The sequence below is a fragment of the Amblyomma americanum genome, chromosome 3 (assembly GCF_052857255.1).
Source record: "Amblyomma americanum isolate KBUSLIRL-KWMA chromosome 3, ASM5285725v1, whole genome shotgun sequence".
NCBI lineage: Eukaryota > Metazoa > Arthropoda > Arachnida > Ixodida > Ixodidae > Amblyomma > Amblyomma americanum.
Window position 1 is genome coordinate 141,985,416 of NC_135499.1, and position 144,179 is coordinate 142,129,594.

Here is a 144,179-nt window from a genome sequence, read left to right on the forward strand (position 1 = left end):
CCGTCAAAATCGCTGCGCAGAGGGTGTAACTATCATACAATCGTGACAGCTGCCGAGATGCTTTGTTCTGTTGAATATATTTCTGATTGCTTTCGTCTGTAATGACTACACAACTTCTACGTGCTCCTTGTACGCGTGCATAACGTGGCATTCACACGGGCGATGCATTCTTCCCCCGGCTAAGGTGAGCTCACATCCCCTTGACGGAAACGTTACTTCATCGAGAGGCTGCGCAGTGACGTAGGCAGCGGCGCAATGGAGAAGAGCGTTTGTTCGGTAGGAACAAACCATCCTCTCCCTCTCAAGAGCTGAGCGACGTTCTCATCGCTTGTCTGGTTCGTACCTCGGGCAATCTGGAATCAGTGTGATGGCGTCGCCTCGTTTAGCAGGCGGCTCACCTAAAACAAGCGGTGCCCCTCTAGGCTGCAAAAAAAAAAAAAAGTCTATATCTGAGATAGTCGGTTCATAGAGCAACCTCCGCCACTGCTTCGGCAGGTGGCGGGCACGGCTCCCGCAGCCGGCCGTGTGCACACCGGTTCCCACAAATGCATAAAACTCACTGACCACCTTGTTACTCAGATTTCAAGGCGGATGGGTTGGAGAAGGAGCCTGCACCTTCCAATCGCGTCTCTGTAAGCTTGCATGGGCACTCTTCAGAAAAATGGCCACAAATGGGTTTTGTCGCACATAGCGGGTTTAGAGCTTCGACGCATCAACAATCCGTCTAAAAGGGTATAGGCGAAATACCCTTTTTCCAAGCATTTCAGCACTGAAAAGTCCAGCGCCACACCGGCGCAAAGCTTGTACCCATAAGGGAACTGCTTGTGCCCTGTGACACTGGGGATCGAACCTCGCACCTCGGGGCGGATGCTCAAACCACTAGGCCACCGCTGCTACCCTCGTGTGGTGTGCTCTTCTCTACGTGCCGTTTCTTGTTGACTTTAACTGCCACTGCCCCTGAGCTACAAGGAGAGTAGAAACGAAGGAGAGGTGTTCCACTGGTTGGTGATGTTATGCGTATCCCTCCTCGACTAGCTTCGCCTTGTATTGTTCAGCATAAGCAAACTTTCCATAAAGCAGTCCTCGCATATCCGTCATGCACGCCGACGTACGTATATAGAAACTTGTAATCCTATTCAGAAAAACCACTTTGTGTCTCGGTGAGGCGGAATTCCGGCTTTTGGGCAGAGGCGCCGGCTTGCCAATTATAAGCCGGACGTCGGAGCGCCCACTTGTACCATCTCTGGAAATCGCTGTCGCTCGCACGCATTATTGTGGTCAGCGTCAAGTGAGCATGAACGCGTCCATTAGAGCACGCTCCGGGGGACAGGCGTAAATGGGCCGGGCAAATGCGCCTGTGCGCGGCACGGCAAATGGACGGCTCGCCGTGCGCGTGACAGCAACGCGGTGGCTGCTTCACCGGGCCTGGCGCCCCCCTCACAGTTGCCTTTGGGCGCCGCAGTGTTGCGCATAAAAGCTTCGTCACCGAGGACTGTCAGCAGTTTTTAAAAATAAGCTTTTTAGTAAGAAGACTGCTTTTTTTTTTCATAGTATTTCCAGCGATGTAATTCCGTCAGATTACAAACTAAGACGAGCGAACTATAGCAGGCTGGTTAACTAATTCTGCATAGTTTGCTTTGTAAGTTTTACTGTTAGACTTATTATTTGTAGAGAAGCTTGCAGCCCAGCGTAAGTAATATCCGTATGAGTTTTAAAATATCGAAAATTCTATGCTCGTTGCCGCTGCAGTGCAAAACATTACGGGGCCTCACACGGGTAAATCCCAAACCGCTCGGCGGCTGGGGTGTGCACTAGACACGCCTATTAGCGCGCGTCACAGATTTGTGCGGAAAGAAGAATAGATACAGATGTAAAAACGCGAACAGTCTGTTAGAGTAAAAGGGCGAAGAGATGACGGGATAATGAAACATAAGGCATTATTGGGTATAGAAAGTAGAGAGAGGTATTTGGGAAGTAATAATGGTGCCAGGGCTTACTTTCGGGAACGCGGGTTTGCGCCCAAGAATAGAAGTTCACTCGAGGTTAAAAATAAATCAGACAGCTGTTGGAAGATTAGCACTAGGTGCCCACGGGAAAACCACAAACGAGGCAGTACAGGAGGATATGGGCTGGGCATCGTTCGAAGCACGGGAAGATCGGAGTAAAAAGACGCCTGATGAAATTGGACGATAACAGCTGGGCAGCTAAGGTATCTAAATACCTATATAGAAAAAGCGCTGACTCACAATGGCGGAAAAAGACAAGGAAACTAACCAGTAAATATGCCAGACACGAGGATGGGGTAATGGAGAACTTTAAACGACAGATAAAAAACGCAGAAGGTAGAAGCTCGATTAATTCAATAGAAAAGACGCATAGTGTAGAACTATATCGAAATTGTAGAAGGCGGATCAGGAAGGAACCGTTCTATGATAATTCAAGAGGCAGCACCCTACTCTTTGAAGCTATTCAGGGAGTCTATGAGCGCAAGCTATAAAATGAAATTTAACCAAGAAATGGCACATGAGCAGCATGCGGCAAATCTGTAAAAAAAATTAACATCTTATACTAGAATGTGGTGGTATCCATCCCGATTTCAATGCTGGCACAGTCACTCTCCTGAGGTCTTAGGGTTTAGAGATAGCAATTAATGGTCATGTAAATGAATCTGCGGCGGAAGTGAGCAAAAAGCGATTAGAAAATTGGTCGCTCAAAAGCAGAAAGGTGACATAGCAATAAGAAATGTAAGATTAAAAATGTATTTAAAGCAAATAGAGAGTTTGTAGACCGATTTTCAACCCTGTTTCAAAAGGGGCCCTCCATCCACCCGTTAATGTTGGAGGCGGGTATCACATGTTCTTTTCGCAGAGCCCGACTGCAAGCGTCCAGCGGCAGAGATCACGTGACAGGATCGCCGATGTTTGGCGGGCTCGTAACCGCGGGTAGTGCTCTTCTTGGTCACGTGGGTTTACATTTCGTCCATGTACAGACCCAAAATTGCTTGCACTCCTGCGGTGACGAGAAGGAAACTTTCGAAAATCTAAAAACGAAGATATCACTCACGCTCGACAAAAAGCCTCTAAATCAAAAGGGAGCCTAACAGTAATAGTCACAAATGAGCCTATTCAACATTATAGTTAATCAGACTGCTTGTTAGCCCGACTCAGCTTTATGCTGATGCGCTGCACAGCTTACAGTGCTATGTCGGAAAAAGCGCTCTTCTAACTGAGCCTATTTCTAAAAATTGCTGACAGTCTTAGACGAAACATCCTGTATTGCTTTGCCCGCGTTTGTTTGCGCACATCGCTGCTCCCTGCGGAAAGAAGGGACTCTATTGGGTTAGGCTCTGACGCCACGGTGGGACTTAATGGGGCGATTTGCGCGAGGTTATTCTACTCTGTTCTTCCAAAGAAGCCGAGATATCGTTTTCACTGCAGCCACTGCGCGCAACTGTATGAAACTTGTCCTTGTTTGTTTAATGACCATGTGTGTTTAATGGTAAAGTGAGGCAAATGCCCAAAGTTAATCGATTTAAGCCCTCAGTGTTTCTACAAAAAACCACTAAAATTCTAGAATACTAAGATTACAAAGTTTCTGTTTCAAATCTTTTTCGGTTCATTGAAAAACGCATGTAAGAAGAGTATGATGGCCTTTTTCGCATAGTTTGTTTTTCTAAGTGGCGTATGAATTATGAGTGCTAAAAGTGCTGTGACCGTTGTCAGTGTGCATATCCTTAGTTCGGATAACGGCTCTTTTAGTCGTCTGAGCCTAATTCTACAACCTAACAAGTGGGGCAAAAGGCCCTTGCAGTAATGTAGTGTGCATTGCGGGGACCGGACAGAGAGAAGGAGTGAGTTATTACAGCGTAATGGGCATACCCCTTTCCCTTCTCCTCCGCACTTCTATCTGCTCTAATTGAAGACCTGGCTTAGTCACAAGAGTCATCGTTCTTATTGTATTTTTAAGATTTCATTCAAAAACAAGGGTGGCTTTAAAGGCTACTCTTGATGGAGGCGGTAGGGAATTGCAGTGGCCAGATACACAAAGTGTTGTTTTTTTTTTAACATGACAAGCTGAGAAACGGAGGGCGCTATGCGATTCTTCAATTGAAAAAGTTGAAAATTATTCGCTAAGATGAATCTTAAGGAGCGGCCACCTCTCTCATCGCTACCAAGTATGGCAAAGCTCAGTCAGTAATATATTTCAAAGCAGTTTCGCATATACGGCAAACTCTTAGTGATATACAGAAAACTCCGCATGCTTATTTAGATACCACTTCTGCAATAAGCCTTGTTTTTCTATAATCTCGGACGGTTTTTCTGGAGAATATCTTTTCTCACGGCCAGTTCTGCCACGCGTTGTTTTAAATCGATTCAAGCCCGCTGTCTTGATCTGAACCAGCTTGCGAGAAGCAAACAGTGATCTCTCGGGACAGGTGGCGCCGTCTTGTGGGAGAAGAGGAAACAGGAGGCTGTTCCACAATTTAAATGCCGTGATTTCAGTCTGATCTGACTATATTCCTTGTATATGCTCCGTTCGTGTAAGTAGATTCTATGGACACTGACGCTAAACACATCGCCAAAGTCTCATTTTGCAAGATTGTGTACCTCCCGAAAAACAAAAATATATTTCCATACAGGCTGTCAGAATATGATCTTCTAGCATCCTTTAATTCACCGCTCTTACCAGTCAATGCTAACAGAAGTGCACTAGCAAGAAATAATAATTCAAAAATACCTCAAGCACGCACTCACTATGGGAGACGGAAATTTATTTGCACAAGGTCGTGTAAGTTTATGTCTTATACTCTACAAAGTTCGGGAAATAAAAAACAGGGGTTACTTTGTATTCAGGAATAGAGCCAAAATTGCGCTTTTTTGCAGCTCCCGCAATTTTTTTTCGCGTTATTTTTTCTAAAGGAGACTATTACCCACGACCACTCTTTTGTGGAAGCACATGTGATAATTTCATTCGCCAAAGAAGTTTCCAAATCTAAGATTCAGCAAGGAAAAAGCACAAACATAAAATGTCAGACTTTGCGCAAACACATACAGCAATAATTTTCAACACTACAGCACATGCTTAGGTCAACAACGGCTCCATATGTTTTAAAGTCGTTGTTGGCAATTTTTTTCCCGGTCTTTGCACTAAAAGGTGTTCAGTTGTGTGTCATAATGTTCACTCATTTTACCTGGAGCTCAGTCATGATCATTTTGAAAGGTACTCTGTGGGAGGCCAGAATTATTATTTTTTTTCTGGGGGGGGGGGGGCACAGGCCAAGACCGTTCTTCACAAAACGGTAAGGCGTGGGGTACCACTGGGGAAACCAAACTTAGCTTGTTGAATGCGGTTGCTGCACGCGGCGGGACGGACTTTTATGACCACCTCAGCCGGCTGCCATCAAGGATAGCCAAAAAATGCTCTGATTCCGTCTCCGCTTAAGTCAAGTACGGTCAGATATAATGGCAATTTCTGGTTATAGTTTCCAGCCTTTGGCAGATCCCCCTGTGGACATCACCGAAAATTATTTTGAGACTTGTTGGCCTCTAAACAAGCTCCAGTTACTACGCTGCGCATTATAAGTTGGAGTCGCATGACACTTTGGCGTAGGGTGCTAGGTGGGGTGATCTTTCGAAGCGCTTCTCATAGCTGAGTGCAGGGTTGCCGTCTTCTGCTGTATGAAAAGAGCCTGTGTGGTGAGTGGTCTGTAACGTGTAAAAACAAACAGTGAATGAGGGTTATCGACTCTCCTTCAGCTCTGTTTGGTGTCCTTTGATAACGAATTGTGCTGGTACATTCTGGTGATATACTAGTCAACCGCAATGCGGGCTCAGACGGTCTCCGTCACGCTGCACGTCACACTGAGGGCTGCTGCACAAGGCGAGGACTTTCCATTCATCTAAGATTATTCACAAAACATAGATTCAAAATTCACAAGCCGCCACGGTTGTTCAGTGGTAATGGTGCTCGGTTGCTGATTCGAAAGACGCAGGTACGATCCCAGCCGCGGCGGTCGAATTTCGGCGGAGTGGCTAAGGCGCTCGTCTACTGAGCCGGAGTTCCTGGGTTTGAGCCCGACCGCGGCGGCTGCGTTTTTATGGAGGCAAAACGCTAAGGCGCCCGTGTGCTGTGCGATATCAGCGCACGTTAACGATCCCCAGGTGGTCGAAGTTATTCCGGAGACCTCCACTACGGCACTTCTTTCTTCCTTTCTTTCTAAGTTTCTCCTTTCCCCCTTCCCTTATGGCGCGGTTCGGGTGTCCACTGGAATATGTGAGACAGTTATTGCGGAAATTTCTTTCTTGTCATTAAAGTCTTTCATCTCTCTGCACATTTCGTTTTTGCCAGGAGAACAGCGAAAATTGAATCATCAATGTGAAATCTTAAAAGGAAATTGCGTTAGGTGCAAACCGCAGAAAATTTCGCTGTTCGCGTGCTTCTTATAGTCGCTGTTAGACAGAGTAAGGCAATTTTCTGCCCGGTTGGCTACCGTCAGGAACCAGAGAAAAAAAGCGGCAGCAGAAAAAACTTAAGAGAGCACTGCAGAGACAGCACTGGAGAAATGCGAAAGCATTAATGCTTGCCGCGACGTTGGTGGCTTTACTCTATTTGGTTGTAGGCCTGACGTCATCAGACGTACGGGATGACGTCACACCCTATGTCATACCACTAAGACGTCGCATGGCCTCACTAATCAAATAATTACATCAAAAGTTGCCACTAATTATCTAATCACCCTTGTTAACCTCAGTTAATTACCAAAATTGGTTAACATCATTATTCAATACCAATAATTAGTTCCGTTATTTAGTGCTATTAGTTATTATTGCTAATTGAGTCACCAGTTAATGGCCCATGCTAATGAATAATGACTAATGACTCTACTCGATATTGTTTAATCACTGACTTTAAGTACTTCACCACACTACTCTTGCTTCCACGTTTTGCGGACACTTTTTGCGCACTCTCTGCCGGCATAGTTTAGTAATGCTTTCGCATTAAAAACAAAGCCCTGATTTCTTGGTACCGCAGCGAAAGAAACGTAGCAACAACGGTAGCGACACGGCACACGAAGTACAATACTCGTTGTACTCTAGAGGCTTATGAAAAATGGGTGTTGCATTCGCACTACTTCAGAAGCGAAACACGAGGCGTAGCGCAGTTGCTGAATCATACATTTTTTTGTGACAGCCATTTCAAATCGATGCCGTAAGCACTTTTGCAACCGATGTAAGATCGCAACTTAGATTTGACCTGTTTACCTGGCTAACACCGTAACGACTTAATAAGCCTTCCGAATGCATGAAACCGCGCCAAAAAGATAACAAAGAACATTCTGAAAATGGACAACTTTCGTAACGAGCACCGTGCTGCAGGATTGTTCTAACTTCGTATCCATTTTTTATTTCTTCCGGCTTGGAGAAACTTAAAAGCGGAGTCACGAAAAACAAGTCCCTGACAGAATATTCAGCCGTAGTGTAGCTAAGCCACCTTAATCAGTCCACGCGCGAACATTCCCACCCTTCAGTACACTGGTTGGTGCATCGCGAAATACTTGAATTACTTATCACTCATAAGCGACAGTTTGACTGCTTGACCTTTCTACATTTCAGACCACAGCTAGCCTCTCTATGCTTTATGTTACCAATGCGCGAGACTACGGGCACCAAACGAAGGGCGCGTTCCTTTCATTTTGATATTTTTGTTTTGGCTGCTTCATGTCGGCTTCAGGAAGCTTCGCAATCATCAAGGTCATCACTGCAGCCTCGCCTTCGTGTGGTCCGACTGTTTGGAAGGATGCGGCCAAATCAATGTCCCGCACAACGCAAGCACATTTGTGCTTGAAAACTTGAGTCATGAATTACGTTTTGGTCTCCAGCATTTGCTTGAGAATAATAAAAAAAAACACAATGTGAAATTGCAATTTCAAGGGCGCTTAAAAAGAAAACGCTTGTTGTCAAGCCGGGCATACGGAAGCGGAAGACAGAAGAATATGCGGAGCTCATGCACTGTCTTGCAACGCTTTGAATTATGGCCTTGATGCAAGAGGTGCGCGTTGCTTATGTCAAGGTAAGTGCATACGCCAGAAGTGGCAGTAAGGCCACCGCCGACGTCTATCTTAAACTTTTCGGGTGCTTGTTAAATTAATTAGCCGGCTTGCTTCTTAGAAATTAGTTGCTTGATTGCTGTACTTTAATGAAGAAAGCGTGGAAAAGTCTCGTATAGCGGATATAAAAGTCGTCTACCACGTCAGCGGAAAAGATCTGTCAGCCTGGAGTGAATATTTTGGTGTAAACGCCAGAGTCAGTATTTAAAGCACAATTCTTTTACTGTCCGTGAGACGCCCTCTAACAGTGAATCAAATTACGCCCTTAATACTGACTCCGACATTTGCCCGAAAATATTCACTCCAGGATGACACAATTTCCGATGACGTCGACAACAACGAGAGCGAGCTCCATTATTGACAACGTGCTTCAAGCCTGCCTCCCGAAAGCTTAGGCCGATTCATAGGCTTTTATCTCCACTGTTACAAAGTCATCACAGGCATAGCAATTGTAACATTCACAAAGTAAGCTTTCCTCATCCTTACACAACATTACAGACTCTGCGATTTCTAGTGTTTTAACAAATAGCAGCGTGTGTGAAGCACTTCCACTGAAAACACACATGTGAAAAAATAAATGTAAGCGGGAAGCTTTTGTACACCTTTTTTTCGCAGCCAAATTTATCTTGAGACTAGAGAAGAACACCGGGCTTAAATTAGCACGCAGAAAACGCCTCCATGGCAAGAAATATGAATTATGTACCGGTCTTCGGCATTATTTCTGCCAATTAAACTCAGTGCTGTCAACTTGCCCACTCACGCTTGCACCTTTCTTTTTTTGTGTGTGATGATGCTCATTATAGAAGCTCTGAAGCTCAAGTCTGTGGAGTCTCTTCTTTACGAGTTTTTGTCTTCATCCCGCGGAATTCATTAAAGAAGAATTTGCGCTTCCTGCAGCTCTTCTTTTATAGATCGCGTGCTTACTTGGGGGAGGATTTTACACTGTGTATGGTTTTTTCAATTGCCACATTAAAAAAAAGAGCAGACAAAAATATGTGCTGCATCACCATCTACCTTAAAATATATTTGTTTTAATTAAATAGCACTTTAGGGGTTCAGTTTCGGTATAGAAAGATTTCAAGCAATTTTTTCAACCGACATTTGGCGTTGATGGTCCAGATCTATGCAAAGAGGGCTCTAAAATTCAAGCCGCTTCCATCACTTTTCAAGCCAGCGTACTTCCGTTAACAGCAAGCAATTATTGATAAGAATATAAAAGCATTTCAAAGTTCCTCATGCTCATACTTCAAGGTGAAATGCTGCGCGGAAAGCAAGCACTTTTTGCAGACTGCACATTATGCAGCCCACGAAAGGATGTCTAGCATTCTTGGAGAAAATTTTGAATATTGAAAACTTGCAAGGTTCCCTTACGGAAACATTGAAGGTGATGGTTCATTCTTCATATATGTAGCAAAATCTTGAACTTATATATTGTTTCCATCGCTCGCAACGAGCAGTTAGGACTGCTAGAGAAAACCAATGGGGAACAATTTTGACGACAGCAGAGTGATTAATAGCAAAAGAATGTAGCCTGCCGCCTGGACATCTGCGAAAATAATGATTGTTATCGTGAAATATTACAATATACGAAATAATTACGCCCATAAACTTTTTCCTGCTCAAAAATGCTTTTGTCCAGAATTGTTGTGATGCCGATTCACCGCGCAGAGAGAAATGTTTTTGTGTAATACAGCTCGTCCAGAGAATCAGAAGCCGACTCTTTAAGACGAGCGAAGAGTTTGGTTTTTATAAGAACTCACGTGAATAATGCTGTACAATAATCATTGTTAGCATTCTTCTGCCTTACAGCGACACGCTCGTGGAGCCTGCAGACGGAGAGTACGGCGTTAAACTCTTCAACAACGGCAGTTGGCCTGAAAAAATGGATATAATGGTCAAGAACGTAAGTATAGGTTGCATCGATTACGATCTCTCGTAAGCTGAGTGCTGCAAGGCACTCAGCCCCTTCTTTCAACCCCATCCTCAGAGAAGTGATTCATAGCCGATTCTCCCTGAATGTGGCAAGTAACTCCGGTAAAACACGGAGGTAGGAGTAAATTAGGATGCACATGGTATATTATTTGCTGCGAGGTCAGATAAAGTTGCGTGGATGCCTTTAATTACACAAGCCGACACTTCTCACTCTTCCTTTTTCCTGGTAAAATATGCTCACGCATCCATTCGCCTCCTATATTTTTTCTTTGCCGCCATGCCTTACCCTTACAAAAATGGTCGATAGACAGTCTATACACTTCTGATAGTTTCTATTGCCTTCCTATGAATATTGCTTTTGTCTAATTATAGTCTATAGGCTGTCTATAAACAAAAATCCCCTAAAAGTGTATGGCCATAAATCTATAGATAAAGAGGAGGAGGGAAAGGCAGGGATGTTAACCAGAAAGGTGTTCCGGTTGGCTACCCTGCACTGGGGAAGAGGGATTAGGGGAATAAAAGGAGGAAGAGAGAAGGGAAAAAAAGGCATAACACACACACACACACGCACAACGCTGTCACAATTTGTCACTCAATCCAGTCGCTCTCAAGTAGGCAAAGAGTGCCTTGTATGCCTTGAAGGCAGTCGACTGCTGTGGCCACGGACCGAGGATCTTTTGCTCTGTTAATGGGCGAGGATCAAGGCGGTCCAGGGCACAACACAGTGTATGTCTTGCACTCGCAAATGCAGGGATGTATGGATGGAAAAACATTATTGAGCAAGAGAATTTGAGGCCCGCAGTCCTCAGGGGTCTCCGCGCGATGCCACCCACGGTCTAAACGTTCATGTGGTGTTGGTCCATGACGAATGCGGCCCGGCTGATGGCGATCTTCTGCCTGGCCTGGTCCGCTGACCGTAGTGAAGTCTCCTAGTTCTCCCAGGTTCAGAGAGGCACTTGCCCGGTGGGAGGAAGGGACGCCGGATATGATAGGAGGATGTGGGTAAGGGTGGCCTTGGGGTGGGAGCACAAAATGCATATTCGGGGTACCGGCACAAAGTTTGAAAGATTGGCTGGTGTAGGCAGCGTTCGCGTCTGCAGGCGATGCTAGATTGACTGTTCTTTGGTAGTAAGAGATTGGTGGGGTGGCGGGTAGATTAGGCGCCTAGCGCGGGAGTTTGCGGCCCCACGAGGTCCGCCTCTGCCCGGTTTGTAGACCCTCGGACAAAGAAGTCGGTGGCCTCGTTGCCGGGATTTACCGAGCGCGCAGGCACCCAGGTGAGCTCAGCGCGTCGGAGGAGGTAGGGGAGGGGCATGTGCAGCGGATATTGTGCAGGGGGATGAACCCTGCCCCCTGGTAAAATTTAGAATCGCGGTTTTTGAGTCCATAATGTAAAGGGCGTCTGTGTATGCAAGACCAATGGCTACAGCGGTCTCCTCGGCTTCCTCAGAGGTGGTGCCTGAAGGAAGCTGGAAAGTTAGGGGTGTTATGTGTGGGTTGTGGAAAACCGCAGTGGCCTCTTGCATTGGCACAGAACGCTCTCAGAAAAGCGTTACAGCATCGAATTAGGGTGTACTGCTAGCTTATATCGCCATCGCTGGCAGTATACGCTGCTCGCGGTGTTGTATAGACAAGCGCCGCATCAATCTTAGCACTCAACTTGCATGAAGGCTATAGTATTCGCGCTGCATCCTTTTTTTATGTCTACCGATATCAGACATGAAAATAATTCAATTTGATTACTGAACGTAAAAGCACAAAACAGTCAAGTACGCAGAATAAGACAGGCAACCAAATCGCCTAAACGCGGCCGCTATTGATGACTGAGTGAGCCGAGTTTATTTACGTAAACCCATTTTTCCCGCCAAAATTACAATGAAGAAGAAAGAGAGCGCTCCCATTGTACGTCGCACCTATATACTCCAAAAGTACCATGGCCCGATTTCGAAGTTACCGACATAGGCACCCATAAACTAGTTGCGTGAGCGCCTAAGCTTGGCGCTCGTAAGTCCATAATTCGATATCCAGACGGCTTCATGTGAAGAGGCGCGTCTCATGATTCGTTCTTATGGTTCTCGTCGCTCTCGTGTAGTTTGTTCTCTTTGCCACATCATACTGTCCTTCATGCAGGCGCTTGTAGCAACTACCCTTCGTAGTCGCCATGACATCTAACTCTTCCACCGCAGCGGTGGCCAAGTGGTTGAGCATCCGCCTCGCATGCGGGAGGTGCGGGGTTCGATCCCTAATGCCGCCGGGTACCCACCGGTGGTACAATGGGTACAAGATTTCCCCTGGACTGGTGATCGGCTTATCTGGGGTGAAATGCTTGGGAAATGGGTCTTCGACCCCACCTTGAGTAGAAGAAAACACCTTGTGCCATGGCGCTCTTATAGGATTGGGCAAGGTGGTCAGACATACCAACTTGCCCAATCCTAGAAGCTTCTTAATCACAATACTAGTATATGTATATTGGCGCTTGTGCGTGTGGGTGCTCTCCTGCAGTCTTCGTTTCTTGATGCTGCGACATCCTTCCCTTTAGCATGTCTGACCAACTTGCCGTGTCTTATACGCTTTTGTAAAGCGTTATTTCTAAATTTGCTCTATTGCTCTTCTTTTATTATTTGGAACTGCCACTTGCCGCAATAGTGGTGACAGCCAGCAAGCAATGTTCTTCATATGTTCAATAAAGCCCTGATCAAGGGCAAAAATGCATAGGAATGGAAGTGAGGGGAGCGAAGCAGTATAAAATTCACCCACAGGGTGTTTTCTCTCTATGTCTGCACGTGAAATTTGACTCCCTAAACGCGTAACTGGACCCGCAAACTCCTGCTCAATAAGAAAGCGCGCTAGCTGCTGAGCCATCGCCACCGGCAGATAAACAAGTAATAGGCCTTGTTATTACCGATTTAAGGCCAAGTGTTCCCATGCTGTTTCAACAATAATGTCGAAATCTTCAGCATATTTTCGATATGATGCTTTTGTAATTTTTTTGCTTAATTTCACTGCTGATGTGGTCATATGCTTATTGGCTAAGGGCAGGAGCTGTTTTTTGGTGGCATGGAAGCTTGTTTTTACATGCTCAATGCATACAAATGTGGCTTCCATGTATGCCTAGTACGATAGGCAGCTCCAACCTAGCGCCGCCTCTCTTCATACCAGGCCCACCGCTTTGCAACTTGGAAACAGGCAAGACGCAAAAGTCTCTTCTGACAATCACACTGTCATTTAAACACGTGGACAGCAGACATATTCGGGCGGACCGCAGGAAGATGCAATGGAACAGTTTGAAGATAAAAGTGCGGCATTTTCAGAGGGGCACATACCGAACGTTGACTCGACAGGGTGGCTGCACGTTGAAAAGCGCCAAGCACCGCATGTAAAGGGTAAGGAGTTTTTACGGCAGAATAGCACTGGTGGCGAGTAGCAAGTGAGTGTCAGTGTTAAAGTCATTGAGTATAGTCTATCGAGTCTCCTCAACAACTCCGAGTAAATGATTCATTTGATGACGTCATTTTAGATGTGAAACGCGGTTTTGTTATCTTCCTTTATCATATATGTGCACGACGAGAATTGGAAGAGAAAGTGGCAAAAAAAAGGAACATCAAGAGTAAATCTTTCTTGGGATGGCGTTGCGCAAACGACAAGACGTACGCAGGAAAAGTAGAAGATGACTGATAGATACTTTTCCTGTGCACGTCTTGTCGTTTGCGCAACGCCATCCCAAGAAAGCTATGCACCAACTCGCCCAGCAAGAAGTTCTTCTACATCATGAGTAAACCGGGAAAAATTATTGCTGTAGCTGTTTTCTTTAGCGAGCTATACTGAATGAATTAAGTCGTGTGCTCATTAGATACTGCAGAGCTCCAGTACTTTTCGCGTGTCGACTTATTCATGTCATCGCCTATTTCTTTTTCTTTTGGTTACTTTCGCCTTTTAACTGCAGGTTGCGCAAAAGAGATACCAGATTAAGTGGTTGCTGAACCGACAATCATAACAATAATTACACCTGCCAAGAGCTGCGCAATGTCTAAGGTGTTCTGTTCGCTTTGCAAGAAGGCGTGGGATCAAATCACGAACACATTGGCCGGCATTCGAAGCAGGTTAAATAAAAAAAAAACGCCGTTGAGCTGTATTATATCTTAGTGCGCATTAAGGAACCTCATGCGGCCAAAATTAGTGAGGCTCTCACCTCGATGGCGTCTCTCATAGCCATCGTGGAGCTTAGGGAAATTGAATTGCATACACAAACCAACCAGCTAATAATAATTTTTCCTTAAAGGTACTAAACTTGCATATATCATGCGTTCTGCGCCAAAGCAGATTACTTGCATGCCATAAAATATGACAAAACGAGCGGCAAATGTAGGCGCAAAGAAATGCTTTTTTAGGACGAAAACTTTATAGAGTGTCGTTTCACAGTTTAGACACTCACACAAAAGAAACAGAAGTAAACATGAAGTATTACAGAGATAAAAGTTTCCTCTGCTTGACTGGGACGGCGCCGAACGGCCATTATCTTGTACTGTATTATAACTGAATATGAATATACTGTTCATTTTTCACACTGAAACATACAGTAGTCATGGAAATCAGACTGGCATGATACACGGACGCTACGCATACTTTTTTTTAATTACTGAAAGCCATTGCGGTAAACAGATCGAGCGCTTTCTGCCTACGTGTTTAAGATAATTTCAGAGATAAAGCCATGTTATTCAGCCCTTGAGTCAATGACCCATGAAAGTTTCAGTTCACCACCGCAACATCAAAACCTAGGAGAAAGAGAAGAGTGTACAAAAAAGCCTTACCATACACGTTGTACTGTCCTTCAATTTTTATCTTTCTTCTAAAAACCGGGAGTTTAGGTCCGAAATACATATCTATGCAATGATCAGCATTACACATCACTGCGACCAATAGTGTCGCAACAGGTTATCGGTTTCAAGCACGTGTTTCTCCCCTCGATCAAACGTAAATATTCCGTACGTTTTAGCTACATAAAAGTTATGGCGATACTTAAAGGAAGTTCTTTTCATCCATTTCAGAGGTTGACGCGAAAACACATTTTCGGTAGTGAAAAAAACTTGCGCAATATCCAGCATATTAGAGTGGCAGCTCGATCTTGCAGTTGGAAAGAAGGTTTTTTTGTCCGTGCTGATAACGCAAGCAGGAGTCGCGGGTGGGGGTGTTTTATCTGTTTTTAGTTTAGTTTGTGAGTCAGCCTTAAGTTACTGCAAACTTATTGCTTCCCGCGCATTTGACACATGGCCCCGATAGAATCTGCTCGCGTGACTAACGATTTCGTGGGAAATAGACACTGGAAGAAAATGAAGCAAACAATGCAGTTTTGCTAGTGAATAAAAGACCCAGGTGCTCGTCGAGCTAAGAATACGAAAGCGGACCGTGGTAAAGGTTGGACGCTCTCGGTACACGGGATCCATGGCTTCGTTGCAAGAAATACGCATTGCCTATGTTAAGGTAAGAGCGCGAGAGCTACTCTGCGGGCTTTAAGAGAGGCCAAGTCGAGATTCTCTGTTTCATTTGCCACATACACACTCATAACACTCATAACAAACCTTCGTACAATGTATTTAGGAGCGCAATAACCGAAAACTTGACGAATATCTTAATTTTTTTTTGCATTTCAAGGCTTGCATTGTGTCTTTGCTTTAGAGAAGAGTTTTCGATATCATGTAGCCGCTTCCGCTCGTTCTTAGTGTTCTCGAGCCCCACCACGCCACAGCACAAACCAGTTCAAACTCAGGTATCACGCAAAAACACCTTTAATTTAATCTCAAAAAGTTAAACGACCCCAGTTACAGAACATTGGCACGCGTGTGCCATATTGCAGCTCGCAAAGCGCATGACACAACATGAGCTAATTGTTGACCCCAATGAAATATGGCGGGTTTGTTCAACGTGACTATGTCTAAGTAACTTAAAAAATTTTTTTCACTGCTGTTACGAGATATTTTGTTAACAGTTGGTATTTTGTATTTTTTTCAGTATTTTTTCCGTTTTTTTTTCTGCGGGACATTTTCCCCATGAATTTATGCAGACATGATGGCAAGTATTGTTTGGCTACCTACTGTTCCTGTGCAGTTCCTGCCGTACTTGGACGTCGAACAGCATCAAGGGCGGACAGTTCTGACCGGAATAAGCGGTGGCTTGATGATGCTTATCTTAGAAGCCCTGAAGCTGAAGTATGGTTTCTCTATTACATTCTTTGGTGCTTTGTGGAATCAGGTTTGCGCGATTTACGCCAGTCCTTACTTTGTCACCGCCATTCCTCTTTGTTACCTAAATTCGTGTCCCATCAATATAATCCATTCGGGACAATATTACTCTCCTCACGCAGAGGCAGCATCAGCAGAGACCTCGTTACATATTTCAGTAGTTTAATCAAATGCACTCTTCCTTAGTAGTCGTTCCTCTTGACGACAGTAGAAAACACCCCCCCCCCCCCCCCACCCCATTCTGCCGCTATAATTTACTACTTATAAGGTTCCATAGAAGACAACAGTAGTTCCTGCGGCATGCGAAGACAGTCTGAGAGCATACTGCATACGCTCCCAAGTGACAACTCAGTTGCAGCGATGTGAGACGACGCTTGCGTTCCCTTTGTTATCACTGTCGATATCTCGTACTGCACGGCTATCGTGTGATCTACTGTTATTTCCAGTGACGGCATACATTTGAACTTCCCGGTCTAACTTCACGACACCACACATGGCGTACACAGATATGCTTAGAAAAAGAGTATGAAGCGAAGCTGCCAACCTACCACAACCGTATTCACGCTTACGTAGGCGAAACGCAGGCATTTTGCAAGACGTTACGCCATTTCTCACAGTTCAGCGAGGGCAGAGAAGCAGCGATATTCTCAGCTTAGTGGCACCATCTCGTTGTTAGGGCGGGAACTATTTTTGTCAACAACCCGACGCACCTCTTAAGCCTAGAAGCTGCAGAAACGTCACTATATAAATAAAAAATGCAGCAAATTTATCACTCATAAGTTTTGTTGTAGACAAAATGAGACGAAGCAAGAAACCGGTCCCCCATTTACCTCTAGAGAATGCACTGAAAAGGGCAGTAACAACGACGAATTCCGTCTGAAGCGACGGGCCGTGCTTTAAAGGGTGCCGCCATGTTTGTTTGAGGAATAATGGCGACGCAGAAGGATCAAATTCTGCCGTTCGTCTTTCAGTAAGTCCTTTTTAGGCCAAGGACTAAGCATTTGGTCCATGAAGTTTGTACACGGCACGCGCACGGTCGCAATTATTCCTTTCGCGCTGCTCACTGGGACTAACGGCTGCTATTGAAAAAAAATTGTATTGGGGGAATGGATATGGCGCAGTATCTGTCTCATATATCGGCGGACACCTAAACCGCGCCGTAAGGAAAAAGATAAAGGAGGGAGTGAAAAAAGAAAGGAAGAAAGAGGTGCCATGGTGGAGGTCTCCGGTTTATTTCGACCACCTGGGGACCTTTAACGTGCACTGACATCGCACAGCACAAGGGCTCCTTTGCGTTTCGCCTCCATCGAAACGCTGCCGACGCGGTTGGGTTCGAACCCCGGTGCCCCGGATCAGTAGCCGAGCGCCCTAACCACTGAGCCATCGCGGCGGGTGCTGCTATTGCTCCCACGGGACCAATTTTGGCTAAGAGAGCGACCATAAAGGTCACGACCTCCTGAGAGTAACAAAAAATTTTTGACGCCCGAAGTTATTTTTACAGAGCATATTACACAAACACAGTTACCAGAACTCGAGCCATCATTCGATTCAGGATAAGTGAAATATTGACGCAGAAAGTGGCGGCTCTTTGTTATCAAGCATATATCAGCCACTTTTAAATCGAAGACATTCCTTCCTGGAGATGCCAGGGTGGTAAGAACTGACTAGTTATCTAATATGGAATATGTGAAAAGAGCAGATTTGTCACCCCAAATCAAATACAGCAATTGGTGCACTTTAGCTCCGTGCGTTGCTCATGAGGTCTCCCAAACTACTTATCGCAGAAAATGTTTGCTTTTTGCGTGTGGTGTTCGCAGTGCCTCCTTCGTCGAGCCTGCCGACGGCCTCTACGGCGTTGAGCTGCCCAACGGTAGCTGGTCAGGGAAAATGGGAATGCTTGTCCGAAACGTGAGTATACGAAACGTGCCGCTTAGAAACAACAATTTTTTTTCATTAACATTTTTTTTAAAACCTGACCACCGTCACTCTAAGTAAAGCACTCCTTTAAAGCACTGAGTGCTCGTGGTTTCGTGAGAAACTGAAGCTTTATTCGTTCTGCGCGGAAGCATTTGGTAACTATACTTACACCCCATGTTTCCATGCATGTGTATGAAACAAGGAGGCGGACATTACGGCTGGGGCCCTCATGGTCACCACGTCTCGGACAGAGGTGGGAGATCCCACCTTCCCCATATCGTATATTGACGTGGTCATCTTCGCTGGCCGGCCATTCGAGTTCGCCCAGGAGGCGTTCGGGTTCTTACGTGCTTTCAGTGGCTGCGTCTGGATGGCCACAACGTTGGCTTTTGTGGCAACCTGGTCAACGTATGTGGGTTCTTCCATGGCGTCAGCAGTGGCGCGACAGCGACATCCCGACACCGGCTTCAGTGAGCACTGGTCTCTGTGGAAACATGGCAACATTTTGGAATCTCTCGAGATGCTCTTAAGCTCCTTCCTATCACAAGGTAAGCGTTAAGACACGGTTAGGACTCAAAGTCTAGAAAACTTAGCAATAAGAATACATCGAGGAGTGCGACGTTATCGCCCTCTCTTGCTTTTGACCATTGTTGACCTTCGTTGTAACCAGACAGGATCTGACGTCACTTCCAGTAAAGGCATCAAGAACTGCTAATGCTATTGTACTGCTAACACAGAGTGGAATTAGGTCACCTCTGAATTTTTTTCTTAAGCTGTGGCACAGATTCCACAGCTTCTGGTTGATGTATACAAAAAAATTGCATGGAAGAGCTTTCTTCTCTTTCGTGTCTCCCAGTTAATTTATAGCAAAAATTAAACAATAATTTTTCTTTTTATACCTGCTAGGCTCCTCTCATCTGCCCAAGAATACAGCACAGAGGTCTTTGGTGGCTGTCTGGTTCCTCTCCCTGATCGTGTTGCGCACTAGTTTTATTGGCCAGACAAAGGCATCTCTGGTGGTGCGCGCTGACTTTCGTATGATTGAAGGCATCGAAGACATCGCCAGGGATGACAAAATCACACCAATCGTGGTCCAGGGTTCAGGTTTCCTTTGGCTCCTTGAGGTATTTTGCACAATTCCATGATTTACACCAGTGCTGCATGCTAAATGCGAAAGTTCGGCTTTCTGTTTATTCTGCGATGACTAGTGCGTCTAGAACAGAGCTCTTGAATTAAAAAAGATGAATATGCTCGCACAAACTTACGAGAGTTCCCTGCGCGTTTATATCAGACAACCAAGACAGACGTCTTCAGGAAGGTGCTAGAGAAGATCAGGAGTCGCAAAGCCGAGCTTAAGCGTCATGATTTGTTCAGCACAGCAACTTTGAAGAGGATTTTAAAGGTAAGAGCTTCACCAGTGTGGTTCGCTAATGCCAACCAAAATTGGCGCACATTAAAGCGGTTGTGAAACACCATCCGAGGAGAGCACATCAACTCGCGCAATCACTGAATTTTGTTGCCACGAACACCTGGGGAAAATAATACACTTCTACACGCAGCAGAGTCCCAATCACGTGCGAAATTTAGTGAGCCCTTTCCGGCGGCTTTTTCATGCTCGCACTCTCTTCTGTCACACCGCTCCTGCGTATACCAGCTATGAGATGGCTATTGGTTGGATTATTTTAGACTTCATGCAGCTACCACGGCCGTGACCAATAAGAGGCCTAGCTATGGCGGGTCACAAAACTCCATCCCCGGCGTTGGGCCGGCAGAGGAGCGGTGACCTTTCAGAGTGCATAAACTGACGAGACAAGAGAGAAAAGCGCGAAGACGCACACATTCAAATTTGGCTAAAAATATCTGAGCTTCTACAAAGCGCATAAAAAAAATTCTTGGTAGAGGATAATTTTGAAGCGGCGTACTTTAACACCCCCGTCATACAACAGCTTTATTAGAGCCCCTTTGAGATCCTCTTTAAAAGGCGCACTTCGGTAGGCGACAACAGCACTAGAATCGCGCTCTATAAATATTTAGTACTGCTTCCATGCTTCATACCTCTACCACGTAGAGCTGTTTGTCCTACGTGCCGTACGGACAAGAACAAAAGTTTGAAGGATGCTGATTTACGGGAAAAGAAAAAAGTTCTGCGTGGTTAGGCACGGAAGGTCAGTGAAATTAATGAAAGCATCTGAAGACATGATTACCTAGAACGAATACCAGATGCCTGGGTAACGAGGCAATTTCGAAATAATTTATTTTTTCTGAGAATCCGCAACCAGCAATTAGTACACGACCTTAAATCCGCGGGTACGCGCTGTGGGAAAATATACAAATCTGCCTACGCTGAATAAACATTGTTGTTGCGAATGCTGGGAGGCTAATAGGTAAAGGAATCATTACTGTGGCAGCCGCCGCGGTGACTGAGTGGTTATGGTGCTTGGCTACTGGCCCGAAATACACGGGATCGACCACGGCCGCGGCGGCCGAGTTTAGATAGAGGCGAAATTCTAGAGACCCATGTACTTTGCGGTTCCAGTGCACGTTAAGAGACCCCAGGTGGTTGAAATTTTCCGAGCCCTTCAATTCGGCGCCCCTCATAGCCTTTGTGGCTTCGGGACGTTAAACACCCATAAACCAATCATTGCTGCCGCGACTTTCGGTCCTGAAACGTTAGAGTGGTGCAAAGTAATTCTATTTCAAATGATTTCTATTCCTAGCTGTTACATGAAGGACACTGAACGGCGTCAGGGCTGGTGACGGTTCGTTTTTTATCAAGTGTCGTTACAGCGGAGCAATTGCCGGTAACCATCGCTAGGCTAGTCCAGCCTGTAATCAGCAGTCACCTCAAGCTCATCATCACAACCTGTCTCTTGCCGAATAGCGGACAGAGTGCATGCTTGAAATGGCAGCCACGCCATAGATATCTTATTCTTCCATCTGTATTCAATGTCGACGGCAACACCGAGGTCGTGTCATTATTAGCGACTTCTAACAGTGCGTCACTGCTACGCATGCGCAGATCGCCATGAGGGCGCCAGGCGCCGGTCAGTTTCGAGCACTCCTGCTGCGTAGATAACGTATGCGCAGTGTAGCGCGGTAGGCGGTATGGGGCAGCGATGGTGGTACACGCTATGCTACATGTCTCTATCGGTAATACGATTTAAAAATAACACGTGCCACCGTGTGCAAGATTTGCAACGTCTTTCCGGCAGGGAGAGGCGGCCATGATCTTCACTCAACAACCCATCGCGGGGGAAGTCAATGAGCGGTGCGGGAAACTGGGTAACATGGACGGCGAATTCTACTACGCTCCGAAGCTGGTGGCACAGCTTCCTCTTTCCATGTTCATGAGGAAGGAACTGGACCCGAAGCTGCGCAACAGAATCGACGAAACGTATGTCACTCTGTCCGGACGCGCATAGGCACGCCGATACAGAAAGTACAATGTTCACGAACCTATTTCTTCCGCCTCATGCGTGCTTTATGAATCGTGCTCAACTTGCTATTGATCACACACTATTACGCGCCATTTGAGCACTTGAGGAAGTGTGCAGCTCTGCTTTATGTAGAAAATGAGCTTCTTCCGAGGACAAAGCAAACAAAAGCGCTTCGCGTTTAGAGGAATTTGCCAGGCTTGTTGGATGACTCTATTCATAACTCATAAATAGGCGGAAAAAGAAGAATACTTAATGATAAACAACAAAGTGACGTCCTGTGCTCTTGTTTGTGCTAGTGTTTTTGGTGGTGCTTTCTTTAGCTTCTATAATATTTCCGAACAAGAGCAGACATGTTGAGCCCTTGGCCAGAACAGAAATAGGCACACACAGAAAACAAGAGCTCATACCTCTCTGTGCGTGAGTGCTTCAACATCTTTGTTATTTGCTTTTTATGTGTTTGCTGCAAACAAACAATCTTATTTTTCCTGTTTTTTGTGAGTGAGTGCTTTAATAGCGTTATTTACTTTTGCTGTGTGTAGTGCAAATAAGATTATTTCTTGTTCTTCTATCCTTGTTTATTCATGTATATTGTATTGTGTACTGTTCTCTTAGCATTCAAGGATCTTTACTTATGTCTTTCTTCTTTGTAACCGTGACCAGCTCTGAAGTGGGACGAGACCAATAATAGTGGCCAGGTATCACTCGAACATACTGACTTTGTAATCATGATTATCTCCCGTATAACTGGAGCAAGGAGGGCTCGGTCTTTGCTCAGTCAATGTTGCCCTATTGCAGCATTGAAGGCTGAAATCGAAGCGTGGTTCCCCTCTTCCCTAAATGCACTTTCACGGATAGACCACTGAGCATTGCACCAGCTTCACACACGAACGATTGCATAAATTTTCTGAAACCGGCCACACAACCTAGCGCGTCGGTGTCGCTGCCGGTCTCCTCTCTTGCGCAGGATCAAGCTGTTCATCGAGCGTGGCCTGGTGCACAAACTCTTCCGCGACAGCGGACACGAGGAGACGCCTTGCCGCCGAGAGTCGGAGCTCAGCGAGCAACAGCGGGCCACCACCCAGAGCCAGATGGAAGGCCTGCAGGGCATCTTCCTCATCTGGCTCGTGGGACTCGCTGCAGCCGCTCTGGTGCTAGTAGCCGAGCGTCTTCAACACCGCTGGGCGGCCACAGCCCTCGGTGTCAATGAGGGTGCGGCAACGATTCCCGCACCGCGACGTGGCGCAGGACGTGTTCGTCGGCGACGGTTCGCTGCTATCACACTGCGTCGCACATTTCAGACATAGTACCATAGCAATAAGCAAGGCAGGGAAGATAATATGACACGGAATTGTCTTAAATAAAAGGTTGTATGTTTTTTTTTTCTGGCTACACCGTAGAATCCTTGCTGACCACTGGGAGAGGTATATTATAGGTGAGAGGAAGCTTACAGAAACGCATAATAAGGCGATTGAACTGAGGCTGCCCTCAGGCTAGCAAGATGTAAACCTTGAGCGACAAGGTGCCGCCATTTGTCATCGGAGGCAGATGACTGCAATAAAACGCGCGGGTTGTTCATCAATTTGTTCTGAGTGAAATATCTCTTTGCGGAACTCAAGCCACGAAAAACTGTTTCCGCTCTTGAAATGAAAAGAAAAACAATTTGGTGCGGATTATTATGCATGACGCACAAGAAAGGTAGGGTGCCAAGGAGACAAAGAGGGAGCGTAAATTTAAGAGAGTGAAATTATTGTTCGTGAGTAGCGCGGTCAGCAATCGGGCACACAACTTCTGTCCCGGCCCGTGTCGCGAAGAGGCACTTCATGATGTCATTCGAACGACGGCGCTGTATATATTTGAACGTCAAGAGCTGCCCCATTCGTCAGCCCCTGGCTGGGGATCGCCGCTGGGGGTATCGACCATTTTTTGTAGCGATAGCTACATTACGGTAGCATTTCGAGCCTTCAGCGTGGAGGCGCCGCCACCCTGTGGCTGCGGTGCCACGCTGTCACGTGGTTGGTCACGTGGTGCGGAGCAGCTTCCGGGGGCGCGGTGCCATGGCAGATCACGTGGTTGGTCCCGTGACAAAGTTCCACTCGGCCAGCTGTAGCTATCGCGTCACTCCAGGTTTAACCTGAGCTAAACCACCGCCAATTTTTTTAATTGTTCCTTTCGGGAAAGGAAATGGCACAGTAGCTGTCTCACATCTCGGCGGACACCTGATCCGCGCCGTAAGAGAAAGGATAAAGGAGGGAGAGAAAGAAGAAAGGAAGAATGAGGTGCCGTAGTGGAGGGCTCAGGTATAATTTCGACCGCCTGGGGTTCTTTAACGTGCACAGGCATCGCACAGCACACTTGACGTCCAAATATATACAGTGCCGTCGTTCGAATGACATCATGAAGTGCCTACTTGCTACACGGGCCGGGACAGAAATTGTGTGCCCGATTCTGCTGAACACGCTACTCACGGAATATATATATATATATATATATATATATATATATATATATATATATATATATATATATATATATATACTCGCGACAAATAAACCCCCACCTTACATTTGGTGGAGGTGCCGGGTAACAGCCCTGGAATTTCGCAACCGTACTCTCCCGGCACCTGTGATGCCTAACGACGTTCAGCGTCATGCCGTGCAAGTGGGCCCAGCGGTTACCTGTGCCTTCTCCCTTCGCCAATGGGACCCGGCCATCTTCAGCGCGAACGATGAGCAGGATGTCGAAGATTGGCTCACGTATTACGAGCGAGTGAGCCTTTACAACAAATGGGACGATGCGACAAAGCCAAATTACGTATTTTTTATCTCACCGGCGTGGCTAACATGTGGTATCGGAACCACGAGGTGGACATCCGAACTTGTCCTGCTTTCAAGACAACCTTCTCCGAAGTGTTCGGTCGTCCTGCTGTCGGAAACCCCGCGCCGAACAACGCTTTTGTGAACGGTCTCAACAGGATGGCGAAAGCTTCACCAGTTGCATAGAAGATGTCCTTGACCTATGCAAGCGTGTCAACCTCATAACGTCGGAAGCTGACAAGATTAATCGCATTTTGAATGGTGTTGACGACGACGTCTTTCAGATACTGTTAGCACACGACTTGCGCACCGTTGCTGAAGTCGTCACCCTCTGCCAAAGGTTCGAGGAGCTACGGAAGCAGAGGCTCCTGACTCGACAGCACCCTCGACAGGTTGAGTCGCTTGTTGAGCTGGCGCCAGCATCTGAAACCTCCTCCCTGCTGCAACATATAACATATCAAAGACTTTGTTCGGGAAGAAGTGGCGCGTCGGCTGTATCTTCTGCCAAGCCCAACAGAGCGAGCTCCATATTTGGCTTCGGCTCTTCGACATGCCATCCAAGATCAGTTTGCCGAGGCTCTTCCACCCGCCCATCCGCCACCACCTGTCGCCGCTCCACTGACATACGCCGACGTCGTCACCCAATTGCCGCCCCCTATGGCCGCTCCGCTGACATACGCGAACGTCGTCGCCAGACCTCGACCGTTTACATTGCCTTTGCCTCCAATACCTCCTCCGCGAGAGGCGCCTCCTCTTCGGCCGGCTCCGCGAGTCAGAAATCCCTGGCACACCATCGACAATCAGCCTATCTGCTACAATTGCGGCTTGCCTGGTCATGTGGCCCGGCTTTGCCGCCGCCGTGTCCCAGTCTACGCGCCACCTCCTCAAGCTCCCGCGTACTGGCCTTCCACGAGTCAGTACTCCGGGCCTGCTGAGCCACCGTCAAGTAGTCCTTTTTCTCCTTACCGTTCGGCCTTTACCAGACCCCGCTCACCTTCGCCGAGGCGCCGCTCCGTTTCTCCTATGCGACGTCGCCCCATTACCATTCAGGAGGAAAACTAGGTGCCGCAGTTCCTGAGGCGAAAACTGCATCCCCGTCGAAATTTTCAAGGCCTCGCATATCCCCTGCTAATCTCATTGAAGTTTCTGTCGAGGGCGTTTCTGGTTTGGCCCTTGTGGACACCGGGGCTGCAATTTCCGTTATGTACGATACGTTTTCTCGTTCGTTGAAGAAGGTAAAGACGCCGATTGCTGGACTCTCGCTCCGTACGGCCAGCGCTGAGCACATCAAGCCGTCCGAAGCTTGTACTGCTCGAGTTGTGGTTTAGGACTCCCTCTACATATAATTCGTCGTGCTGCCTTCCTGTTCCCATCCTGTTATTCTGGGCTGGAACTTACTTTGCCGCCATGAAGCTATCATCGATATTGCTCGAGCGGAAGTCCGGTTCTCTTCACTGCCCAATCCTTTGCTGGACGCTACTCCTTCTGTTGCCTGTGTTAAATCCCTCGCCGCCGAAGACGTCGACATTCCCCCATGCTCATCCGTTCTTGTTCATCTGTCTGCAACTCTTTCGGTGATGACACTGTCCTCTTTACTCCAGGCCATACTTTTGTGCACCGCAAGTGCCTCCCTCTGCCATACGCCGTACTGACTGTGCCCGCTGGCCTCTCGATACTTCTGGTCTCTAGCCCGTTTTCCTGCCCTAACGCTAAGCGCCTTGGTGAATGCCTCGGCAGTGTGCAGCCCATCGCATCTCTGCTCATGCGCGAGGAGACCGACGATACACCGCACCTCTCCATGAACGCGCTCAGCCCACCTGCCTCTACACCAGATCCCTCTTCTACCAAATTGTTCTTGCGCTCATTCGGCGCCAATCTTCCTCCGCGCAAAGAACATAGCTTCTCACCATTCTTCATCAACTCCGCTCTTCCTTCGACGCTCACCAAAGTGCCTTGGGCCGAACTTCCACCGTTACCCATCGCATCGACACTGGTGCCCACGCGCTGCTGCGGCAGCGCCCTTATCGTGTGTCTCCAACCGAGTGCCAGAGTATATTGCAGAGCAAGTCGACCAAATGCTTCAAAATGGCGTCATTCAGTCCTCAACCTGCCCTTGGGCATCGCCTGTTGTTCTTGTGAAGAAGAAAGATGGCTCCATACGCTTCTGTGTCGATTACCACCGCCTTAATAAGATCTCGCGCAAGGATGTCTATGCCCCTCCACGCATAGACGACGATCTGGACTGTTTGCAAGGGGCGGAGCTCTTTTCGTCTCTCAATTTTCGTTCTGCGTAATGGCAAGTTTCCATGCAAGCGGCCGATCGTCCCAAAACGGCTTTTGTGACCCCCGATGGATTATATTAATTTACAGAGATGCCGTTCAGCTTTTGTAATACACTTGTAACCTTCGAAAGGATGATGGACACCATTTTGCGTGGTCTCAAGTGGAAAATGTGCCTATGCTACCTCGACGACATTGTCGTCTTCTTTCCCGACTTTGAAACCCATCTATACCGCCTGAAGCACGTTTTGACCTGCCTCTCTGACGCCGGCCTGCAGCTCTACTTGAAGAAATGTCGTTTTGCTGAGCGTCAACTGACGATTTTATGCCACGTTGTCTCCAGGGAAGGCGTTTGTCCTGACCCACCGAACTTCGCATTGTCGCTGTCTTTCCCAAGCCTACTTCCATCAAAGACCTGCGCAGCTTCCTAGGTCTGTGCTATTACTTTCGCCGGTTTATTAGCAACTTTGCTTCGATTGCTGCGCCTTTAACACAATTGTCCGGCAGCTCCGATTTATCGCTGTGGTCTCTGGCGTGCGACGATGCCTATAACACCTTGCGCCGCCTCCGCACAGCGCCGGCCATACTGCGCCATTTCGACTCGACCGCTCCTACCGAGGTCCTCACGGACGCCAGTGGGTTTGGCCTCGGCGCCGTACTCACCCAGCGCATCTGTGGTTTCGATGAATACGTTATTGCCCATGCAAGCCGCACACTTACGAAGGCTGAATATAATTACCCTGTCAGTGAAAAAGAGTGTTTGTCCCTTGCCAAATTCCGCCCGTGCCTATATGGCCGCTCTTTTGACGTTGTGACGGACCATCATGCGCTTTGTTGGCTTTCCTTCTTTCTTGAAAGACCCATCCGGCCGCCTTACCAGGTGGGTCTTACTACACACACACACACACACACACACACACACACACACACACACACACACACACACACACAACACACACACACACACACACACACACACACACACACACACACACACACACACACACACACACACACACACACACACACACACACACACACACACACACACACACACACACACACACACACACACACACACATATATATATATATATCGACCAGCACTCGCAAAATATGCTTTCCGATGATGTCCTGCCGCCGACCTGCCTGCCTGCCTGCCTGCCGTAAAGGCGACCTCTAACGAAGCCATTTCCTTGGGTGCAGAATATCTGAACGCATCGCAGCTGCCGTTTACATTTATTGAAAAAAGGAAAATCATGCCTTTCTTTTTCATCCTCCCTTTGACTTAAGATAAACGGAATGCGATAATCGTTGAACCTATGCCTGCAGATACGATCGTATCGAACTTGCACGATGTGTTGAAACAGTCATTCGACAGGTCCGGAACTGAAATGCCATTCATGCTGAAACAGAATAGTGCTAAATGTGCTATAAACGCTTAGCAAAAAACCTCAGATGCAGAAATACAGGTAAGATTTTGCTGTGCTTGTCGGGAAAAACTGGCCATTTTAGCGACAGCTCGGGTTATGATCGACAGTTACGGCCGGCGAAAGAAATCTCTGCCAAGAGGAAGCGAGCGGCTTCATCTAAGAAGCGCTGCTGCAGTGAGACGTCGCCTCCGCGTGGCGAGCATCAAGTGAGAATGACAGGCAATGTTAAATACGAGCTTTATTTCCTGGTTCCATTTGAAAGCAGCCTTTGGTATATACTGGGTACATTAACGCCACTCTTTAAAGAAACCACTTATCGCAGATTACGCCACGCGTTTTCCATGTTCAGGAAGAAAGTTCTGACGCACTTTCAAGACTACGTTGAGGGCGGCGCCGGCAGCTCACTTGAGGCGGTGAGAGTGCACGCTTCGTTCATTGAGAACGCGCTTGGAAGCGATACAGTGCGGTAGCGCAACACTGCAATCACGCGGTTTTTCATATTTCGCGGGGTTTCTTAAAATCCTGGAACAAAGGACACGCAGAAGATACGTTGCGACGAAAAACTCGATCGGCTCTTTTGCATACAACCTTTACAACTTAACGAACCGCACGTGTCGCTCATTGAATTTAATAATTTTGCTTAATTATTCTAACCAAATCAGCTAATTAGCTTAAATTAAGAAGTGCCCTTAGGAGCGCCACACGATGGGAAACAACGTCATTGGTTTTACCCACCTACGGTGCGCCCTTTTTTTTATTATTCTTGGTTCAAGTTATGTGAAACACCCTGCATATGTATATCAACACATCCCGTATGCACATTGCTTTCGGTGACTGTTGGCTTCCTTCATGTATGGAATAACGAGCCCTTCTTTTCCCTTTAGTGTGTGTAGAGAATATATATGTGTGCGTGTGTTGCTAAATTCATGGGTTCTCACAGACAGATAAGCGAAAATGTTAGCAAGCAGAAGCTCGGTTGGTAGAGCACCGAACGCGATATTCGGAGGTCGTGGGTTCGGATCCCGCCGGCGGCATGGTCGGTTTTTCTGCTGCTTTATAAGTAATTTTCTTTAAACGACACATAAGTCTAAGTATTATTTTCCCATTGATTGGCACTGCGAATAGAAAAAAAAGAAAAACATTCCCCTGTGCATCTTGGTTTCGTCGATGGTTGGTTTCCTTCATACGTTTGTCAAACGGGCCCCTCATTTCATTTGCCGGCTCTGCGCTATATATATATATATATATATATATATATATATATATATATATATATATATATATATATATAGACGTATTTAGTTGGTAGAGGCAGAATGCAAAGTTGAAAATGCTTCATTTAGCCATTGATTTATTTTGAGTCATATAAATACCAAAATAAATCTATGGCTAAATGAAGCGTTTTCAACATTGCATATATATATATATATATATATATATATATATATATATATAACCTTCTGCTTGCTAGCATTTTCGCGTGTCTGTCTGTGAGAACCCATGCATTTAGCAACACACATGACAGCGCGATGTTTTGAAAATTCAGAAATAATACACAAGCTAGCGCCATCTGTCAACACTGCGGAAGATAGTGAGTGGCTCTCACTTGCGGCTCTGGCCAGTAGGTGGCAATAACGCCGCTATTCCTGATGATAGGAAATAAAAGCTGAGGGAGAGGAAATACTTACATACTTGTGTACCAATTGTTCTAGTGAAGTACTCCAGTCAGCTGTAAAAATAGGCTCTTTGAGGTATGAACAGGGCTTTTGCTATATTGTAATAGCTGTGCTCGCTGACGGTAAATGATATAAATTAGTAAGCTGGTCGATTAAAGTGGAAACTTTAAAATTTTTGAATTAAGGCGCCCGGCTGCAATTTCAGATTTGTACCTGGCTGCCATTACTAGCCATATCAGTTTTATACCCTTGTCAAACGCCGACTCTGTGCTCCCGTGAGCTTCCTTGACCTAAAAGAGAGCAGAGGAGTTTCGCCTCAAAGTAGTTGTCGCGGTGCCACATGATCTGCAGCGAGCTTCTCCGAGCATGCGCCAGGGACCTATTAGGCGCTGTTCATTCAGTGCAAATAAAGTTCCAGTGTCTTGAAGTAAAACACATAAAAGAATAATGTTCGAAACAACAGAACCTTTTTTGCTAATTTTTACTCAATAATTAATAATTGGTTTTTGGGGAAAGTAAATGGCGCAGCATCTGTCTCATATATCGTTGGACACCCCAACCGCGCTGCAAGGGAAGAGATAAAGGCGAGAGCGAAAGAACAAAGGAAGAGAGGTGCCGTAGTGGAGGGCTCCGGAATAATTTCGACCACCTGGGGATCTTTAACTTGCACTGACATCGCACAGCACACGGGCGCCTTAGCGTTTTGCCTCTTAATTTTTTTCCCACAAATTGCAATTATCACAAAAAACTTGTTCGCAAAATACAAAGAGCCTGTTCGCAGCGCAGTGCTTTTGTCCGCTCTGCCATGGCTCTGCCGGCCACCGTGTGCGGCGTTGTGCAATGCCTGTGCATTGGATTGAGACCACTGAGACTATGACAATTTTCCGCCCTGGCGCATCGCTATCGAAGGCTGTGCGGGTTGCGCGAATGCGTCGCCCATCATAAAGCGCTACATGGCATGGAGGAAAGCTACATGGCTACACGCGCCAGGTGCGAGCATGCGTGTACAAAACAAACAAAATGGCGCAGTCAAGGCAAGCCGTCAAGCGTGTAGTATAGCAGTATCGTGCACTGGCTACAATTAAACATAACTAGCCCAGGTGGAAATTATCACTTTATGCGAAAAAAACACAAATATAATTACTAGCAAAGATTATATTATTGCTTAAACACGTTATTACCGTACTCAGAAATAAAGCGCCTGGGAAACGACAGTATTGCCTGCACCCTTCGAGGTATATGATCGATCTCCTTTCGCCATAGGAACTTCTTTAACTCCTTTCCCTTAAAGACTGCTGTGTGACACGGAGCGCATCTTCCTCGAGACAGCGACCACCACGGCTGGAGGGAGTTGAAAGGAGTTAGGCGGCGCCTTTGTGACAGGCCACTGGACGTTAAGGTTTTTCGATGCTTGATGGCTTGCATTTTATGCCTTATACTGCTGAGTGTGGCGCATTCCAGACAGACCATTTTCACGCTGTCCACTCGTTACCACATCGAGCTGGGGCACAAATTCTGATGTCAGCATGTTTGTGGGGCTGTGGTGTTTTTAGCTTTACCCAGCTGCATGCTACTAACAGCTCTATCACCGTTCCTGCGCACAAATCATGTGCGTCCACGGACCGATTGTATATAACCTGGTTGCGCTCGTCCTGTCTTCTTCTATGCTGTGTCCTAGTTATATGCGCTAGCCTTTTAATTAAAGATGACACACAAATAATAATAATAATAATAATAATAATAATAATAATAATAATAATAATAATAATAATAATAATAATAATAATAATAATAATAATAATAATAATAATATAATAGGTTTTGGGGGAAGTAAATGGCGCAGTATCTGTCTCATATATCGTTGGACACCTGAACCGCGCCGTAAGGGAAGGGATAAAGGATAGAGTGAAAGAGGAAAGGAAGAAAGAGGTGTCGTAGTGGTGGGCTCCGGAATAATTTCGACCACCTGGGGATCTTTACCGCGCACTGACATCGCACAGCACACGGGCGCCTTAGCGTTTTTCCTCCATAAAAACACAGCCGCCGCGGTCGCACCAACTTGCCCAGCTTTCCGTTTTGCCGCGAATAAACGCCCCCTTTGTTTTCATTCACATCTGGAAGAGATTAGGGCTTCTCGCCCTTTTTCATTGGTGCCTCGCGATAGAACTCTGCAAGATGTCAAGATGTCAACAGCGTCAAGATGTCTGACGTAAATCTGAGTAAGCTGAGTTATGGAAAAGGGGGCTCGAACGTGCGAATTCCAGCCCGTCTCCAGCAATTCTTCCACTCTCTTTTTCCAAGAAATGCTGAGGTGTATTTAGGAAGAAATTCCTTGAATAGAAAGTGTTTACCGTCTCTGGGTCATCGATTTCATTCAATGCCTCATATTTGATATTTCACGCAACTCAGACGAACTCTACAAAAAGAACCAAGTGCTAATTTTTTTTTACAATTTCTGACATACTAATTTCTGATACTTTCGCAGCACTAACAAACTTTTGATATCGGCTTTTGAATGTGGGCACATGAGATAGCTTAATGCGAAGGTAAGGATGTTTTCCTTGGATTACTTCATTAGTTGGATATTGAAGGGCTGTGGACTCTACAGGATTTTCATATGAAATGCGGCCGCGGGTGCATTATAACACGACTGTTTTTGGCGCGCGCAGAAGTAAGTTTTTCTCACCCCGATTTAAACGTAAAAAAGTTTGGAGCGAACACAAATGCTGTCATTTAGCGAGCTTTCAATAGATTATTTTCTTTTTATTGTCAGCCGTTGACAAAGGTCATGCAGGCTTCACGGCAATAGAACGTACAGAACGCTTCCGAATGAAATCAGCAACAATGTCCCAAATGTAGACTTCGCTGTTCTCTCGGTAAGTTCCGTTTGTCTGTCCCCTAAGCTGCCAGATACGAAAGTTTTAAGCTGTTTCTTGCATCTGACTCTGGTTTTCTGCAACATGCACTGTCACGTCGCGCAGAGTGCGCGAACTTAATGGTGTATGCTCAACTGTTACTGTTCTAAAAAGGCACCGATGGCGACTCCAGTCAGATGCTCGTTGATATCGGTCAGTCGGATGTGCGTGACCCTTCATCTGTTCTTTTGGCGTTCGAGGTGCATATACACTCCATAGAAGTGAGATATTAGAAGGAGGGTGCAGAAGAAAGGAGGAGCACCGAGGATAAAAGAAAACAAATCATCGTTGATGGAGGAAAAAAAAAAGAAACTCCACGTGTTCGCTTGCCGCCGGCGCTTCAAGGCCACGCTCATAACACAAGCGTAGGGTGTGTGACAACGTCAGGTAGCTGTTTTTGTGTTTGGAACGGCGCGAGGGTGCAGCACGGGAGGACGTCGCGAGGAGCTATAGACAAGTGGCGGGCCCGTTATTTAACAAGGAAGCTTTGGAGAGGTGAGTGACGGCGGTCAGCATTCCTCGTCTTGCATGTTCAACGCTCTCGGACAAAAATCTTGAATACTGAAAAACTGTAAGGTAGTGGTATGGAAATATTGAAACTAATGGTCCATTCATCAGATATATAGCAAAACGCTTATTTTTTAGTGTTTCCGTGGCTCGCAGAGAACAGTTATGACTGCCATAGAAAACCAATGCGGAACGCTTTTGACGATATCAAAAACGTTAATAGCAAAAAAAAAAACTGCAATTCTGCTAACGGGAGCGTCGCGGATATATTGATTGCTATAGTGAAATCTTGCAATATATGAAAAATTCCGCTCTTAAGCATTTTCCGAATTATTGGGTATGGCCATACATTGTGCGGTATTTTCCTGCGTTTACAGTCCCGGAGAGCTCAATGAAAGCCTGCGCTGAAATGATGTTGCTTTCCTAAAGGCAAAATAAATCGTGGAGCGTTGGCGATGATGACTGTAGCTTCGATTCGCAGATGAGAAATGAAAATTTTCCTCAGGCTCAAGATAACGAGCACGCGTGAAGCTTAAGCTATTATGGCAAGCTTTTGAGCTTTCGCGAGGAGTAACATTGCTTGGATATCATAAATCGGTAGATGCCCTGCTACTGCTATTGCGCAAGAGTGATTGAAGTATTTAAGGTACGTAGCTCGAAAAACATTGAGTTTTGGTTCTTTGGAATGAGGTCAGCGTTATGATAAGCGTGGAAATATTTCTCTCTTGTATTACAGCGGATGCCTTTTCTAACTTGAAAAACCAGATTATTTTTTCGTTTATGCCAAAAACAACCACAGCGGTGGCCTAGTAGTTGAGCATCCGAGTCGCATGCGGGAGGTGCGGGGTTCGACCCAAGTGCCGCCGGGTACCCACCGGTGATACAACGGGTACAAGTTTTCCCCTGGCCTGGTGCTCGCCTTCTTTAGCGTGAAATGCTTGAGAAATGGGTCTTTGACCCCACCTTGAGAACTGGAAAATACCTTGTGTCATGGCGCTCTTTGGCCGTAGATGCCCTCGCGCTATAAAAATCCATAATCATCATCATCGTTTATGCCAAAATCCGGATTAATCGGGAAGGTAATGATTCTTTCTCAGGACGCCTTGACATCAAGACATTAACTTTGGCGATGACGGTGCGAAGTTTGTTCCTATGAAACCAACGCAAAGTCGGACGGAGTAAACTTTGCATCCGGTGCTCATCGCGAAGCCAAGGGTTTTGCTTTCGATGAAAGAGAAAAACTTTCCGCCCACTGAACACAATGCACTTGCTTCAAGGGTTGCTGGCGAGCTTTATACAAAGCTGTCAACATTGCTAGCGTTTACTTCCGAGCTGTTGCAGCGCCGTAATACGGCCTATCGGGGACTCCGCGCTTGCAGAGAAACGGGCAATGCGGTGCTTGAGGTGGGCGTGGGAAGCACGCCCTAAATAGCGACAACACTCCCCAGCTGCGACAGCTGCGTGGTTTTAACGACAAGCGGCAGCTTAACCGCTACTTCTTTTGAAGGCCGGCACTGATTCCGGGAGGTAGAGCCGACACAAACAGGAAAACGCCGTTGGCGTGTATGGTAGCAATGGGGTCGTGCTAAAGCCATTAAGGGATATGCGACCCCAGGAAGACAACGCTTGAGTTCCTCGACCAATTGGGCTTAAACAAGGACTTCACTTCCGAGGCGCAATGCGCGAAATTTTGTAACCCTTGTGGGGCTCGCCCCGAAGTCCCCTTTTCGTTTCCTTTCCCGCGATGCACCGCGAAGCACCACCCTCGCTTCGAGGAGGGGCGCATTCCCTGGTTAGTTACCTTAACTAACAAGAGAAGGTGCCAGCTTCGCAGAGCGAGAGATGGCTTGTACGCGCGCGGGAGAGAGAGCCTCTTCAGCAGGGATCGTCTGCGCGAGCGGACGCGTCGCTCGTGGCTCCGCTCTTCGCCAGCGGGGCGAGGAAGCGGCGGGGAATCTTGCTCCCGTATCTCGTCCCATCCGGCCTCGGAGTATCCTTTGCCCTAGCGTGGGCGAACATTCACTCGTAACCTTGCTGGTGAGTCGGATGACCTCGATTCATTGTTGCTAGCTGGCGTTATTGTTGTAGCAATTTATGCCTGTTTGTGTCAGCCTGTGTGTCGTTCCTTTGTTCCCTCAGAGCAAGGCCCGCCGTGGTCGGCCAGCGCTCGGTAGCGTACGCGATCACGGGGTGGGGTCCGGGCGGTTTTGAACTTTGTCGGCCGCGGTTAAATGGGGGAAAGCGCAAATATCCCCCAGTATAAAAAACCCCACACCCTTCAGTTTATTCTGTTAGAAATTATGCATCTTCTCAGTTGAAAGTGATTGTGGGCACTCAAGAAATCTATAGTTAAATCGCAGATCTTCAATTTTGTCAAGAAGAGGGCTTAGATGGCTGAATGATGCCTGGTACCGTTAACACTTCCGCGGAGAGGTTTCTTCGAGTTTTCGTTTTTGAGCTGCATCTGACTAACTAGTCATACGGGCATTGCGGAATCAGAGTGTAGAAGAGCCTTATGTCAAAATACTGGAATATATATATATATATATATATATATATATATATATATATATATATATATATATGAACTGCACAGCTACCATAGTCCTCCATAGAAACAGCAATAAAATTACAATAAGGAAGGGCGTCAGGCAAGGGGACACCATCTCGCCAATGCTATTCACCGCCCGTGCAAAGGAGGTATTCCGAGGCCTGAATGGGGAACAGTTCGGGATAAGAGCTAGTGAATAATACCTACATAATCTGGGATTCCCTGATGACATTTCCTTGCTGAGTCACTAAGGAGATGAACTGCAAAGCATGACCAATGAGTTAGGCAGATCAGAATGGTGTGTCTAAAAGTTAACATACAGAAAACCAAATAATGTTCAACAGTCTAACAAAGGAACAGCAGTTCACAATTGGCAGCGAGGGGGTGGAAGGGGTAAAAGAACTCTGCTTAGAGAAGGTATGACAGCTGATCCGTATCATGAGAGGGAAATAACTAGAAGGATAAGAATGGGGTGGAGCGCATTGGGCAGGTTCTCTCAGATGATGAATAGCAGGTAACCGATATCCCTCAAGAGAAAAGTGTACAGCAGCTGCATCCTACCGGCACTCACCTATGGGTCAGAAACGTGGAGGCTAACGAAAAGGGTTCAGCTTAAGTTAAGGACTACGCAGTGAGCCATGGAAAGAAGACTGATAGGTGTAACGTTGAGAGACCGGAAGCGGGTAGAATGGGTAAGGGAACAAACGCGTGTTAATGACTTCCTAGCTGAAATCGAGGAAGAAATGGGCTTGTAGCAGGGCATGCAATGCGAAGGCAAGAAAACCGCTGCTCCTTAGGGCAACGGAGTGGATTCCTAGATAAGGCAAGCGTAGCAGGGGGCGGCAGAAGGTTAGGTGGGCGGATGAGATTAAGAAGTTTGCAGGAATAGGGTGGCCGCAGCTGGCAAAGGATAGGGCTAATTAGAGAGACATGGGAGGGGCCTTTGCCCTGCAGTGGGTGTAGTCAGGCAGATGATGACGATAAGTAGTCCGGCACTGAGGCAGCGCCGCATTCAGGTAAGAATGCGAAATATGGCTGCGGCGGGACAGAAGAACTGAAGAACACTAAGAGAGCACGACACCAAATGGGAGTCGTTTATTACTGCACTGGCATCTCGGCTTAGAGAGCCGATTCCGTTTTTCTTCTGCCGAATGCCTCGAGACCCTCCCATACCCAAATATTCTGGGGAACAGCATTTTTGAACGGGAAAGAGTTAATCAGCGCAATGTTTTCATATGTGTAAGATTTCACTATAAAATCAATATATCCGCACATTTCCCATCAGCCAGCTTGATTTTTTATATTAACGTTTTTGCTATCGTCAAAAGCGTTCCCCATTGGTTTCCTCTGGAAGTCTTAACTGCTCGATGAGAGAGATGGAAACACTATAAAAGACTTTGTTACATATCGGAGGAATGAACCATTACCTTCAGTAATTCTGTATCGGTACCCTGCAGTTTTCTAATATTCAATGCTTTTATCCAAGAATGTTGGACATGATTTGGGGATTAAAAGAGGCACGTGTGAAGTGGTAAAATTATCGGAAGGCATGTAAAATAACAATAAAGAAAAAAAGTGGTGATGACAAATATTTTTTGGTCAATAATGTGCACGCGTTTGCAAACCCCTTAGATGATAATAATAATAATTGGTTTTGGGGGAAAAGAAATGGCGCAGTATCTGTCTCATATATCGTTGGACACCAAAACCGCGCCGTAAGGGAAGGGATAAAGGAGGGAGTGAAAGAAGAAAGGAAGAAGAGGTGCCGTAGTGGAGGGCCCCGGAATAATTTCGACCACCTGGGGATCTTTAATGTACACTGACATCGCACAGCACACGGGCACCTTAGCGTTTTGCCTCCATAAAAACGCAGCCGCCGTGGTCGGGTTCGAACCCGGGCACTCCGGATCAGTAGTCGAGCGCCCTAACCACTGAGCCACCGCGGCGGGTACCACTTAGATGGAGTTTCGTTTCTATGGACAATGAGGGCTCGCTACTTGTAACGTTACATGCTTTTTCTTTTTTTGCCGCATATGCCTATCCATGTTCTTACAAAAATAGAATGTGCTCAACAGAATGTCTGAAGAAAGAAAACGGGACCCTTTGGACTGCGCAGAAGACTCTTGCTTCTAAAAAGGTTTACTGCAGTTCGCTTTGTGTTTCATGAAACTCTTTAACAAAAAGTCAAGATGATGCAGTTAAAGATAATTTGTCCGGAATATCATGTGTTGGGTTAGAATCTTTGTAGCTTAGTGCGCTGCGGTTTTCTTAAAGCATACTGAGATCGAATTACGAAGAAAAGCTACCAGTATTTCGGCTCGTACATGCATTGCCACTATACTGCGTTCCTGTAGAAACTGCAGCGCCGACTGCGAAGCGGTATTTATTTATGTAAGATACCTTACAGATTCGTGTCTTGAACATTGAGAGGGGTAGTTAGATCACAGAAAAGTACAAGGTTTGTCGAATGAAAGGGAACAAGCTTGCAGAAAGGTGCAGCGCAACATTACTCACTGTTTAATCCATGCTCGCAAAATATTCGCGAAATGCTCTATGTTGTGTGGTTCCGGAAACGATGGAATCGACTAATTCAATGAAAATTACAAAGGAGCGAGGCATTGCAGATAAATGTAAAGAACTCCCCTGAATAAAAATATGCTTGAAGCTGGATTCATGACGGCGTCTGGTGTAGTACGTGCCTACACGTTTGCTCAGTTTCCACGGAATGCCTTGCACGTCCAAATCACAGTTTCGGCTGCCTGCAGCAGTCTCAGATGTCCATGGTGCAGGAAACACTAACCTCGTACGGCGTCTCCATCTCGGTAAAATTCAATGTGTTTGCAATTTTGAGCAGCATTCTCTCCGGCTAGCGTTTGCAAGTGTTTTGTAAGGGGCACAGTTTATATCTTAGTACTTTCGGCAAACGCAGGACGGTGTATTATGAACGCTAGGCAAAAAGAAAAACAAAAATGAAAATCTTGCGGCTACTGGCAAGAGGGTATAACGGTGCGCCTGGCTTGCCGCTACTCAGGTTTGCAATTTTTCGACCCCTGTCGCGTGCTCGTTTGGGGACATTTGAGTTAGGGAAGTTAAGAGTACAACCAGAAAGCAGAAACGCTTGTTGGCTTAAAAGCTGTTCATTTGGACCCTGAACCACGTAAGAGGTCCTCGAAGTGCTATTCGTGGAAGGGGTACTGTCTTTGCACATGACCTTTTTCTTGTTTTCCGCGTAGCTAATGAGCTGAAAGCTGTGGCGGTTGAGAGGCATGTGTCCCTACCGGAAAGTCACGCATTCTTATTGGCTCTGTAGCATGCCGCACGAGATACCTGGTCTATGATTTGTTTCTCACGCAGTGTTTTGAGCAACAAAATTGACCAGGCCTTACACTTAAGGTAGCTACCGCTTTAGGGCGCCGCTTCTTCTCATCGAGACTGCGCCGGTATTTCAGTGGTAGCCTGGGATCTGGGAATGGGAATCAGCGGCCACTCCGCGCACACCTGCTCACGCCACCTCTGTTGCTGCGCCGTGAATCGCACCTGCTGCGAACGATCTACTTGTCTCATAGCTGACGGAAATGCAGAAAAGAAAGCTCCAACGGACGAACAAGAACGACACGGTGCGGCATTTATGCAAAGTGTTATTATTTGGTTTCGTACACCCGTTGATTTTGCCGTGCCTGATGTTCTGTCCATAATACATAAACCAAATACGCACCATTTCTTAACGATTCATCTCGTTGTGACCTTTTCAGGCGCACTAGAAAGTCATCAGCCCCTACTGTACTCTGCAACGTGACGCAGCTATGGGCATCATCCTCGAATGGCTCGTCTCATCCCTCCGGGACTACAGATGGATCACCACTGCATTGGTCTTCGGCCTTTCGTACCTGGTTGGACGCTTCTACCAACGGGTGTCTAAATACCCCGAAGGGCCCTTCCCACTACCACTGGTGGGGAACCTGCTCAGTGAGTCTTTGAGGATGGCGGTTAACCTCTGCTTTGCATTGTCATCCTTCTGCTTAAATGATTTTTCTTTTGCCTTTGTATCGGTTTCCCAAACTGTAATCTGAACTTTGGACAGAAATTCTCCTTCCGCGCTTTCTCACGTCTTCTCGACCCATATCTTTAGCCAGAATTTCAGAGCATTGAGGTATTAAAGTACCAGAATAAAGAATCGTAATCCCGGGCAGAATACATTTGCAGAGAAGCGGTGTAATGGTGTAATTACAGTGTCGTAGAAAGTAATCGCCAAGAGGGAAACTGGAGAATGGTCCTATATGAAACTATTGCCCATCAATACCTATACATTACACGCTACTTCAACGAACTAAAAGGAGACCGCTAGGATTTAGAAAGGTTGAGCTTAGCCTACGCCGTTTAGGAACTTTTCCTCGTTGTAATTTTGTTTATTTCGAACTATTGAATTTTACCTGCAAATAAAGACTGTGCATGCCCTCCACTTGGCTCCTTGCGGTACAAGCGGTGATTACTTTTTCCCCGTGTCGTCCATTGCCACGTTTCCGAAATGAAGGTGACGAAGCGGATCCCCGTAAACAACATTAACTCTTTTCCAGCCGCACCCATTGAGCGTCACTAGCCCGCTAACGACGAACGCGAATCTCAAACGCTACCACGCCATTCGCGATGATGCTGCATCATTTGCCTTGAAGCTAAAAACCGCACTTCAATTATCTGTTCAGTTTATCTTTTTTTCGACTTGGCGGCGATTTTTCAACTGCTTGTGAAAGCAGCGTAACGCAGAAGTTGAGAATGGTTGATTTGGACAGAGCGGCACGTGCTCTTAAACACGGCGAATATCGATTTAGCTGCGTCCACGGTCAATTTTGTCGGAGCTCTAGGTAGCAGTGACTCTGAGGATGCTGCCTCATCATTCGACTTTTATTCGCAAGACAAAATAGACCCCAGGAGGCAGCTCAAAACTTCGGTGGCAGCGGTACAGTTAGTTTCTGATTTGGGCCTGTTTTGCTCGACTAGAAGGCATTGACGTTACCGTTGTTAGAACACAATCGCTATTCCGGTGGGTCAACATCGAGCAAGATCTTGGGATGTTTGCATGCTTGCGATGTTTCTAAATTTCTGGCAAGTGAAAATAACTAAAAAAACAAAAAAATATCCATGACTGGGATTCGAACCGCGGCGGCACAAACAGATCAGCTTCGCAGGGCGTTGCGCGAGAGCACTAGGCTCTCACCACAGCCGAACAATCCTCGCGTTGTTGTTGTTTCTGCCTCAAAACAAGCCTCGCGTTAAACTGCAACGCATTCACGCGCTGTGCAATGCACATCATCTTCTTCATCCACTAATACTACTATCAAAGTAATATTCCCGCTTAGAGCAATGTCGTGGTAGTGGCAGAGAGATGTGCGCTGCGTGGGATGGCGTTGACAACGCTGCGGCAGAAACACGGCACTATACGCGTTGGCGTTGACAAAATTGCTGCAGAAGCGCGGCACTGAAGCATAGGCCGTCGACGTGCTTTGGGCAAATTGTCACTGACGATGGAAAAGTTGAAGACGCGCATAACTGACTCCCTGAGTCAGCGAAAACCTCAATGGCTTTTTCAGGTACGTGGCGGTGGTGTCCACCTCCAAAAAACTGTGCTCTCGCGCAATCTTTTGTGCTTGGCAATGCTTAACTGCCAGCAGCTTTTTGACTGGTTTGTACAATACTTTGGCAGGGTTTGATGCCATCTGCGCTTCGAAGGGTTCGCTCGACTGTTTCGCCCAATGACGTGCCCAATTATTGAACATAAAGTCATTGCTTTCTAGCCGAAACACTGCACGAGCTAGAACTTTGATTTTTTCGAAACATTTGTCATTCGTTAGGCAGACATATTTTTATACTCACACATGTGATTAAACAGCTTTTGAGATAAATCTTTTTTTCAGAATTTGGTTTAAAAACTTAATTTTGCAATTAATATTTTATTATAAAACAAAAAAAACATCAACGAGTCCCATATTATTAAATAATGTATTTCTTCGCATTATTTTTCTGCATTGAAAAAATAACTAACCGAGCTGTTCTTGAACCGGAAAAATTTAACGAAACATTTCCAAAAAAGTGATATTTTTTTTCTGGATATTTAATAAGAGAGGCCGAGGGAAAACAAACATCGGGAATTGTCCCCAGAGAGCGTACGGCTTCCATTGTGATGACTAGAGGTCCAATTACTATTTCTTGCCTGTGCCTGACGGATGAAAACTTGCCGTTTCCTCTCCTTACAGCCCTTCGCAAGGTCAAAAGCCTACCGTGCCAGGCAAATGAGTGGTCTAAGAAGTACGGAGACGTATTCACCCTCTGGGTGTCCCACAAGCCCATGGTGGTTCTGAACAGCTACGCAGTGATTCGTGAGGCATTCCTGGAGCGCCGACATGAGTTCGCCGGACGATTTCCGACAAAGATGGGTAAGTAAGTTGAAGGGTCACTTTTCGAGAACACGTTATGTGAACATTCAAACATGCACATCGGCTCGTGCGTCATTACTGAAGGAGCAAAATAGATCACGCATTCCGCAGCCAGTACATATTGAATGGGTCCCACGGGATCTGCTGACCTATCAAAGCCAGGCAGATTTAGAAACCCGCCTTGCGAATACAAACTCATCACCGCCTCGGCTACTTCATTTGGACAATTTTACCCTCCTTTCATCACGAAAGGAACTCCTCCGGCGCCGCACACGTGCTCTCATCCCTCCGTGTGCGGTAACCCTCCCCCGCGGTCTTACCCGTGCAGAGGAGGTTGCGCTAAAGAGGATCCGGGTCGGGGTGGCCCTCACCCCTACCGTTACTCGGAAGTGGCCTCAGTACCGAGATTTGTTTCCTCGGCCAGGGTGTCCGATATGTAAACACGAGGGCATTGAAGCCGAAATTCATTACTTACTTTGGGACTGCTCAGCTCTCAAGCCTACAAGGATCCGGCACCTGAAGGTAGCAGGTCTTTCACCAAGCAACCCTTCTTCATACATTGCCTGGGCGCAGGGACCGTACCATCGTTCTCTACTGGACTTCATCAAATCAGCTAACCTTTTTCCATTCATTTAGTCACTGCTACATATTTCATCACACCTTCACTCATTATTGATGGCCTGCGGCAATAAATTTCGCTTAAAAAAATGAGATCATAGAGCTTAAGCAGTGGGCCTGGCGCCGCGTGCGTGTGGGGTAGCTAGAAAACATTTTGTGGAATAGGTTCAGCTCTGTTAGCACCGTTAAACTGTTCTGCACGTACTCAATAAAAGATGTCTGGATGACGCGAGCGGTGAGCTTGAGAACAAGAAAAGCTTACTTATGTGGAAGCTATTTGGTTCGCGGCAAAGTCATGGTGCTTGTATCTGTGTCCTTCACATGCCCATGAGGCTGGCCCTGAAAGCCAACCCCAACATTAAGGCATTGGTTTATTTCTCGCGTAGCGCAACTGTTTAATTGCTGTAAAGAAATGTGCGTGAAGTTATTAAATGATGATGACGATGAATTTATACGGAGCAAGGACATTTGTGGCCAAAGAGCGCATTGGCACAAGGTTATTTCTTCTAGTCAACGTGGGGTCAGACACATTTCCTAAGCATATCCCCCTAAAGAAGCCAAGAACCAGGCGGGGAAAGCCCACACCCATTGTATCACCGGTGGGTACCCAGTGGCACTGGGGATCAAACCCCGCACCTCTTACATGCAAGGCGGAGAAGTCTATTCAAGAGTCTTCGTTAAACTGGGAGGTTAAACATCGGGTGCCACATTTTGAGTTGCAATTCTGCTACAAATTGGGTTGTTCAGCGAAAAAAATTCTAAATTTCGGGTCTTTTCTGTCCATTGTGGGGAGGAAATTACTATTTTAGCTCTATTTTGTGTGGGACATGAAAAGCTCTATTTTTGGTTCATTATTTTCATAAACTGATTAAAAGCTACATGTGCAGGCAGGAAAGCATCTACTAAACAAGGTGCTTTTTATGTTTTAAATCAGCATTAATTAACATAGAACTCAAATCTAGACGTGAAAGACATTCTCTAGTTGTCGTGTGGTGCCTTCGGGATATTGAGCTGTAAACGAGTATTTTATTGAAGCCGCATATTCTGGTGAAAATCCAGTCTACCCTATTCAATCATAAGAAACATGGGGTGCATGAATAGAGTGAAACCTTGTTTTACCGGATGAAAGACAGACCCTATAGGCATATCCAAAGCGATTTCATTTGGTTGCACGAATTGTAAAAAAAAAACTATAGCATGAGCTAGCGTCCTTGAGTTCCCAACCGTGCGACAGTGGCTCCGGTGGCCAGTAGGAGAACGCAACAATCGATAAGTAGTTGTTGTGTTAACAGCTTTGTCATTGCGGGTTTCGCGTGAATGCGCACTTAGTAGAATAACGGGTCCCGAGAGCTCATTCGTAGAACGCTAGCTGGTAAATAGCGTTAGTGGACGCACGCAGTTCTCAGAAGTTAGTGTTGCGGATTTGTGAACTTAGTGCTAAAACATGGCGGCCCCTTTCCAAGCGAGACACACCCACTTCAGCCGAATAAGCAGTGGCTGCAGTTCTGGTGGGCACGCTTACTAGAGAGTTTTAGTATAGCGTGCACAGACATACGCAAAGGCATAGCCTACGCTATCAAATAGCGAGGCTATCTGCGCGCTACGACTTGGATAACCTTGACCAAATTTGAAAAATGTCAAAGTACTTTCATACTTTAACACCAGATTGCGCCACTGCGGCCAGCGCTATCATTGCGTTCGGTTTGGCATACGATAAACTAAAAGTGCTCATGCGATTTCCAGTGTAACCTCCTGCTAAATGCTTGCGTATAACGTACGTAAGCGCTCATACACTATCCTAAAAGTCTCTACTGGTAACTGCTCATATTGTTGACTTTCACTCTGACTGACCTTGCTTCGGCGAATAAGTGTAAGCTGTAATTTAGCTCACGTTTTGAGATAAATTGTAGGTCCTGGTGCCCCGGGCCTGACAGGGTCTCAAGCTGCGCTGCAACCGCCTGCAACTTCCCGGAGCGCAACAGAAGCGCCCGGAACGTAACAAAATTTGTAGGTCGCTCAGTTATTGTTACCCGATGACACTACAATAGCATTGGGTCTCCTATGGATTTCAGTCCTTCTAATCTCCCGCTGCTTGGTTTGACTTGCTGCATGCTCTTGTGATGGTACTCTCTAATTCGTGTGTGTAGTGGTGCTATTGGAACGAAAAAGTGCAGACTATGTTATAGAGAATTAGTTTGACAGGGGTAAATAAACGCGCACGATAGTGGTGTTACGCTGTATTTGTCCAAATCGAATTGCGCTCGAAGCAGGGAACAAGTTTTGGCTCAAAAGGAAGATGGAGGTCATTTCCGTAGCAGTTGGAAATCCCCAGCATCCGTCAGCGAAACGTGCAACAACAACGTCTATGCAGTCGTAATTTGTAAAAATTATACTCCCGATCTCTTGGGCGTCAACTTAGCGCAAGATGAAATCGTTCACAAGTTAGACACACAGGACAACGCGACACTGTCAACTGATTCTTTTATTGAAAACACGCGAGTTATATAGGCAGTACAGCCCTTATCAGCTGCAGGGAACGCCAGAGAGGTGTTGAGGGCCGGAAAAGCGATATATGAAATACGTTTGGCCAGGAGAAATGCTAAAAGCCATAAAATTGAACGATGCGTCCTTAAATGGTAGTGAAAAGCAATATTACATACGGTGTAGAGATGCGAAGAATCATGTTTGATTGGATAATTGCTGGCAGTTAGAAACCTAAAAGAAGATGCATTAACACGTGATAAAAAAATCACAAAACAGCCTAAAGCCTTTCGAGATGACTGTTTGTATGGAGCAGTTCAGACCCGGGTAGATAGCAAGTCACGGACATGCGGTCATTAACTGAGAAAAATTCTTGCCAAGAGCCTACTTTAGTCTTATGGAGAAAGAACGAGGCATCGCTTACACAATTCAGGCCTTTTTCCTGATTAAGAAAGCTACTCTCACTTCACGGGAAGGGTGGTCGGGGTTTCTATCCAAAACAACAGTTTCCTCGAGAATAGGAGCGAACGAGCTGACTACGGGCGAAGACCTTTCGTGAACGCCCATTCTTGAGGAAAATGTCATGAAGCGTCATGAATATGACGCTTCATGAATATCATATCATCAAGCGTCATGAAGAAACTTGCGTTTGGTAGGAGTTTCAGCAAACAGAAGAGCAGGCTGGGTAGTGGGAAAAATAAAAAGCAAAACAAAGCTGCACAGATGCTGTGTTCTCTGTTTGGAATGACGAAAAAACAGGGAGACTCTTCAGTATTGTGAGGAGGCAACCTAGGGCTCTTCGAAACTCCACTAATGCGAACGGGGAGAAAGGAATACTTCTCTAGAAGATCTCTGAGGTTACCGCTTTGAGATTTTAGTAATAACAACACGCTTAAGCTCCGTTCACAAGATTTGCAGTTTTTTTGACAAATTCAATATAATGTCAATTTTTATAAGCACAGGCTACTCCTTCTTCATTTATGTTATAATACTTTGAATCTGCAGGGCATCCGCGTACGACAAAAGCAGCCAATACTAACATTTGAACTTTTGTTTATCAATGGGAAGCCGTCTATCGTAGGTATCCCTACTGACGAGCAGGAAGGAGGGGGGAGGGGGGGGGGGGGGGGCTTCTACAGCAAGGCTATAAATTCAAAATCACGTTCTGCGTTTCTTACGTTATTCGAGTGTTGCACTTTTGTCAGGCATCCTTATCTTCTTCTTTTAGGGGACTTGCAGACACAGGGACACCACGACATTCTTTTCGAAGATTATAACCCACTTTGGAAGGCGCTTCGCAAGGTGGCTGTGCTCGCCGTCAGGTGAGTACGTAGCGGTTGAGAGAAAATAAAATTTCTGGGTGATCCTGTGTTATCTCGATATGCAGCTTACTAAATCTGCATGACGTACTTAACACGTTGATACGGGGTGTAATAATACGTCCCCGAACCCTACAGAGACTGTTTGAGTGTTTTCTCGTCACGAATTTTATATTGTCACAATTAGTAAGGTGCTTCACAACATCAGTGAGTGCCGGTGACGCTGTCATAGATGTAAAACCATCTTCAAAGATTTTGATGCTTTAATACTTTTAAGCTTAATATAAGCCTTGAACCAAAGACCTAAAGAGAATGATTTCTTTAGTGATATGCTGTGCTTTCGTGGTTACTAATCGCTATTCAACTACTTTCAGGAAGTACGCCGTCAGTGAGTCGCTCGAGAAACTGTGCACAGACGTTGTTGACTCCTACGTCGACTCCTTAGGAGAAGGACCACAGCTTGTGGACTCGAGAAAGCCGTTTTTCCGCATTCTTTACGACCTCATAGGAGTTTCGGTCTACGGAACAAGGTTTTTATCTCATTTTGGTTTTCGTCGGATCATTTTTTTCTTTGCATAAGTACCGTATCGTGTGCTGCGGGGTGTCTGAAAAGCGAGTGATATAATTACGGTTTTTCTCAAATTATCTTCAAGCACCAGGAATGAAAATTTGTATAGGTAAGCTCACCGGCTTAGCGCATTATTCAGCGAAAGCTGTTACAGCTTTAGCTAGTCGTTTAGCCTTGCATTTCTTCGTGAAATCTATATCGTCAGCCACAAAGAAAGCTTAGCCGTCCTCGTGCGAATCAGCGAGACCTGATCTGGCCACCCATTGCCACCCAGCCTCTCTCTCTCTCTCTTCCCTCTGCGCATGCCCTCTCCATCCTCTCCTCTAAACATGGTCTCCTCTCTCCACATTATCGCCAGCCACGGGTCGCGTGAGGAAATTAAATCAATCTGAATTCAATCAAAATAGGTGAAATTAAATTCTGTTTAAAAAGCTACAATAAAATAGTTCAATAGGTAACTAAGGTCTTGCGGCTGACGCTGTCAATTTTAGAGAAAAAATACTTGCGAAACCAAAGCTACGACAGGTTTAACTGAAAAAAAAAACGACCGAAGTTCTGCTGCTATGCTCTGTGTTAATGGTGAGCAGCTGATAGCTGGATTGCAAAGATCCATCACGTTGATCCCACGCTGTGAATTTTATGTGCATGGCCTTCTTTAGGTCAAGGAAGATCTCGCCTCTAAGCTTTAATTTAATCTTACTGCTCATTCGGACTACTGTCTTCGTGTGCAAGAAAGCAGTTTATTGTAAAGCTTGCTATTTCAAATGATCTATGTCCGTATTCATAAAACGCACAGGATGTGTGTGCTTAGGAAGAAAATTTACTACAACCGATGTCTGACTAAATTCTCTTCTGTATAGTGAAACAAGACATAAAACACCAGATTTTCAAACACCCAGATTTAGAACACCAAACTCTACAATACCTTTCAGGCTTCCGCAAAACATCGCTGCTTCTGTACCCATACATGCTTATGACCTTGCTATCGCACTAACGTTATTCGGGAGATATCTTTGTGGTTCGTAGACAGCGCACCTGTTTTGTCCTCATTTCTACACGCAGTGTTTCTGTTAACGAGGACCGTTTGCAGATAGCCGCAAGGAGACTACCAGCAAACCTTGGGGCGCGTAGGAACAGATTTAAGATCTGAGCAGCTTCTGGTTGCCTGAGAAGGTCGGTAGCTTGAATAGTGCTGCATGTAAATCTTGAGATGCGGCGGAATAACCTGTTTAGAGCTGCTGCACACTTCTTTGCGTAAAACAAATTCTTTGGAGGCACTCAGATATCTCTTAACTGCGGGAAGGCGAAAGCCGTTTGCGACTCATTGCAGGATTTGAATTTGACCGCTGACGTCACGCTGTGTATGCGCAGTTGTTGCTTGGCGGCGGATCACACCACCTGCCACGGTGGGCAGTTTGCTCAAAGTCCAGTTGGCAGGTTGTGATCACGTGATAAGGTCACGTGACCTAGGATGTAACGGACGGGCACGCTCACGTGTCCTAGGATGTAACGGACGGACACCGCGAGGTCACGTGACCGGATGGATGGCCACCACAAGTATGAGCCATTAAAAGCTTCCGCCTTAAAAGAGACGCTTTCCGACGCATCTGCCTTCCGTGCGCAGGCTGGACGAGGAGAGCAAAGAGATCAGGCGCCTGGAAGAGATCGACCACGAGTACAACGAGGTGTCCCCCGATGGACTGCCCAGCGACATCGCACCTTGGCTGGGCGTCCTCTATCGGAAACGAGAAAAGAAGATCGAAGCCATGTTTCGCGAGTCTTGGGAAATAATCGAGAAGCTATTCAGCAAGGCTGATGCCACCTATGTGCCAGGTATGCGATGGAAGTCTGAACACTCACTGCTGGAGCAGGTTGTACCAGTATCATCATTATAACGTGTTCTACAACTAGGAATTAGACTTTTCGGTTTAAACCAAAAGAAAAACAAAACTATACACGTACGCCGAATTCAATTTTTAAAGTATGGTTTTAACCGAGAAGGGTCAGTATCTATGACATGCACGCGCCACACACAGCGGGCTATTGAGTAGGAGTTACGCTAACTGAAAGTAGCAAATTAATGTACGCAAAAACAAGGACATGATAGGGCGCTAGTGTTAATTCTGGATTAATCATCGCGGTAGTTCGTTTTAAGGTATTCCTTCACTAGATGCCCAGCGGGAGGCTCAGTCTGCTCGCCAAACGTCGTCTGCCAGCGCAGCGTTGTTTACCGTGATCACCCGTCTGGTGCACTTATTTGGTTGAGTACAATTCTACACGGCATTCAAAGACACTGACGTGAATTCACGTATAAGCGGCACAAAAAATGTGGTGTCTGGCTACTGCGGCCGCTAAGCCAAAATTCCATGGCTGCCATAAACAGATATACCACGTGTTGCCCCAGTCCACTTGCCTAAACCAGCGGAGCAAGCCATTAACAACACGAAAACCCACCTTTAGGAAGTCAACTACCACTTGAGCTTTTGTTTTATGGTTCCATCTTTCAATTCTGTTACTCTTTGTAATAACGATGGCAATTTATTCCGCAAGCAATGCTCTAAATAAGACCACTTGACCATTAACTGCTTGTTAATGGCTTGGGCTGATAAAAAACCCAGGATGAGACTATAAGCGGCTTTTTACAACACATGATTACCATCTTACATCACGAGTAATTCATTCGCAGAAAATAATATTCGCTGGAAAAAATATTGAACTGTATTCGGAAGTAAACACCGAAATAGGTCCGCTGAACTCTCAAAAAGTAAATACCGAATATTCTAACAGCTATCAATAACCTATAAATCAGCAGGAATTCGCGTCATTTGAGGCTTTCCCGATCTTAGCGGCTGCCCGCTGGTTTGATCGCAGTAACTTGTACTTGCAGGAAAGACGGAAAACTTCAGCCATGCCATGCTTGCCGCTCACGAAGAGGCTATCCGTGAAGAAAAAGGCGACGCTGAATACCTAACTTATGACAACATGGTTCAGGTCGTTCTGAACATATTTGGCGGTACGTATTCTGTGCCTGTCTGGTTATAGGCTAGCAGTTTTGCTTTGGTCAATTGGCACTATTTATTTAGCGTCAATTCAGAGCGGCATCCCACGTGTTGTGAGCCACAAGCTCGCTATAAAAATGCCTTCGTCAATGCGATAATTTCATATCCGGGGAGAGACGAACCCATTGTGTGCTCTTTTACAGCCTGTAACAGAATGGCAGTTTTTACAGAATCTCCAAACCAAATACCTGTGAGATGCCTGTTTTTTTAAAGCAATAATGATAAAAAAGCTTTCCAAACACGCAAAATGCTTTTAATTGCAAACATAATACAGTCCTTATGAAATTCCTGGCGCCAAGTTATACTTTCCTGCCTTTTAATCACATAAGCGACATGTCCCCCCCCCCCCCTCCCCACCCCCCCACCCCTCCACACACACAAAGCATTTGAGAAGGCCTGCAGACAATCGAAGTCTGCCCCGCAGTAGCTTTTGACAGCGTTGTTGAGAAACGATGGCACATAAGCGTTTCTAGGTTGGTAGCTTTTCTGTACATTGCGGGATGGGCTGCACATTTATAATCTTTTTTTTTCTTGACTGCGTGAAACTGAGTGCCTGTAGATGCATCAATGAGAAGGAGAAGCGCGATGAAAGCTCAAACAACACGCGCGCACATGACAAGCTTTTACTGCAGGAGCAACAGACGCATTACCTGCTGTAGCTGAAATTCCACGCATGCGAATGAACCCCCGAAAGCGTTGTAGTCTCACTATACGTCAGTTCATGCTAAAAATCTCACGCACAGAAAATGTCTGAATATTTTGCTATAGAACATGCATGTTTTTTTTTGTATACGGAAGATAGTTTACGTAGTGTCGTGCAATAGAATTTAAAATTCGTAATGCTGTTCGGAACCTTATGTTTGCCTTATTTTTTTTTCCTAGCTGCCACTATCACTTCAGCTGGAGAACTGCAGTGGCTGTTCCTTCAGATCACGAAGGCACCGAAGATTAAAGAAAGGATTCTGAAAGAAATTGAAGACAACATAGGTAAGGACCGCGGACGAGGGCGATTTCTCCGCTCCAGTGTTCATTCGAGTCCACTATATCGCACGTTGCACAAAATCTCAACCATGGCGGACATTCAAATGAGATTGTAAAACAGTACACAGTGTATGCAGTGCAGCTGCCATTAAAAGAAAGCAGGTGATACCGCCAAAGAGGAATCGGAAACTTGCACTATGCCCGTGACCAAATGTCTGAGCGACTCCCGTGGACATGGGATCCTGCTGAGGATCAGATAGAAAGAGGGAAGATAAACGAGATCACATAATAACAGCGATTATTAGCAGCCGAGATGGGTGGAGTGCGGCAGGGGCACACCAGCCGCAGACGTATCAGTCCATTTTATCGAAAGTTGAGCACCCTTCGATATCGCTTATAATTAATATGTCAGCTGTAAAATTTTTCAAGATATAGTTACTTATGAACATATTAATGGAGATGTTCTAATCTCCCGATGCGTCGCAAAATCGTGCTTTAAAGTTTGTCCTGAGCTAGCACCGAGTAATGAAAACTTACATAAAAATTAATATAGTGCGTTTTTTACAATGAATGGTAAAAAAACTACGAGCTACCTGAGGAAGGGTCTGCGGATATTTTCATTGTTATGATGCAATTTTACGATATGCGAAAAAGTTGCGTTCAGAAACAAGTAACCGTTGGAAAAATGGCCCTTGTCCTGAATTTCAGGGTATGGGTGGGATACCAGGCTGGACTGTGGATCATGGGGATTTTGGGGGTGATGCCCAGCCCGTCATTATCTCACGCATTTCACACACACGCATCTCAACAGTCTCCGGTGGAGCTGCTCTTCTCGTCTTTGAGAGAGTGGGCTCGGGAGATTCGGTACTCTATCTTAACAAGGTCCGGAAATGGGGTCCCCCACTTCAGAGATTGCCACGCAGAGATTATTCTTATCACATCATGTCCGCCAACAAGGGAAACGAAATGGAAAGGACAGCCACACGGCTTCTTGTCGCATTCAGGACGTCGGAGAATGCGTTTATCGCTCCTCTAATGTTCCGATCCCCACCGACTGCGTTTCGGTGGGGACTTGGAGCTGAAGCTACTTTCTTCGGTCGGCTTCGAGGTCTTCGTCCTCCGCGCACCTATCCGCACTGCCAAGGCCTAACGGTTGGCAAGGGAGCAAAAATAAGCGTACAACGTTCCTCACTGCCACTGGTTTTTTTCACTGCTCTATAGACCAGAATCCAGAGCCGTTCTCGAGCGAGTCCATTTTCCGGCTACTGGAGCGCCACGTTGCGGGATTTTCTTCTGGCACTCTGGTAGCTTCGCGGCCGCGCCTGTATGATAGGTGCGGCTTGCTGCTTTCCGGGCTCTCAAAAAGAAAATTGCCGAGCATAATTCGACAGCGTGGTTGATTTCCGTTATCACAGAGACAAAATCGATGCGTTACTCGTTATATTTAGTTTGACATTTACGTTAATTGTGCAGATCAGGGCACCCCTGTCCGTATCTTGGAAGAACATTCACTCCCTGCGAAACACACGAATCTCTTTCGTCGACCGGCGCCCGCATCGCCACTTCCCGGACACAGGTTAGAAGTTCCGCTGTGTCTTGCCTCGGCTGGACTGCGAACTTTGGACCAAGGCCCAGACTCTTGCAGACGTCTTCCAGGAGGTCAATGTAGCCGATGGCGTGGACACTATCATTGCTTGTGAAAGCACTCTTACGAGACACAAAGGGACGAAGGCTGTCCAAAACAAGGTGCCAGAAGGCTTCCGTGGAGTTGTCGAGCAATCTAGACAGCTCGCGCTACTTCTGGCGTGCTCGTCTCTGGTTTTAATTTCTTAGGATCTATGCCAGCATCGTCCTTTTAACGCGAGAGCGTGAAAGAGCTCGCGTCGCAGAAAAGCCGGTGTCGTCAGCGGCGTTGGCTGTGAGCAAAAAAATGGCTCAACTCGGTGTACACCTGAACCGCGCCGTAAGGGAAGGAATTTTTCTTAGTTACGGCGCGGTACGGGTGTCCAGCGAGAATTGTGAGACAGGCGTCACTTCCTTTCGTTAAAGCCAATTTTCATTTCATTTTCCTTCCATTACGACCCGGTTCGGGTGTCCACCGAGATATATCAGACAGGTGTCCTTTCCTTAAAGTGTCCAACGTGCCTCGCGTCGCGCAGGACGGGCGATGGCGTTCCGTGCACTCCTTGACAACGCTTCAACAGGCTGTCGCGTCACACTCTTGAAGACGAAGCTTAAGCGTCGTCCAAATGTTTTGTTCCTGAGCTATGTTTCTTTAGTTAATATGCATTAACAACACGCCCAATCCTACTCAGTTCTGAATTGATGATTCGTCGCGAAAGGTTGCCCAGGAAGAGCAATATGGGTCACACAGGCTACCATCGCAGGACCGTGGCGATTACTTAACCGCTGCACCACCGCACCAGGAGTAATATAAGGACTCCCAACGTTCTATACTTGTAAACTGGAGAACGAGCAATTTCATATAAATGGCCATTAACCTATTGATGCTGTCGTGTCATACCCGTAACGCGGGGCTTACGTGTCCCCTCTGATTTTTTGTATGCGCAAATCGCTCGCTGAGTTTGTGTTGCCTGACACAGACACACACGAGTGTGCTGCGCTGAGTACTTTTAAAGGCAATTTTTGCGCTTTAAGTAAATACGTATTCAAGTGCTACTCAAAACAAAGAAATGAAGGCCACCGCAGCGGTGGCCAAGTGGTTGAGCATCCGCCTCGCATGCGGGAAGTGCGGGGTTCGATCCCCAGTGCCGCCGGGCACTCTCCGGTGATACAATGGGTACAAGCTTTCCCCTGGTCTGGCGCTCGGCTTATTTAGGGTGAAATGCTTGGGAAATGGGTCTTCGACCCCACCTTGAGAAAGGTGCTTTTTGATTGAGAATAGATCTTTTTAAGGTATATTTCCGATGGGTCCGAATCCACTTTTTTTTTGCTGACGCAGTTTGTAGGTCTGCTCTGCATTAAGGACTTTTAGAGAATTTCAGAATAACCTGAAAATAGTTTTTTATTTATTGTGTTGCGTCTGAGTGATGTAGTTACACGATGTCACACAACTTTTTAAAGTTGTCAGTTGTTTAAATAGATGCAATTTCAAGTAGCCGCATAAAACAAAAAAAAACAGCCGTAGATAAAAAAAAATAATATTGTCCATATCTAAAATAATGCTACGACCAAAAATCGCCGTTGAACTTTGGTAGGTTTTTAGGAAGCCCCTTGATTGTCCACTGCAGGCCCATGACTTCCTGTCATTAACTATAGGCCATATGTTTTAAACATTCTTCGAGTGCGTGAGTGCTAAGAGTGAAATGTCCCGCTTGTTTTTTCTTCGTTGAGTGTTTTTCGGCTGAGAATGCTCTTGCGTATATTTTGTAGGTACCTGTCCTCCTTCATACAGAGACAGAGAGAAGCTGCCCTTCACTGTGGCCTGTTTACTGGAGACCCTTCGATGCTACCCCATCACTCCAATGGGTGTGCCCCACAACACTACAACGAACACCAGAGTTGGTGAGCTCCCTTTGCGCTATTTCCTTTAAGATAGCCAAAGAATTGGAGGCACACAGACCGTGAACAAATGACGGATAAGTCTGAAGGTGCTTGCCAACATTTTAACGAGACTCCCCTTTTTCTAGGAAAGCGTTCTTCTTTTGCGGAGGTTAAATGGACTCCAAACAAGTGAAGAAACAGGTTGTGTTGTGCTGCAGTGCTGAAAATAAGCTCGAAGAAATAAATAAAGAGTTAATTGAGCTTTAATGTGAGAAAACCAGCATTTATAACGAAATACTACAAACTATCAACTGAAATTCTACCTCATTGAATTATTGATTATACTTTATATAGATGAAGAATATGGCAAGCATATCTAGGCGTATACTTTTAATTTATTTTTTTATGCATCGCTCTCACTAAATTCGTCAAAGCGTCGTCGTTTTTCAATACGCACACAATGTTGTAACGAAACTGTTCATAACTGACTAAACGTAGTTTACCTTCGAAGGTTCCTTTGAAATCCGCGCACTTATAGATTTTTTTCTAACGATGTAAGACATCCCGAATAATTAGTGCAAAATATTTTTTTAGGAAGGAAAACCACTTTCAAGAGTGAAAATGGCCTGCTCTGCCATCATTTGCGCAGAATGCTTTCTTGAAAATGCTTCTATGCATTTTTTTACATTAAGGAGGTTGATACCCCTGCACGCTTCATGTGGCATGCGAGGGTTAAATGTGTCAGCTTTGTCGGAAACAATGCACGAAAGACGAGGACGTACCGCGGGAGTGCTCTACTGGACAGGATAGGAGTGGGTACAACACCAACAAAGCTGCAACTCTCACAAATGCGCACTTTGGGTGACAGAAGAATCGGCAAAATGCATCACTGACTTTTGAGTCGAAATTATTCCGGAGCCCTCCACTACGGCACCTATTCTTCCATCCTTCTTTCACTCCCTCCTTTATTCCTTCCCTTACGGCGCGGTTCAGGTGTCCAAAGATATATGAGACAGATACTGCGCCATTTTCTTTCCCAAAAAACCAATTATTAATATTATTATTATTTGAGTGGATCAACTTAGACAAATGGCAGCGGCCAAGCTGCCTGTTAACGTCGTTCACCACTTATCTACTCTGTCATTTTCCCTCACAAGGCTTTTATAGTCAGAGTCATCAAAGCCCGCTCAAGTTGCTGCGTGAAGGCAAACTCTGCCAGAATTCGTAATCACTAATCTTGTTTTCCAACGTACGGCATATGGAAAGCCTTCAAAGAAAACAAACTAATATATTATTCAAGCTGGGCAGTGACCACAAAGAAAGAAATTTAGGCGCCCCACCAACTTAGTTAAGAGTAGGCTGAGTTCAGAGCGATCGTTATTATCACTGTACAGACTTTTGCAAGCAAATTTTTTAACTTTGGAATGTGATGGAGTATACCTAAATTTTCTTTTTGAGCTCATAAAAACGTCGCTGTATCGAAACTGTGGCGCGAAACTGCTTCCTTAAATCGTCATAAAAAGGCTGAATATTCAATCGAAGCAAAAAAAAAAAATGCCGAAAAAAGTTAGTTGCATCTGGAACTTCATTATAGCTAGATTCAACTGCATCCCCAGGCAAACTGTCCTTAAAGTTCGTTCACCAAATAAACAGTGAGCAGCTGTTCCACATAAGGCTTTTGTTCTAAAATTCATTGAATCCTTCTCGGGTTCCTGCGTGAAAGCGGACTCTAGGGCCATTTACAGTCACTGATGGGTTACCAACATACGGTATGCGTAAAGGCTTCGAATAAAACAAAAGTGGTCTGTTGTTACTGCGGGAGAGTGACCACGAGGCAAGAAATTGAGGCGCCCCTTCAATTTACCTCTAAGGAGACCAAGTTCGGTATGATCGTTCATTGCCATTCTGCACTGAAGAAATGGGACTGCGAAGGTAATCTTTGCGGTTGCCAGGCCCGCACTTCACTCCGTTTTTACAGGTGCGGCCAGGATAATACGGGGCACAGGAAGGGTCGCAGAACTACGGTTAACTGCTTATGCAAGCTACATGGCATGAGCGTCGAGAAGTATGCGTGTCGGCACGCACAGAGAGGCGAACGGGCACGTACCCACTTTTTTGCCGCAGGCCTTTCGGCATCACTGCTTAACGTATAGTCTGCATGCCTGCAGCAAACGAAAGGCTGTACGCTTCGTAGCGCAGCACAATTTGGCGCTCGGCGCGCGACATCGACGATAAAATCAGCCCGCTTGGAGGAAGGCATCACCTGGCGGAATTGCTTGGAACAGCTTAGCATCTTTCGAGCTAAGATAACGCCAGGGTTGAAGCAAAGAGTGGGATTCGGTGGCGGGTACTCCGCTGCGCGTGGAGAGCCAAGTGTTTCTGTCGTTGATAGATGGCGCTTCGATGCAGTTTCTCCTAGTGTTCCTGTATATGCTCCCGCAGGGAGCATATACAGGAACACTAGTTTCTCCTAAAGTCACTGGAACGGGAAAAGTACCGCAACCAGCCGCCATATTTGGTCCAGCGCCGCTTGCTCTGCACGCTTATCTCGGCCCATAAGAGCAAGTGCTACGTAATGCTACGGATTATCTGTGTGCCGGCGGCCGCGATAAAGAAGCGAGCGGACCATTTATAACTTGCGAGTATGTTTTTGCAGGCTAGTTGGTGCCTAAGCATTCTGGGTTTTTTGCGCAAAAGACACGACACAAAGCGCTTGTCCTGTCTACCTCGTTTCTTTTGTGTCGTGTCTTTTGCGCAAAAAACCCAGGACCATTTATGGCGGGGAATGGCCGCGTCACCGCGGAGAACGAATCGGGGACGCGCGCGCGCTGGCCGGCCTGCGCGGCGGCGAGAGAAAACGAATGCGGCAGTTTTCCCGTTCCAGTGACTTTAGTTTCTCCTATAGTCACTGGAACGGGACAGTGACTTTAGCTTCTCCTTGATGCGTCGCCTGTCGCGTGCTTCGTATTACTCTGGCCGCGCCTGTACATTATGTTTTCCACGCGTTCGTTTCATGCAGGTAATCACGACATACCAAAGAACACTGGCATAATGTACAACGTCTACGGAGTGAACCATGACCCCAAGCTCTGGGACAGACCGGATCAATTCCGGCCCGAGCGGTTCTTGGATCCGGGCAGCGGGAAGCTTCGACAAGATGTCCCTCCGCTGCTTACCTTCGGCATGGGAGCGCGGGCATGTCCAGGAGAGAAGCTGGCCCACATCGACATGTTCTATATACTCGTGCGATTCTTGCAGCGACTGGACTGCAGTGCGCAGGAAAGTCCCTCAAAAGTGGATTTAAGTGGGTTCGACGCTAGCCTGTTCTTATTTCCAGCCCAGCAGAACATCGTACTTACTCGGAGAAATTAACCCATAGACGCCTAAGCTTCTCAGAAGTGTTTTTCATGCTTCCAAACTGATAAATCTTCGAAATGCGGGTTAAACTCCGAATTGGATGCAAATATGAGAGGTGAGGACGAATGGTTGCGCAGTATGACAAAGTATAACATCACTAATTCAGAAAAACAACTGGTTCTTTTCTCTATTAGATCGCTGATTCAGCATTTCAGAGACTAACGTAGTGGTAACATACAAGAGAAAATAAAGGAAACTTTGTTTTTCAAAGTTTGGGTGCTATTGCCTACCTCAGGAACTATTATTACATCGTCTCACGTGGGAAACATAGGTTGTTAAGCCGTGAGACTGAAGTTCATTATAATATCAGACATAAAATAGCAGTCGCGATAACAAATTGCAAGGAAGATGAATTTACTTGCATCCCAAAGTCTCATTTCGATCTAGAAAGTGTGGGGCCGCTTTGCGTTAAAATAATTTCAAGGCATTCCACAACCTCGCCTTTTATTGCATACGCTTAGTGTCCTATATATAGGCTGAGAGAGAAACATGAGAAGCCTGCTTACCAGATAAATAAAAGGAACTGTTATGCTTTCCAGATACCTTTATTGACCGTTTGTGAGAACAATGTTCCATATGCAAGATTATTATATGGTTGAAAGCAGGCGAGTTACGACGGCAAATGTCTCCGCGCAGATTAACTGAGCGAAAATCGTGCTTTTCGAAGAAACATCGTTTACGAAGGCGGATAAGATTCAGAAAAGTGGTCGCACGTGAATGTGGTGTGGTTCATGGATCGTGGTGCGCCAGCGCCACTACAATGGCAAGACGCCAAATCGCCGGCCAATAAATAGCACGTTAGTTATTTAGTTATTCGCAAACCTTCGCGCATGCGATTTGAAAGCGGCGGGGTTAAACATTCTCAAAACAGCGTCGCCGCATCCCAAAGAAGCATTGCCTTAACTATGAGAAAAATGCTATCCAGCAATAACAAAAGCTGATGTACCAAGTAGCAGAGGCAAACCTAAGTAGCATTTTAGGTGCATTGGTGACATTCGATTACTGTATGTTATATTTGTGCAGCCTGCTGTTTTCTGGGGCTATATAACTTTTATGCGTTACAAGTTGACATCAGGATTAACCGCGCAGTCCCCACCTGCGCTTAAACATATGGCGAAAGGCGCGCTATGTCCTATATATAGAGTGAAACATGGTTGAAAATGTGCGCAGGCCTTACATACGCTGATAATCATTGGCTGCAGTCAAAAGCCTGTGTGCGTTATATAAAAACATAACTGCTCAATGATACGTCTGACCAGAGGAGTTTTTATGCTTTTGTGGTTTAAGCTTGAGCTGTATGCCACGGAATGAAGAGACTCCATCTACAGCTGTGCGGAGCTCGTGCAAACGGATCCTCACTGTCGATGACTTCATCGATCACGAGCCATCACGTCCCCATTACATCACGGTCGCATGATATCACACTATATCACGTGACCAGGCATGTAACGGGGAGGTCATGGTCACGTGGTGTCATATGACAGCAATATGGTCACGTGATGTGCTACGTCAACGACAACGCCGCTCACACGCCAAACAACCAATTAAGTGCTCTACTGCAAAAGTGTGCTACACAAGACAGCGGTTCTTTAAATCATTAAACAAAATGTTATCCTAGTTTTTCCCACTTCTTGCGTAAAGTAAAGAAGTCGCTGCTGCTGTGTCATAGGTGCGCAAAATAAAGCGTGCTCTGTGATATGCATGTTGCCGCTTTTATCTATGAAACGTGCATGGTAGACATGCTGTCGTTCAAAGGTAGAGTGCGCTGCAAGCAAATTTTAAGGTTTAGCGATTTTAATTACGACAGCAGTTATAAAAATTTATCAAAATTTTTTGTTGCTTTCTTTCCATCGTTACTTATCCTCATGGCTAAGCCTGGATTTTCAAACAGCAGAGATTTGTTTGTGAACACAATACATTTGAAATTATTGAGGCACACTTTATCACCGAAGTCTCCGGAAGATGAGTACAGAGCATAGCATGCCACTCTGAAGGACCAATGTTTTCAGATTAAAAATACATGAACTGTAATTAAAGCTCTTGTTTTGTATAATATCTCTTGAGCAGATTGTATCGCGTCACTGCAAGGCTTGTGCTTAAATAATTTGGTGCACTTTAATAAAGTTTTGCGGCTGCTCAGCGCTTTGTAGTTCTTTTTGTTTGTTCTTTGAGAATATTATTTTTATTTTAGTTTTGCGATTGGTTTCACTGTCAGAGTACCTAATAAATAGCAACTAGCCGAGCTTTTTTGCAATTCTACTTTGGGAATACTTTGGGAACTAAAAAATAAACAAGGTCAGCTTTCAACTTCAGATCTTTGGCTCCTAGTACTATGCGAATGGTATGATTGCGCCAGTGAGCAGTGACCGACTAGCATAACCAGCAGGCTATCCAGCACAAAAAACTGCCAAGAAAGTTGAGCGTGCTACCAGCTAGGAAAAGCAGCTGAGAGCAGAGACTCCTGAGGCTTCTCAAGCCCAAAAGCAGCCAGTGAGACCACGCATGCTGCCTATCTCGAAGAAAAGAACTGGGCTAAGGCGGGAACACGTTGCGTTCAGCCAAAGGCCCTACAACCATCTTTAAGCCATCAAAGATGGTGCGACTACCACCATCCTTCAACCATCCTAAATTCCTCTATGGCTTTCCTGCAATACATTTTTGCTTACAAGTACACTCGGCGACGAGAATTTGTGTTTTGAATAGAAAATAAAAGCATTATTTACATTACACCGCTATTATTTGCGGCATGGGCAAGTTAAGGATATTGAACAGTATAGGTCTGAACCAGCTGCTTAAGTACGAAAACCTTCACGTAGAGCCAATCTGCAGGAAGGGCCTCTGCTTCGAGCTTGAGAAATGTCCTGAAAATAATTTCGGTACCGGGTGGTCTTTCAATCTTTATTCGCTGAAGTAATTTAAGGATGCCGCGCCCTATTATTGCAATCTTTAGTGTTTGCGATGCATGCTGCGCTTTGGGTGTATCAGCCACTTGGGCTGCAGCAAAGGTCGACTGGAAATAGGCGTCGAATGATGCAATATCTCCCGATCATGAAAAGAACTTCATGAAATTTCTATTTTCGGAACTCGGCTGTTCAGTTTTGGTAAATGTCCCCAAAATTTAAACACGCTTATTCTTGACTACCAGAACCAAGGTGTCGGCAAAGAAGTGACGACATTGCATTCCTTGTTTTCACTTCCAGCTTCAGTTGGATTTCGTTAACACTTTTACAAACCTATTTTATACTGTTTACAGTTGCTTGCCAGTTTCTTTCGAGTGCGATAACCCGCGAAAAATAAAGAAAAAAGAAATTAATAGTAAGGTTCAAGTTATATCCGACTGGCCTCCCAGCCGCGTCCCCTTTAGCTGCTGAAAAGAAATATTATTCTCGCATCTGGCTTTTGCCCCCAGGCAGTGTGCGCTATCTAGTTGCGACAGGGCGCTAGAAATCTGTTGCACTCATGTCTGTTTGTCCTCTACTGTTTACATTGAAGAAAGGAAGCGATGGCGACTGCCAGTCATGTGCTTGTCGATATGTGCCGTTGTGATACACGTGGCCGCTTTTCCGGCCTTTCAGGCCTGGAATATATATATATATATATATATATATATATATATATATATATATATATATATATATATATATATATATATATATATATATATATATATATATATATATATATATATATATATACACGCGTCTGAAAAGAGCCGTCGGAGAGAATGGGGGCACTGTGGAGAGGAGGAAAGACATGAAGAAAGAAAGCCTTGGCTCACGTGCTATCGGCGGGCGTACAAGGCCACGCCGACGACGCACGCGCCTGATGCCTGGCATAGCATTTTGACAGAAGGCGACGCGAGTATCAAGCGCATCGGAACTTCGCGAACAGCTTGCACTAGTAGTTGCATGGGATCTAACTTGGGTCGCACTGTTTCAAGCTACGACAAGGTAAGTAGTTGTGGTCAGTATAAGCGGGTAGACCCAGTTGTCTGCTTTATTACACCTTCTTCGATGCTTTAGAAGCTTCCCTCCATACCAGAGCTTAGTTACTTTTGCTCTCCTAATATTCGAAGAATTGTATTGGGGTGATGGCAGGGATGACTGCCACTTCAATTAAATACCATAACAGCAAAAATGCCTTTTTTCCGTACTTCTAGCTTAACGAAGCACGTAACTTGACAAGATAGTGTTGCTGGGTCGACAGCAATGCAGTTTGTTCTGCAGTGAGTAATACAAAATGAGTTAATATTTCGGAGTGAACATACTTCGTATCGAAGGTACGAATCAATACTCTAATGAAATAAAGTGACTATATTTGCTCACTTGAAAGCTGAGCTTGCCTTTACGCTCATATGGAATATCTGATGTGTACACAATACCGAGTCATAAGCGATAACTGTCCCGTCTGTTCAGTTGCAATAAGTCATTTAAAGGGACACTGAGGAGAGCTTTGTGCAATTTTTTGTTGATAAAAATCGACTGCTTTGCACTCCGGGTCTATGCTGATGACTGTTTGGCAGAGAAACACTTATTAATGGGAAAAAATGGATTAAAGGACAGATCACTTTTCCACCACGTGCTTAAAATTTGTGATGTCAGATTTGAAATAAAATCAGTGATCCCCTTTGGTTAGTGAATGAAGAAGTAACCTAACCTTATAAATTTGCTTCTAAAACTGCAGCTTTCATGAAATCGCAGTTTTGAAGACTGCTGGTGGTAGTAATGCCTGTATTTCCTTTCATTCGGTCTTCCTGACTTATAGAAGCTTTTTTGCGTGTATGTATCCTCTTTGTTATTAGAACGCAGTAAACTATCGATTGAGGTCAACTTAAATTTGACCTCAGTGTCCCATAATTTTTCATCTTGCACTCCCCGAAAAGACAAGCGTTTGGCAGTCGATGAACAGCGAAATGTTTTCCCTAACCGAACGCAATGAACCTGCCTCAATGAGCGCTGATTAGTGTTGTTGGAAATTTTCCAATAAGGAATGCAGTATATTTCGATGATGATGTTTGATTTTTATGGCTCAAGGGCATCTGTGGCCAAAGAGCGCCATGGCACAAGGGTTTTTTTCATCAACTCAAGATGGGGTCAAAGAGCCGTTTAACAAGAAATTCATTCTAAAGAAGCCGAGTACTAGACCACGGGAAAGCTTGTACCCATTCTGTCATTGGTGGGCACCAGGCGGCGCGGGGGCCCGAACCACGCACCTACCGCATGCAAGGCGGATGCTCAGGCCCTGGGGCACCGTTGCGGTTGCGTGATATTTTGAATTTTTGCGATGCTGTAACATCCTGTAGGAGACGTGACGCTTTCCGAAAACTGTATGGCATGCACCACAGCGACAACACGCTGTCAGAGCGTGCGTTCCTACAGCCAGCGACGAGCTGCGATGTCTTTTCAAGGTCGCAAGAAACAGGGGGCGCTTTCGCTGGCGCAAGCCGGAAGGTGCCAATCACGTAGGAGCCTGAAAAAAAGAGGATGAGGGAGGGGTGCATCGAAAACAAATAAAAAAGCCCTCGTATTCCTTCTCAGCGAAGGAGACGCTTTCGCATTACGGTAATGGTGGGAACGTGATGTTCTTACTGAAAGAAAGATAAGAAGAAAAGTTCACTGGCCTGTCCACTCGCTCGAGCTGAGCCATAATCGCTGCCACGTGCAGACAGAGAAGAGTTGAAAGACACGTGGAGAGGAACGATTGGAAAAATGAGACGTTGCGTCGCAACAACCTCGTCCCGCCACACCCCGACTCGAAAGGGCGGCTGCGCGCGGTTTCTTATGTCATGCGCACTGGCGACGGACACAATGGAAAGTTCTCTGCGAGCTGCGCTCTCTGCCGCTGGTAAAGGGGCGCGATTACCCTACCCTTCGCGCCCGCTCGCTTCTGTAGCGACGGGTGCCGTGCGCCTGAATTCGTGCTTTCGCGTGCACGTTCGCTAGAGGCGGCGTTACGTAATAAAGAAAAACAAAAGGCCGAGGGTTTCTGTATCTCATTATGAACAAGGAGAGACTAATTTTCGAAATTTTTGGCGTTAAAAACAACATAAAAGAGAAATCGCCCTCCAATGTCACGACGTTAAAAGGAATGTAGGACACTCTTTTATTGTGGCTTTTAGTGGAAGGGACAGCTTTCGATCGGTTTATTAACACTCCTGATCCCTTATGGCCCGTAATGATTGCAGGCGAATCGCCAATGATGGCTCACGCAGGAATCGCAAGCGATGAACGCGAGGAGCGAAGAATACACATTCAACACTTGCAACTTTTATTCTAACTCTTGACGTCCTGTGCCATAAATGTAAAAATTTTCTGATCCGGTATGCCGCATCCATAGCGCAGAATAATATAAACGACGAATTTCTTTAACACATGAATTAGTTTAGGTGGGCGTGCACAGGTAGCCGGAGAGATAATTCGAAACATCAGGAGCTGCATTACGTTTCAGGACTCGGGAGAGGTGGGTCAACAAGGCTTTAAAGAAACTTGAAAACAATTTTTTTTTGCTACGTGCATTCAATTTACGTCATATGCATAAATCCCCATTGAACTTGAGGAAAGTATTCCTCGTATACATTTATGGAAAAAAGATTCGGACTATTACCTATCAACACTCGAGTTATTTTGTGCCTTTTCATCTTTTGTTAATCTGCGTGGCTTGTGCTACGATATAATTATCGCTGAGCCTCATTTCCGTTTGGTAAACATCCATCGTAATCAAAACCAGGTATCATCTTATCGCCAAGCCTCACTGAAGCTGCAGTATTTCGATTGCAGAGAAATGGCGTTTTGTATTTTTCATTTTGCAGCCAGATTTTTTCCTACATGATGTTAGCAGCAAGCTCCATCAAAAATGGCAACGACAGAAAGACACAACAAAGCATCACTTACGCACAGTTTTCACTTTTCAGAAGACAGCCTTAAATTTGGAATTGCGGGGGAAGAAACAGGTGTAATATTACGTCAGGAAAAGTGCTAAAAGGTGCAAAGGCCACTGCCTCAAATAGTACGCATACTTTAAAATAAAGTTTCCTGCAATTAACCCTGGCAGACGTCTTTTCTCTGACACTTGTTGGAGTACTAGAAAGATTTATGTTCCGAGTTCATTCACAGGTACTGAGTATTCAGTTCCAAAACCCCACTGTACCTCCGAATCAGTTTGCCATCACTTTGTTTTGGAGTTTTTCGCCTGTTTCTGGCTCTTCAGCAAAAAACGACAAAGACAGACGCTGCCTGCAAGGCTCGCGGCTCGCAAAATACTATGTCGTGGAACTCTAAATATACGAATATCGGCAAAAATGATCATAGCGTGCTCCGTGCGCACCCAAAATTTGATACATCTAATTGACGCGAATAAACCTAATGTCATCATATCCCAGCTCACACATGATTAAAAAAGCACAACTTAGTGAATTCACAACATGTGTGCAGGCCTCAAATAACCGCCGCTAATATGGATCATGCAATGTTGCCGCATTTCAACTAGTATCAACACTATGGTTTCGGCCGCGATAATTGTTATTACCTCAAAAAAGTTTGAACACCCGCCCATATTACAAGAAATGAGGTGGTAAAATCACAGCCCGTGGGAATCACCGGTCTGGGCCACAGGCATGTACATTTTAAGCAGCGTACTGCAAGTGTCCTTGAAGATGCAGCCTTCGATTCGAGGACTGTAGGGGCACGATAAGTATTGTATGTCTCCATGGACATAAAAACTCTCTGCGTGATGCTTTTCCGTAGAGGTCTACTCAATCACTAAGGTCTACTGCATCACTAATCACAAGAATGATGCTCAACGAATGCCCTTTATAAAGAGCTCTCGCTCTAAAGAAGATGCTTCTTGCCTTCGAATATGACATCTTGCAACATGATCGTCTCAAAAAGACTTCTACATTGTGATCTTAGTGGACATCCATTCATCCATTCAAAATGTCTAGTGTGCTGAAAGGAGCGATGGAAGGAACTCATTACGCATCATGATGATTGATGAATGATGCATTTTTTTTGGTGCTTTCGTATTTAACACATCCCGTGCAATACATTCTACACCTTAAGCAGCATCTCACTCAGCCGAATTTATGTGTTTTCGTACTCAGTAAACATAACTACCGGTTTTATGCGGCGCTCCGTGTCATCATGACACCGGCGGTATCTTAGCGCTATTAAGGCGGAAACTTGGGCTAGTTGGAAAGCGTTTTAAATCATTTTGCCAGCGCTTAGTGGACAGACGAGACAAATAACACAAATGCACAGGACAGACGCTAGGTCTAGCGTCTGTCCTGTGTATTTGTGTTCTTTGCTCGTGTTTTCACTAAGCGCTAGCAAAATTATTTCAAATCTTAGCGTTAGTCTGGACAAGGAAATGATAGATCAATGCTGCTGTTCATTTTTTTTTCCCCGTCATGAACTGCATATTACTCCAAAGCATAATGGACGGACAACGTACGCACAACGTGCAGAAGCGCAGAAAAAGAAGTACTATACAGATGGACGCAAACAACAGGAGGCAGCCGTTATGTACTGCGTTTTATCCTTTGGCCAACACCAATCAACAATGTAGGATTTATTTAATGCCTTGTATTATTGCTATCTTTTCAGACACAATAAACAGTCGTTCGCACGCGTCACGCCGGGCTTAGCGACGCAGCAATGGGCGTTCTTCTGGAGTGGCTCGCCTCGTCCCTCTGGGACTGGCGATTGATCACCACTGCACTGGTCTTTGCCATCTCGTACCTGGTGGGACGCTTCTACCACAGAGTGTCCAAGTACCCCAAAGGCCCCTTCCCACTGCCGGTGGTGGGGAACCTGCTCAGTAAGTCATTGGAGGTAGTGATAAGAATTCCGCTTTTGCTTTTCTTACCTTTTACCCTGTTTGTCATTCGAATAATTTTTCTTTATACTTGCAAGCTTAGGTTGCCTTCTGGATACTACTTGAAAAATCTAGACTTTTCAATGATTCTTCTGTTTTTTTATATTTTTTTCTTCAGATTCCATTTACTGGTACAGCATTGGGCAAACGTCTTCCGGCCACGTGGCAGGCTTCTGAGCCGTACAGTCGAGTATAGTCGAGCGATTTGGGCACACCTGAAGCTCGAAAAATCTAGACGAATACGGACAAATATGTCTTTTTTCTTATATTTTACATTCTGGTGTACTGTAACTGCCCAAGAACGTGTCCAAAAAGGACTCTATTGGGATCTGAAGAATTCTGACCAAAGATATATTATTTTACTACTCTTTAAAAAAGAAGAGAAGAAAATATCGGCGTTCCTGAAGAAAAAAAGTGGTCGTGGTGCAAACGGTGCTTGCCAACTACACACCTGTGATTGGGAAGAAGTCGAAAATGTGGAACGGAGCCAACGCCATTAAGTAATTGCTCGTTACGTTTAACCAATTTACTTTTGTGGCCTTAGCACAATATCAGTGATTCCAGTCGAATATGACTTCTCCGCTGGCTTGTCTAGGACAGGAGCAATGTATATACATATATAACTTGCCTGCCAAGGCCATTTGCAGGGCGACCAATTTGGGCATGTAATTCGTCTCTGTATACATCAGCAGGCTCTAAAGAAAAAATGAAGCAGAAGCGACCTTCTCACACTGCATTTTTATGTGATGAATTGGGGTTCACTTTGGGGATACTTGTCTGATGAATGGTAAACCGTTATCTCCATTTATTGCAGCACTACGTAAAGTCAAGAACCTTCCGTGCCAGGCAAATGAGTGGTCGAAGTTGTACGGAGACGTATTCACTCTCTGGATGTCCCACAAGCCCATGGTGGTTCTCAACAGCTACGCAGTGATCCGCGAAGCGTTTCTGGATCGAAGGCACGAGTTCGCCGGACGCTTCCCGACCAAAATGGGTAAGCACACTGACGGGGATAGTTTCAGCTTATAAAGAGGACGTTGCCCTAAACGTAGTATTGCTTGCGAGTATGTGGAAACTGAAGAAGGAACGAGATCTTTGCTAAACTGACCGGAAATAATCTGCAAGCTGCGCGTTGCGTGAAACATAGAGTACCGATCCGAAAAATAAGCCTGCGTCCTTAATCCCACCGTGAATGGAGAGGCAGTCCCAATTGTTTATACCACGTGAGCCGCATTCTGCGCAGGAAGACAAACGTGTTCTCAATCAGCTGTTTGGATCGCAGAACAGCTACAGAGCCACATTGTTCATGCCCCTTCTACTCACGTGTTTGAGACTGTACTAACGCACAATAACTGCTGCTGAGCGCTTGGTAGCTATACACCGCGACAACTTTTCTGGCAATAGTGCGGAAGCTACGGAGCCGAAGCACGCACTTCCTTCACAGTGGAATGTAGTCGCAGCTGGTAGTTAATAGTTTTCTTTTGGAACATAATATATTGTGAAAGTTAGTTGCTAAATCCATTTTAGAACATAACTACCATCTATCAACTTCAAAAGTCAAGGAAAAATAAGTTTTCTTGATTACAACAATTTGCTCAGCACGTTTAGTTTCAAGAAACTTTCATAGATGGCGCCAGACGTTCCAGCTACGGAATGAATTTACCGCTGGGGGAGCAACGCGCCAGGCGGCTAGGTGCACCGTCATGCGGTCGAACTATTTGGCGGAATGACGCAGTTAAGGGCGCTCTGCATATCTAGCCTTCCCTTCATTGCCAACAAAATGTGTTCCCGAATATAGTATGCTGGGGCACCGCTTCTTTCACGCACAAATCGCACAGGTGGAGAAATGAATTGTGTGTGAGGTATACTCAGGTTTCGAAGCAGCGCATTCCTGTGGGTGTAGTGAGGATATTGGGAAAGAACCGCCAGCACAAAAGCAGTACATAATGGAAGGGTGCCGGTATACAAGTTTCCAAAGTGGTAAACAAGCTTGCGGCTCATGAGAACATGTCATGGTCATCTGAGTCAAATATTGCACTTTCAAGAAAAGCCGATAACGGACAATTCAGGCGTAAAAAAAGGTGGCTTGTCCTTTTTTACAGACGTCGAAAATACGCGATATCATCGACCGAAACGCGCAGAAAAACACTTATATGGGCCAGCTTTCATCGAACGTAACGGAAAAAATTAACGGAAGGCACTTATACTACTTATATGCTGTGAATGCGAAAGCATTCTGGGTCATCATGGGCTACTGAGTTAACTATATTCGTTTGCTAGATAGTAACTAGTACTAGGGCCTCAAACACTTTTCAGTAAATGCTTAGAGGTGAAAGGCCTTTGCGTGATGGCCTTTAGGGAAGACCAAACGACATACGTGTACATATCCAGCGCCGCTTAAGTCAGCAGGTCACTTCCGGCTTTCCGGTTAAGCTGATATCATTTCCGGTCTGGTGACGTCACTTGTAGTCTCCGGAACCGTGGTGACGTCATAATAAACTTTCGTGACCACTTTTACGGTCAACGACGACCACGACGTGTTTGGCTGCTGATGAGCCATATAAGGTTTTCGCCTTTAACACTTGTGGATGGCAGGAGCTACAGCAAGCAGGGCAGTAAAGGAGGCAGTACCAACTGACCAAGTTGCATGCTGCGCAGCAAATAAAGAGAAAAATCGCCAAAGGGTGATGTGTCAGAATAGAAATTCAGTGCTACTTATTTCAGACGCGCCGAGACAAACATGACAGAAGGGCCGCTATGACCACAGACAGACATGATATCACTGCGCCCGTCCTGTCATGCCTTTCTCTGTGTTAGTCTAGAGTAAGTAGCGCAGAATTGCTATTGCAGACAAAATGCATCACTAACTAGCCTCGCAATGTACTTTATTAAGGGTGATGTGTCAGTTGGAGTGTGCCAGTTGGACGTGGAGTGTACTAGAAAACTTTCTAGCACACTCGACAGCCCTAAACCTGCGAATGTCCGAGCTAGTTAAAAATAACGAGTGATACAAAAAGACACCTAGGAGACATGGAAATTGGCCTGTTTAACATATTACCGCGTTCTAATGGCAAAAGCTCTCTTTCAGTGAAAATGGAGCTTTGGTAAAGTAGGAAAGGCAAAAAAAATTTAAACATAGATGTCGCCTTCACCGGCCGACTTCGCAAGTATTTTCCGTGCATCGGCATGCCCTTGACTGCGCATCGAATGTTTAATGTGCGTCGACACTAAGCCTATCTGGGCACGGAAATACGCTTTTTGATGCGGATACCAGCGATATGCGCAATCCCAATCACTTCGAAAGAGTGATCATTGTAGTCCTTTTCGGGGTAGACTTCAAACATCTGAATCGAATGTTAGTGAACATTTTGGAGCGCAATTTTCTCAGCAATAAAACCGTCTCTTGCTTCCAGGAAAACGTCAGCGTAATCAGGAACTGCCTTATTGAATGAATGGTTTTCTTAAGATAAAAAAAAATACGCGAAAGCATTCAAAGTGCCCACTTAAGGGGTCATTATTCGTGAATTTGAATGGACAGCCTCCAGCTCTTCGTAAGAAGACTGTTAAGATCGCGACGAGGGACCTTCTTTTTAGGGGACGCTGCTCAGGAGATATCGTTTAATAAACTTTCCAAATCATAGCATTTCTGATATTTGTTGATAAGAGTGCAAGTTTATTGACATTAAATGTGGTTACGTCTTCTTCACTCAGATTATGGACTTGCAACGACTCTGTCAGCCGCAAATGACCGCCAAAACTGAAATCCCAAACATAGTTTAGGAAAGAAAAACGCAATATCACTAGTGTCGCTATTGGCGAATGGTGGTTACAGCAAGGGTATAAAATTTACAAGGAGGTTCTGCAGTCCCCGTTCTAGCATCACACGTTTTCAGGACCTCCTGCAGTTCTGGCGGATGTTGTTGCAGCTAGACTCAGGAGTATAGTAAGTTAAGTACAGCGTACTCTGTGCTCTTTATAAAGGTCTGAAGCAAAGAATGCTTGCGTCAGGCCTCACGTCCTCTTTTTTGCAGGGGCTCTGCAGACCCAGGGACATCATGACATTTTCTTCGAAGATTATAACCCTCGATGGAAGGCACTTCGCAAGGTGGCTCTGCTCGCCGTGAGGTGAGTGTGCAGCAGTTGGTGAAAAATTCCACACTAGGGTGATCCTGCGTTCTCTCGACTTGTGGCTTACGAAATCCGCACGGCGTACTTAGCACACTGATTCAGTGTGCCATAATAAATTGCCGACATAGAGAGCTTCCGGGCTTTATCATTGCGATTTTTGTTCTGTCGTACTTTGTACTGATATTCACGGTATCATTATTATTCTACATTTTCGCGAACTTTGAAGCTTTAATGTCGAGATTTCTTCCGTGGATACACTTTGTCTTTATGATGGCCAAGCGCTATTGAACTCATTGCAGGAAGTACGCCGTCAGCGATGCGCTTGAGAAACTGTGCACAGATGTTGTCGACTCCTACGTGGACTCTTTGCAAGAAGGACCGCAAATTGTCGACTCAAGAAAGCCATTCTTCCGCATTCTGTACGACCTGATAGGGGTTTCGGTCTACGGAACAAGGTTTGAGACACTTTTTGTTCTCACTGGAAATTGCTCTTGTTTTGCAGACAGCCCAATGTCTGCTTTAAAGTGAATAGATAAAAAATGAACAGGTGAAATACTGTGAATAGATAAAAAAGCAACAAACGATACCATGCTTTGTATTTGTGGGGGAAGGCCAATCGACGGAGTCCGTTAGACCCTCACGTACACGAACCACTTATGCAATTTTGGCGCACATGGTTGTCCGTCAGAGAATCGATATGGGATGTCATATCGTCACCGGCAAACGTAGATTAGTACTCGAAATACTGGAGTTCTTGGCGTACCCGCGTTCAAACCCCACCGCGGCAGCCTCGTTACGATGTAGGCGAAACGCAAAAGGCACCCGTCCGCTGTGTGATGAAAGTGCACGTTAAAGATCCCCAGGTGATCGAAATTGTTCCTGAGCCCTTCACTACGGCACCTATTTCCTCATTACTTCCTTCTCTCAATACTTTATCTCTGCGCCATTTCCTTTCCCCAAAATCAAATTTTCATCTTTTTTTTTCGTGGAAGTTGACGCTGATTATAGGAGGGCTTTTCGAGAAGGCTAACCTTTACGTGCCAGGGTAGATCTTGATACGACGATCTCAACGCCAAATATGTGACATTAATTTTTCCTTGAGAATGAAGATTAGTTCTGAAGTTTTTAAGAGCATTTTTTAGTCTTTTTTTTCATTCCACGGATACAAGACATCCGCCCACGACCGCCATCTGACGTCGCGTCTGTATAGCTGCATAGCTTCTGCGTAGCTCTAGGAGTCCATTTTTAAAACCTAATGCTTTTTAAAGCTTTTTACAGCTGCTATTTTCCGGCTTCTGGCCCACGGGAGACGAAAATTTCTGAAACCGGCCCGCATAGCAATATGATTTTGAGGCCCCTGCTATACTGGGTGTTAATAGGTTCACAGGAGTTGGAGAAAAGCTGAAATTTATTTATTTATTTATTTATTTATTTATTTATTTATTTATTTATTTATCATCATAGCCACAGCGCCATTGTATGGCATTACAGTGGGGGAGGGAGGTTGAAAAGGAAAAGTACACAAATACCAACGCGTGCAGATGGTTACAAAAAAAGGTAACATTGAGATAGAAAGAACACGGAATTATTATAGAAAAAAAAATTAAAAAACGTTCACAGCATGGAAGAAAATGAATCATTTGATAATGGACACCACTTCCTCGGGCAGCTTGTTCTATTCCAAAATTGTTTTTGGAAAAAATGACATTTTAAAAAGGTCAGTCCGGCATTTGTATTCTTTAACTTTAAGTGAATGATCAATCCGTAAAGGCTCACAAGCAGGGTTGAATACATATTTGGTTCTGTCTGTTCCAGTTCTTGAATTAAATATATTCTTAAATAATTTTAAACGCATAGTTTCGTAAGCTTTTGAAGTGTGTCCCAACCCAAAGCTTTTTTTAGCGCTCGTTACACTGAAATATCACCCATAGTCATTAAAAATAAAACGAACGGCCAAATTCTGCACTCTTTCCCGCTTTTGAATGTCAAGCAAGGATTTCGGATCCCAGATTGTGCAAGCGTACTCAAGTATGCTTCTACCATTTGTATTATACTGCAGTTCTTTTGCCTTCAAAGGGAAAAGTTTTGCGTAACGTTGCAGGAAGCCCAAAACGCGCCCTGATCCCTGCTGTTGGGCGTAGTCTTGACCGTCGAATTCCCTGTTCCGGCAGGCAAGACGGAAAACTTTACCCATGCAATGATTCTATGAAATAGAATTCTGTGCAACAAGGGCTAATTTTAATGCAGGTCGGCGTTTCTTTTTCGTCAATGTGAGTATTTGCCTGACGTTGAAGAAAACAGTTAGTTCCATATTTGAACCTTTTGGCAAATATCTAGGTCCTCATTCATACAACATACGTATACTTGTTTGATTAATGCCACCATGAGCAACTGTTAAGCCTTGAGATCAGGGTCCAGGCTACGGCAGTAAACTTGCGCGACATGGGAGGTACTGTACGACGCAAGACTTCATTGTGCAGGCTGGATGAGGAGAGCAAGGACATCAGGCGCATTGAAGAGGTCGACCGGGAGTTCTACGAGACGGCCCCTAACGGCTTGCCGAGTGACATCGCCCCCTGGCTTGGCCTCCTCTATCGCGGACGAGAAAAGAAGATAGAGGCAATATTTCGTGAGATGTGGGAAATTATTGACAGGCTATACACCAGGGCTGAAGCCTCTTATGTTCCAGGTATGTATTTTGAAGTTTGTGCATTCACGGCTGAGGTGTTTCGTGGTATCCAATACCAATCTACGCCGTGCTGTAATCTATAAATCAGCAAAAAATAGAATGAATAACAGAATTTTATGCTTGGTAGATCACTGCTGTTGTCCTCAGTTTTGACCACGGAATACCTTGTTCCTCCAGGAAAGACGGAGAACTTTACCCACGCAATGCTCGCCGCTCGCGAAGAGGCCATCCGGGAAGAAAAAGGCGACGCGGAGTACCTGACCAAGGGAAATATGGTCCAGGTCGTCCTGAACATATTCGGTGGTACGTATAGCGATGATCCGGCTATAAGATGGCGTTTTTCTTTTGTAACTTAAATCCTCTTCTCTAGCCTAACTTTTAAGAAGCACTCCGTGTGTTTTTAGGCAAACACTGGCCGTAAGAACGCTCCCGCGTAAACAATGGAAATATGGATAATCCAGGCGAAGGTTTGGAACATTGTGTGACTTAGTAAAGCCGGAAAGGAGCTTATATCTTTAAAGATGAAGATTGACAAATATACACAATACACATGCTTTTGCTGACCTGGTATGAATAGAAATGACGAGGGAAACGTGCAAGATTTTTTCCAACATAAAGTCGTCTGAGCTCTCACGAAGCGCCGCACAACAGCATTCGCGAAGGCCGAAAAGATTTCAGCTGAGCTCGCTTTTCCCCCAGTTGCTCTTGGCTGCGTTGTAGAGCAGCCATGGAACATAAGCTTCCCATTCTGGCAATAGTGTATACGTTGCCGGCTAGACTACACCTGCTTCAGTTATGTTTTTCGGCTGCATGAAACGTAGTAAGTGGAGGCAACAGGATGAAACCCTACAATGAAAACTCTTGATAAAGGCGCACTGCAGGAGTATAAAACGCAACACCTTCTTCACCAGAAGGCCTAAGCATGCGAATCCTCACCGGAAAGCATTATAGTCCCAGCACATGCAAGCGCTTACTGCAGCCAACCACTAAAAACGCTTGGAGTAGTGCTCTAGGGAGCCAATTTATTCGTACATAACAATTACGATATCCATCATAATACTGATGGTACCTTGGAGAGAGAGAGGAAGAGGAGGAAGCAAGGCAGCGATGTTAACTAGAAGAGTTTTCTGGTTGGCTGCCCTTCACTGGGGAAGAAGGATTAGGGGATGGAATAGAGAAAGGGAGAAGGAGTACCCTAATTTTTACTTATCTTACGTCCTAGCTGCCACTGACACATCGGCCGGACAGCTCCAGTGGCTCTTTCTACGGATGGCGAAGGAGCCCAAGATTAAAGCGAAGATTCAGAAAGAAATCGACGACCACTTAGGTAAGATGAGTCACCGACTGCGGTGTTCCCGATGCAATGTTTATTCGAATTCATTTCATCACACGTAGTACTTGATTTCAACATGGCGTGCATTGAAACTAGTTTGCCATTGCACTAAACTCTCTACGTGGTACAGTTACTGTTGAATGGGCCCGTTTTTGGGGCGCATCACACAAAACGAACCTCGATGCCGATCTTTTGTTTGAGGTTCTGAGGCAGGCAGGATCGATACCGTGTGTACGCGACATATAGACGTGTTGCATAGTTTAGCTGCGTACATTTTACGATGATTTAGGGCAGTAATTCGTATCCTAACCACCATCTTTTGAACAGGGATTTGAAAACAATGACGACAGCGATATACCGATTCAGACGAGCCCCCACTGCTAAAATGAGAAAAGATGCCATTTGCTGCACAGTAATACCACTTATGGAGTACGTACACCAAAACGGGTTAATCACGTCACGTAGTGAGTTGCCAAACTGTTTTCTACTGGTTAGTTTTCTAGCTATTACAGATAAGCGCTTAGCTACAATTAGAGATTCATATCTGGGGGTTAATGATAACCATATCAGTTTTTTTTTATTCTGATGGCACGAATACCGTCGGTGCTGCGGCAGAAAAGAAATTGGCAATTTCGCGCCCATTTAGAAAAAACCGTGTTTTTTTTCAGCGCCCACAATATCACGTCATTCAGTGGCCCACGTGTTCTCATAGCATGTTATATGCAGAGGTGGGCACTGCAGCAATCACGGGGCAGAGAAGGTCACGTGGCACGTACGCCATGGAGTGACGCGATGGAGTGAAGGGCGACTTTTGAAAGAATGTCTTGAGCGCAGGGACAAGAGTGTTATCGCTTGAGAAATTCTAAGAAATGATATAGATATTACCAACGCGCGCCTACACAATTTCTAACTGCACCTACGCGCCTAACTGTAATAGCTAAAAAGAACTGCGATGGTCAAGGTTTTTGTGGCTTGACACAAAAAATTCAGGGGGAGGCCGACGCTGGGGCTTAGTTCGGCTATCAAGTCTATTACATTCGCACTCGCCTGCATGCAAAGTTGGTTCCTGTTGCCGTTTGCACTTTCGATCCCGGGGGCAGCGTACACGTCTGCAAGCTGCCGTGGATGGCTGCTGAGAAGGAGCGACGTTCGCCATGAAAAACTCGCTATATATAACATGTTGTTCTAGTTACTCCTTGTGCATATATAGTAATGATTGTACACTCCAAACACGAATAAGCCTATGTGGGAGCGAAAAGGATGCAAGCTGTCCTGTAGCGCAGTCCCTTTTAGGAACAAGCTATGCAGTCCTAGTCTCGGAGCAGATTTTATCACTAAATGTGCGGAATGCGTACTCTTGGCAACGGAGGAAAATTCACACTGGAAAGCATAGCAACTTGATGCACTTAACAATGAGTGGAGGCTTTTAAAGGCGGCACCTGAGGTCCTTACGTTAGTAAACGGAGGAGACTAAGACCTCGAGTAAAATATTCGCAATATTCGTAAGTTTTAGCAAATTCGCTTGAAAAGGGAATTTGTTTTCATTGCAAACAGTAAGTATTCCGTAATTTTAGGGATGAAAATATACCCTAGGGCTTTGGCAGCATGCCCCGCCCCTTAAAGGAAGTTCTCTAGAGGACATGTCTTATATCCTTTTCACTCCTTTCGTGCTTAGAGTGTGCAGTGTCACCACACGATTAATCCGCTTCACCGAAGGCCGAAACGCCAGCTGCGGAGGAGGGCGGAGGTGCGAGTCGTTTGCACTACTTCACGCGGTCTGCCGTGCGTAACCGACTCAGCGTGCAAGACCCGTGCCTTGTGCAACCGACGCAGTTGTCGCGGCTGCCCAGAGGCCGTTGGAGGGGACCACTCCGAGGAGCAAACGACTGCTAACGTTCATTTCGTGAAACAGCTCTGTGGCAGCTTCTCTTCGAAACTGGTAACTACCAGAGATTTTTTAACGCACTTACTTTTAATTACGCATCACTCGTTTTCTGTTGCCTGCCAGCACTGCTACCACTACTGCGCAGAAGCCATCTGTGTGCCTAAAAATCCGATGTCTAAAGTTCAGTATTGAACTCCTCTGAAACAACTGATGCAACATTGCACAGGGAGCCTTAAGATATTGTTCAGATATGGAGATATTGTTAGCATCCTTGCAAGGGCGTTTCAAAGGCCTTTGATTCTCTTTTGCGTTAATTGCGTTAATATTTTAAAATGGGCCATGTTTCTTGTGTGGTGTCTCTTCGACGAGTGCCGTTGAATCCACGCGTGTTGAGCCTAGAAATCTCCGCTGCTTTTGTTTGCCCTGAACTTTCAGCTCAAAGTATCTTTGCTGTATTTTCCAGGGAGCACTCCGCCTACGTACGCAGACAGAGAGAAGCTTCCCTTCGCTGTCGCCTGCTTGATGGAGACGCTTCGATTTTACCCTATCGCTCCACTGGGCTCACCCCACAACACTTCGACGGACACCAAAGTCGGTGAGCTCTCGTTACGCTGTCCTGATTAAACTCATAAAGATTACGAGGTGAGAGGGAATGATGTACAGCTCCCAAAAACACAGGGAGGAAGAAATGACTTAGTGGATAGCGACTTCGGTAAATCGCAGTGACCATGTAATTGGCGTTAAGAACCATTCACTAAGACTCTGGTTCAGTGAGTCATTGATTCTTGGGCTCAAAGTTGAAGAATGCGCATATGCGCAACAAGCAGATTAGAAAAGATTAGTCCTTTTGCCATGCATCGCCCTCATTACGTTCTGCCGAAACGTTGTCGTCGTTCTAAACGGTGATCCATTAAAACTGAGTGGTTTATCATGAGCTGAAGACGATTTTCATGCAAAGCTTCCACTGATGTCAGCCTAAATTAATTTGTGTTGAATATATAAGATAGCCCTACCAATGACCGCAATGGGCAATCTTCAACCGTTTTTCAAGGCTAAAAAAAAAACAATAATACCCCGCCGTTTTACGCAGCGCGTTTGCATTGAATCGCGACTCACCGCTCTTTCAATTTGAAGGCTTAAAATGCTTGCACGGTCAGAAGTATAAAAAAACGCGTTAACTGCGTCAGCCTTGTCACAAGCTCCGCAGGCTGTGAGCTTACTGCGGCAGTGCTCTGCAACTGGACCAAAAAATTTTAACGAAAGCTTCTAAAACACATCAATTTACTGGCAACTTCCTTCAGTGGAACAAGCTGCAGCGCGAACAGAACCGGCGACGAAAGAACGTTCACAGCGAGTAAGACGTGCGCTCTAGAAGTGGTGAGGAGAGAAAGTGTCTATTGTAGAAGTAATTTTCGTAAGCAGAAAAAGACAGGCTTTGTCCTTGTCGTTGTGAGTTCTTACGTTAAGGCTTCTGTTCGCGCTGCAGCATGTTTCATCAAGTAGTAATAGCAAAAACGTTTATTTCAGAAGAGAAGAGTAAAAACAGAAGGGGTAGGGGAGAGATGTAGCTCCAGTGGTCGGTCTTCCCTATTCCAGGTTCCCGTTGGCCTACGCAGCCGCATTCGCCCACGTCACCATCATAAGCTGTGTGCTCGAGTCAGAGTCATTCTGGAGGGCCTCCAATAGCACTAGACTAGGGCCAGTTTTTTTTTGGTAGTAAAGGGCTTTTTTCACAGCCCCAGGTGACGTGGTACGTCGTAGCGTAGCCCCCATACCATACGCACTCTTTCACGTTTCTATTCGGCCACATTTTATGATATACAATTCTGCTTGGGCAGACGGACAACCTCAACAGAGACCACGCCACCATGCTCAGACGACTGCAAACCGACAGCTACCCAAGGAGAGCCTTTTCCATCAAATTATTTTAGTTTGCCCGGAGGCCGGTTCTTGGTGCATGGCGCTGAACACCAAAAATAGCCACGGCAGCTTCGTTTGTTTGGCATGCTCCAATAATTTCTCATGGCCATAAGCATTTTATAAGTCATATTGTGCAGTGCGTAGGAAGATTAGGTTATTGGTATCGATATCTACGCGTACATTCTAACCGCATCATTCAGTCTTCCCTCAATCACAAATGAATTGCGCGGTCTTCGCTAATGACGATCGCCGGATGATGCTAGTTAGTGATGTCTTTAGTATTAAAGCATATACAGGAACAATAATCTACGGCACACCATCACCTTCAGGAAACTTGTTCATGCGACATAAATACGGCATGTACGTACGATCTGGCCAAAGCGGGACCTACATGGAAAGTGCTGTTACCGCCGCAGAAGAATCGACAAAGAAGCATTGAAAACTACTGTGCGGGACACATTGCATAAACAAAACAGTGCTCAAGCCCCTGTTAAGTTCAGGTTGAATAGTGCTTAGGTATCCGATATTTGAGATGATGACAGTTCAGGCTGAAAACGAAAGAATATTTGCAACCGGAAACAAAACTTTGTGCATCTTACACCTTATTATGATGAGAATTAACTTCATGACGTCATTTATTTCTGGCGTCTGTGGAAGGGCTTGCCAGCCTTCGTGGTTGTCATGCCAGGGCTCCACCCATTTCGCACATCACCAACCGCACGCAATCATCGTATGCAGGTAACCTGGACATACCGAAGGACACAGGAATACTGTACAACGTCTACGCTGTCAACCATGACCCGAAGCTGTGGGAAGAACCGGAAGAATTCCGACCTGAGCGATTTCTGGACCCCACCAGCGGGAAGCTACGCCAAGACGTCCCGCCACTGCTTACCTTCGGCATGGGACCGAGGACGTGTCCCGGAGAGAAGCTGGCGCACATCGACATGTTCTACATCCTCGTGCGACTCTTGCAACGGCTCAACTGCAGCGCACCGGAGGACCCCTCGAGCGTGAACTTGCGCAGCTACGACTCGAGCCTGTTCTTACTTCCCAGCCAGCAAAAGATCGTACTCACTAAGAAAAGTTAGCACCAGAAAAATTATGACGGGACATGCTTAAGCACGAAGGATGCGAGCATGGACATTGTGCTTCTAGGCCAGTGATAAACTTTACCCTTTCATTAAGAGGCAAAAGCGGGGAAATTCCCGACCTACTGAAAGTGCGGCTAAATCCGCCCGAATATTTACAGAACCACCACCGCACGCACCTCCATCAGCAATGAGAAACAGCGACATCCAAAGCTAGGTCGTCGACGTTTTGTGTTCAGCAGCAAATGCCCTTTTTTGATTGTGCTACCCGGTGTGGGTTTCAGAACTCGCGAACACAACTGCATTTATGTCATACACACAAAGGTAAGCTCTCTCATAGCGTTCAACATTTTCAGATTTTGTGCCCTCTTTACATAATCTAGTAAAAGTCTGGCGAAGTGAAAGTACTGAGGCTCTTTGATAAACTATCCCCTGCACCAGCAAGCGGATATTTCGCTCATTAAAGAAAGACATTGACAGTAGTTTTCTCCACACCAAACAAAAGACGAGGGAAGAGTTTCTGCAGCCATGGCATGCTTGTATCCCAAATTCTTCTGTGGCCTGAGGAATGAATGTTGCAGCTGTGATTTGTGAAACGTGCACGGTGCCAATCCCGGCATTTAAGGGAAGCGAGCGCTGCTCGTAGATTCTAAGCTTGAGTGAATTTGGTGGTGAAGGTCGTTATGAAAATGTATCGAACCTTTCTTGTTGCTTGGTTTCCACTGTGGGTTTTACCTGTGCTCAAGCCACTATCCCTCACTCCAGACATTTATTTACGCACAGAGTACAGCTGACATAATCGAGGCTTGCCAAATAGGCACTGACTCAGGAAGATAAGGAACATCACCATGCAAGCCACAGTGAGGAAAAAAATTCAGAGTTAACATGACTCATAATGCTATAACGCGGTTGGCATCGAATAGTACCTCTTCGGCAAATTGCAATGTCTCACTGCAAGGCTCCTGCATATATAATGAGTTTTGCTCTACTAAATAAAGCTATGCTGCAAGTCTGCGCAGTGATGTGATATTCTTTTCTTCCTACGAGCTACCGGCGCTTCTGTCACTATAGTTTCTACAAACCATCGAAACCCGAGCCAAAAAAAAGAAAAGAGGTCAGTATTGCGTTTCAGGGCGCTGGCCCTCAGTGATGTGAAGTGTAGGTTAGTACAACTGTCAGTGGGAGACTAGCGCATAGCCCTTTACCACGAAAGCAACGAAAGCACCCATGGAAGCTTATCACTTTGTCCAGCTAAGAAAAGCGGCTGATGGCAAAGGCTCTCGGGCTCCTCCAAAGTAGCCAAGGAGGCCATGTGCCCTGTCCAGCTTGGAGTACAGAAGCCGGTGAAGGTGGGGACACGTTCATAAGACAAATGCCCTGACCAATGTGGGCGCATGTTTACAGCTATAACTGAGTGATGTTACAGTGCACTACGCCTTTCCCGCAATATACTTCATGCATATTAGTACTCTTGTCGACGAAATTGGTTACAAATTCATGTCCAAAAAGGCTATAACAACTGTGTTGACAATACATTCTATTACTTGGCAGCATCTAACCTGTGCATGTTTGAACCAGCTGACTGTTGCCACCTTTGTCAACTGCTTATTACAGGCAGCGCAGTTTATGGAGTGCCGCCGTTTGCAGTTTTAGAAATGAAACTAAAATAATGTCAGGGGTGGATAGTTTTGCAGCGTTTATCAACAAAAACAGTTTGAGGACGTCAGCCCTGTTATTGCAGTCTCTTGCGTTTTAAATAGATTCTCTGCCTAGAACAAATCAGTAACTTGAGCAGAAGCAAGGACCGACTAGAAACAGGCACTGAATGAATTCGCAGTATTTGCGGATCATGAAGAGAATGACAGGAAGCTTGTATTTTCGATACAGGGCAGTCGTGTTTGCTAAATACCACCAAAATTTACAAGCAACATTATTCATTAGCCCAGTCATATTGCCTGTAAAGAACCGATCTCCTGCATCTTTTATTTTCGCTCTCAGCTCAAGTTAAAGTTCGTTAGTAATTGCAGACATATTACGTATCATTTCTCTTTCGAAAGTGTAAATATGCACAGCACAGAGGAAATAGATATGAGTGGAAACGTTCAAAATGTCGCATTTACAGCTCCCACCCATAATTTCGTTTGTCCACTGGGGTTTCTTGCCGTGTCTCTTTAGCTGCTGAAGTGAAAAAATATTATTCTAGCACCCGGTCTTTGTCCTTTAAAAATGTGCGCTGTCTCGTGCTCACGTGGAAGGCAGGCACTTATGGCGACTGCCAGTGCTCGTTGATATGGGGTGTTGTGATATGCGTAACTGCCTGTCTGGTCTTTAAGGCCTGAACTGAAGTGCCGTCTGAAGAGCCGTCGGGAAGAATGAAGGCAATGAACGACGGAAAAAAGATGAAGGGAACGAAAGCAACGGTTTGCCCTCTGCCGGCGCGGGTACAAGGTCACGACGACAACGCGTGCGTCCGGCGTGTCGCAACATGTTTTGAGAGATAAGGCACAAAAGGGTGCAGCGCATGGGATCTTGACAATCAGGTTACATCAACGGCCGTTCCGGTCTCCTAAAGCCCTGCATTTCTTCGCGGCTTGTGTCTAACATTGGACTATTGCTTAACAGTCAATCATCGGTGACGTGAGTGACGGCGGACAAAATTACTCGTCTGTACACAGTTATATACTCTATTACTCTGTCTTTCCGGCCTTCCAGATCTTTCCTAAAGCGTGCGCTGAAATGGTGTCTGTCTCCTAAACTTTTAACGATGATATTGGAGTGATGACGGCGATTATATTGCTTCCAACTTGCAAAAGCGAAATCTGAAGCCTCCTCAGGCTTCAGACCACAAGCGTCCGATAAACATAGGACGACGTTTTAAGCTTTCTTGAGTAATGACGTGACATGATTAGAAAAAAATAAAAAGCTCTGTTATTATGCTTGAGCAAATCAATATGCGTAGCTAGACAAAAACAATTACGCCAGTAGTACAAGGTATTCTTCAGCGAGTCATGTACACTTCAGTAACTTCTGAGTGACAGTAAGGCAGATATAAGACAGGAAGTATTACTAGCCCGGGATAGAGTGAGTACTTTTCCAGAATTGAAACCCGAGCTCCTCTCGTACGTGTAAAAGCAAGTCATGCTGTCTCTCACACCAAAGCGTTGAGAAGGCTTGTGTGCGATACACACGTGGCCGGGAATTTCAGCCGGTGTCTCTACAGGTTTCTTGATCTTCTGATGATGTACTGTACTTGTCATTATATTATAAAGAAGTAATTAAAGTGAGAATTCACGCTGACACCGGCGCAGAGCATATGTCTGGTGTGCGCGAAGTGTTGAGTTAGAATTAAAATTCCAACTCCCCCAGCAACTGATTTTGAACGAATCGGTGTGGCTTACTGTCACCCACTTCTTTCCGCATGTTAGGTGAACGGAGAACACTGCAGCTACCACAGAATTTCTACAGACGTTCCCTTAACTTTGCCTTACACCAGGTTTGGTACCAACGTCGCCGATTCGCAAATGTCAGACAACACGTACAAAACTAAATAAAAAGTAAGCACACAGCAGAACAAATACATGATAGAACGTTCCTGGTCCCAGCTGTTGAAAGCTGTCGCGGTCTAAAATGTTGAATGGCTGATGCTTGACACACGGACAGAAATGGTGCTTGGAATGAAAAACATTTGGGCGGAGAGTCAAACTCGATTGTCTTTATACAATAGTGCTCAAAACGTTTCAGATGACTGCGAGCGAGCATACGAACAAGGATAATCATCGTAGAAGGGAACGTTCGACTGTTCTTGCGCAGTCACCAGCATTACACTTCACTACGTAATAGTCATTTGGCCTAAGCCGGAAACCCTCGCGTAGATCTCATTTTATGGTATTAAATTTTAACGACAATCAGCCCTGTGATGTTGAGAGAACTTTTTATTACTGCCTCAAAACTTCCAAAAAAGCGGCCATCATTAATGCAGTGGGCAGACAGAACTCATTATAGCTTGTGGCAAACATTATTGTGCGGGCACACCGGCACTTAGACTTTTACCAGCGTACCCTAACAGTACCCCGAACCAATGCCGGAACCGTCTAAAGCTGCAGCAGTCCCAAATGCTTTCAGAGAGAAGTCTGTCTTTGTGCGGCTTTTGCACGTGACTTTACTGAATAACTGATTCATAAACTGTTGCTTCCATTCTTCAGCAGAGTCCAGTAATTTAAGCCCTTTCATATGCATTTTTGGATGAACACGTGTTCTAAACACTTGGCTTTTGCAAGATAGTGCAAAAAGGACCCTTGATGCTAATTTCTACAGCGACACCAACAGTCTTCTCAACTCTCCTTCATTGAGTCAGCAATAAAATTCCAATACGGAAGGATGTCATGCAGGGAGACACGATATCGCCAGTGCTATTCACCGTCTGTTTACAAGAGGTTTCCGAGGCCTGGATAGGGAACAGTTGGGGATAAGAGTTAAAGGAGATGCCTTGCTGAGTCACCCAGGAGAGGAGCTGCTGAGCGTGAACAATGAATTAGACAGGCAGAATAGAGGTGGATTTAAAAATTAACATGCAGAAAACCAAATCAATGCTTAACAGTCTCGCAAGTAAACAGCAGTTCAGAATTGGTAGCAAGGTGCTGGAAGGGTAATGGAGTACGTCTACTTAGGGCCGGTAGGTACCGCTGAATCGGATCATGAGAGGGAAATAACCAGACGAATGAAAATGGGGTGGAGCACATATGGCAGATCATGAATCTCTCAGATCATGAATGGCAGTTTACTAATATCCCTCAAGAGAAAAGTGTACAACAGCTGTATCTTACCAGTACTTACGTACGAGGCAGAAACGTGGAGGCTAACGTACAGGGTTCAGCTTAGATACGGACAACGCAGCGAGCTATGGAAAGAAAAAATATAGGTGTAACGTTAAGAGACCGGAAGCGGGCAGAGTGGGTGAGGCACCATCCTATTCGAAGTCATGTTAATGACATCCCAGTCGAAATCAAGAGGAAGAAATATGTTTGGGCAGGGCATGTACTGCGAACGCAAGATAATCGCTGGTCCTTAAGGGTAACGGAGTGGATTCCAAGAGAAGGCAAGCGTAGCAGGGGGCGGCAGAAGGTTAGGTGGGCGGATGAGATTAGGAAGTTTGCAGGCATTCGGTGGGCTTTGTTGGCAAAGGGCAGGGTTAATTGGAGAGACATGGGAGAGGCCTTTGGCGTTCAGAGGGCGCAGCCTGCCTGATGACGATGATGACGAGTTCTGTTTCTCTATTGTTGAGCTGAGCCCAGAAATTTCGACATTTTCATGTGTACTTTGGACGGGTACGTGTTTTAAAAACTTTCCTACTGTAGGATGGTGCATGAAGAACACTTGGTGCTAATTTCTGCAGTGACACCAAAAGTATCCTCGATGCTGAGAAGTAAAAACTTGCTGGCTCATCCTCAAATAGAACTGGGTGAAGGTTACCGCCACTGTGCGTTGAGCAGACATGGGAATGAAGAGAGATGGTCGTTGATATAAATTACGGAACATTACAGTCACCGAAACCAAGGAGCACAGACGTTGTCTTTTTAAAATTAATTTTATAGTTTTTAATAATGAGAGGTTAATAAAACCAGAAGAAAAACAACCACATGCCGTCTGTGGCATCCGAACCCACGACCTCAAAATTTCACTTCCAGTGCCCTAATAACTAAGCTACGGCGGCAGCTGTCCAATCTTTGGCTTTGGGGGGCATTTATGTGCAGTGCATGCGATCCTTGATAGTGTTCACCAGCGCCACCCTCGTCCATAGCGGTGGACGTAGTCCGTCCTGTATTACCGCGAGTGTTACTAAGAATGTGGTCTAACTTTGACGCTTCGAAACCCAACAGGCGCTTCTGCATCACGTGCTATCCGCTGCAATGCTTTCCATTTCGCCATTTGTCACCATCTCCTCTATCGCCGCAGCTACAGCTCCGACGGCCGAAATCGGTTGCTCGTTATTCCTCGCCACTTGCGCACGAAAATATGCGCCTATTTCCACGGTCACCCACAATCCGGTCACGCGGGAGTTTTCAAGTCTTACCCCCGCATCCGGTAGTGCTGCTACTGGCGCGGAATGTACGCCTTCATTCTCATATACATGCGCTCGTGCCTCGCCTGTCAATGTCGCAAGACATTTCCTCATCGTTCTGCTGGCGAGTTGCAGCCCCTTCCTTGCCCACCACGCCCTTTCGACCGCATCGGTATTGATTTCTACGACCCGCTTTCGTACACTGCGGCAGGGAATCGTTGGGCTATCGTTACGGGTGATCATCTGACGAGATATGCTGAAATCGCCGCCCTTACGGCTGCCGCAGCGGCAGAAAACGCCGCCTAAGTTTTGGAGCGCTTCGTCCTGCGTCACTGTGCACCGCGTGAAGAGCTTAATGACCGAGGCCGCACCTTCTTGCCAGATGCTATCAAAGCCCTGCTCAACCAGTACAACATAATTCATTAAACCATCTCCGCCTATTATCGGCATGCAGACCAACACACATCCTCTCTATGTACGTCGCTCCTAACCACTCGAATTGGGATCTCTTTCTTCCTTATATGACTTTTGCGTACAATACCGCCACGGAGTCCACTACAAGCTTCTCTCCTTTTTTTCCCTATAGGGCCGTCATCCATAATCTACAGTAGATACCATTCTGCCTTATCAACCTGACGTCTCCGGATATGCCCCTGTTTCTGAAGCCACGCAACAAGCAGAAGTCTGTGGACAAATCGCCCGCTCACTCACGGCCGACACCCAGTATCTCTAGAAATCCCGCCCGACAGCGATCACGCCATAGCACACTTATCTCCTGGCACCCGTGTGCGGCTCTAGATACCGTCAAGTACCCCTGAACTGTACTCGAAATTTCTTTCCAAGTATCACGGACCCTACCACATCCTGGAGTGCACCTCTGTTGTTAACTACGTCGTCGAACCCATCACGCCGTCTAGCTGTTTCCGCCGCCGCGGCCGCGAGACAGTTCATGTACAGCGCCTCAAGCCTTACTACAACCCCGCCATCGTATCGTCACCCAAAGTCGGCAAGATGGCTCCTCTTCTCCCCGGGAGCGACTGTAAAGAAGAAGAGGAACATTCCTTGCAAAGAGGAAGATGAACAGGGGCTACAGCAGCATTACTATCGCCGTGTGTGTCGCCGCTCGACCTTGATGATCTCGGCCTGTTTTCGCCGCTGCTCCCGTCGTCCCGGTTCCTTTAAATACCCCCCCTGCATTATTATTATTATTATTAATATTAATGTTATTACTATTATTATTATCATTATTATTTTAACTATTATTATTATTATCATCATCATCATCATATAACTTTTGTGCGCAAGTGAGCCGTTGTCTGCTGACATTCTCATGCAGGGAGTAACTATGGTGTCTAGATCATCTAGTCACCGTAGATTAACAGATCTCAAAGCGACCGCAGCGCCACTACATAGCGGTGATCGCATGGACGCGCTCCGCTCCCCGGCGTGCGACACCTCAGTTCAAACCTACCCTCTTTGTAATGGCCACTCTACCTAATTATGTTTCGATCGAACCGGAGTGAGGTCGCGGCTGCTATATAGTGAGGCGCCGACGGTGTTCTAACTAACATCAGCGCCTGCAAAAGGTATGGTACTGCGTTTCCAACGGAGTGTACCGATTACTGTTTCGATTTTGACCAAACAATGCTTGAATGTGCTTTTATTCGTGGTGCCTGGTCCAATTGACTTGTAATAACGCTTGCCCTCCGTTCCTGTTTCGTGTCCACAATTTCTCTCGCGCTGTGCGCATCGAAAAAAGCAGCTGCAGCATTGGTCCTTCTCGTTATTCATTTCTCTCGCGCTGTGCGTCTCTAAATATGCTGATTACTAGCCCGAAAATTGCATTGCATGCTTTTTGTAGGTGCAGCTGTGCAAACGTGGCTGTACTATGGAGTTAGGTTAAAAGTACCCCTGGAAAGTAAATGGCGTCCTAAGCATCACCCGCCATCTATGAGACGAGGAATCGGATGCCTGCAACTCGAAACTGAAACTACAGCGGTTGTATAACCAGCGGGTCTTCAAGGGACGAGTGTCAGGATTTCCGCCATTGTTCGCCTTTGGTTTGATACACGAAAATTCGGTTTTAAGATGACCTCAGCGTCATCGCCATTCCACTGGTACTCCTTTACGCTCGGAAGACAAGAAGCAGATAAGAACATAGGAGTTCGCGGGTTCGAATCCGACCGCGGCGGCCGGGTTTCGATGAAGGGGAAACTCAAAGACGCCTCTGTGCTGCGCGTTAAACATACCCAGGTGGTCGGAATGATTCCCGAGTCCTGCACTACGGCACCTCTTTCTTCCTTTCTTCTTTCACTCGCACCTTCCTTCCTTCCCTTACGACGCGGTTCGGATGTCCACCGAGATATGTGAGACAGTTTCTGCGCCCTTTCCTTCAACTCAAAGACCTATTTTCAGCATAGTGTATCACTTTGCCGCCACTCGGTGAAATCTGCATGTCTGTTTTCTTCTGTTTTTCTGAAATTGCAGGGTTCTCCAAACAATGCTCACATTGCTCGCGTTCAGATTGCTCTTTCCTTTGATATAACAGCAGATATTACACGAAAAGAAGGGAAAGAATTGCGAAATAAAGGACGAAAAACGCGAGTTTCTGCATTGAGATACACACCAGACAACCGACTTCCGAGACAGGCTGCCCAACTTCAGGTGGCTTCAATCGCACTCGCCTCGAAGGGCGGGAATGGGGCTTCTAGCCACCTAATGGAGATCAGTGACTAATTGTTTATGCCGGCATACGCCGCCGTATGGTTGTTTTAGGAACGTAAAGAGCTAGGATTTCAAAAGTTAATTAATAAATGTACTCAAAATAGCGCCCAACTGTTTACTAATCGGCATGTCCAATGCTTTTTGAAGCCATGATAATTAAAACCGGCCAGCTCCATTTTCTTTTCACAACCCCTTTAACTCAACCGAAGTGTTGGCCCGGAGCTGATCTTTCTGATTCCTTATGTTTGTATGCAGCTCAACTGAAATTTCGTTCAGAACGGCAAACTTCCTCTACCGTTTGCAGTGGCCGGCGAGTCTCTTCCCAGCGTGATAATGCTCACAGAATGGAGGAAAAGGGAATTAATAGTAAAAACCCAAATATGGACTTTACTGTCCTGTTGGTCAATTCGTTTTGCCGACTGAGATTCCAGCGACGTGCCCTCAGGCAGTGTGCGCTATCTCGTTGCGACAGGGCGCTAAAAATCTGTTGCACTCATGTCTCTCTGTGCTCCACTGATTGCACTGAAGAATGGAACCGATGGCGACTGCCACTCAAGTGCTCGTCGATATGGGTCGCTGTGATAAACGTGGCCGGTTTGCCGGACTTTGAGGCCTCGGATGCATATACGCATCAGAAAAGAGCCGTCGGGGAGAATGAGGGTACTGAGGAGAGGAGGAAAGCCCAGAAGAAAGAAAGCCTTGGCTCGCGTTCCGTCGGCGGGCGTACAAGGCCACGCCGACGACGCAAGCGCCTGGTGCCTGGCATCCCATTTTGACAGAAGGCGACGCGAGTGTCAGACACGTCGGGACTTCACGAACAGCTTACATAAGCTGTGGTGTGGGATCTAACATCGATCGCACTGTTTCAAGCTACGGAAAAGTAAGTCGTTGTGGTCAGTATTAGCCTTCTGCACCTAACTCTCTGCTTTATTACCCTTTCTTCGCAGCCTTCGAAACTCCTCTGAATACCCATTGCTCTAATAATTTCTGAATATTTACACTCGAGTGATGGCAGTGATTACTGTCCCTTAAGTTATATATCATAGCAGCGAAACTGCCTGTTTCTGTGCTCGAGGCACTGTCTATGAGTTTAGTGAAACGAGTATCTTGACAACATAGCTTCACAGGTCCAGCAGCACTGCTGCATATCCTGCAATGAGTATTGCAGATTAGTTACTGCTGAATGAGCTTAATGCGTATGCAAGCCAGCAAACATTACTTTATTGGAATGAAGTCGTGATTGTATTTATCTGGAAGTTCAACTTATATTTACGTTGATGTGGAAATTCGGTAAAACGTGCAGGGTAATTACAAAGGGTGTCAAGCTAACTTTAGCCAAGGGTTAAAAATAAGATATTTGAGGTAGGCCGGGGAAACCACATACATACAGCTACCAGCCGCTAAAGCTATTAATTAAGTAGTAATTAAGATAATTTTTCTAAATGCGTAAAAATCGACTTTAGAAAGCAATTGTGGGTAGCAAAGTTGGAGAGCACCTTCAGAAACCCCCATTCCATTTTTTTTTATTGTGATAACAAAAGCCTCTCGTGTATCTTTTTTTCGAGCACCAAAGAAATCCCGTGAAATACAAAAAAAAAAATCACGTGACTAGCGCATCGGCGCGCCACGATTGTGCTGCTCTCAATACTGGTTTGATTGAACGAAATCAGCTGCTGGCATGGCGCGACGACCCCACTGCTCCGGCAGCCCGATATGTCGACGGTGGTTGCGCGACGCCCGCGCGAGCCAGTCTGCAAGCGTGACGGTGCAACCACCGTCGACATGTCGGCCTGCCAGAGCAATGGGGTCATCGCGCCATGCCAGCAGCTAGATTTCATTCACTCAAGCCAAGATTGAGAGCAGCACAATCGTGGCGCGCGGATGCGCTAGTCACGTGATCTTTTTTTTAATTTCATGGGCTTTCTTTGGAGCTCGGAAAGAAGATACATGTGAGGCTTTCGTTATCGCAAATAAATAGAATGGGGGTTCCTGAAGGTGCTGTCTAACTTTGCTGTTCACATTTGCTTTCTAAAGTCGATATTTACGCATTTAGAAAAATTATCGTAATTGCCAATTAATTAATTGCAAAACAAAAAATTGCGTATGATGAAATTGCGTAAGCCAGTTGGTAGGTGCATGTAAGCAGTTTCCCTGGCCTACCTCAAATATCTTCTTTATTAACCCTTGGCTAAAGTTAGCCTGGACACACAGTATAATTGGCAGGTGGTACACAATGTCGAGACATTAGCCATAACTGTCATGTCTGTTCAAACGCAACAAATCCTAAGCTGCAGTCATTTAAAGACACTGATGACAGTTTCGCGCTTCATCAGCAAAAATCGATTTCCCGCTTTGTGCGCCCAATGGATTGAAAGGCAAATTTTTTTCCCCGTGACCCGATTTGAACTTGTGACGTTAAAACCGAAAAGGAATCTGTGATCCTTGTTGGTAAATGAATAGTTAAGTAGCATAGCCTTAAGATTCGCTTGAAAAATAGCGGTCATTAAGTAATCACAGTTTCTGAAGACTGTCAATGGTGGCGATGCCTGTATTTTTTTTTCTTTGTTCTTTCTAGGTTGCAAAAGCTCTATTTTCAGTAGGAGTATGCTCTTTGTCATTAAGATGCGATAACCTTTATATACAGGCCAACTAAATATGACCTCAGTGTCCCTGTAATTTTATATCTTATACTCCCCGAAAAGGCAAGCGTTTGGCACTCGATGAAAAGCGAAAGGTTTTCTCTAACCGAAAGCAATGAAGCTGCCTCAAAGAGAGCTGATGAGGTTTATTGGAATGTGTCGAGAAAGCATTGCGTGATATTTTGAGCTGCTGCGATACATCAAGAATGGCTTGTAGGAGAGGTCACGCTTTCCGAAAGCTGTACACGACGCTTATCACAGCGACAACACGCTTTCAGCGCGCGCGTTCGGACAGCCCGCGGCTAGACGTGGAGTCTTTTCAAGGTCGCAGGAAACGGGGCGGTTTAGGGTACGCATACCGGAAGACGCCAATTACGCAAGGAGCTGAGTGAGGGAAGGGGGTGGGAAGGATGGTGCAGTAAAAACAAACAAAGAAGCCCTGGTATTGTGTTTCTGCGAAGGGGACGGTTTCGCATTCCGGTAGTGGCGGGGACGTGTTGTTGTTAGTGAAGGAACGAAGAAAATAGGCGGTGGTTTCGCTCTGGTTAAACCTGGAGTGACGCGATGGCTACAGCTGGCCGAGTGGAACTTGTTTAGTTGAATTGCAAAGTTGAATTGCGAAGAAGACGAAGTGTCCCTGCTAAGGTTGCTGAACATCGCTCCAGTGAAAAATCTCGCCATCCGCATAAATACGTTCCTTATATCGAGAACTGACTTTGCACGATCTGAGGAAGCTCCCGAGGCTTATGCGCCGTCTGACTGGGTGGCAGCAAGCAAATGTCCTTCAGTTATCCCGACAGCTGGACTGAGCTCCGAGGCTAGGCCTAGAGTCACCGGTGACGCGCTGACAGGGGTGGCTTCGCCGGCGTCGGTCCCTGCTCCCGTTCCATCAGCGGCAGCGCACATCCCGCCTTCTCCAAATGCACCTCAGCCCGTAGCGGAACTCGCCAATGGCTGCCCAGCCTCCACTGCTGGATGGGGCTTCAACCGTGCAGCGTGAGGAGGAGAGCTCTCCAATGGACCTGTCTTCAGCACCTTCATCCGTGCCACCGGCTTCCCGCAGTTCTCAAAAGCGCCCATCAGGGGACACTGCACAGGATTCCTCTTCTGCCAACTGCAGCTCACAAGGCAAGCGTCCCTGCCCAGCGTATGCCAACCAGGTGGCTGTGCCGACATCGGGATCGGTATCGTATCAAGTGGCCTTTAAAGCTCTGGCAGCCAAAAGCCTGACAGACATTCCGAACAGGATTCTTCAGGTGAACCTGGACGCGTGTCTTGGGACCAAAGGTTTTCGTGGCTTCACGTCTAGAACGAAATCTAATACAATCGCTGTGTGGCTCCCGACTTTGGCTGCTGTCGAGCGTCTGCAAACGCTCAAGTGCATATCGATTACAAGCGTGATCTCGGTGCCGGTCCAGGTGTACCTAGTAGAAGGTTTGGACCAACAACTCTGTGTTATTTACAACGTCAACGTTGCCGAAGACCAGACGACCCTCCAGCGTGAGCTGTATTGCCCAACCCACTGTGTCATCCAAGCCCGGTATATGGGAAAGGGGCGCTCGTGCATCGCCAACTACAAGGCCCACCAACTCTTCCAGAACGACTTTACTACTTTGGCTGTATTCTGCGGCCTCGCCCTTACAAACCGAGTGCTGTTTACTGCTACAGCTGTTTCAGATCTCGCCACATGCGCCGACCATGCCCTTTTACAACGCAAGATGAGGCTTGGCCACAAGGCACACCATCTTACAGGTGCGGACTTTGCAGGACTGGCGACCACGTGATCACCTCTCCAACTTGCCCAACAAAACAGAAAGCAAATGAGAAGGTTCGGCGTGGAATCCGTTAGCAACTGCCTCCGAATGAAAAAAAGAGCCCCGATACAGACATCCAACTAGTTTGCGGCTCTCCAGTGGGATGAAGACGACTGGCCGCGGCTTTCTGAGCCCAGTCCACCAGCAGCCCCTGCCCAACAGTCGTACAAGTGAGAAAGTGCGCAAAGATCGCCGTCGCCTTCAAGATACAGAAAAGCACAGCATACTGGGACCTCTGCGTGAGGAGATGGCAGCAGTTGACGACCAAATTGCACGCCTTTTAGCCGAGATCTCTAAGCTACGGCAGCGCCGTGAACTGCTTGCTCGCCGTAGACAACCAGCGGAATAATACTCCACGCCAATCAACAGTGCAGCGCCTTCGACTACGTCCAGCTCTCATGCGTTTCTCGCAGACTCTACCAGGTCTTCTGCAGCACTGCAGGATAACTCAACACAACCACCTCCGATTTATAGTAAACCAATTATCTAACATGGCATCAGTTCAATTACACCGCTTGAAAGCCTAATTTAAAATGGCAAGTACACGTTGTTGCGGTGTGCTCCAATGGAACGGCAGAGGCCTCTACACAAGGCTGAGAGAGCTCAAGTCTCGAATTCGCATGAACAAGCTCCAGGTGTGGGCCCTGCTTCTGCAGGAGACCAATGCCTTGCCATCTATTCCGGTCTTTAATGGATACACGCCTCCTTCAATGAACGACCGTCGTGTGCACACTGTTGCCCCTCCGGGAAAGGCGGCAGTGTACGTTGATGCGCGTTTTACTGAAGTTCGCCTCTCTATAGAAAACTGGTGCACCTCATATCAAGAGGTAGTCGCAGTGGCTGTGAAACTTCCCAAGGCAACTGTTGTGGTCGTGTCATACTATGTAAGACCCGCCGGTGGAGCTGCCTCCCGCATTAATGTGGGGTGGTTATTAACTCTACGACGACAGCACCCAGGGTGGCCTGTTTTAGTCGGTGGTGACTTTAACGCCCCTCATCCCGACAGGCGGTACCCCACTTCAAACCCCCGTGGTAGGCGTGTGCGGGACGCATTCGCGGATGCGCGGTTTGTTTTACTCAACCATCCAGATTCAGCAACGCGGACTGTGCGCCATGCTCGTAGTCCAACACATGCTCCCGACCTTACGTGGTGGTCAGGACCCGGGACTCCATCGTGGCACCTGGAGCCAGACTGCTGGGGTAGTGACCACCATCCTATCATCATCGGTCTCATCCATCAAGGGTCCACCGGTTACGCCGTAGGTGTTCTGTGGTCAAATCGGACACGTTTCGTACCACCGTCGAAGATTTCTCTCTGCAATCATCTACACTACTTGTGGACTGCATACAAACTGCGCTGAATAAGGCTACTGCTGTCACCTGGACGGACGTGAATCGCCCGGCGCCGGATGTCGGTCTGCTTAACCTGTGGGCTGCTCGCCGACAAGCGGAGATGGCAGCTTCCCGAGACCCGACTTCTGCGCAAGCACGGACAAGGCTGAATTAACTTACAGCCAAGGCTCGCAGATATGAACGCGATATCTCGCGACGGCAGTGGCATGCGTGATGTGAGCAGTTCTCGAAAAAAGTCATCGAATGCTGCTCTCTTGCGAACGTTTCGTGCAATGGAACATGGTTCCCGTCGTCCTGACGCAGCGGCCGCAGCATGCTTCTCAGCTAACTTAGCACCGGTTGATTTCGCCAGAGAGGCAGTGCGGAAGTTTTTCCCCAAGTATGATGGGTTGCCTCCAAGGGTCATAGGAGCCCCCTTGGCAGCCATTCCAGCATATGTCGATAAGCTCCCATCTACAGCCGACGCCGAGGAAATTGCAAGCCCATTTTCAATGCCCGAGTTGCTTGCAGCAATAGACGAGGCCCGTCGGAAGACTGCGCCTGGACCTGACTCCATTCCGTACGAGGTTTACAAGAACTTAAGTTCCGCTGTACTGCCTCAACTCCCCGCCACCATTAACACGGTATGGATAGAAGGCGTCGTACCAGAAACCTGGAAATCGGCTATTGTGATCCCTATACCAAAGTAGGGGAGACCGCCGACAGACCTGGGAAATTTCCGGCCTATGTCGCTTACACCAACATTATGCAAGCTTAACGAAAAAATGCATGCCACACGACTGTCGTGGTGGCTTGAGCACCATGGTTTCTACCATTCCGCCCAAACTAGCTTTCGTACGTCCATAGGTACAGAAGATGGACTGGCTGTCTTGACTCAGCAGTTCTGGCCTCAACTCGCAGCCACAATGTACGTACTGTACTGGTCATGGATGTTGAAAAGGCGTACGATAATATCAGTCATTCTGCCACCTTGGAATCGCTTGACATGCAGCATTCCCCCTTAGAGTGTGCAATTTTGTTAAATCCTTCCTCCAAGGCCGACACTTCGCCATACGCCTCGTTGGTGAGGTCGTCGGATCATTTGTGCCTATTCGCGGCGTTCCCCAGGAATCAGTGTTATCTCCAACATTATTTAATATTGCTTTTATCCCCCTTGCTTGGCGCTTACATGATGCCTCTGAGATTAAGTTCTTATTGTATGCTGATGATATAACGGTGTGGAGCACTCACAACGACCTGATGACTCAAACAGCAGGCCTACAATCAGCCATAGATATTACGTCGGCTTTTGCTTCTTCAATTGGTCTGCAGCTTTCAGTAAGCAAAACCACGTTCGTGTCAGTCGACAACCGCTGGGGGCGCCGGAAACTGGCTGCAACACCAATTCATCTCCATCTATCCGGAGCTCCAATTCAAGAAAGTTCGACCGTAAAAGTCTTGGGCTTGACAATACATGAGTCAGGAACAGGCACTGCTTGGCTTTCTCGGGCTAAAAAGCAAGCAATTCAGGCGTTGGATCTGATTAGACGCATTGCTCCTAAGACAGGCGGAGCCCGCTCTCATGTTGCACGACAGTTGGTGTGGGCGGTTGTGCAAGCGCGCCGCGTTTACCAAGCCCAATTCCTGCATTTGACAAGGGCTCAATGGGATCGTCTAAAAGCTGTTAATCAAGAGGCAATGAGGGTAACCACTTGCCTTCCCCGCATTACCCCGATCGTGGCGCTCCAAGAACATGCGTAGCTGAATACACTAGATGAGCGGGTGCAGCAACGACATGATGCTCGCCGCCTTAAGTCAATCCTTACACACACAATGTGTGCACTCAGGGCATATGCTTCATCGCACTCCATTATACAGCCGCCCTCGCCAGTTCTTCCTCCTTGGCGTTTCGTGCAGATAAGCGAATACAAGCCAACTGATCTACGTCGGCCATCATCTACCCGCGCGGCATCGTCGTTTCGCGACCGAATTACAGAGCAAGACGCCAATCTGCCGCATGGCTCCATCGTTATGTACGTGGACGCAAGCATCCAGGCCTGCGAAACAACAACGGCTGTTTACTGTCCTTGCAAGCCTGCTGTGAACAAAACGTCAAGGTTTCGCCTCTCAGAACCTCCTTCCTCCTTCTGAGCAGAGATGCTTCCGGTTCAAGAGGCACTTTGCTCTGTGGCCACCGTTCCCATGCTACCCACGGCCCGCATTGTCATTCGCACCGACGCCCTTCGCGTCACACGCCTACTACGACGAGCCAGTCGCACTCCAGAAATCTGCCAAGACATCCATCGTCTAGCGGCTCGCATCCCGCAACAAATCCGCATTGAGTGGGTCCCGAGTGACCTCCTGAGCGCACAAAGCCGCGCAGATTCTGCGGCCCACCTTTCGACCCCAACCTCGTCTTTGCCTCGAGTCCTCACTCTGGATGACACCACCCTTCTTTTAACAAGAAAGGAACACCTCCGGCGCCGCACACGTGCTCTAATCCCTCCGTTTGCAATAACCCTCCCCCGTGGTCTTACCTGGGCAGAGGAGGTTGCGCTTCGGAGGATACGAGTCCGGGTTGCCCTAACTCCAGCTGTGACACGCAAGTGGCCGCATTTCAAAGATTTATACCCCCGCCCCAGGTGTCCAGTCTGCAAAAACAGAGACTGTGAGGCGGATATCCACAACCTGTTGTGAGACTGCTCGGCGTTGAGGCCGACGAGAATTCGGCACCTGGCGGCAGTAGGACTCTCACCAGACAATCCGGATTGCTATATTGCCTGGACACAGGGTCCATATCATCGTTCACTTCTTGATTCCATCAAATCAGCCCACCTTTTTTCATTTATTTAAGCATCTTACTCATCTCTCACTTCATAGTTTTTATGCTCTTAGGCAATAAACACCGCTTCAAAAAAAATTGCAAAGTCAGTCTTTCGCCACTCTGTTTCGCTGGGCGTTCCTTCTTCATCTTCGTTCCATTTGACACGGCGTGTGCGCACAGCTGTGGCAGCTCAGTTTGGCCGGCACGCCGCCCCGCCAACAGCAGCAGCTGCTCCGCACCACGTGACTGGCCACGTGACCAACCAGTTGACGAACCACGTGATCAGCCACGGCACCGCGCCGCTGGCAGCTGCTCAGCACCATATGACCGACCACGTGACAGCATGGCGGCGCAGCCACAGGACGGCAGCGCAGCCACAGGGTGGCGGCGCCGCCACGCTGAAGGCTCGAAATGCTACCGTAATGTAACTATCACTAAAAAAGGTGGACAGGTCTATCCACTGACTCGAATGAAAAAAGAGACGCGCGTCACCACAACCATGCCCGCCGAAGCGACAACGCGAGCTTTAGCAACAGACAACCCAGTGGCAGGAAGCCCTCGCCGCAATTGACGAGAGCCCCTAGATCCCAGCCCAAAGGTACAGGCCATGCCACCTCCATCCTCTCCGCGGGAACTTGCCGCCTTTTTCGCATGAGTTCAAGCGCCACCTGGCCCGGTGCGCTACTTTGACGAGAAAGGAATGCATGATAAAAGCGTCATCCACTCTCTTAAATCCAAGTTTTGGCAATGCCGATGTGAGATGCACATATCGACGAGAATCTTTAGACAGTGTCAGTACAGCTGTGCTTCACCTTGTAATAATTTCCTCTCCTTCGCTGATTCTTCGAAGGAGCTAATGGGAAGCAGAATACACGACGACGCAGATGCAGAGCATCCGCCTGGTTTGCCTGATGTGCTAGGTTCCATGCGCTCCGGGTTACCGTCGCCATATATTTTTTATGCGTACAGAGATACTCATAAAAGCTGCCACAGCGTTTCTGCAAATGTACAGCTGACCAGGAAAGATTTGAGTACACAGAAATTACAGAAAGAACTGAATTGCCTTGCAGCGTAGAGGCGCAGCCAGGCTTTAGGCGTACACTGTAGGTTGTGCTGGAAAGTGAAGAGCACACCATTAAGTTCATGGATGCACATTGAGGCTTTCCAGCAGTTAAGCTTTGTTCTAATTTTCGTTTTCCGAGAACTTTTTTGCCACCTGTCAATGCCACCACCTACCACCATTTCGCCTTTTTCCTGATACCTGCGGTGCGGACTGCGCCGCTATTTGTCGGCATTCAACAACGCGTATAAAGCAAGCGTAAGCAAAAAATTGTGCTTTAGCATTTATTTATTTATTAATTATTTCTGGTTTATTGATTAGTCCTTAAGAACCCTTAAATTGAGCCTTATTGTCGGCTGAAAATCGAAGCTATGCAATGCAGAGAAATGGAACACCGAAATGCAGCATCCTGGCTCCTAGCCGCTGGAGTTTTTTACGGCTTAAAATGTTGAGCGGGTGCCCTTTGAAATGTTCAGTGGCTCATTATAAGCAAAATGGGGACGAATAAAAGCAAGCTTTCATGCAAAGTGGTCGTTATAAAGTAATACTCTGCAAAACATGGTAGAAGCGTCTGAAAGTCGATTACGCTGCTTGCAAATAATCATTGTTGAAATGAACGTGAACGCGTGGCAGTTTCACAGTCGCCAGCGAGCCCGGTAACTATTTAGAGGTCATTTAACGCTGTTGCTTTTCACCTACTATCAACTCTATGGTTTAGGCCCCAATTTTTCTTATTACCTCATAAATGCTTATTCATTCGCCCCAATTACAAGAGAGGATGTGGTATAATTATAGCCCGTGGGAATCACCTATGTAGACCACAGACATGCCCATTTTTACCAGAGTACTGTAAGTGCCCTTGAAGCTGCAGCCTTCACTTCGAGGACTGCAGGGGCATGAGTTGTATTACATGTCTTCAGGGACATAAAAGTCGACCTTCGAGTTGTTACTGCGCATAGGCCTACTCAATCACTAAGGTCTACTGCATCACTAATCACAAGAATAATGCCCAGAGAATGATGCCCTTTATAAAGATCTCTCGCTCAAAAGAAGTTGCTTCTTGGCTTCAAATATCACATCTTGCAAAATGTTCTTCTCGAAGTCTTCTATATGGTGCCCTTAGTGGACGGGGCGCATTTTTCCCTTTGACGCCTTTCTTAAATTCAAGTGGCTAATGTTCTGAAAGGAGCGATGGGGTTCTTAACGTGCACTGACATCGCACAGTGCACGGGTCTCTAGAATTTCGCCTGCATCGAAATTCGACCACCCCGTGTTCCATCCCAGACGCGGCAGTCGAATTTCGGTGGAGGCGAAATTCTAGAGGCCCGCGTGCTGTGCGATGTCAATGCACGTTAAAGAACCCCCAGTGGTCGACTTTCCGGAGCCCTTCACTATGGCATCCGTCATAATCTGAGTCGCTTAGGGACGTTAAACCACCATAAACCAAACCGAAAGGAGCGATGGGAGGAACTCATTACGCATCATGAGAAATCATTCGTTTTCCGTGGCACTCTCACATGCAACACAACTTGTGCAATGAATTGTGTGCATTAAGCAGAATCTCACTCAACCTAATTATTGCATTTTCCTACTCAGTAAAAATAACAACGGGGTTAACGCGGCGCTCCATCTCATCAAGACATCGACGGTATTCTAACGTCAGTCTGGGCATGAAAATTATCGGTGAATGCTGCTGTTCATTTTGTCTTTCTTTCCGCGTCATGAGCTGCACATTCTTATAAAGGATGTACAACGTGCAGAAGCACAGAATAAGATGCACTTCCTTATAAAATTCTCGTTTTGGTCGTGTTGTAGCTCACGTGAGCAGCTTCAGCGTGTGAACTTGAATACATATTGAGATTAGGAAGAGCTTGAGTTGCAGAATGTTGAGGAAGCATAGATTTTCAACAGAGAAGTGGCCACCGTGTTAGAATTGAGCGTTCTGAATGCGATTTTTTTCATTACTTTCGTTTGGTTTATGGAGACTTAACGGCCCAAAGCGACTCAGGCTGTTAGAGAAGCCGTAGTGGAGGGCTCCGGCAATTTCGACCACCTGGCGTTCTTTAACATGCACTGACATCACACAGTGCACGGGCCTCTAGCATTTCGCCTCCATAGAAATGCTACCACCCCGGCCGGGATCGAACCAGCGTGATGTTCAATTCATGTTGAAAGTTCCTATGAATACATTCCTATTGCGCCAGATGGACCGACTGCAGATGAAATTTTCTGGGGTACGTTGATATTGATGGCTGCAATTTCTCGTTGACGTAAGGCTGACAGCACCCAGTCGTGTAGTGCTCTACAGACAAGCACAAACACACATGTTTGTATATGTATATACATTAATACACATACTTACGACTATAAAACCTTACGTAAAGAACATGGAAGAGTATTGCGCACGAGGCTATATTATGGGCTGACTGAGAGTTCAGTAATTTTTCATCTTAAGCTCCATCTCAGCTTCATCCATATATACTTCTCAACGGGGGTGCCCGTATCTGTGCAGGCAGTTGCCTGCCGATCAACAAAGATATGTCGGGTATTATTGTTACTACATATTTATTTTATGTGTAGTAGAAGCAATCAAGTTCACATGCGACGTTCTGTTAACTGAAGACCTTGACTCTTCCTTAAACAACAGAAATGAAGCCTTAATTATTCGCCGCTTTTTATGGGCACACGTATGAATGCTCCGTAGAAAGTACGCCTAAAAGACCATATTGCACCACTGGCAGTCTTTTTATTGTGCACCGAATAGTGGAAGCGGTTTAGTAAATTCTTAACAGGTGCTGCACGCATTCTTAATACGCATAAGGCGATAAGGTTCTGTCCGCACAACGCATATCTAAGTTATGTCTGATTTCATTTAGTTAGGGTTAGACACATCGACTGCCATGAGACACTATTCAACATAAATTCAACAGAAAGTAATCAAGAAATAATGTCACTACATTCAACAATTACTCTGTTGGAAACGCCATGACCGTGGACAACTGCCTGTCAGCTTTGTTCATTTGCTTTTGTGTAAGCAGATGATGCAGATGATGCAGAAAATGCTAGGAGGAATCGTGCTAGCGGAGCGTGGGTACTCTACTTACTTGATTTCCCTGGCGAGCGTAGAAGACACTTTTTCTCACATAGCAGAGGTCAATTCCTCGTGGCAATTTTCTGCTGACATAAACCACAAAATAATAGCCGAAAACAGAATTAAAGCTGTAATGGAACGTTCTTGCGAGCTGCTTGGCTCATTTCGAGGAAAAGTAAGACTGCCCGAAAGGAGGCAAACAAACGAACACCACGGCTCCGACGCACGCGTCACGTTGTAACCGTTGCTTTGCCTCTTGTCCTCGTTCAATTCGCGCAGTCTTAGCTTCACTACAATTAAAGCATTCAAGGCTTGAAATAACAATATCTGAACAGCATTTAACTAGCAAAATGTTAGTGTATGGGTTTCCACAGGATCATGAAAACATAAATCCGCATATGCATGAAGCAAGATACTTTGTCTTTTATCGAAACCCGCTGATTATTAACAGTTAGATGACATCACATGTTAACAGAAAAATCGTAATTTTCCACAGGGTGTATAACTAATACAATATGTGCAATTTTCGCGTAACTTGTCACCCATATGTGAAATTTTACTGCTAATATACCGAAATAAGCAGTCCAGCTGAGTACTTGCCCTTTCAAACACTTTCCTAAAGGAGTCCGTTTCCACGTTTCAAATAATGCGCATATGAGCCCAAATTTACCATTTCTGTGCTCTTTAAAAGCACAACTCAAAATATACTTATATTCCCGATATAGACTGTGTTAAGCACATCCGAACAAATTTTTTTGTTTAGCAGCTGTTGAGCATGCACAGCGTACATTCGGTTCGTGTCGTTTTCCAGTTTATTCAGCGCGAGCTGATAAAGGTGCCAACAGGAGATCAAATTTTTGTTAGGGCTGTACAGCCAAACGCAAACAGGAGGAGGCCGTAACATACTGCGTCTTGTCCTTTTAGCACAACCAGCCAACACTGTAGGGTATATCTGATGCTTCTTATTGTTGCTGTCATTTCACGCAGACTAGAAAGTCGTTCGCACGTATTGTCCCTGCAGAGAAACGCAGCAATGGGCGTCGTTCTAGACTGGCTCGTCTCATACCTCTGGGACTGGCGATTGATCACCACTGCACTGGTCTTCGCCATCTCGTACGTGGTGGGCCGCTTCTACCACATGGTGTCCAAGTACCCCAAAGGTCCCTTCCCACTGCCGTTGGTGGGGAACCTGCTCAGTAAGTCTTTGAAGATGAAGATAAAAATTCTGATTTCATTTGCTTAGCTTTTCCACTTCTTGTCCTTTGGATTATTTTTTTTTAATCTCAACCTCAGGTTGCCTTCTCGGTATCATTCGAATAATGAAGTTTTCTAACTTTTCTTCTGCTGTCTGCTTTTGCTTCTTTTACGCGTTCTTTTTACAAGTACACATTGGTCAAATGTTGTCCGATCACATGGCATGCTTCTGAGCCATATAGTTGAGTATTTTCGGACGCATATGAAGCGCTAAAAATGCAGACGGACAAGGACAAACGTGCTTTATTCTGATATTTTTACAATCAGCCATCCTGTACCTGCCTAACAACATGCTCCAAAAAGAATCCTTGTGGTATGAAGAGTTTTTACCAAAGCCGGGCCATTTTATTACATTTATAACTGACAAGAAAGAATTATCGGTGTTCTGGAACAAAAAAAACTGACCCGACAAGAGGTGCGTGGTAGCTGCACACCTGTAATCGTTAAGAGATCAAGAAATGTGGAACTGAGTTAATATCATTTGTTTGTCCTTTGCGTTTTAGCAATTTTTACCTGTAAACTCAATATAATGCTGGTGATTCTGGCTGAAAATGATTTCCCCGCTGGCTTGTCTAGAACAAAAGCAATAAATATGAAGCTTACCTTCCTATGTAAGTAATTGTCAGTCTCCAAGCGCCAGGGTTGCGCATGTAATTCCCCTCTCTATCCACCGGCAGGCTCCGAAGGAAAAGCGAAAGCGATCATCAGAGACCGCATTTTAATTTTTATGAATTGGTGATCACTATGTGCGTACTTGTCTGGTGAACAAAAAGTGATTCTCCCACATGATTACAGCCCTGCGCAAAGTCAAGGACCTGCCGTGCAAGGCAAATGAGTGGTCGAAGGTGTACGGCGATGTGTTCACTCTATGGATGTCCCACAAGCCTATGGTGGTTCTTAACAGCTACGCAGTGATCCGCGAGGCGTTTCTGGATCGAAGGCACGAGTTCGCTGGTCGTTTCCCTACAAAGATGGGTAAGCATGCTGACGGGGATAGTGTCAACGTACACAAGACGTTTAAACTAGCGTCTAAGAAACGCATAAAGAAGCTGTCGTCTGTGTGAAGTACCGCATACAGCTTTATGAAAAAAATAGGCGTGTGTCCTTAATGCCACTGTAACCGTCCATGGCATCCCATTATAAGACGTTTGCTTCACGGGAGTTGCATGCTATGACGCAAGAAAGACGTATTCGTAACCAGCAGCTTTAGTCGAAGAAGAGCCACAGAGGCATAATGTTCGTGCCTGTGCGACTCTTATGTACAACCTTTGTCCGTAACGTTTCGAGACTGATTTATTTTCTTCTCTAGAAATGATTCACCAAAACAAATGTTGGTGCGTATGTACAGGGCCATCTTTTCGGGCTAACCTGAGTTATTTATGTTACTTGCTGTCGCAGCCCCTAGATGGCACTACATGTAGAAAAATATGTTGTCACTAGTCATCTGCGATTTCTACTCTGAGTGAATGTGGAGACATGGACGTCCACCGCGAACAGCGTGTAAACATAAAATTCTCTGTGAAGCTTCCTACAGCAAGACTGTACCATTACAGTCCGCATGCTATCCGATGCTCTCGACATTAGCCAGACAATATGGCACCAAATTTTGCGTGAGAACAAAAGAAAAGCTGAATGCCAGACTTGTGCCGTACTCCTTCACACTGGACGAGAAGAACACGCGGACATCAGTGAGCGCTGATTTGCTCTCCGAGGCAGAGAAGGATGCTGCATTCGTCTACAACATCATTTTTGAAGACGGAACATGGTGTTTTCAATACGATTCTCAAACAAAGAGGCAGAGCGCCGAATGGCGGTCCACAAGCTCTCCGGCGTCAAGGAAGGTGCGGCGACAGAAGACCGAAACGAAGACGATGCTGATATTTTTCTTCGATGCCAGAGGTGTCATACACCACGAGTTCGTCCCACAAGGGCAGAAGGTGAATCAGGAGTTTTATATCCGCGTGCTCCAACACATGCGTGATGCACTGCGACGCCGTCGCCCCTGACTTAAGGGCATCTGGACAATGGAGCCTTCTCTGCGATAACGCAGGACCGCACACTGCTCTCAGCGTGACAAAATTTATCGCCAAGCACAACATTACTGTACTTCTCCATCCGCCATTCTCGCCTGACTTCTCCCCAAGCGATTTTTTGTGGTTTCCTTGTGTAAAGAGAGCCCTAAAAGTTCGCTGGATGGGGAGCGCTGGAGGCCCTTCAAGGCGCCACGACAAAGGAGCTGACAGCCCTGCCAAAAGATGCGTTTTCCAACTGTTTGCAAAACCTAAAGAAGCGTTGGAAGTTGTGTATAGACTGCAAGGGAGACTATTTCGAAGGGGTGCTGCACAAATGACTTCAATGTTAAACGCATCTTTTTAAATGAACTCAGTCTCAGAACTTTATGGACAGAGGTTGTATCAGGCTGTACTAACGCACAATACCTGTCGCTGAGAGCTAGATAGGAATACTCCGCGATAATTTTAACCAAGGCCCCGTTTAGCGTAAAACCAGACGTCGTCATCGTAGTCGGCGCGAGCGAAAAAGACGCACATAAGCACCTCAGGTGGACCACCTATATCACTTGACATTGAGATGTCGTCGCAACCTGCCCACCTGATTGTGAGCAAACTGCCCACAGTAGCAGATGGCAGCTGAGGCATTGATTGGTAGCGAGAGCTTGCTTGGGAAACGCAAATTGAGTCTAACAGGCCCCAACGTCAGCGCAGTCAGGAATAGCCGTATGAAGCCAATTTTTATTAAGATAAAAAACTGGGCGAGAGTATCATCAGTGTTTATTTAAGGCGATACTATTCGTGAGCCTTAATGGCTAACCTCCAGCTCTTCGTAAGTAGGCTCTTATTCCGCCACGTCAAAAATTCTTTTCGGAGGACACCTTTGAGATCTCTTCCAGGCTTTCTGAATTACAAAATTTCTGATAGTTTTTTATATACATAGGTGACGCCTTCTTCACTTAGGTTATTGACATGCAGTGACTCTGCCTGCCGCAAATGACCGCTAAAACTTAAATCTAAATTTTGGTTTAAAGTAGGGATAGGGACTGCATCTCTTTAGCATCTGAGTGGAAGGGCTCCCTGTAAAGGAAGTTCAAACTGTAACAACCCTGGGACTCTTCCTTCAGTCAAACAGGAAAAACAAAGACATTAGAAAGACTCAAGGCAACTGACAGCATGACAGTAAGACTAATCCGAAGAATTGCCAACAAAAGGACGGGAGTGAAAGAGAAAGCACTCTGCAGAATGGTATAAGCATTTCTACTGAGCAGGCTTGTCTACGCACTCCCATACCTAAACTATCATACCTAAAGTCAAAGTAAAAGCTATAATTAGACACGCATACAAGGTTGCATTAGGGCTTCCGAACTGTAGCTCCACCGAAAGACTCCTGGGCCAAGGGGTACACAATGCCCTAGACGAGCTTAGGGAAGCACACCTAACAATGCAACGAGGCCGGCTTTCCCGCACCAAAGCAGGAAGGGCCATACTTCATCGCCTAGGACTAGGCATCGAGCTGCCACCGCTAGATACCAAGACACAAATATCAAAAACGCATCGCTCAGGCAATACTAGTCAAGCCACTACCTAAGAATATGCATCCTGCTCACCACGAGGAGAGAAGGAAAGCTAGGACAAGAGCTCTACACAAAATGTACAGCCAACATGAACAAGCGGTACGTGTAGATGTCACAGAATATCCACAGAAACAAGCGTAAGCACTAGCGGAGATGGACACGCAAGCCCCCCCCCCCCCCCCCCCCCCCCTCATGCTGATAGTCTCCAGCACTACTAAAACGAGATCCTCAGAAACGGCAGAAGAGGAGGCTATCGCCCTTGACATCATTAACACCAACGCTGATACTACACGGAGCGACTCTAAATTCGCCATACGCAATTATGCGTGGGGCAGAATTTGTCAGGCAGCAATGAACTGATTGGGTGAAACAAAAAACTTAGACAGAATTATTGAGTTGATTTGGGTCCCGGCTCACTCGGGGAATTCCTGTTTACGAAACGGTGCACATCAAAGTTCGAGTATTCGTCAGCCGAGCAGGGGACGCGGAACTTACTGGGAGTTCCTCAAAGGACTGCCTATCATTATACCACGACGTTACTAATCATCTTAAACAAGAAGAGGAGATATTCTCTCCTCCAGACAAAATTTTACATAAGGAACATGAGATTACCTGGAGGCGACTCCAGACGCGATCCTTAATGACTCCTTACATGCTACCAAAATTCTATCCCGGTGGTTACGACCCAGAATGTACACTACGTGGCGAAATAGCCACTTATTATCACATATTGTACAACTGTGAAGAGGAGCCGCCACCAGAATCTAACACAAGTTCCCACTCTCGAGCAATGGGAGGCCGTGTTGGTCAGCTCGGACCTGGGCATGCATACCGGCGCCATTGAATGGGCTTCTCCGGTCGCTGTCAGCCGTGGACTGATAGCCACCTAGCACGGATCATCTGCATTTTGCCTTGTGACGAAGTAAAGGTTTTGCCTTGCTATTATGATAGGGACTGTCGCTATAGTGCCGCTCTTGGTGAACAGAGGTTAGAAGAAAACTGTAAAACTCAAAATGGGATTCCGCCGTCTCCCTACGAGCTCCTGCAGTTGCGGCCGATGTTGTTGCGGCCGGACCCAGGAGTCTCGCGCGCAAAGTGAATGGAGCTCTATGGGCTTAATGAAGGCGTAAAACGAAGAATGTTTGTCAGGCCTTGCTTTCTTCTTCTTTTAGGAGCGCTGCAGACCCAGGGCTACCACGATATTCTTTTCGAAGATTATAACCCTCGATGGAAGGCGCTTCGAAAGGTGGCTCTTCTCGCCGTGAGGTGAGTACGTTGCGATTGGCAAAAAATGACGCTTTAAGGTGATCATGCGCTACGGCAATCTTCAGCGCACTAGATCTCTACGGCGTGCGCACCGTGTTGGTGCACAGTGTCATAATATCTTGCCGACAGATACCGCTTCCATGTTTCATTATTACGAATTTTACTTTGTTGTAATTTGTACCGCGATTAACTGTATCATTATTACCCGACATTATCGTAGATTTTGAAGCTTGAAAGTCACAATTTCTTCCGTGAATACACTTTGTCTTTATTATTTCTAACCATAACTGAACTCACTGCAGGAAGTACGCCGTCAGCGATGCACTTGAGAAACTGTGCACAGATGTTGTCGACTCCTACGTGGACTCTTTGCCAGATGGACCTCAAACTGTCGACTCAAGAAAGCCATTCTTCCGCATCCTGTATGACCTCATAGGAGTTTCGGTCTACGGAACGAGGTTGGAAACTCTTTTTGTTCTCATTGGGTATCGTTATTGTTTAATAGATGCCGTAACGTCTGCTTAAGGTGCCTAAAAAGCGAATAATTTAACACCAGGAATAGAAAAAAAAAATTGGAGGAGACACTGGAGCTCCAGCTTATAGGTATGTCACGGTAGCGTAATTGGCGAATTCCCATATATGTAGAAGATCATTCTCTACTTCACATTCATAAATCCCTGGGAGCCCTCATAGCCCCCCTGGAGCTATGGCGCTGCGGTTAAGCGATGCGCCAAGTTTGCCTTGCAATGGATACTGTGCTCCGAGCTGTGCGGCCCAGGTTGTGTTTCCCCAGTGACCAATCATTAACTGCCAGCTGCAACGGTGGACAGTTTGCTCATTATCATGTGGACAGGTTGTGATGACGCCGCAACGTAACGTGACCTAAGTAGCCCACCAGCCTCCTAGGTTGGTTTCTTGTTACCACATGCCAGAGCCATGCCCTTGTTTTTTCGCTAACAACGCCGACAACGTTGACGTTGGATTTTCTGCTTAAAGGGGGCTATTAACGCTATCGCAATAAAAAAAAAACAACGAACGCTGCTCTGTCTTGTATTAGTGGGCGAAGGCCATTGGACAGAGTCAGTTCCTCACACAACACGAACCCCTTCGGGCAAGTTTGATGTGCGTAATTGTCTTTAAGGACATCGATACGGGATGCCATTCAGTCATTGACGAACGTTACCTATTATTCGAAATAATGGAGTGCATGGAAGTTAACCGCGTTTTTAAGAGCGCTTTTCTAGAACGCTAACATCTAATTATCAAGGTGGACCGTGATACGGCTATCTTAAAGTCAGATATTTTTATAAATTTGGCCGTGGGCAGTGATTTAAGTTCCGAAAGATTTTAAGTGCATTCTTTGTGTCATTTTTCACGATTCGCATGTCAGACATACGCCCGCTACCTCCACCTAACGCCATATAGTGGCAGCGTCTGCGTAGCTTTCTATGAACATTTTCAGCGCTCGAAATAACACTAAATTCATTAAAATTATTGTTCCTGGGAGATACACTTTTTCCTGCTTTCATTCCGGCCTTCTTTCATTCCGGCCCATGGGTCTCATGCGGTCCGCTGGTCTTCCACGTTTGATCATTTATTCCGGAAGCTCGTGCCAGCTCCACAAGACAGCTTCACCACCAAATGAAATCGGCCAGAGTTGTGTACGCAGACCGCACCCATTATTTGCGGAAAGGAAAGTAGGCCGCAACTCCTTAATCCCCGAAACCTTCAGAAGGACCTCTGCTGCCTTCATCATCGTCATCATCAGCCAGACTACACCCACTGCAGGGCAAAGGCTTCTCCCATGTCTCTCCAATTAACCCTGTGTATAAAGAGCGAGGCGGTGCACAGCCCCCCTTCTCTCTCTTTCTCCCCTCCGCATCCCTAAACCGAATAACGAACCCACAATCAATTCAAGTACCTCCATTACGGGGATGGCTCGAGGCCGCAGAGGGTTGGGAGGGGGGGGGGGGGAGTGATTGAGAGTGGCCGGCTATGGCCGCCACGCATACGAAACGCCACAGCCCGTCCAATGTCTCTCTAAGCCACCCGTGCGGCTGAATCCAGTCTTCATGTGTTATATAGCCGGATACAACTCCAGAACAAAACGGCAGATGGCCCTCAAAGGAGGCCCTTCAGCCAATAGCGTCGGCCGATTTTTATGACGCCGCAGTTAGTCCGATTAAGACGTAGTCATTCCCCTTTGATCTGCCATCCCCTGCGATTTCAAGCTAGCAGGTTCAAGAGGATTTACTGACTGAAACATGCTTACTAGGGCTAAAAAACACAAGGTACAGCGAAAAGATACCGACTGAAGACGCGAAACGGAAAACAGCAAGAATTTTTCCAAAAGCTTGCCAAAACAGCGGAAGAAACGGTGAGAGCAAACTTCATTATTTACCATCTAAATGAAAAATCTGCCAGACCTTTCACTGACGAGTTATTTCTGAAAAACGTCTTGCTTGAAGCCGCAGGTGCTATCTGTCCCAACATGAAAAAGTAATTTTAAAAGAGAAACCTTTTACCCAATACAGCTGCGGAGAGAATTACTGAGACAAGACACGACATTGAAAACGCCTTAATGAACCCATGTAAGAAGTTCGCAGCCTTTTCTCTCGACATTCACGAAAACACTGACACAACAAAAAACGCCCAGTGTCTCCCATCTTCATTGGGGACGTGGACAAAAATCTCAGCGTGACAGAAGAACTACTGGGCATTGCTCTGGTGAAAGACACCCCTACAGTAGCGGAAATCATATCTGTGCTTGAAGGGGTTGTTGAACGCGCAGGTTTTCAATTGGAGCGGATAGTGTGTGTGGCAACTGACTGTGCTCCATCACTGGTCGGAACCAGGAGCGGTCTTGTAGGGCTTTTGCGAATGAAGATTTAAGGGCTCGGTGTCACTGAATAGTTTGTGGCGGCGCTCTTCGTCTTACACCGAGAAGTACTATGCAGCAAGATATTGGATGTGAAATCTATCATCGTGATTACATTCGGCGAAGTGATCTTCATTCTTTCAAGAGCATTCAACCACCATTAGTTCACTTCTCCACTGTAAGACGAGGAATTAAATAATAAGGAGATCCTGTACCACATGTCCGCGTTGAATGAGCTGCGGAAAAGTGCTGAAGGGAGTCTTTGACCTCGGAGAAAAACCAGAACTTCTTGGAGGAGAAATACGAGACAATTGCTGAGCTCTCAAATAAGAACTGGCTTCATTCCCTTGCATTGCTCACAGACACATGTGACGACTTGAATATCTTGAACGTAAACTTTCAGGGAAAACAGAAAAAAATCACCAAAAATAAGAGAGCACGCTTGTGCGTTTCAATACAAATTACAGTTCTGACAACACCTGATAAAAGCAAATGAGCTGGACCACTTTCCGACTCTCAACTCTCTAGGACACATTGCCGAAGAATCTTGCGATGTTTTTGCAGATTTGCTCCGCAATCTTGAGGAAGAAATCAAAATTCAGCTTGAAGACATCCGCAGCCTCCCCACAGATCGAAATTCTCTCCGCACCCTTCACTGTGCAAGTCGACGATGCTGAGCCGGAGCTGCAAATGGAACTTATTTGAGTTCAAGCAAGCAGCGTACTACGACAATGGTTTGAAGACGTAGGTGTCCCGGAGTTTTAGACTTTTTTAGATAAAACGATTTTTCCAAATATGTGGCACCAAGCGATAAGTAGCCCTGCCATATTCGGGACTGCATACTTGTGCGAGCACCTCTTCTTTTTATTGAAAGTGAACAAACCATCTCTGCGTGCAAGGATAGCAGACGACCACCTCAGAACCACCATGCGATTCATCTGGGCACAAGACCTAACGCCAGATATTGCATTCCTGTCGCTGCAAAGTGTTGTCATCAATAAAAATAACACCTTTTCTTGACAGGGCCAAATGTCTTCATAGTTTTTTTTTTATTTAACACATTGCAAGACTGCAAGACACATTGCAAGACTCTTCACCCCCGTCCCCCCCCCCCCCCCCTCCCGCAACCAAAAAAAAAAGAACAGAAAGAAAAAACGCCGTTCTGATTAACCCCCCTCCCTCTTTGTGTAATTTTATGGCTTCAGGCCTGCGGGAGATATTTTATCAATGCGGCCGGCATAGCAATATGACTTTGAGACCTCTGCCATACAGGGTATTCATAGGTTCACAAAAGTTCGAGAAATGGTTCTGTGCTCAGGCGTTCTGTCTACGAAGTGCTAATTCCGTGCAGTTTTGCTTTTCTTTTTTTGCTCAATGGGAGTATTTGATTTACGTGAAACAAAGGAGCTAGTTCCATAGTTGAACATCTTCGTGACAGCTCTAGGTCCGCATTCATAAAACGTACGTATGCTTGTTTCATTGCTGTCACCACTGACAACGGTTAGGCCTTGAGATCAGGGTCCAGGCTACGGCACTGAACTGGCTCGGCATGAGAGGTACTGTACGACGTAAGACTTCATTGTGCAGGCTGGATGAGGAGAGCAAGGACATCAGGCGCATTGAAGAGATCGACAACGAGTTCTACGAGGTGGCCCCTAACGGCTTGCCCAGCGACATCGCGCCCTGGCTGGGTCTCCTGTATCGCGGACGAGAAAAGAAGGTCGAGGCCATGTTTCACGAGATGTGGGAAATTGTTGACAGGCTCTACACGAAGGCTGAAACCTCTTATGTGCCAGGTATGTGTTATCGAGCTTGAATACTTACTCGTGAGGTACTCCGTAATAACCGATATCAATTTACGCTTGCTGTAATCTATAAATTAGCAAGGATGGAATGGAATTAGTACAAGTATTTGGCGTGCTGGATCCTTGTTGTCGCCTGTTGTTTTGACCGCGGATTATCTTTTTCCTACAGGAAAGACTGAAAATTTCACCCACGCAATGATTGCCGCTCGGGAAGAGGCCATCCGGGAAGAAAAAGGCGACGCGGAGTACCTGACCAAAGGCAATATGGTCCAGGTCGTCCTGAACATATTCGGCGGTACGTATAGTTCTGGTTCAGCTATAATTTAGCACCTTTCGCCCCAGTTTAACGTTTAAGGAGCATTCCATGTGCTGTAAGGCAAACACCTGCCTTAAGAATGTTGCCCTCAAAGCAAAAGAAATATGGATAATTTAGGTGATGGTTTGGAACACTATGTGACTTAGTGCAGCCAGCAGGTAGCTGATATTCTTTAGAGAAGCTTTGCAAATATACGCAATCTGCTTGTTTTTGCTGAAAAGAAGTCAGTAGAAAAGATTAGGAAAACGTGGAAAGTGATTTTCATTCTTAAAGTGTCGCAGTTCTTACGAAGTGCCACGCAGTAGATTTCGCGAAGGTCTACGAGCTTTTAGCTCAGCTCGCTTTTTCCGGAGTTGATTTTGGCAGCGCTGCAGAGAAAGGATGAAATATAAGGCTTCCCAGGCTGGTTAATTCCTATGGTATACATTACCGGCCGGGTTGGAGCATTTTCATTTCTTTTTTTTTCGACTGCATGATACTAAGTGTTAGTCGAGGCGCCAAGATGAAACCCTACGACAAAAACACCTTATAAAAGATGAGCGCAGAAGTAACAAACGAAGTACACACTGTGCCACAACGCTCAGGCATGTGAATGCACTCCGGAAACCATTATCTTCCCATCGTATGCAAGCACATACTGCAGCCAACGACTACAAACGATGAAAACGCTTTGAATACTGTTCTAGGGTGCCAATTTGTTTGTCCATGCGGAGTCTAGGACTAGGAGTTTGTCTAGTGTCTCACAGCATAATAGCAAATTGTACAATGTTCATCATGATGCTCCTGGTACCCTTATTGTATTTATGTTACGTCCCAGCTGCCACTGACACATCGGCTGGAGAACTTCAGTGGCTCTTTCTACGGATGGCGAACGACCCGAAGATTAAAGAGAGAATTCAGAAAGAAATTGACGACAGCATAGGTAAGATTAGCCACTGACTGATATTTTGCCGACGCAATGTTCATTCGAATTTACTTCATCACACTTGTACGTTATTTCTAATTGGCGCGCTTTAAATGTAGTTTGCAAAGGCACTATATTATCTACGCAACACGGTTACTGTTGAGTGGGCTCGTTTGAGGGGAAAAGGAATCTCACAAAACAAGCCTCGATGACGGGCCTTTGTTACAGCATTTGTGGCAGGCAGGAACGATATGCTATGGATGTACCCCACGTATGGGCATGTAGCACAGTTTAGGTACGTAATTGTAGGATAATTAATAAAGCGAACTCCTTGTCTAACCGCGTTCTTTAGAACAGGGATTTCGAAACAATGACGACAGCAACAAACCCAGTTTTTCAAAGAAGCGCGGCACTATTTCTTTTAAATAAGATTTTTTTTTTACTAAAGAAGTTGGCATTTGCGGCATAGTATTGCCATTGTTGGCGAGCATACACAAACACATGTTAACCTGTAAACTAGTTAAATATTTTCTACTAGTTAACTTTCCACCTATTATAGTTAATCGCCTAGTTGCGATTAGAGATTCGAATCTGGTGGTCAATGATAACCACATCAGTTTTTTCTTCTAATTTCATTTTTCGAATGCCGTCTGTGCTGTGGGTCAAGAAATTTTTTCAACCTCGCTCAATTTTCAGAAACCTCGCGTCTTTGCAGCGCCCGCTGCAACACCCACCATATCACGTGACTCAATAGCCCACATGTCACAGGACCTTCTGCCTTCCATTTGGGCCTAAGCACGCGATATGCCGTGGCGAGCGCTGCGTCAAGGATGGGGCAGAGAAGATCGCGTGGCATGGGCGCCATGGAATGAAGCCATGTTGGGAGGCGCGACTCCTGAAAGCCGCGTGAGATGTCCACAATATTCTTAACTGCAGAGACAAGAGTATTAGAGTTTCATAAATTCGAAAAGCCGATATGGCTACTACAAACGGTTACCTACAAATTTCTGACTGCAACTAGACGCCCAAATGTATTAGAAAAAATATTGGCGGTGGTTTAGCTTCGGTTAAACCTGGAGTGACGCGATAGCTACAGCTGGCCGAGTGGAACTTTGTCGCGTGACCAACCACGTGATGAACCATGTGATCAGCCACGGCACCGCGCCGCCTGCAGCTGCTCCGCACCACGTGACCAACCACGTGTCAGCGTGGCGGCGCAGTCACAGGGTTGTTGCGCCGCTACGCCGAAGGGTCGAAATGCTACCGTAATGTAGCTATCGCTACAAAAGCGACGCTCAAGCCTGAGGGAACCTCTCTTTTAGGGGGGGGTCGCGGGGCGTGGTGTCGCCCGACGAGTTACCACAAGCAGCAGACAACACCGTTTATTTCGGGCTAACAAATCGCCACTGAACGAAGAGATGCACATGCACTGCCGACTGAACAAGGCACCACAGCGCGCTAACGTCCGAGATCCTCAAAACTAGAACGGTCTGCCAGCCGCGGGGTAGGAGACACTGCTGACGACGCAGCTGCATCCACACGCGCGCTACAGCGGTCAAAGACTACTCGGCTGGTCATCCAAGAAAAGAACACAATTCCAGAGCGCTGTCCGCTCCAACAAACTACGCGACGAAACGCAAAGCTTAACGGGGCGGCTGGCGTCGCAGCCACGCACGCCGGGTACCTGTGTCACGCTGCAGGTAGAAAGCCGTGCCGGAACCGTCAAGATGGCCGCTTGCAGAGAACAGGATCCATGAACGTTTCACCGGCGGCTGGTCCGCCCGTCGCTGGAACCACGGAGTGCGTGGGAAGTGCTGCTGCGCATAGACTGCCCCGTGCGCCGCTCGCTCTGCTACAATCTAGCCGCTTTGCTACATCACGCGCATGCTCTCCGCACTGTCAGCGAAGAACTTGCCGGACATGCGCAGTGGTGTTGTACTCGGAAGCTCGCTCGCACCCGAATGACGCAGGATGACGTGTGCCCGGCCCTCGAAGCCTTGAGGCTTGACACGAATAGTTCAGGGAGAGGGTGACGCCGCAGCTCGGTTTGGCCAAGGATGTATACCATGGTCAAAATCGGCTTCATCCACGGCTGGGCCTTGTCGCCGCTCGCGAGCGGCCATGAACGGCTACTTAGAAGGTACGATGCCCTGTAGTACATCGATACGAAACACTCGCGTGTACTTACAAATGGTAGCCAAGGAAACTGCTATCCGAGTGAGAAGGGTTAGGGGGTTCGGGCTAGTGGGTATGCGTTATGATCCATAGCGCAGCAACAAAACAGTAGCGCTTGTGTTTGTCCCCTGTTTTGTTGCTGCGCTATGGATCATACCGAAATCATCGTTCAACGTTTTAAGGGGACCCTGAGTACCAACAGAAGCTAGCCTGTATGAGTATAATAGTGCAGTCTGAAGATAAAGAGACCGCTCTTACCGAAAACAGAGCTTTAGTAAGCTAGAAAGTATAAAATAAAAATGAAGATGTGAACATCCTCGGCGCATTTCACAAGTACACTGTGGTGCGTCAGTGCACAATTTAAGATGCGGATCCAAGAGGCAACGTTGCACCGCCATTAACTTCCATATGCCGATCACGGAGTCCTTTTCATCTAGACGTCAGGAGTTTTAATCAAGTGACGAAACAACTGCATAAATTCAATTTTCTCAGCAATGAAAGCTTCTTTTGCTGTCCGGAGAAACATCAGCATACGCAGAAAGAGATGTGGAATCGATTTTTACTACGAGCGAAAATTGCATGGAAAATGTCCGGGCTCTTTAAAGGGCGTTTTAAGTCCCTCTGAATTTCAAGTTAGGTCATTACGTTGCTGTTTTTAACAGGGATTCGTTTCTTGTAGAGTATCTTACTTAGACAAGTGCGCCGTTGAATTTGTGTGTGTTGAGCCTGAAAATTTCCGTTGATTGCTTCTGCTCTGAGTTTTCAGCCCAAAGTATCTTTGCTGTATTTTCCAGGGAGCACTCCCCCTGTGTACGGAGACAGAGAGAAGCTCCCTTTCACAGTGGCCTGCTTGCTGGAGACGCTTCGATTCCACCCTATCGCTCCAATGGGCCTACCCCACAACACTTCGACGAGCACCAAAGTCGGTGAGCTCTTGATAGGATTTTCTGATTAAAATAACAGCGATTGTGAGGTGAGGGGCAGTGATGTACAGGTTCGAACAACACACGGGGGAAGAAATACTGGAGTGGATAGCAGCTTGGCTGAATGGCAGCGACCAGCTGACGGATGACTGCAACCAGTCGCTTAGATATGTGGCTCAATGAGACGTTGATTCTTTTGCTCAACGATGAAGAATACGTGCAAGCATAACGAGCCGTTTAGAAACAATTATTCTTTCTACAATGCATCACCCTCATTGTGTTTGCCCGAAACGTTGTCGTTCTTCTAAACAGGGACACATTAAAACGGAGCAATTTACCGCGAGCTAAACACGACTTTCATAATAAGAACTGGCTGAAGTCCCGCTAATTTTACTTCTGTTTAAAGATATAGCATATCCCTACCGCTAACCGCAACAGGTAGTCTTCAACTGCTTTTCAAGGTTAAAAAAAAATAATATCCCGCCGTTTTGCGCAGCGCGTTTGCTATGTAATCGTGACTCGCCACTAATTCAACATGATGGTTTAAAATGCTTGCACTTTAAGAAGTGCAAGGAAGTGTTAAATGTATCAATATCGTCATCAGCTTCACAGGCTATGAGCTTATTGAGGCATTGCTTTTCTACCAGGCCAGAAAATTTCAAAACAGTGTTTAAAGCTCATGAGTTTCTTACCTAATTGGTCCATACTGAATGGAACAAGTTACACCATGAACAGAAACGTGGACGAAAGAAGAACACGCAACGACTAGGACGTGCGCGCACAAGGAGCGGTGAGCCAGGAGAGTGCCCATTGTAGACGAAATTTTCTCGAGCACAAGAGAACAACCCGCATCGTGGTAGTTATATATCTTTTTTTAGTCGAGGTTTTTGTTCGCGCTGCTGCGTGCTCCAATAAACGCTTCCATTTTGGGCGGCTGTCACTATGTGCTGCACGGCGCTGGTCACCAAACATTACCACAAGAGTTTTGTTTGTCTGGAACGCCCCATTAATTTCTCATGGGCGTCAGCATTTTCCAAGCCATACTGTGCGACACGTGGAAGGGTTTAGCCATCAGCATCTATATTTGCGAGCAGAATCGTACCGCGCCGTTTAGTTTTTCCTCAATTACAAATGAAAACATTCCTGTTGAGTTACGCTGTGTTCGATACTGACGGCCGCCACATGACGCTAGTTGGGGATCTCCTTTTACAGGAACGCTAATCTACATCACATCACCATCGTCATCATTTAGAAATCTGGGCAAGCGACATAAATGCGGCATGCACGATTTGGACGAAGCGGGTCCTACTGGGGAAGTGCTGTTTCGGTGGGCAAACAATCGACAAAAGACCATTGTGTACTTTTATGTGGGATTTATTGCTTAAAAAAAAACAGCGCTCAGGTCACTGTCAAGTTGAGGTTGCATAATGCTTGGGCATACGATATTTCGCACGATGGCCATGTAGGCTTAAAGCGAAACAATGTTTCCAGTGGTAAACAAAACTGCAGAAGCGTAAATCATGGAGGTCATTGATTTCTGGCGCCCGTGAAAGGGCTTCCACCTACCGTCGTGGTTGTCACGCCAGTGCTCCGTATATTTCGCACATTGCGTACCACACCCAGTCATCATCATCGTGTGCAGGTAACCTGGACATACCTAAGGACACAGGAATACTGTACAACATCTACGGTGTGAACCACGACCCGAAGCTCTGGGAAGAGCCGGAAGAATTCCGACCTGAGCGGTTCCTGGACCCGGCCAGCGGGAAGCTTCGCCAAGACATCTCGCCACTGCTTACCTTCGGCATGGGACCAAGGACGTGTCCCGGAGAGAAGCTGGCACACATCGACATGTTCTACATCCTCGTGCGACTCTTGCAACGGCTCAACTGCAGCGCACCGGAGGAACCCTCGAGCGTGAACTTGAGCGGCCTCGACTCAAGCCTGTTCTTACTTCCCAGCCAGCAAAATATTGTACTCACTAAAAAAAGTTAGCACAAGACAAATCATGACGTTACAGGTTTCTGCACGACGGCTGGGAGAAAGGACGCTGGCCTTCTTGGCCAGTGATTGAGAAACTCTGCTCTTCTATTGGGAGACAAACGCAGGGAAATTGCCGGCGTACTTAAAGGTGCACTAAATAGGAAACTCAACTCGTCTTTTTACCGCTATAACTCTATCTACACGTTCCGGGCATTCTTAGAAACTTTGAATTACTGTCCTGTGCTGCCGATTCCCCTAATTAAATCGGATTAAACGTCCCGGCCACCGCTTATTTCTGAACTCAACGCGGTAGGTAGGCGGAGTCAAACAACGCGTGGAGTGCCTTTCAGCCAGTCCAGTACCGGCTTCGCTTTCGCTTTTATTTTGTTTTTGGTGTCTGTGCATAAACAGTTTCAATCACAGACAATATAGCCGCAAACTAGGACCACGGAAATAAAAATACAGGTGGACTCCTTGATTTATGTATCACTCCAGCGCTGGCAGAGCGGCAAGCCGCCACAGGACTGGCTGACGCGTTGGTGGGCACCTCCTACCTACCGCGTTGAGTTCAAAAAACAAAAAGGCGGGAGCCGGGACGTTTATTACGATTTAATTAGTGCAATCGGCCGCACAGGACAATAATTCGAAGTTTCTAAGAATGCTCGGAACGTGTAGATAGAGTTCCCGCGGTAAAAAAAGATGAGTTCAGATTCCTCTTTAGTGTACCTTTATTGCACGGCGAAATCCGCCCGCACTTTCACTGCACCAAGCACCACTACCACCACACACTACCTGCATGAGCAATGAGAAATAGGGCCATTGGAAGCTATGTTGTGAACGTTCCGAGCTGAGCTGCGAAATTCGATCGTGTAGCCCTGTGTGCGTGTCAGTACTCCCGACGACACCTGCGCATGTATCATACGCAGGAAGGTAAGCTCCCCCACGGCGTGTAACATGGCTCAGGTTTTGTGCCGGCTTTACATGCGCCACTAAGATTTGCGGAAATAAAAATCCTGACGTTCTGCAGTAGAAACTCTTCTACATGAGAAAGCGGGTCTTTCGCTCATCAGAAATGGTTAACCTCAGTTTGCATCCTATCAGGCAAAAGTGGAAACAAAAGTTGCGGCTGATATATGCCTGCGTGTGTCACAAATGCTTCGCGGTGTTCTGTGGCATGCGCGTTGCCGCTGTGACTTCCAAAACATGCGGGGTACAGATTCCGGCGTTCAAGGCATGCGTGTGGTTATCGCGGACTTCGGTGACTTTGATTTAGAAGGTCGTTCTGAAAATTTACTTGACCTTTTTTTTACATCATTTACATCCTGAATTTTTCCTGTGTTGAAGCCCATATTCCTCACTCCAGAGATTAATTTAGGCACAAAATACTGCTGAGACAGTCGAGGCTAACCATATCATTGTGGATTGTGGACGATGAGGAATAACGGCCTGCATGCCACTGTGTGAAAAAAAAAAATCCCGATTAAGGTAACTTATAATGCGGTTGTTGCTCAGTAGCATCTCTTGAGCAGATTGTAACGCATGACTTCAAGGCTTGTGCAGATAAAATGTGTTGTTATTAATAAAGCTCTGCTTCTAATCAGCACAGACACGTACTTTTCTTTCCTTTCTACCAACAGCCGGCACTTCTGTAATTACAGTTTCTAACAAACCTTGAGAACTCAAGCCAAAAAATAAAGAAAAGTGACCTTTCAGTTCAGGGTCATGTGCCTGTAGGGACGTGAATTGTGTGTTTGGGGAAACCATCAGTGACCGAATAGCGCATAGCCCTTTACCACTAAAACACATACAACGCCGAAGGAAGCCCATCGCGTTTGCCAGCTTAGAAAAGCGGCTGAAAGCAGAAGTTTTGGGGCCTCTCCAGCCGCCAAAGCACCCAGGGAGGCCATGTGCGCTACACAGCTTGAAGACCAGAACCAGGAGAATGCGGGGACACGTTCTTAAGCCAAGGGTCCGGCCCATTGTCCCTGTGCGTTTACCTTCATCTCTGAGAGGTTTTAGAGTGCGCTACGCCTTTCCGGCACTGCATTTCATTTTCGTGCATACAAGTAATAATCTTCACAAAGATATAGGCTGCAATTAGTTTTTTTAGAAAGCCTGTACAAACTTTATTTAGAATATGTTTAATTAATTTGCAGCATCTGCTCGTTGCACAAGATTCACTGCGCCATCTCACCGATGTTTGTACACTGTGATGATTTGTGTAATGGGCACCATTTCGTGTCAGGGTGCCCGCGTTTTTGTGCAGAGCACGAGACATTCCTGGAAGACCTGAGGAGACAACGTTCCCATGGACGACGTCTCAGGCATCGTGTACCCCGAGGAGTCCCGAGCTGAGTGGCGTTTAGTGGTGGTGGTGGTAAAACTTTATATCCCATAGTAGGGGTCCTGAAGGACACTCGGCTAGGCACCAGGTGTGCAGGGCAGCTCCCACGTCGGCAAAGAGAGCCCGAAGCTCTCCGCCGCCGCGCGGGCCTCCTGGACAGCCCGAACCTGGTCGTGAAGTGAAGCACTCTTTAGCACTTTGTCCCAATGTTCCTTGTTCTTGGTGTAGGCGTGACTCGATGCACAACCACACAGCATATGGTTCAAGTCTACACGTTCACTGCACTGTTTACACACGTGCTGTCCGTCGTAGTCTGGGTCGATGCGCTTAGGCGGAAGTAACATCACCGATCACTCCATCGTATGGGTCAGAGGCGTTTAGTGACACGATCATTATAGACGATCATTAATGACTGGCCTTTTCGAACAGTTGTAGAGACGCAATCACTCAATCTGCGACTGAGGTGGAGCACTTCTCGACATGCCACCGTAAGGCTCATCCGGACTGCACATTTACGTCACCACCATCACTAGTAACGATATTAACTTGTACACCTCTGAACCAGCTGGCTGTTACCACCTTTGTGAACTGCTAATTAATACCTTCATGCAGGGACAATGTAATATATGAAGGGCCTGTCGACACTTCAAGTTTATAGAAATTCATCTTAAATGTTGTCAGAAGCGGATGGTTCCCTGACGTTTAATAACAATAATAATAATATTTGGTTTTTCGGGAAATAAAATGGCGCAGTATCTGTCTTATATATCGTTGGACACCTGAACAGCGCCATAAGGGAAGGGATAAAGGAGGTAGTGAAAGAAGAGAGGAAGAAAGAGGTGCCGTAGTGGAGGGCTCCGGAATAATTTCGACCACCTGGGGATCTTTAACGTGCACTGACATCGCACAGCACACAGGGGGCTTAGCGTTTTGCCTCCATAAAAACGCAGCCGCCGCGGTCAGGTTCGAACCCGGGAACTCCGGATCAGTAGCCGAGTGCCCTAACCACTGAGCCACCGCGGCGGGCGAAACAGTGGTGGTCTAAGAAAAGATCCGCCATGGTCAATTAAGTGAGAGGGCGACTGTAGGGACGCTGGTCCGGAGCCAGCTCTCGCTGTGTGGGGGCCATCCTCTATCCCGGAGAGCGAGCAGCTGTCATCGTCTTCTACTAATGTTTCCATGGCGCGACGCGACATTTTGGGATAGCGGCCAGACACGTCTTTGATTAGACCGCCGACACGTCGGACGCTACGGGAAGATTGTGCGATGTGCTGTGCGACGATTGTGGGTACAATTTCGGTTATTTTGGCGATTGCGGAGGTGACTGCCGCGGAAATTTGACTTTCTAGGGCATTTAAACGGGCGTCCATGCGGGCCTCTAGACGGGCCTCAAGTGCAGCATCCGCGTTCAGTGCTGCGTTCGGTGCCGCGGGCTCAATCTCCATTGCCTTGGTAGCGGGGCGAGAGGGGGGAGTGATGGGCTATTTTGATTGCGATTATAGGAGCGCAATTTTCTGGATCAGCATCTCAATTTTGCCCTCAAGAGCTGCTATTTTGGTAAGCTCGGCACTGCGTGCCGCAGGGGACCGGGAGGGAGGAGAGGAGGAGGCAGCCCTGTCCGTACCGCTCACCTGCGTTCCATGTTTCACGGCGCTGACCCAGGCCCCGGTCTTGTCGTGTGGTGGCGCTGTCGACTGCTTTCTAGTGTAGCCGTGTGGTGGCGGCTGCGTCGACGGGCGCTTGCCGGCTCCTCCGGTCGGTGTCCCCGGCTTCTCGGTGTTGTTGTCCCGGCTGGGTAGCTCACCCGTAACTCACCGGGGCTCACCGGGAGCCGCCAAGATGGTGGCTCTTCTTCTTGGCAGCTATTTTCGTTCGGGTGGTCATCTTGTGCTTGCGGAATTTCGCCGAACACTCCCACGAGTTTGTGGCGTGTGCACCGGCATAAACCGGGCACCGCGGCAGACACTCGTGAGAGGCCCGCATCCCCTCCTGAAACGGGGCCTGTTGCCCACGGAGACCGCACGGGTTCGGCTGCGTGTTGGGACAAGCATCCACTCGGTGGCCAACGGCCCCACACGGGCCGCAGGCCGGGGTCGTCTGGTAGTAGTTTTGCACAGGGATGAACATGTTCTCGTAGTGCACAAAACGCTGTTTCTCCCTCCCGGCGAAGGTGATCGGAGCTTTGTTAGAGGAGCCGAATTTCGTAACTTCGGCGATGGTGCCTGCCCTCCACTGCACCTGCTTCCGAAGCAATTCAGTAGGGTCCGAGTTGCTGACGGTGGTGACGCCGTGGCATACATCGCCTCCGTCTTGTCGAAGGTATCCGGGGAGTGGAATCTTCCCATGCTCGTTGTTAATGGAGATGTCCCCGAGGAACCGATCAGCCGCTGCCGGGTTCTGGGTGCAAATCTCAACGAGGTTTTGTTCACGGGATCGTAAAACCATAACAGACCTTGCTACCTCGGGCCCGAGGTAGGCCGTAATGGCAGCGCCGTAGCGATTCTCTGAAAAGGCTTGGTGTAGCGACATATGTTTGCATGGCTTGAGCAAGACCACGAAGTCGTCTGGGCCCGGTCTTGGGAGTGGGCGAGGCTTCCAGTTAGGACGGACCTTGCCTTTGCTTCCTGCAGCACGCGAGGCAGGAGGCTGCGTCTTGCCAGCCGCTGTGCCGGAGGCCGGGGCAGCGATGGACGCCGCCAGCTTGTCTTGAACGATGGCAAGCGTCTGGCAAGCGTCTGGTGCTCCCAGATTCTAAGCTTCAGCGAATTTATATAAAATTGCTGTTCTAAAAATTTGTCCAGCTTTCCTTGTTACTTGGTTTGCATCGTGAGTTTTTCCTGTGTTGCAGCCCACATTCTTCACTCCAGACATTGATTTACGCTCGAAATACAGCTGAAATAATTGAGGCTAACCATATCAACCTGAATTATAGAAGATGAGGAATACCGCCCTGCATGCCACTGTCTTGAAAATTAATTTGAGGATTAACATCAGCTGTAATGCTGTTGTTGTTGAATAGTAACTTTTGAGCCATTTCTAACGCCTCACCTCATGGCTTGTGCATATATAATGTGTTGCGCTCTAATAAAGCTCTGCAGCTAATCAACGCAGTCGTGTGATTTTCTTTTTTTCCTGCCAACCACTCACGCGTTTGTAATTATAATTTCGGCAGACCTTGAGAAATCGAGCCAAAAAAAGAAAGGTCAGGCTTCAGGCCCATAGTGACGTGAAGTGTATGTTTCTACAAATCATCAGTGACAGACTAGCGCATAGAGCCTTTCCACTAAAACTCCAAAAGCGCCGAATGAAGCCTATCGCGTCGTCCAGCTAAGAAAAGCGACTGAAAACAAATTTAAGGGGCTCCTTCGGCTACTGAAGCAGCCAGGGAGGCCATGTGCGCTGCCAGGCTTGAAGAGCAGACGCGGGCGAAGGTGCTGAAAAGTTTCACAAGCCAACGGTCCTGCACAATGTCAGTGTGCGTTTACCGACGTCTATGAGTGGTCTTAGAGTGCGCTTCGCTTTTCCTGTAATTCATTTCATGCATACTAGCAATCTTGAAGAAGAAATAGGCTGTAATTAGGTTTTCAAAAAGCCTACGAAAGTTTTATTTACAATATGTTCTATTACTTTACAGCATTTGCTAGTTTAGGATAGTTATTTATACGTCTCTCGACCAGCTGACTGTTTCAACATTTATCAACCGCTAATTAAGACCTTGTTGCACAGCGAATGTAGTATACGAAGTGTTCCCGTTTTCAGTTTTTGAGCGCAGCCCATAAGCGACCGTCCGAGGATTGAGCCGCGTCGCTGCCGCTCGTGTAACCGAGCCAAACCATAAAAACATTACTAAATAAATATAAAGAGGGACGCGCTTGCGATTGGAACCAATGGCGCTGCGAGTAGGTCAGCAGCAGCCCATCACGGCTACACACTCTCGCCTTGTGCATTGCACATCGTAGTCTTTGTCATCCAATACTACAATTCAATTGACATCGTCGCCAGAAGTGCACAGTAAAACAATGGGCCTATAGAACATGAGATGCCGACAGAGCAGCGCTAAAATTTATTTCCGGAGATTCGTAATCGCCTTTAGAATTTTTCTTTTTAAGACATCTAAAATATTGTCAGGAATGGATGGTTTTTCTTCGTTTATCAATAAAGGAGTTAGAGGATGCTAAACCCTGTTACCTCAGTCTCGTGCGTTTTGAATGGATTTTCTGCCTCGGAAGGACGAATTCCTTGATGAGAAGCAATCTGACTGATGGCGTGAATAATGGTCTACTACATTTCGCTTTCTTTGAAATCCGACCACAAAACACCAGGCCACGTTACCCCTGCATGACCCTACCTTCCAAAACAGCAAAAGTCTGGGAGGCACACACATGCATCCAGACAGGGGAGCCAGCTAGGCGGCTCTGGCAGGGCAGCATATACTCCCCGCACCAGAGCGCATTGTTCACGAAACAAAGATTTCGACGACCGTGGTGATCCGGCGTGGAGGTGCATCATGCGGCTCTTCCAGGGACTAAATAGTCCCAGCAACATAAAGAGCTCATATGGCACAACACAGTTTTTCTCCACTGGCAAAAAAATAGATACTGTAATGAGTGATGTCAATGCCCTTCTTAATTGTTCGTTGTAATATATCCCAGAAGGACACAGCATCAATGAGCAGAATAAAACAATGTTCAATTGTCTCTGGTGTACTGCACAGGTGGAAGTTCACCGACCATGGCGCAAGCATCTCCTTAGCATGAAGCCATGCCTTCACAGGCAGCGTAGACGTGTGCAGTTTAAAGAAGAATGAATTTGCAACAGAAGAAATGCACATTTGCCTAACACATTATAAAACACTAGTGTCAAGAAACTCCGGAAAAGGTAGCCGATACAACAGTACAGGGAACAAATACTCTGTAAGTGCCTGAGTCATCTGCCTTCTGGAGAGGCTATACAGGTAGTCTAAAGAAAAGCGCAAAGTGAGGAAATTGAGGGTGTCAGTAACTTCCATAAGGAATACTCATAAAGGCCCCTCACGAATGTGTCCCGTCGGTGCGAATAGAAAAGGCAAATGAGCACTGAGACGCCTAATAAGCACAGCTACAAAAAGGGTAGTTTGACGATTTGAAAACGAAAAAAAAAGCGAAACAAGCTGACGCACGAATAAGTGAACAAGGCCAATTCCACCAGACTATTGAGAAAGAAATAGGTCATCATGGCGCGTGGTTTCCCATTGTAAACGCCATACGAATGTACCAAATATTCTGTGCATCACCTGCACTTTTTTCCTCGCACAGTGGAAAACCTGCGGCACATAGGCAAGTTTTGCAAATAAAAAAAACGTTGCAGACTTGAGCCAGAGCAAACACTGACAGTTCCCTGCCCATCCAAGCCTGGGTTTGTCGCCTCTTGGCGACTATCTGTGAATCCCAGTAGGCACCACTGTTGCGAATTTGGTGAAGAGAAACCCATAGGTAGAGAAGGGTGCCGCAGTCCCAGCTTATGCCATCATAATGACTTGACGTTGTACCCTGATGACCCAACCAAGACCTCTTGGATTTATCTAGATTAAGAGCCGCACCTGATACCTAACAAAACTGCTCAGTCAGATGTAATGCCTCAAGCACACTCTTTTTGTCAGAACAAAAGAGGCCGACATCATTTGCATAGGCTAAAATCTTAATTTCACAAGTTCTGATTGCCGCAGCCGAGACGCCTTGTTTTAGACTGCAACACACTCTCGCACTGTACATTGCACATCGTCTTCTTGATAAACTGATACTACTATCGAACTAATATCGTCGCCAGACGTGCTGACGACCCAGCAAAGCAAAACCAACATCAACCTTGCTAAATGCACGCTTTCGCACGCCTACTAAATACTACTAGGTTAAAATCGTGTTGCTTTTTCTTCTACTTTCTAATAAATTACCTTTCAGGCAGAAAGTGACTGCACTCTGAATTTCTTCGTGTTCAACACCTCAAACTTTAAAAAGAAACGAAACAATTCCCCTACAATTCCCTTGGTTTCGTTGAAAGCTTATTTCCTTGAAAACTCGCGCGAGGTATTTGGGACCTCGACGTACAGCACTGCTTTACATTAACAAATGAAAAACGCTGCAGTTTTTGATTATTAAGACTTTTAATTTGTCGTAACAAGTACGACTACCAACGGTAACTTGAAAACCGGACTTTATAGGATTGTTTGAAGTCTTTAAATAATGATTTCATGCGTGGATATCCGTTCTCGTGCTGCTAAACAGATGTTTTAATACTTGCAGGAAGTACGCTGTCAGCGAGGCGCTTGAGAAACTGTGCACAGACGTCGTTGAATCCTACGTGGACTCCTTACAACGAGGACCGCAGCTGGTCGACTCAAGAAGACCGTTTTCAGCATCATGCTCAACCTGTTCGGAGTTTAAGTCTACGGAACAAGGTTAGATAAACTTTTTACTCTTAATGGCCCCTTTTTTTCCCTAAATAGCGTGGTCGGCTTTAAGATGGATAAAAAAACGAATTGCTAGAACCGGGAATAGGAAAAATATACAAACGTTGTAAATCTTGCTGCAGTGTCCTGCAGCAGTTCTCGGGAGACAGCTAACAGACGGACGATGACAGTGGCCCACACAGACCCTTTCGTGCAAACTTCGTGCGCACAGTTGCCTTAAAGGGGGGCAAACAACAAATCTCTTGTTGACGTGTGGTTTCTTTCAAACGTTGGGTATTGCCCCAGGATGCGTGATATATGATCCGCGGTTCATATATATGCGCGGTAAATCATTCATTATTGCATTATTTATACTGAGCGATTATCCTCGGCTCTGTGGCTCGACAAAATTTGGCTACATCGTGCCAAAATGCGTGTGCTTTTGGAGAGCATGCATACAGGCAAAACAACCTTTCAGTGTATGTAATTAGCCTAAAAACACAAATTTTGTCGAGCCGCAGCGACAAGGTTAATCGCTTTTTCTCAATTGTAAAAACTGATATCGCTATTACTAACGTCCGGCTACAAACCTCTGATCGCAACTAAGCGCCTAACTCTGATAATTGAAAAGTTAATTATTAAAAATTAGTTAACCAGCTTACTGCTTAAAACGATTATTCGGTTTTCAGGTGTCCACCAACACTGGTAGTACTATGCCGCTAAAGCCGCATTTTACCCCAAAAAGCCTATTTTTGAAACAAAAAAACTGAAAATATCCTCTGAAACACCTGGTACTTCTCAATAAGTCCATCGACCGCCGAGCCGCCGAAGCACCGCCTGGCCGATGTCGCGCGTCGCTGTTCAGAGTACGTCTGGCTACTGTACTGTGACGTCACTAATATGCACTGATATCGTTTCCGAGGTTTTACACCATCAACTATTGCGTTAGCGATGGGTCGCAATTGTGAGAAATAGCATTTAAGGGCTCTTTGGAGCTGAGTTAAAATTTATTTTAAGCGTTTGCTACATCCAATATTTCACCGTTGGTGACCTTACATACAGTGGAAGCCCATAACAAGCTTTTTATACCGCCAAAATTTGGTGCCTCAACCCCTTTAAAGTCGCAAATACGGGGGGGAGGGGGCATTCGGTCACTGACAAGTAGGAATTAATAATTAAAACATAAAGGCTCGTACATGATAGTGCAGGCTTAGAGAGGGCTTTTCTGAAACGCTGTTCTCTAAGTGTGAAGCTAGATTGGAACTGATGGAATATATTCAGTGCCTGAGAACTCGAAATCAGGATTCCAAAGAAAGGTATTCGGTGCTCATTTTGTGGTGAGCCGTGACTTTAGTGCCTCAGGTTAGGCTCGAAAGCTCACTTCGAGCGAATGAACACTGATCGAATTGCGGTGGTCGAGCACGGGGGGCAGGTGACCACAGAACGGATTTCTATCCAACTATTGTGCTGGACACCGAGCCACACCTGCGCAGAAGACTGCTGTTTGATTCATGTCAGGCGCAGAAAAATAGTAATCGCTCGCTTTGAGCACTTTCCTCTGCGTACACTCGTGCTTTAAGTTCAGTGACCCAACGATCAACTATACATCTGTTTAAGAGTCAAGCTGCAGCTCGTCCTCAGTCACACCTTGATGAAGAAACCGAGCAGGTTTCGAATCGCTGTGCTTTCTTTGAGAAACATCGTTGGCGGACATTTATAACTTAAATATGAAAGGTTTTTAGAGATTCATAGAAGTTCAGGAGATAGCTTCATGCAGTCTGTTAATCACAGTGCTCATCTACACAAGTTTTATTTTGTGCTGTTGTTTAGTGGGACTATTGCCCTTATGTAAAGAAAAGCAGTTGGTTTTATAGTTGAATTTTTCTGGAACGATCAAGGTTCGTACTCATTTCCTCGTCAATCTAAGTAAAAGTTCGGCCTGTCAGCGTTAACCCAAATGCGTTTATCGAGTCCAGGTGTTCCCCCAAGGGCACACAAAAGCTTTGCCGCCAAATGTCCAAGAGTTATACCTTCATGATTTTTATTCACGCTATCTGCTACAGGCCTCTGTGCCTTCAAGAACATGCAACAACGTCTTATGGCGCATGTTTTGTTGGATACATGCACCACAGCATGCGCGTTTAAGCCAAAATTACTAATAATCGCGTGCTAATGCACGAGAAACATCGCCGCTATTTGGCCGCTGGGTACCGAAGTCTGGTTGAGACAGATCCCCAAACTTAGACGTTTGTTCACAAGGCCCCTATTGTTACGCGCTTTTTGAAATGCTGACTACTTGCTTTAAAATGCATATTCTCTGACTTCTAACAGCATTTATGACGTGAAAGTGGTGCTGTTTTTAAACGTCGTGTAAAAAGCAAATGTACAATTGAATGCAAGTGGGGTCTGATGAAGATGAACACACGTATGTTTGCTTAACTATTGGACTAACAATATTAACTCTCGCCTCGTCGGGTATTATGTTTTCACAGCGCTGGTGTAAATGAAACATTTTGTGCACAGAATCCCCAGATGATAACAGTGGTGATGACGATGATGCGGCGGTGCCTTTTTGAACGCCCAGTCCACATCATGCGCCCAGTCCACATTTGGGAAAATAAAGAAACTGGGAGGAGGCGATAGGAAAAAAAAGGATGGAAGCAGTAAGTTTTCTCACCACAGATATTCAGCTGCTATCCGCGCCTGGTGGTAGAAAAAAGGAACACTCCTCGCAGAGACGCTGTGCGGCCTGCAGTATAAGGCAAGGAGCGGTGTCCGAGAACAGAAACTTTAGCATTAAGAAAAAATGGAGAGCTCGGCCACGCTACAACTGGCAAAAATCTGTAATCACTGGCTTTAATTTGAAGCAACGTTCTAAGATGAGCAACGGCGACAGCTCGAGTGGAGAGAGCTCCCTGCAGTCATCTGGCTTTGTAAAAGAGACGCTCTCCGACTTCCAACACTTCGTTGTGCAGGCTGGATGAGGAGAGCAAGGACATCAGGTGCATTGCAGAGATCGACAACGAGTTCTACGAGGTGGACCCTAACAGCTTGCCGAGTGACATCGCCCCTGGCTTGGCTTCCTCTATCGCAGGCAAGAAAAGGAGATCGAGGCCATGTTTCTTGAGTTCTGGGAAATCATGGACAGGCTGTTCACCGCGTCAGAGGGCACTTATGTGCCAGGTATGCATATGCGAGTCTGTGCGCGCACATACGCATAGTTCGTCGCCATCCGTAACTTGTAAGCCACCAAGAACGGAAGGTATTCCAAGCTTCGACCCCGGAATAACTTTCTCTTGCAGGAAAAACGGAAAACTTCCCCCACGCCTTGCTTGCCCCTCGCGAAGAGGCCATACTTGATGAGAAAGGTGACGCCGAACACCTCACCAGGGGCAACATGGTCCAGGTCGTTCTTAACATATTTATTTGGCGGTAAGTACGGATCCACACCAGCTACACGATGGTCGCGTCGCTTCGCGCCATTAACAAACCACACGCCTGAGCAACATTCTACGCGCAGTAAACCAAGCGCTTGCCGTAACGAGTGCTGTAGGAGAGGTCGTGTCAAAACAAAAAAAAATGTTGACAATGTTATTTCAGCTTAGGGACAAAAACATTGTGTCGCTTATTGTAGCTCGCAGAGATCTATTCGTGTTTGTCGAAGAAGGTTTATAATATACTTAGTATGCTTGTTATTATTGTGCAGAAGTGAGTAGGAAAAATTAGCAAAGTGATTAAAGTGCGCTTCAGTCGAAACGCATCAATGTTCTTGCGGTGCACAAGCATCGAGGTGGTTTTTCTCGCTTTTTCAAGAAAGAACGCATTGATTTCTATCGGAAATGTTTTTTTTTTGTGCCCTGACCGAAAAATCTTTGCTCATATAAACGGATAGAACGCTGAGGTGCTGCGAAGCATCGCAGATGAATTTAAAACCTAATTTTTCAATATGGTAGTCTTGATTTTTTGTGGTAGTCATTATCTGCAAAGCTTCACATTGCTGACAAAATATAGTATATTTAGTATACTGACTCCACGGTGCAACTCTATGGACACGACGACTGCCGCGGCGCCTTGCCGGCGCGCAGTGGCAATAATGAACGCAAGATCAACCGATATGGTTAGATTTTATTAATATTATAACTGAGAGACTTTGGGCAGGTAGCGACCGCTGATCTGGATAACGAGAAGGAAACAACTGGACGAATAAGAATGGTGTGGAGAGCATATGGCGTGTTCTCTCAGATCGCGAATGGCTGTTTACCAATATCGCTCAAGAGAAAAGTATACGACAGCAGTACCTTACCGGTGCCCACTTATGGGGCAGAAATGTGGACGCTAACGAAAAGGGTTCAGCCTAATTAAGTTAATGACAACGCAGATAGCTATGAAAAAAAATTAGTCTAACGTTAAGAGACCGGAAGCGGACCGAGTTGAGGAAGAAAGAAACGTGGGTTAATTACGTCCTAGTCCAAATCAAGAGGAAGAAATGGGTTTGGGCAGGGCATGTAATGCGCAGGCAAAAAAAACCGCTGTTCCTTAAGCGTAACAGAGTGGATTCCGAGAGAAGGAAAGAGTAGCAGTAGGCGGGAGAAAGTTAGGTGGGTGGATGAGATTAAGAAATTTGTGGGGATATGGTGGCTGCAGCTGGCAAATGAGAGAATCAGTTGGAGAGACATGGGAGAGGTCTTTGCCCTGCAGTGGGCGTAGCCAGGCTGATAATGATGATGATAACTCAGAGCACCGAGGTGTTTAAAATTACTACAAATAAAATATGGCTGGTGTTTTCTATCACGAATTCCAGCAACCATCTTTTTTTTTTGCTGGTAGCAGTGCAACCGCTGGCAGCGTCATTATCAACATAGAGGCAGTTTGCCTTTTCGACACATTTAAGAGATGATGAAAACACTGCGCTAAATCCAAGAAATGGTGGCATTTTGCGAGGGAAAAATTAAGCGTCTGAAGTTTCTTTCAGCAAAAATATAAATAAAAGCTCTATCTATTACGCTGTTAAAAAGCGCAGTATCGACTCTCGGCGACATGGCTTGGTGCAGCTGTGAGCCTTGGTATTGAATTTCTTTACCAATTTCAAATATAAACTCTAGCCAAAACCACGGTTTTCGCCGTCGTTGTTGTCAGAATAAGGAAAATATATCTACAAGAATATGGCAATATTTTTGGACGTGTCCGGCAGTAGAGAGTCCATTTATGTATAAATGAAACATTTTCCAGCTCCCAAGAGCATTGAAAAATTGGAAATTGAAAATTGTTTGTTGGGGAAAGAAAATGGCGCAGTATCTGTCTCACATCTTGGCTGACACCTGAACCGCGCCGCAAGGGAAGGAATAAAGGAGGGACTAAGAGAATAGAGTAACAAAGAGGTGCCGTCGTGGAGGGCTCCGGAATAATTTCGACTACCTGAGGATATTTAACGTGCACTGACATCGCACAGCACACGGGCGCCTTTGCGTTTCCTCTCCATGGAAACGCGGCCGCCGCGGTCAGTAGCCGGATCGCAAGCCGAGCGCTCTAACCACTGAGCCATCGCGGCGGGTACAACACCATTCGCTAAAGCATAATGGCTTGTAGGTCAGCTGATTTATTCCGCAGTTGCTTTTGACAGCATTGGAGAGGTACGATGGAACCTAAGGATTTCCAAGCTGGTAGCAGTTCTGTACAGTCCCGACTGGACTACGTCGCTAAATTCTATTTCGCGGTTGTATGAAACCCGCCGCGGTGGCTCAGTGGTTAGGGCGCCCGACTACTGATCCGGAGTTCCCGGGTTCGAACCCTACCGCGGCGGCTGCGTTTTTATGGAGGAAAAACGCTAAGGCGCCCGTGTGCTGTGCGATGTCAGTGCACGTTAAAGATCCCCAGGTGGTCGAAATTATTCCGGGCCCTCCACTACGGCACCTCATTCTTCCTTTCTTCTTTCACTCCCTCCCTTGTCCCTTCCATTACGGCGCGGTTCAGGTGCCCAAAAAGATATATGAGACAGATACTGCGTCATTTCCTTTCCCCAAAAACCAATTATTATTATTATTGTCTGAAACCTAGTGCAACTGTAGATGAAAAGGAAATGCTTGATGAAAACGCAAACCAAAAACGGCTTAGGACACCCTACAGAAGTAAGAGACGCATTAGCTGCACTGCCCGGTCGTGCGAATGCATTAATAATAATAATAATAATTGGTTTTGGGGAAAAGGAAATGGCGCAGTATCTGTCTCATATATCGTTGGACACCTGCGAATGCATTGCGGAAAGCGTTTTCGTCACCTTGCATGCCAGTACATTCTGCAGCAAGCCACCACAAATACAGAAAGCTAGAAGCCACTGCTCAGAGCTAAGCATTTCCTTTTCTTTGTTCCCTTTATTGCGAATAGTTTCTGCGGTCTCGCAGAGCCTATTACTTATATTTTCATTATGATGCCGGTACCCTAATTTTGTTTACAATATTTGACGTCCTAGCCGCCACTGACACATCGGCCGGAGAACTTCAGTGGCTCTTTCTGCGGATGGCGAAAGAGCCGTGGATTCAAGAAAGGATACAGAAAGAAATTGAAAGCACCATAGGTATGAACAGCCATCTACTGATATTTCACAGCAGGGATTTTCATTCAAATTCACTTCATCACATGTCTCATCGCATTTCTACATGAACGCTTTGAATCTAGTTTGGAAAAGTACTACACTATCTACGCCTCGGAATCACCACTGAGGTAGCATTTTCTGAAGGCAAAACTCGCCGCACAAAAGCAGCCCACAACGCAACTTTTTTCTCAAAGTTCTGAAGGCAGGCACTATCGATATAGGTAATTTCAACGATAATTTACGGCACAAAGGCTTAGCATAGAAAAATGTTAGAAGGCAGAAGTTTTTCTGTTCCAACCGCTTTAGCAACAGCATTATTAGAAATGGTAGTTCACAGCTGTGACAGCGATATGAAAGCTAGAGGTAGAAGGGCACCTTCACCGCAGCACTCGGCTTGACTCAGCTGTTTTAGTATGTTGTAAATAAAAACTCGCGTATTGTTCTGCTGGCACTATTCTGAATACACCCTGCCTTGTTATGTGAATGGAATCTGTGTTCGAGAGTGCTTTCCATTTGGATCGCCGTGCAGAGCTGAGTTTACTGCCATTACGCTTTTTTCGTTTAGCAAAAGCTTCCGAGTTTGCAAAAGCACTACAGCGTGCTCAAATTTTTTTGTGGACGTACACTTTTTAAGTCCAACACTTTGCATAAGGCATAATTTGTGCTGGCGGTATACTATAGAAAATCGTGTAGGCTATTTTCATGCAGAAACCTGGGTAGGTTCCTGCAGGAGGAAATATCTCGCAGGTTTTCTTATAGTTCCCTTTCATCATCTGGTTTACAGGAGAAGAAATGCTCATCAAACTGGTTCAAAGGAACATGTTTTACTGGTGTACTGCGGCCTTTTAATTATACGTTTCGAACTGTATAAATATATGGTAGTAGTGGTACTGAGAGCTGGTAGAAAATCGCGCGACAAAGAAACGACGAGTTTGTTCCTAATTACGAAAACCACGGTATTTCTAAAAACTGATTTTAAGGATGGCTGTGACTTCAGCATTAGTAATAATAAGCCATGCTGTAGCAGAGTATAATCCGACCTACGTGAATGAAAGTTGGCTCATATAATGCTCAGAAGTATTATTTACAAAAGAGAGGAACATCTGCCAAAAATAAACGGTTGACAAATTTTTTTACATATTTGTACTTTCTCTTCAAATACTTTTTAGTACTAGAAGGCAGGTTTAAGTTCCAACTGTGTAAGTACATAATAAGCTAACAACAAAACCTATATCTTTTTAGATTTTTAACAATTTTCATTCACTTAATTGACCTAGTGACAACAAAGAACGAAATTTAAGCAAATGTAGTTGTTCTAGTATGCTTATAATTTTAGTCGCATTTCACATACTTAAAGTGCCTGTCCGAACTGATAATTGCATTGCTGTATTCCCAGCCATTTCTGAGAAAAAGTACAAATGTTTAAAGAATGAAAATTCACTACAGCATATAGATATATAAATTGCGAACTTTTGGCAAAACTTTAGGCTTTTCTGTAACTACTGTATGTGCGCATTATATATGTTTTAACTTTCATTAATGTTGCCGATAGCGTTTCACAGAACCTTTCATTATCATCACTTCTAATGTCTCAACCCTTCCCCTACCCCTTTTTTTTTATAGCTTTAAGACCGTTCCGACGACCCTTTCATTTCCTAGGTAGATCAGTACTTTTCTGTTCCTAATGAACACATAAATCTCAGTACATGCGCACTGAGCGTGAAACTTTTGCTCCCCTGGTTTGTTTGGAGGTTCCATGTAAAAATTATTTCTTGCATTTCTCAGGGAGCACTCCCCCTGTATACCGAGACAGAGAGAAGCTTCCCTTCGCGATGACCTGCTTGCTGGAGACGGTTCGATTGTACCCCGTGGCTCCACTGGGCATACCCCACAACACTTCGACGAGCACCAAAGTTGGTGAGCTGTCGTTGCACTTTTTCCGGTGAGGTAACAAATTCAATGAATAGACAGATAATTCTGCGCAGCACCCGGCAACGCATACATGAAGAAAGGACGAAGGAGTGGATTGCGGTTTTGAGCGTGAAAACGACCAGGTGGCGATTGACTGGGAGCGCACGTTAATAATATCGCTCATTGAATCATTGATTCTTCTGCCCACTAATGAATAATGTGTACAAGAATATCTAGTTGTTTATATACATAGTCTTACTGCCATGTACCGACCTCACTTTATTCGCCTTAAACGGTGTTGTTATGAAGGAGGCACTTTGTAATGAAACGAACTATAATGAATTTCCTGCAAATCTCTTTTAGAAATCCGCGCACTTATAACCGGTTCAAGGAATCTAATATATCTATATTAGTGACTGCATTGGGTATCTTTCAACCATTTTTTGAGGCTGTAAAAAAAAAAAAACGACGCCTCGCCGTTTTTCGCAGAGACCGTGCATTCAAGCACGTGTGGCCACTCATGCTATATGACTGTTTAAAATACTTGCATGTTGCAAAATGTAAAAAAAAGCGTTCAATATGCCAAACTCGCTGAGGGCTCTGTTGGCTGTGTGTTTACTGCTTCTAGACCAATAAAGCATGCACGATCTTGTTTTCTTAGACCAATAAGGCATGCACGATCTTGAGAAAGCGGGCGATAGAAGGCACCCTGTCGGTCGCAGAAAAATGGACTTAAAACGATTATGAATATTTGCGCTGGACATATTACTCAGAAAGCAAAAGTAGGGCCGCTATTCAGCTTTAGCTTGCACTTGCATGGCTATGTTCTTTTGGCGTTAGACATTTGAGGGGAAGGCCCTGCAGGCTTAAACCGGAATAATGGTCCCGAAGAAAAAGGTAGTGCGCCACCTGCAGCCTTAGGATAGCGAGAATTAACCTAGGATGATGCCTCACTGTTGGTCTCTACTGATAAGCTTGCGAAGAGAACCTTCGTGGTTGTTATGCAAGGTTACCACCCAATTGGCGCATTAAGTGTCTCACGCATTCATCGCTTACAGGGGACGTGTACATACTAAAGGATACTGGAATAATGTACAATATCCACTGTGTCAACCACGACCCCAAGCTTTGGGAGGAACCGGGAGAATTGCGGCCCGAGCGATTCTTGGATCCGACCAGCGGGAAGCTACGACAGGACGCTCTTCCGCTGCTTACCTTCGGCCTGGGACCGAGGACTTGTCCCGGAGGGAAGCTCGCCCACGTCGATATGTTCCACATTCTCGTGCGACTCATGCAGCGGCTCAGCTGCACCGATCCGGATAGTCTCTCGAAAGTGAACTTAAACGGATTATCTGGCAGCTTGTTCTTACTTGCCTCCAAGCAGGACATTGTGCTTAGTAGAGAAATTTAAAAGCATAGGAAATCTTGACGAAGAGGGCTTCCCGCCAAATAAGTAACCAGTCACCATCTCCGCTTATTTTACAAGGAAGAGATTTGACGGTGAGAGGATTCGCAAATCTGGCTTCCCATAAAATTGGCCACTGGTCTCCCAGCGCCGCTGTAATAGCGAACTATCCCTTTCAAAAAGATACTAAAGGGCTGTTCACCACTGGCCAATGTTAATTCAGTAATTCGCCATGAATCAGGTTCCAAATTACACAACGTGAACTGATGCAATACAATGTGAGCGCATGGACATCCAACTACAAGGACAATGCCAGACGGCGATAACCGAAGCGTGGAGGTTGCAGGAACAGGGTGCATTCGAGTGTACGCCTCTCTTTTGTGTGTGTTTATGAAAGTGGTTTCTATGTGCAGCAGTTTCGTGAGAAGAGTTGCTGACGTTCGAAATCGTGCAACAAATGCCCTCGATAAGAAATTTTCGGCATTTGATGGTATAACTGCTTAGAAGCTTCGACAAACAAAACTGGAAGCAAGATTAACCACGCCTACATAGCCCACCGGCGCTTATATACACGGGGAGAGGCATGGTTTCTCCTAGGGTGAACTGTCAGATTGCGCGCAGACTTTACGCGTGCTGGATTCATATAAAGCCTATTCTACACCGCATAGAGGTACTTTCGGTCAGTAAAGAAAATAACCATAGTTTTCACTTACAGAAAATGTCGCGCGAAACAAATGGTGATCATGCTTCCCGCCCCCCTTCTGCTGCAAATAAGAGCGAACAATATCTGAAGCTGTAGTTTGCGTGTGCCGTGTAGGTATCCCCGTGTCTTCGAGCATGCACTCTGTCACTTTCACATGGACGGTGCAGATGCTACCGTAAGAAGGAAGCTGTGTGGTGCAGTGACTTCAGTTAGTAGGGCTCTTCCTGGAAATTTACGTAATCTCTTTTCTTGGGTTCCATCAGGTCCTCGTGTTGTAGGTACTGTTTCTCACTCTCGTCATTTGTTTGAAAATTGTGGTAGATTGTGCAGTCACGCACTGTGACGTAGGTGTGCCACAAGAGAGCATGCGCCAGTTCTGTGCCTGTGTTGCTATCACCGGTTGTGCTGATAACGGGCCACCGCCGCAGCTATTTAAGCAGTCGTGTTCTTGGAATAAAGCGCTTTTGATTCTGTGCATTGTGACTCACGCGTCAGTCTGTTACAGTGGCGACGAGGCACGGTCGAACCCGTGCAAGGGCCTGTTGGTCGGCGACATGGCTTTCGGCAGTCGCATTGGAGAGTTCGACCTCAGTGAAAATTCATCGTGGGTAGATTATGTCGAGCGCATTGAGTTATCGTGCGCAGCTAACAAGCTCACAACGGATGACGACAAACGAGCTGTGTTGCTCAGTTGCTGTGGGCCAGAGACGTACTCCCTCATAGCAACCCTCGTCAAGCCTTCGCGGCCGCCCAACGTGGCCTATCAAGTCATCGTCGACGCAGTGAAGAAGCATATCAACCCGAAGCCATCTGAACTATACTCGAGGTACGTCTTTTCGAAGCGCGACCAACAAGACGGAGAGGGCGTGGCTGACTATGTCACTGCTTTGCGCAAGTTATCCGAGAACTGCGGATTTGGCGGTACAAAAATTCCGTTAGAGGAAATGTTGCGTGACCGTCTGGTTTTTGGAATTTCGGACAGTGTGGTTCAACAGCGTTTGTTGGCGGAAAAGGATCTGACGTTTGAGACGGCATACGAGTTAGCAGTAACGGCGGAAACGACTGCCAAGCAGCAAAAAGCAATGAGGAGCAATGCACAAGAACCCGAGTTCCAGCAGGAGTTGACGGCGGAAGTAGGAAGGGTGGCGAGCATGAAGAAACCAGAAAGACAGCGGCGTTGTTTTCGCTGTTTGGCAGCCCATTCAGGATGGCGGTGCAGATACAAAGATTCTGTGTGCTTCAGCTGCGGTGGAAAGGGACACTTATCAAAAGCATGCCGAAAAAAGCAAGCAGAAGTGGAAATGCAGCTGGATGATATGGAACATGCTGTGAAGAGCGAGTACGACGAGTCGTTCAGTATCAGCCAAGTAAAAAGTGGGACGCCAAAGTACGTCATCGCTGTAGAGATTGGGAAGGAAAGCGTGCCTATGGAAGTAGATTCTGGAGCTGCCAGGTCTATTATTAGTGTGAACAAATTTCAAAAGCTGCAAGTGGCGAAACAGATCAAGCTGGAAGATTGCAACACGCAACTCGTTACCTGGACGAGGGAAGGTCTCGACGTGCTGGGAAAAGCGTCCGTGCCCGTGAAGTTCAAAGGCAGAGAATTTAAGTTGCCACTACTTGTAGTGAAAAAAGAGGGAAACACTCTTCTAGGCCGGGATTGGTTCCAGCCACTGGAAATCAGCATAGCTGGCCTTTACACCGTCCACGCCAGAGCAGAAGGCATTTTGGAAAGGTTTCCAGAGGTGTTCAGTGACACGTTTCCAGGGGCTGCCCTACCCCGCATCCACATCGAACTCAAGGAGGGCGCCCAAGCCAGGTTCCTGAAATGTCGTAGCATTCCGTTTGCGATGAGGGAGGAAGTCGTGGCAGAGCTTAACCGCTTGGTGGAGCTGGGAATTCTACAACCCACTCAGTATTCCGACTGGGCAACGCCAATCGTCGTGGTGCGGAAAAAAAACGGCTCCCTCAGAATATGCGGGGATTATCGAAGCACTGTGAACCAGGCCGTCAAAAGCAATGTGTACCCACTTCCGACAAGCAAAGAACTTTTTGCGAGGTTAGGAAGGGGGCGTGTTTTTTCCAAGCTGGATCTGACGCAGGCCTATCAGCAACTGTTGGTAGATGAAGAAACGGCAGAGTTGCTCACGATTAACACCGTGCAGGGGCTATACAAGGTTTGTCGTCTGCCGTTCGGCGTGTCCGTTGCTCCTGGTGTTTTTCAAAGAACCATGGACACCGTGTTGGCTGGAATGCCGCACGTAGCGACATACCTAGACGACATCCTGATTGCCAGCGAGTCGATTGAGGAGCATGAAAGGATGTTGGCTGAAGTCCTCAGCCGCTTGGCCAAATCGGGTCTCAGAGTTCAAGCGGAAAAGTGCGAATTTTTCAAGGAGAGTCTTGAGTTTCTAGGGCATCGGATTGACGCAAAGGGCATCTACCCCTCCAAGGTCAAGGTCGAGGCCATCCACCAAGCTCCTGCACCCAAGAACAAAAAGGAACTGCAAGCCTTTTTGGGTATGATAAATTTCTATAATAGGTTCTTGAAGGGAAGAACCGAAGTAGCGGAAAAGCTGTATCGTTTGTTGGATAGCCACGTAGCATGGAACTGGGGTGCAGAGCATATGGAAGCGTTTGAGAACCTGAAGAAGTTGCTAACGTCTAACTCATTGCTGGTGCATTTTAAGACGGATGTCCCGTTAGTGTTGTCATGCGACGCATCATCTGTGGGTGTAGGAGCCGTTTTGGCTCATCGCGACAGCAAAGGAAATGAGCAGCCTGTGGCGTATGCGTCCAGAACGCTATCTAGGGCGGAGCGCAATTATGCTCAGATTGACCGTGAGGCCCTTGCCGTGGTTTTTGGGGTTCGACATTTTCACCAATACCTTTGTGGGCGAGATTTCCTCATTATCACGGATCACAAACCCTTGCTAGGAATTTTCCAGAGGCAGAAGCAAATTCCGGCGGTTATTTCTCCCCGCATGTTACGGTGGACGCTAATGCTGTCGGCATACGATTACGTCATCGAGTACAGGAAAACCAAGGACCATGGAAACGCCGACTGCCTAAGCAGGTTACCGGGCCCCTTAACCCGCCAAGAGACCGAGGCGCCAGGCGACATACTCCTTCTGGAAGCTGTGGAGTACCCTCCAGTGAGCGCAATGGAAGTGGCAGCTTTCACCAGGGGTGATCCCCTGCTGTACCAGGTGAAGCAATGGATCCTGGAGGGCTGGCCGCGAGAACGGGTAGCCCTGAAGTATTCTGCATATTGGGTAAGACAAAACGAGTTGTCCGTACATCGTGACTGTGTACTCTGGGGGAGCCGCGTAGTTATTCCAGAGGCACTGCAGAAGCAAGTTCTAAGCCTTATGCATGCTAACCATCCAGGAGTGACGGCCATGAAGGCAATCGCTAGGTCGTACGTGTGGTGGCCGAAGATGGACGAAAAGATCGTCGAGTTTGTGAGGCACTGCACGCCATGCCAGGAAAACAGGCAGAGTGAACCAAGGACACCAACGCATTTCTGGACTAAGCCTGAACGACCGTGGAGTAGAATACACGTGGATTTCGCAGGACCCGTCCAGGGCGTGTTTTTTTTGGTGGTCGTAGACGCCCTGTCAAACTGGGCCGAAATTGAAGTGATGCCGTCTCTCCAGTCATCTGCAGTAATTGAAAAGTTTCGCAAAATGTTTGCAACACATGGTTTGCCCGACTTGGTTGTGTCGGATAATGGCACCGCTTTTGCAAGCAGAGAAACTCAGGCTTTCCTGAAACTGAATGGTATACGCTATATGTATGCGGCGCCGTACCACCCGGCGAGCAACGGAAGGGCGGAGCGGATGGTCCGAGAACTGAAGTGTGCGTTACGGAAACAGAGACAGGGCACCGTATTATGCAAGGTTGCACGATTTCTATTCAAACAGCACTCTACGCCGCACGCCGAGACCGGGAAATCTCCAGCCGAAGTCATGCTGGGCCGGAAGTTCAGGACCGCCCTATCCAGCCTTCGCCCGGATGAGAGTGACGCAAGCTGCCTTCGGCAGCCGCCACCACGAGGTTTCCAGTCTGGGGACGCCGTGTACGCGCGGAACTTCCGGCCAGGGCCCAAGTGGTTGTTTGCACGCGTGTCGCGACCGATAGGCCACGTCATGTACGAGCTGAGTACGGCAGACGGAGCTGTGCACCGACGCCACCGCAACCACGTTCGCAGAGCATGGTGCTCTGATCCCCGGACAACAGACCAGCAAACCTGTCCCTCGTTCGCTCTGCCGTCTATGTCAAGCCGCGCACTGGGACCTCCGGAGCCCGAGACGTCTCAGCCGCTCCGGCGTTCCACTCGCCAACGTAACCCAGTGCGACGTTACGGCATCGATGACTAAGGGGGAAGGGATGTGGTAGATTGTGCAGTCACGCACTGTGACGTAGGTGTGCCACAAGAGAGCATGCGCCAGTTCTGTGCCTGTGTTTGCTATCACCGGTTGTGCTGATAACGGGCCACCGCCGCAGCTATTTAAGCAGTCGTGTTCTTGGAATAAAGCGCTTTTGATTCTGTGCATTGTGACTCACGCGTCAGTCTGTTACAAAAATATAATTTCATTCGGTCTCAGCATAACTTGTTCCTGACAAAGCCGTTGAAGAAAGGGCATTTGAATATTGGTACAATTTTCAAGGTAACGAGAGGAAATTTGTGGCTTTTCGACATAAGCTCTCACTTTAAGAATGATTGCATTACAAATGAAGTACCACAATTCCTCGACTGTGTCAGTCAACTGGAGCTGTGTTGCTGCGTGCACGCTGATGCCAGCGGCAATTCCGTATGAACTAAATGCAGCTGTACAAACTTTGAAGTTTTTTTGCAGGCTGCGACTTGACATTCTCCACAAAAACTTTATGTACGCTCTCTGACATTTATTTTACGCATCTTTGAATTAAACAAGTGCGTCGGAGCCATGCCGCCATTCCGAGCTCTTAGGAAGTAGGAACTATCCATGTCAAACAGACAAGTATTCTGCATACAGGAGTGGACTGCGGTACTTTCGGGAATTTCACTAAATATTAGCGCTATGAAGATGTTAAGGACGTTTCTAAGCTTCCGTTATTTAGTTTGGAGCGGTTGGAGGAGGGTGCCGGTTTCCTGCACTTCCGCGAGTAACGCGCGTGGAATCAACACGAAGGTGGCGCCGACTGTACTGAGAGATGGGAAACTTGTAGAGTGAACTATTAGACGCAGGCGTACTCTGGTGCTGTGCGATGGAAAATAAAGGCTCTTTTTTTTTTTGTCAGATACCTCGAGGTGGCGCTGTGGTCTTGAAAGCCTGCAAAACAGTTTGATGTATGGTGTAAGCTGCGTTCTCTTGTTCGCAAGGGCGCGTGATGAGTCGAGCGTTTAAGATGCAATTGTCTATAAAAAGTTTCCCAGTGTTGCACCATAGTTAAGATCTGTCGTCCTCTGTTCGCCGCGACCATGACCCCGGCGTAATGCCGCCATAGAAACGTAGCTATTCGCTATTAGTTCTACACAGCTATATAAACAGCGAGGGTTTGCGAGGGAACTCAAATCTTTATTTTGCTCGAAATATGAAATTATCGCTATCTCACTCAATTATTTTAACTTAAATAGAATACATGACGGTAAATAAAAATAAGTTATGAACAACGGCGTAACAGAACTATGTCCTGTTCCCACTGTTCCCTTGTTGATCAATGCCTGAAACGATGCGGATCAATGTTGTTCAGTGTTGATCAATAACATCAATGCCTTGCTCCTAATCATTATTTTTTCACTCGTAAAGTTTGTTTTCAACAACAAAACCAAATCAGAGACTATGCAAAAAAAAAGATACTAATATTATGCATATTCCTGAGAAGAGGAGCCTTGTGCTTAGATGTAAGGACGCTCTGTTTAGGTAACTCATGGTCAAAAACATACCTGTCACATGGACAAAGAAAACGGCACTCAAAGAGAACAGCCTCGATCATTTGGCCTGAAACCTGGAAATAAAACCTGCAATAATTACAAGCTCACTTGTGCCCACGGTCACTCAAACTTCGCAAGTTTTGAAATACTGCGCG

At 46.3% G+C, this 144,179-nt stretch overlaps 4 protein-coding genes across 9 annotated transcripts; all 4 read left to right on the top strand.

Annotated features, from left to right (window-relative positions):
• Positions 1-16,163: 16,163 nt before the first annotated feature.
• Positions 16,164-22,933, top strand: LOC144124164 (glutamate receptor ionotropic, kainate glr-3-like). Its single transcript, XM_077656822.1, has 7 exons — positions 16,164-16,242; positions 18,093-18,183; positions 18,395-18,740; positions 19,099-19,316; positions 19,484-19,594; positions 21,405-21,586; positions 22,594-22,933. The coding sequence occupies exons 1-7, from the start codon at positions 16,211-16,213 to the stop codon at positions 22,931-22,933; spliced, it is 1,320 nt and encodes a 439-aa protein (XP_077512948.1). The 5' UTR covers positions 16,164-16,210.
• Positions 22,934-33,104: 10,171 nt separating this feature from the next.
• LOC144125048 (cytochrome P450 1A1-like) lies at positions 33,105-60,312 on the top strand. Of its 2 annotated transcripts, none has more exons than XM_077658098.1 (10): positions 33,105-33,241; positions 39,557-39,770; positions 42,053-42,232; positions 46,560-46,653; positions 47,025-47,180; positions 48,843-49,051; positions 50,106-50,231; positions 51,160-51,264; positions 54,652-54,783; positions 57,782-60,312. In XM_077658098.1, exons 2-10 carry the CDS (start codon positions 39,608-39,610, stop codon positions 58,132-58,134), a joined length of 1,518 nt encoding a protein of 505 aa, XP_077514224.1. In that variant the 5' UTR covers positions 33,105-33,241; positions 39,557-39,607; the 3' UTR covers positions 58,135-60,312. The 2 variants fall into 2 exon arrangements, with proteins under 2 accessions (XP_077514224.1, XP_077514223.1); XM_077658097.1 differs by lacking the exon at positions 33,105-33,241 and adding an exon at positions 34,690-35,290.
• A 1,677-nt stretch (positions 60,313-61,989) lies between these two features.
• LOC144125049 (steroid 17-alpha-hydroxylase/17,20 lyase-like) lies at positions 61,990-82,441 on the top strand. The gene is made up of 10 exons (XM_077658099.1): positions 61,990-62,129; positions 66,780-66,993; positions 67,865-68,044; positions 71,082-71,175; positions 71,478-71,633; positions 73,659-73,867; positions 74,045-74,170; positions 75,090-75,194; positions 77,549-77,680; positions 79,744-82,441. The coding sequence occupies exons 2-10, from the start codon at positions 66,831-66,833 to the stop codon at positions 80,094-80,096; spliced, it is 1,518 nt and encodes a 505-aa protein (XP_077514225.1). The 5' UTR covers positions 61,990-62,129; positions 66,780-66,830; the 3' UTR covers positions 80,097-82,441.
• A 7,102-nt stretch (positions 82,442-89,543) lies between these two features.
• On the top strand, positions 89,544-120,333 carry LOC144125050 (steroid 17-alpha-hydroxylase/17,20 lyase-like). 5 transcript variants are annotated; one of them, XM_077658100.1, is made up of 10 exons: positions 89,544-89,758; positions 102,626-102,834; positions 103,688-103,867; positions 107,651-107,744; positions 108,047-108,202; positions 112,210-112,418; positions 112,597-112,722; positions 113,561-113,665; positions 116,617-116,748; positions 118,388-120,333. In XM_077658100.1, the coding sequence occupies exons 2-10, from the start codon at positions 102,672-102,674 to the stop codon at positions 118,738-118,740; spliced, it is 1,518 nt and encodes a 505-aa protein (XP_077514226.1). In that variant the 5' UTR covers positions 89,544-89,758; positions 102,626-102,671; the 3' UTR covers positions 118,741-120,333. The 5 variants fall into 5 exon arrangements, with proteins under 5 accessions (XP_077514226.1, XP_077514230.1, XP_077514227.1 ...); XM_077658104.1 differs by having other exon boundaries at positions 89,571-89,758; positions 102,660-102,834; XM_077658101.1 differs by having other exon boundaries at positions 89,602-89,771.
• Positions 120,334-144,179: the final 23,846 nt, after the last annotated feature.

Bases quoted from the DNA above. Each gene is read 5' to 3' on its own strand.
- LOC144124164 (XM_077656822.1), top strand. From the start codon at position 16,211: ATGATGCTTATCTTAGAAGCCCTGAAGCTGAA. The intron at 19,317-19,483 runs GTATTTTGCACA...CGTTTATATCAG, and splicing joins GTTTCCTTTGGCTCCTTGAG to ACAACCAAGACAGACGTCTT. The intron at 19,595-21,404 runs GTAAGAGCTTCA...TCTTTCCGGCAG, and splicing joins CTTTGAAGAGGATTTTAAAG to GGAGAGGCGGCCATGATCTT.
- LOC144125048 (XM_077658098.1), top strand. From the start codon at position 39,608: ATGGGCATCATCCTCGAATGGCTCGTCTCATCCCTCCGGGACTACAGA. The intron at 49,052-50,105 runs GTATGCGATGGA...TTGTACTTGCAG, and splicing joins TGATGCCACCTATGTGCCAG to GAAAGACGGAAAACTTCAGC. The intron at 50,232-51,159 runs GTACGTATTCTG...TTTTTTTCCTAG, and splicing joins CGTTCTGAACATATTTGGCG to CTGCCACTATCACTTCAGCT.
- LOC144125049 (XM_077658099.1), top strand. From the start codon at position 66,831: ATGGGCGTTCTTCTGGAGTGGCTCGCCTCGTCCCTCTGGGACTGGCGA. The intron at 71,176-71,477 runs GTGAGTGTGCAG...AACTCATTGCAG, and splicing joins GTGGCTCTGCTCGCCGTGAG to GAAGTACGCCGTCAGCGATG. The intron at 77,681-79,743 runs GTGAGCTCTCGT...CATCGTATGCAG, and splicing joins TTCGACGGACACCAAAGTCG to GTAACCTGGACATACCGAAG.
- LOC144125050 (XM_077658100.1), top strand. From the start codon at position 102,672: ATGGGCGTCGTTCTAGACTGGCTCGTCTCATACCTCTGGGACTGGCGA. The intron at 112,419-112,596 runs GTATGTGTTATC...TTTTTCCTACAG, and splicing joins TGAAACCTCTTATGTGCCAG to GAAAGACTGAAAATTTCACC. The intron at 116,749-118,387 runs GTGAGCTCTTGA...CATCGTGTGCAG, and splicing joins TTCGACGAGCACCAAAGTCG to GTAACCTGGACATACCTAAG.